The 144179-nt window shown below is 44.2% G+C and overlaps 1 protein-coding gene across 1 annotated transcript; it reads right to left on the bottom strand.

The window, feature by feature from the left end:
* Window positions 1-54035: 54035 nt before the first annotated feature.
* LOC115082139 (vomeronasal type-2 receptor 26-like) lies at window positions 54036-135561 on the bottom strand. Its single transcript, XM_029586397.1, has 11 exons — window positions 135277-135561; window positions 133204-133276; window positions 131954-132037; window positions 130666-130796; window positions 129669-130015; window positions 127828-127963; window positions 104414-104541; window positions 101695-102499; window positions 91055-91282; window positions 61530-61653; window positions 54036-54952 (listed from the first exon to the last, which is right to left on the bottom strand). Exons 1-11 carry the CDS (start codon window positions 135559-135561, stop codon window positions 54036-54038), a joined length of 3258 nt encoding a protein of 1085 aa, XP_029442257.1.
* Between the last annotated feature and the right edge of the window lie 8618 nt (window positions 135562-144179).

Genomic DNA, 144179 nt, shown 5'->3' with positions numbered 1-144179 from the left:
ATTAGCATTGTGAGCGCTGCAATCTCACTATTTTTCTGACGCTTTTGTATAATCTTTTACTAATGGATAAAATTTAGGAATAAATAGCATTATTACCGAAGTAAAGCTGACAATCACTCTAAGCTTCTTTCACGACGACCGCACCGAGGGCTGGCCTGCGCAATCGGCGCCGTGGACCCACTGGGATAAGGTCTTAAATTTCACTCTTACCCTCGGAGGGTCCACCGCCGATCGTGAGGCTTCCTGCGCCGTCTCTCCGCCGGCAGAGCTCGCCTCCAGCCAGTCCCTCCTGGGACCAGCCAATCAGCGCGGCTGCACCCAGCATCCGACAGCCAATAGAGCCAGGCCCTGAAGGCCTTTAAATTCAGTCTTCTACGGCAGCCCTCACTCCTGAAATTTTAAGTCTCATCTATTCAAGCACGACGACACCCCTAATCAAAATCAAAGAGCGCCAGCCTCCGGCCCCCGCTAACAGGGAGTTGCCCTCACATACGACAGGCTCATTAGAAACTTTTCTCCTCTCCCCTCACTGATGATTCACCGGTGAAAGAAGAACCTGCCCGGGCCTGCGCACTCGGCGCTAAAGCCCATCGGGGTAAGGCCTTCACTTCTACTCTCCCCCAATGAACACCTTCCAACAACGAGGCGCTATCAACCCTCCAACACCGCCTGCTGCCTTGCCTCCACCGCCGGCTTTCCCACCATCCCCCATGCTTAACCGCCCACACACCTACAAATCCCTCATCCCCATCATGATTTCCCCTACTACCCAGTTTTTAGGACTCACTCTTTTCACCATCATTCTTTTCAACGCCCAATCGCTCACTAATAAAACGCTGATACTCAACGACCTTCTTCTGGACACAAACAAAGACTTTTGCGCCATAACTGAAACATGGCTCAAAACTTCGGACATCGCCCTCATAAACCAATTACCAACACAGACCTACGATTTGTTCTCCATCCCAAGGCAAAAAAAAAGAGGCGGGGGTATCTTCCTAGCAGTCAAAAAGTCACTGAGATTCGCACAATATCCAATCAACTCATCTACCAAATTAGAAATAGGCCTTTTCAAATCTGAACATCTTCAAATTCTCCTGGTCTATGCCCCTCCAGGCCTGCTAGATTCTGATGCCTCTCCCATTCTCAAAATCATAGCATCTCACCTAAACCTGGACTCCCCAGCCATAATCTTGGGAGACTTTAACTTACATGTAGACAAATCCCCTTTCTCAACTAACTGCGAAGCTTTTCTCACTGCCATGTCAGCCATGGGTTTCAAGCAGCTAATCAACAAACCTACCCACAAAGCGGGTCATACGCTGGATCTCATCTTTACAAACCCTGGCATTTCACGCACAGAGCAACCAGTATGCAAACAAGTCCCTTAGTCAGACCACACATTAATCTCCACCACCTTCTCACTGTCACAACCGGGCTAAAATCACCACTCCCTACCATCATTTCTTTACAGGAAAACTTGCTCCTCGGAGCACCTCACCAATCTCCTAGCCCCTGATCTCTCTCTCATTGACGTCTCCACTCCTAACGCAGCCCTCCAATCCTGGTCCAAAATAACTGAATCAGTAGCAAATACACTATGTCCCATGACAACAAAAAAACTCAAACACAATGCGACCAAAAGACAACCTTGGTTCAACGACGAACTGCGAAAACTCAAACATCTACTAAGTCAGAAAGAAAGAAAATGGCGTAAAGCCCCTTCACCGACCTCCCTATCTGAATACAAACGCTCCCTTCACTTATACAAGAGCATCACTTTGAAAACCAAAAGGGACTTTTATGCCCACAAGATCCACAACCTCATCTTTGACTCCAAAGCTCTGTTCACCTATGTTTCCAGTCTAACAAAAACCAACACTCCAGACATTCCATTCCACCTAGCCCAGACAAAAGCAGATGAGCTGGCTTTTTACTTCAGCAAAAATATCACCGACCTCCTCAAACAGCTGACACCAATTACGTACGCATCCTCTAGCACTTATCTACACCCAAACAAAAACATCTCTCTCAATTTCTTTGAACCCATCACCACTTCAGAGATACAATCAGTCCTGAAGAAAATGAAACTGTCATCACACCCTTTTGATCAAATCCCATCTAAACTTCTTTTACTAATCCCGGATACTATATCGAAAGCACTGGCCGACATTATCAATTGCTACCTATCCCAGGGTATCTACCCAGATGACCTTAAAACGGCCTCAATTAAACCACTCCTAAAAAAACGAACCTAAATACCAGCGATCCTAACAATTTCCATCCCATCTCCAACCTCCCGTTCATAGCGAAAGTTATGGAAAAATTAGTAAACTCACAATTATCGAATTACATTGAGGATCACCAAATTCTGTTTCCCAATCAATATGGATTTCGCAAAGCATTAAGCACCAAAACGCTACTCCTTTCTCTTACAGACTTCCTCCTCTCCGGCATTGATAAAGGTCACGCTTACTTATTAATCCTTCTGGACCTGTCGGCTGCATTCGATACAGCAACCACCACATCCTCCTAAATCAGCTGTCAAACATCGGTGTTACAGGCACAGCACTGTCCTGGTTTAAAACCTTCCTGGAGAACAGAGGATACAAGGTCAAAATTCATAATAAAGAATCTCACTATCCATCCTCTCTAGGGGTTCCGCAGGGCTCCTCCCTCTCACCCACGCTCTTTAATGTTTACCTTCTCCCACTCTGCCAACTGCTAACAAAACTGAACCTGAAACACTTCCTATTCGCAGAAGATGTACAAATCGTGATCCCTGTAAAAGAATCCATTAAAAAAACATTAGAATTCTGGGAAAGTTGCCTACTAGAGATCAAACACCTCCTCACCAATCTAAACTTAATTCTCAATGCTTCAAAAACGGAATTCCTGCTTATATCCCCGGAAAACAACAACATCACTTCAAACCCACCAGCCAACCTTCAAACCTCTCACGTAAGAGACCTAGGAGCTATCATTGACAACCGTCTCAACCTAAAATCATTCATCAACCAAATTACCAAGGATTGCTTTCACAAATTACATATCCTTAAAAGAATTAAGCCACTCTTCCACTCCCAGGACTTCAGAACAATTTTACAAGCAATAATCTTCTCTAAGCTAGATTATTTAACTCTATTCTATTAGGTCTCCCTGCATCTCATACCAAACCTCTACAGATGGTGCAGAATATAGCAGCCAGAATTCTGACTAACTCCAGAATTGACCACATCTCCCCAATCCTCAAAGACCTACATTGGTTGCCAATTCACTACAGAATCATTTACAAGTCCATCACCACCATTTACAAAGTCATCCATCAACACGCCCCGCTCAACTTACAAATCCCTTTCAAAAAACATACCTCCTCCAGACCCATTAGAGAGTGTTATAAAGAATCACTTCATGTTCCACACGCAAAATCCTTTCAACACAAATCCCTTAAAGACAGAGCATTCTCAACAGCAGGACCACCTTTATGGAACACCATCCCATCCGACCTGCGACAGGAACTGTGCCCTCCGACGTTCAGGAAAAGGCTGAAAACATGGCTTTTTAAAAAAGCTTATCCAGACTTCAACTGATCCCTTCATCTGACATCACCAACTCATTGTTAACAATGGGTTCAAATAAAAACAATTAATTTACCGGACATCACCAACACATTGCTATCAATTTAATTCATTATATCAATTCTACTACATTGTAATTAATTTGGCAACACTGTAAATAATTTGCTGTCAGTTAATCTCCTTTTTCTACTCTCTCTTCCACTCCCAGTTGCGTACTTCCCTGTTTTATTGTAACTGCAATTCCTCTAACCATGCACTTGTTATAGTTCTTTGAGTTCTCTGTATATTGCACACCCTGTTAAATGTAAACCGGTTTGATGTGATACCTGTCATGAAAGCCGGTATAACAAAAACAATAAATAAATAAATAAGCTGCTAGGTAAAACAATAAATTTGTAGAGACATAAAAATAAAAAAGAAACCTATTAAAAAAATGTTTGTATTTTTATCCAGCAATATCGGCCATGTAGAAGAAAATGATTGCTTTGCTGGTCCTCTATTCAGTCCTTTGAATTCACTTCTTCACTTAATCATAGACCTCTATAAGGTCCAAATTTTAAAATCGGCAATAGAAGAAGTTTTGTAAGTTTACTTGCATGTCGTTATGGGCTTGCAGAGCGCTACAATCACATACTATTCTAGCACTTCTTAAAGATCTATAATATTAAGCATTAAATAAGATCCTGATGGATGTTATCATCATGAGGCGTGTATAATCAGTGTTTTGAAGAATGAATTATATGGGGATGACTAGCTCTATTTTAGTAAAAATGTACCGTTATGTATGCTTACGACCAAGCTGGTTAAAAATACAAAAAAAAACATATAAAAGGGTTTATTTTTTATTTTTATGTCTCTACAAAGTTATTGTTTTACCTAGGACCTTAGTACAATTGTCAGCTTTACTATATTCGATAACAGTGACATTAATTCCTCAATTTTATCCATTAGTAAAAGATTCTACAAAAGCATCAGAAATAGAACAAGATTGCAGCGCTCATAATGCTAATGACGACGTGAAAGAGAACTTACAAAAGAGTCCTTTATAGTTGATTTCTAAACTTGGACCTTGGAGAGAACTATGAAAAAGCAATGCAATGTATTTGGAGGAATTAATAGAAGACTAGTCAAGCGATCTTTTCCTTCTATATGATAGCCGAATTTGCCAGCTAAAAATACACAAAAGGTTTTTTCTTTACTACATTTGCATTACCACAAACTAAGCGGTTTAACTAGAAATTTGAGTGTGATTGCTAACACATCTGTGATGAGTTTTACCAGATCAGTTAATACTGGAGGAAGAGCCAGCCCTCTCAAGAAAGCTCATTGGTCCTTTGCCTCTTTAAAATGCTCACTCGCATTAATAGACGCCATCTGACTAAAAAGGCGGCATCGTAAAGCAAGTCATGTCACACAAGTAAATATTTGTATTTTGCTACTATTCTGGGGGAAATATACATTTAATAATGTTAGTGTATTTACAATTCTTCAGCTCTCTGGCCCCTGAAGCAGGTGCACAGCACCGAATCATTGATAGTGTCAGGCGGGCTTTACTCTGCAAGGAGACACCTATTATTGACATCACTAAAGACAGTCCTTGGATAGTATAAGATAAGTCGGAAACATTGCAGAAACTGACCAAAGAAACATTGAATTGTTCATTTAGGAGAGCTGCCTTGGAATAGTAAACTTTAGCTAGTTCTTTGTCAGAACAGTTGACTGTAAATCACAAGTACAATACTGCAAATATTTATTCAATAATTTAAAGGAAAAATGGTACCTGCCCATGTTGGAATCCCAACTGTTACCTTGGTGAGATTCCTCGCAGAGCTCCAGGGCACCAGAGTTTATGTAGCAACACATTAAATCCCTGTAGGTTGTATATTCTTAGTCTAAAACAGGTTTTTTTGAGGCACTAGTTCATTTTGGTATATTCAAACTGAAGCCAGTTAAGTGGTGTAAAAAAAAGGAAACTAAAAATAAATTCTTACGGGCCTGCATGCCCAATCCCCCACCACCTCCCCTGCTAAATAATTTAAACTGTGGGGCATAGCTCCCAAATTCCTGCCCCCCCCCCCCCACACACACACACACAGACAAAAGAAAAGATTATTAAACTGTTGTAGGCCCATTGGTTCCAGCAGACTCCCCACCACCACCCCTCCTCAAATTCAGAAATAAACCTCATCCTTCCCCCTCCCACCCAAAATCTCATCACAAACCCTCCCACATCACCCATCACCCCAAATGACCCTGGCTCCGTGAGGACAGTAAATGGTACCAATCCTGGTGCATCCAGTGTTGCTGGGAGACTACAAGTCTAACACCATTAAAAGCAGCTTTGCTGGTTCAGCTCTAAATGTGTGAAATGCCCTAAAACCTTACATCAGATGCATCCTTCAAAAAACTGGTGAAAACATGGCTATTTGAAGCATTATTTGGCTAAAATCATGAACCCTATTTAGTCTGCATATTTATAACTAAACCCTACCCCAACTATATTAAACTTGCTCTCTTCATATATTGCATCTGATGTTCCTGATGTGCTTGTGTAAAATCCTCTGTACTTCCCTGCACTAAATCATTCTGTTCTGAATTTTGTATTAGAAACATCTGCTACAGGCCCTGTAATATGTTTTGGATTCTGGTTGGAAAACTGTGACTTGCCTTGCCTTAACTGCAAAGCTGATAGCTTACAGTGCTATCCTCTTCCAGTTTCAGTTTACGTTTATGTTTATGGAGTGCCATAAATAGTCTCCTGAAAACTGAATATAACATGCCAAACCTGGTTATAGGAAGGATGCCACAAGATGGCACTTTGGTTCACAAAGAGCTGCTGCCCACTTGAAGCTGAAAAATTGAATTTTCCAACAGTGATGCTGCTTAAGGAACCATCAGGGAGCAGGACCCAGTTTATGATGTCATAGTTAGCTGGCCCATTCCCTTTGTCATCAAAGAAGATCTCATATCCATCAGTGGTTTTAAAGTGAATCTCCTTAATGTATTGGTTGAGCTACAAAGAGAAACAAATGGTTAGAAAATCTAGACCTGAAGCCTTGACAACTACTGCTACTGCTCACTTATTACATACTTTTGCCAATTCACCCCCTTTGTATGTCATTAATCATATATCCAATATAGAGGTAATTTTGAAAAGAGTTACATGTTAAATATAACATACTATCATAGCAATTTTTAAAAGCCATTTTTGCATGTAAAGTGCACTTATGCAATCAAATCCTATGGTCAATTCAATGGCATATATTGTAGCAATTTTCAAAAGCCCACTTACACGGGTAAAGTGCATTTACATGCATATAACCAAATTTAAGCAGGAATGCTTTTTAAAAAAAATACCCTGTATTAGGTTAATTTTAAAAGCACAGCATGCACCAAAACCTGGAGATACACACATAAATCAGCCACCGAGTCAATTTTAAAAGTCGCCCAAGGACACGCATATCTCCCACTGTGCACACAAGTAAAAAAGTTTCCAAAAGGAGGCAGGGCATGGGCGTGGTCTGGCCAAGAGATGTGCATGTAAATACTTATGCTCACAGGCACGTGCTGGGATCCCCTGCAGCGTAACTTTACTACTGCTATGGAAGACATGTAAATCATAAAACAAAACCATCTTAGGTAGTCAGCTGGGTTTTAAGGGCTGTCGGCTGCCAGTAATCAAAATGGCGCCGACGGCCCTTTGCCCTTACTTTGTCACAGGGGCTACCGCCACCATTGGTCAACCCCAGTGACATAGTGAGGGCAAAGGGCCGTCGGCGCCATTTTGACTACTGGCAGCTGACAGCCCAAGTCCTGGAGATCGCTCCCGGACCCCCGCTGGACCACCAGGGACTTTTGGCAGGTCTTGGGCTGGTCAGGAGGTTGGGGGTTGTAGTAAATTAATTTTGGAGGTCTTGCGGGGCATCAGGAGGGTGGGGTTTTTTGTTAGACTTTTACTTTTTTATTAAAGATTTGTCTGCGAGCCCTGGACCCCCGCTGGATCACCAGGGACTTTTGGCAGGTCTTGGGGGGCGGGGTTAGGAGGATGGGGGGTTGTAGTAAATTAATTTGGCAGGTCTTGAGGGCATCAGGAGAGTAGGGGGTTGTAGTAAATTAATTTGGTAGGTCTTGGGGGAGTCAGGAGGGTGGGGGGGGTTGTAGTTAGTATGGCTCTCACGGAATTACATTTTAAAAAATGTGGCGTTCATGGCTCTCTCAGCCAAAAAGATTCCCGACCCTTGATCTATTATAACCTCCAGACCTCTCTTTAACACTGTCCCCTAATACTGTATAGTCCAGACCCAACATAACATACCAAGATAAAACCAGAGCATAAATTGGAAAGTATGAAGTCTTGGCAAAGCCCCCTGTGCATAAATTATGCTGAAGGCAAAATAAAACCCAATTTAAAAAAAATTGCAATCCAAAACAAAAAAATACAATTTTTCCTAATAGTTTCATTTGCTGTCCTTAATATTAGGGATGTGAATCGTGTGATTGATCGTCTTAACGATCGATTTTGGCTGGGGGGGGGGGGGAAATCTGATCGTCATGGTTTATTTTGTTAAAAAATCGTAAATCGGGGGAGGGGGGAAAACCGGCACACCAAAACAACCCTAAAACCCACCCTGACCCTTTAAAACAAATCCCCCACCCTCCCAAACCCCCCCCAAAATGTTTTAAATTACCTGGGGTCCAGTGGGGGCAAAGGTAGCGCCGGCACCATTTTGAATATTGGCAATACGGCCCGAGTGCAGGAGGTCGCTCTCGGACCCCCGCTGGACTTTTGGCAAGTCTTGTGGGGGTCAGGAGGCCCCCCCAAGCTGGCCAAAAGTCCCTGGGGGTCCGGGAGCGATCTCCTGCACTCTTGACGTCGGGTGACAGGAACCAAAATGGCGCCGGCGCTACCTTTGCCCTGTCATATGGTAAGGGCAAAGGGCCACCGGCACCATTTCTATTAACGCAGCCGTGGCCCAAGAGTGGGAGATCACGCCAGGAACCCCCCCCCCCCACCCACTGGACCCCAGGTAATTTAAAACATTTTGGGGGGGTTCAGGAGGTGGGGGATTTGTTTTAAAGGGTTGGGATGGGTTTTAGGGTTGTTTTGGTGTGCCGGTTTTCCCACCCTCCCCCCTCCCCCGATTTATGATTTTTGATGATAAATCGGGGGAATTGCTATTGTATCGCGGCTCTAACGATTTTTGACGATTTAAAATATATTGGACGATATTTTAAATCGTCAAAAAATGACATCCCTACTTAATATTGCTCATTTCTGCTAGCACAACAATTCTAACCAGGAACTTCTCCTGAGGCCAAATCACCTCCCAATGTACAATAGGACAAATGATCCAAATTTGTAGTAACAAGTCAAAAAAGAAGAAAACATCTTTTAAGGTGTGGAACAAATGCTTCATAGCAGATCTTGAACATAAAGCAGTTCAATCTTCAAATTATAAAACCTGGTAGACAAAATGTTGGGCCTCATAAAGCATCAAGCTCACATGACCATACAATACCGCACCAAGCCCTTCATCCTGAAGGCTGATTCCCAGAGGAAGACTCCTGCAATGATTTCTCAATTTCAAGTGCAAACTCTTTGGCTTCAAAGGTAGAGATAAACCATTTGATTTCTCCATGATAATGGACGCATAATTGCACAGGATAAAGTAGGGCGCATCTCAATTTGAGACCATGCAACATGGGACACAATGGAGAAAATTCTTAGCATTGTGTGGAGAGCTTGGGTGAGTATTCTTGAAAGATCACTCCCTTTTTATTATTACTAAATAAGCTTTATTCTACTTCAGACATCTTGGATCATCTCGACTATGTGCAAAATTTTCGACTTGCACTATTTCCACTCATGGTCTGGTGGATCTTGCCAGTGTACTTGCTCAATTCGAAAGCAGCCATGTTGTGTCTCTAGGTCCAACTCGCTTTGCAGTCTGTCCTCCAATAAGCCACTAAGGTCACTGTCCTGAACATTCTCTGGAATGCCAATAAATCTTAAATTATTTTGGCAGGACCTCTTTTCCAGGTCCTCCAGCCACTCTTCACACATTTTTAGTGCCAGCTTTACCATTACAAGCTCTGTGGTAGGGGTGTGCATTCGTTTTGAACTTAAATGTAAAACGCAACTTATTTTTTTTTTTAACTTAAAAAAGTGATGAGGCGAAAACGATCGGATTTCCAACTTATTCAACATAGCTATGTTGAATACGTTGGAAATCGCGATTGTTGATCCTAAATAAAAATTTAAACCCCTCACCCTCCTTAATCCCCCCCCCCAAGACTTACCACAAAAGTTCCTTTTGGGCCCAACGAGGGTCCCGGAGCAAACCCGCGGGGAATCACGTGACGCCGCGTCACTCCGACGTGGCGCCGACGTCAAGTGCTCCTCGCAAAGGAGTTCAGAAATGGCGTCCTGACTCCCCGCTGGATCACCAGGGAGTTGTGGTAAGTCTTGGGGGGGGGGGGGTTTAAGGAGGGTGAGGGGTTTAAATTTTTATTTGCACGTATGGACATAGACTCAACTTATGGAATTCTCCATATGTCCATATTGACCGCAAATGGGACCCCCTTTCGACTTATGGACTTATGAACATAAACATTTGCTCTGCACATCCCTACTCTGTGGCCAAGCCTTGCAAATCATCCTGAGTATCATAAACTCTTTGTTCCATGAGGCCCCCCCAAGCTGGCCAAAAGTTCCTTTTGGGCCCAACGAGGGTCCCGGAGCGAACCCACGGGGAATCACGTGACGCCGCGTCACTCCGACGTGGCGCCGACGTCACGTGCTCCTCGCAAAGGAGTTCAGAAATGGCGTCCTGACTCCCCGCTGGATCACCAGGGAGTTGTGGTAAGTCTTGGGGGGGGGATTAAGGAGGGTGAGGGGTTTAAATTTTTATTTGCACGTATGGACATAGACTCAACTTATGGAATTCTCCATATGTCCATATTGACCGCAAATGGGACCCCCTTTCGACTTATGGACTTATGAACATAAACTTTTGCTCTGCACATGCCTACTCTGTGGCCAAGCCTTGCAAATCATCCTGAGTATCATAAACTCTTTGTTCCATGTCAGCCACTTTCTCTTTTCTGTCTATGTAACCCCCTCTTCAGGAAATACTGATGGGGCCATAAAAGTAATTCTTGTACTCTTGGTGCCAATGGCTAGCTCAAACTCCTTCACACAGTCTCTTTCCCTGGGTTTGGCTTCTTAATGACACAGGGGAGGATGGCTCCTCCAGGGCCCTATGTAGCAGGGGTGACACTGATTCTTTTCCCTGGTAGAAGAATGCCTTTTCTATCAGTTTGGTGAATGTGAGTGCCAAACAAACAACACTGGAGACTATGGGTGTTTGTGAGAAATTAACTTTACTGGAGGTGATTCTGAATGGTAATTGGCACAGTTCACTCAGTTCTAATCTCACAGGTGGCTGTTAAAGTTTTTTCTCTTAGTATCTGTGCAATATGTCTTCTCTCTTCAGAGTGTAGATTGCCTTCCTGAGTTCCTGAGTTTTTGAGTTCCTGAGCTCCTTCCTGCCTTCTGTGCTCCCTGTCTTCTTCCTTCATTCCTCGGATTGATCCTGGCTTAACTTTCGACTGGACTTGGACCACAAGCTACACCGCCTGCCTCAACCCTTTCCTGGACCTTGACCACAAGCTACACCACCTGCCTCAACCCTTTCCTGGACCTCGACCATGAGCTTCACTGTCTGTTCCAGACCTCGGCCTGAGCACTGGCTTCATCTCTTCACCTGGATTTCCTTCGCTGCAGAGGTCCCACCTAAGTCCAGCTAGCCCTGGCACCCGAGAGCTCAACCCAAGAGGAAAGAGGGCTGGTTGTTGTGGAGCTCCAGCTGGGCTTCTGCTGTCCACCAGCCTCACCTACCGATGGTGGAGACCTGTGGGGCTCCTCCCCATAGGTAGTGTCAACTCTCTCTCGGTCCAAGGGTCCATCAGCATAACATTATTATAACTTCACATATGCACCACCATAGATGCTGTTCTCAGACAGTGAACCCTCTTTTCTTACAGTGTGTTGCTTTATCTCAGCTCAGGCTTTGGACAGTATTGCATAGAGGAGCTACCTTCCTCCTGGAGACCTGGGCCTGGTCTGGTTATATCCTCTCCTGAATCCCAGCTCTTATTCCCCAGTCTCTGGCTATATCCTCTGAGTCCCTGCTGCCCTACAGGATCCCACACCCAGAACATACTCTCCTTATTGGATTTAAGGTGGACCAGATGTCTAGTCTAGTCCTGCACAGGTAAATAGTAGAACACTAGTGGCACTGCCTTACATAATTCTCCCTTCAGCTTGGCCCCATTGAGCCAAGTGTCACTACTCCCTCCCTTTTATTTTATAAAACAATTTTGTTTACGCTAGTATTCTATCTAGCTATTATTATCAATACCTATAAACGACACTTGACCGACGTGCCGCAAATGCGCAGTAGAGACCAGCTCTACCGCGCATGTGCGGGCGAGCACGTCGGTCTCAGGCAGCGTTAGGGAAAAAATGGCGGCGTCGAGTGGCGGTTCGCAGCGGCGGCGGCGGGCGGCGGTTCGCGGCGGCGGTAGCGACGGCGGCGGCGGTTCGCGGCGGCGGCGGCGGTAGCGGCGGCGGCTCGCGGCGGCGGTAGCGACGGCGGCGGTTGGCAGCGGCGGTTGGCAGCGGGCGGTGGCAGCAGCGAGGGAGGAGAGAGGGAGTGGGAGGGAGGGAGTGAGTTCAGGGAGGGAGGGACTGAGGGAGGGAGAGGGGGGACTGAGTGAGAGGGAGTGAGTGGGACTGAGGGGGAGAGGGAGGGAGTGGGACTGAGTGGGAGGGACTGAGTGAGAGGGACTGAGTGGGACTGAGGGGGAGAGGGAGGGAGGGAGTGGGACTGAGTGAGAGGGAGGGGGAGAGGGAGGGAGGGAGTGGGACTGAGTGAGAGGGAGGGAGAGAGTGAGAGGGAGGGACTGAGTGGGAGGGAGAGGGGGGAGTGAGTGGGACTGAGGGCAGAGGACAGAGGGAGTGGGACTGAGAGGGAGGGACTGAGTGGGAGGGAGAGGGGGGACTGAGTGAGAGGGAGGGAGTGAGTGGGACTGAGGGGGAGAGGGAGGGAGGGAGTGGGACTGAGGGCAGAGGACAGAGGGAGTGGGACTGAGGACAGAGGGAGTGGGACTGAGGGGGAGAGGGGGAGAGGGAGAGGGAGGACTGAGTGGGAGGGAGGGGGGGACTGAGTGAGAGGGGGAGAGGGAGTGGGACTGAGGGCAGAGGACAGAGGGAGTGGGACTGAGTGAGAGGGAGGGAGGGAGAGAGTGGGAGGGAGGGGAGGGAGACTGAGTGGGAGGAGAGGGAGGGTGGGGGAGGGGGGTGGTGAAGAGTGAGGGGAGAGAGAATGAGGGGGAGGTGAGAGACAGAGGGATGTAGCCCGTTTTAACGGGCTTAACGGCTTGTTTTATGTATATTTTATTCTTAATTTTATTTTCATTGTTTTTAATTATATTTGTAAATGCACCTTCTCCCAGCTACCCTTTTCATCTACTCTCCTATTGTTCCGTCTTTTTAAAAAAGCATTCTTAAATTGTGAGCCTGACTATTTAGAAACAGGCAATGCTTTTTTAATATTTATATTGTATAATTGTTTTAGCCTATCTCCATAGGAGTGGGTAAATGGATGTATTTAGTTTTGTAAATCATGAGCCACTCACTACAAAGGGAAAAGCAACCAAAGAGAGCAGTAGGGGGAGGAGTGAACTGTTTGTTCAAGAAACAGGGAATGAAGGGAAGGAGAGATGAGCTTCCATCTATCATTAAAACCCCTCCTGCCCCTCCCAGAGGATGCCAGTGACTGCCCATTGGGATCATGGGCTCTCGCAGCATTGGATGCCACATAGCACGCTGGGTATCAGATCCACCAGAAAGTGCTGCATGGTCATACAGTCCTGACCAACATGCAGCCAAGTCAAGGTGAGAGGGGTGGACCTCCATGTAATCAGAAGCTATAAAATAGTGTGGCAAACTCCCCCACTGACTGGTAGGTACAGATAGTGGGGCTTAAAGAGGAAGAGAGAACAGGGTACAGAAGTCCCATTACCAACAACTGCTGGGCACTCTTAGTGGAAAGCAAGGGTCATTTGTGGCAGTCCATCCGTATAGTCCTAATTCTGCATAGGGATATATTGTACTCTGTATTATTTAACAATTTGTCCCTCCCTCAAGTAGCTATGTTACACAAAATATATATTACAATAAATAAAAAAATACATTATAGTTATTAGAAAAGAATCACAGGGTAATGCAGATGAGAATGAATTTACTCAATCCTACATTTAAGAAGTAATATCTCAAAGAGATAGTAACTCAATAATGTACCTGGACTTGACCAACATTACTCAAATAATGATTTTATTTATGAAATTGTAACCAAACTTTATTGGCACCTGTTAGAATGTACGATGTCCTACATTTACTTACCTTAGTCTATGTGCCTATTTGTAAACCGTTGCGTTGGTATATAACTTAGCAACGGTATAGAAAAGTTTTTAAATAAATAAATAAATAAATAAGTCAGGAGGGTTTACCTGCCATGGTGGAAATTCCAGTTTTAGATCCCCCTTAAGTTGAAATTTGGCTCTGTAAATGTTGTGCAAAGCATGAGCCAGTGCATAGACTGAGGCATAAAGACTGTAAGTGAACTGAAAATTATTCAAATCAAACTGCCAGCGTGAAAGGTTAGACAGCGTCTCCTGTCCTGTGCAGTTGGGTAAATCTGAATGTTTAGTCCCGTACAGGAGCTCACACTGGAATGCATCCCTCCACAGACGCTGCAGAAAGGAGGGATCTGGGAATGTAGATGGGTGGAGATTATAGAGGAAATCCTGGAAACCTGGAATTTCTCCTCTATGACTGGCAAATGCTACAGAGCCGTTCAATGTGCTGCAAGATGAAAGTATGCTTGGGGAAGAGATGGCAGCAGAGATGAGCCACACTTTGCCAGCAATCATTTGTGACCATATTAAACAGATTAGTAATGCCAGACCATCCCGAGTACTGTAAATGATAACCACATTGGCTAGTGACTTATAGACTATGTCAGCAATCAGGTTAAATCTTGTGAACTGCTCAGCTGTTTTAGGTATGACCAAAGGTAACTTTTCCAGAAAAGCCACACAGTTTCCTCTCCTGATAATCTCCCTCTTCAGGTCCTCACTGCCCCTCTGATCACTCCGATCATCTGATGTGAGAATCCCCACCCAGTTCCATCTGAAGTGGTTCAGGAGCTGAATCAGACCCTGGAACTGAGAATAATCATTAGGAACAGTGCGATAAAAGGACGGGAACTCAACCCGGTCATTGAAGAGCTGGTCCATAGATCCATAACTGATCTGTGATTAAAAAATATAAAATAAATAAAGCAGCATAAAACACAGGAGCTCTTCTGTTTTCTTACTTTAGCCATAGTCTCAACCAGTTTGTGTGCTGCACACAATTTTGAGGTTCAAACCAGCAGACATACTATTAAATCTGGTCACTCACCTAAGTACAAGAGCTCAACTGGGAAAAATAAGAGCTTTGTTTTCTTCTTTTTGTTAGAGAACTTAGAAGACAAAATTGGTAAAACCATGAAATTAAAATGATTGCACCATATGGAAGCAGAAGCCCCAAAGCCTACCACGAATATACTAAGATAGTTAAATATAAAGATATCTATGCTGTGTATTGTGGCAAACGCTCTACTGATTTCTCAGACAATGCTGGAGTTATAAGTCCCTATATGCAGTGGGGTTAAACAAGGACTGCATAAGCCTGCCCTGAAATAAAGGAGACAGCGGTTAACCCTATTGTGCCAGTACATTTCAGAGATATTTTATGAGCAAGAAACAAAACAATCATTGTTTATATTTTTATTTCTATTATTTTCTTTGAGCCAGTGATATGCTAATAGTCTTATAATAACTGGTTGAGTTAAAAGAATAGATTTTTTCCTATAACAAACTTAGGGCTGTTAGGTTATATTTCCAGTTTTGCTTCAGATAGACACAGTCCTGGATCATCAAGAGCAGGTGAGGTGAGACCTCACTCCTGACAGGAGTTGGTTTTTAGTATCAGAGGGTGGAATGGGAGGCCCGGGATGGCCAAATGTCATCAACAGTTTCCATGCATGCATCAGTTGCTAGCAAGTTCCTAAAACAGCCCCTGCCCTCTCCTCTCACACACCCCCTCTCCTCTCTCACACAAACATTCACTCTCACGGGGGCCTTCATCTTTGTGCCCGCTCCGTTCATGGCATGCCGGGGTCTCCTCTGCTATTTTCTGTGCAGAATTGGGGGGGGGGGGGGTAATTCTGTGCTCCGCTGTAATGCAGAATTCCCCCAGGACTAACTCATTGATCATCAAAAGAAGGAACTGTGCAGGGTCTGAAAGGCTCGGTTTGATCATTGTAGTGTTTGGATAATTCTCGTATCGCTCCAGTAGAGTGAGTCACAGCCAGTACAGACCTCAGCAGCCTTTCCTCCCATTCACCAGCATTTTTCAAGCTTATCAGCAAGAGAGAGACCCCTGATTAACATTCAACAGATGCCCTCTGGCTTCATTCCAGTAAAAAGTTTGAAGCAGATTGCAGTGCATTACATACCTAGAAGCATAGAAAGAGAAACAACAAGAGTTGGAAAGACTAAAGAGGTTAGGACTTTTCAGCTTGGAGAAGAGATGACTGAGGGGGGATATGATAGAGGTGTTTAAAATCATGAGATAATAGAAAGATTAGGGGGCACTCCATGAAGTTAGCATGTAGCACATTTAAAACTAATCGGGGAAAGTTCTTTTTTACTCAATGCACAATTAAACTCTGGAATTTGTTGCCAGAGGATGTGGTTAGTGCAGTTAGTATAGCTGTGTTTAAAAAAGGTTTGGATAAGTTCTTGGAGGAGGAGTCCATTACCTGCTATTAATTAAGTTGACTTAGGGAATAGGAACTGTTATTAATTGCATCAGTAGCATGGGATCTTCTTAGTGTTTGGGTAATTGCCAGGTTCTTGTGGCCTGGATTGGCCTCTGTTGGAAACAGGATGCTGAGCTTGATGGACTCTTGGTCTGACCCAGTATGGCATTTTCTTCTTATGGGAGCATGTGGCATGTGGACTGGCTCATTGCGACTGCAGGTGGGTGGGAGGGAGTGGGAGGAGGAAGCAGAATTAATACCTACATCTAAAAAGGAATGGACTAGAGGGGGGACAGCAATCTGGCCTTAGCCGGAAAGATTTGAAAATTGATTAAGTGAGCCGGATAACTTAACTCATCCCCAGAATGCCTCTCTTTTATGCAGCCAATTTATATCCAGATAAATATGTATCTGGCTATAATTTAGTTGGATAAATGGCCAAATATATAAAAAGTTGTCATTTATATGGTTATCCATCTAAATGGCTTTGATATTGACCTCTTCAAATCCTTAGATATCTGTGTTGGCTGGCAATGTCCAGTCCTGCTGTGTTCCTGTGGACTAATCCAGCCAGGTAAAACCTCGATTCTGCTGATGTATCTTGTGCTATCCTAGGCATGCTTTTCTTTGGTGTTCACCAAAATGAATTTCCTGTAAAAGCTGTACTAGGATTAATAATGACCTAAATCTAGGTGGTAAATTATTGCAACAAATATACAAATTTAGTAAGCTCTCATACCTAGAAATCACCAGCATTAATGAAGGCTAACAAAACAAGAACAGGACAAATCAGTCAAGGATACAGCAAACGCTAGAGATAACATAGGGAGACAAGTTCTTTCTATACCTGTGGATACCTATAGATCCCTGTAAGTGTTGCAATTGCATGTGATACCACTGAAGAGAGGCTTCCAATGAAACCAGCCACCTGTCCTTGATGGTGACAGCTAAAGCCAGGAACAGGGTCCATTTCCCCTGATAAGATAATCAGAGTATTACATAATGATAAACCTGCATTGCAAGAGTCAGCAATATGGAAACCCAGGGTGATGTTTGGTAATATCTCCGAATTTTGGTTGATCTCTTGAATGGCAAAATAAAAGGCCAACAGATTCCAATAGTTATGTAGATTCCATCTGTGAACAAGTAAACATATGTTTAATAGATATTAGAAAACGTCATGATTGATTTATATATTCAAATTGAGAGAATGCGTAAACTAGGGAACTCTGCAAATTCACTGTAATCCTGAGCTGTAGCACTTTCTCCTATTCTACTACAGAACCCTATCACCAAAGTCTGCCAATGTTCCTCATCCCTCTACTGCAGCATGTTGTGCTTTTAGGTTTTGAGACCCCTCCCCCATCCCCATATCTGCTGATACATCCCAATCCCAACCTGCATCACCTTTGCTAGAACCTTCAAATACACATGGACTCAATCCTGATCTGTAGGCTCTCCTCCCTTGCTTGTCCCAATGAAGGACCTAATACCAATCCTTGTTCCTCAGCTCACTTTCCAATCCAATCCAATCTGTTTTATTTTGATAGCCCGCTAATCCAAAGTGTTCAATGTGTTAAGCATAGCAAATCAAATAAACATACAACCCTAATGCTTTCTGCAGGATATCTTGCACCAGACTGCTTTTAGAGACTGAGGTCAGAACTATATAATATAGGGGCAAGATGGCGGCGTGAGCAGTCGCACAGAAAGATGCTCCCGAATTTGTTCTTACCTAATTGAAGATGCCGGCGAAAAGGAAAGGCAAAGTCAGGGTTTTCCCCATTGACCATCCATTGCCCGAAATACAGATTACTGATTATGCGTCTGCCCTGGTGGTGAGAACGGGAGACGAAGTCCCCGCTGCGGCATTAGGAGAGGGAACTCCTGCGCCGCCTGGGGAGGTCAGCCTCAGTCCCCCGGATTGCCGACCTCCACCGGCGCCTGTGCAGCAGGCGGACCTCCAGCAGCTGGCGCCCTCGGATGACATCATACACTCGACGGAGGGGGAACGCCGAGATGTTGGAGCAGTGCTGCCTTTGAGACTCTCTTCTAGCTTGCTGGGAGCAGCAGCTATGCCGGGATTAGAAGATCCGGAGCCATCGATGTCTCCAGTTTGCCCGAGTGAAGAGGAGAAGAGACAGCTGGAGGTTTCTTCGGTGAGAATTTCAGCTGCCACGTTGGAGCAGGGAAGGGGTGAGTTTTCTATTCCCCCTAAGCCGGCCACGGTGATGCTGGACTTGCTGTGGGACTTAATGGCCAATATTGGCCAGTTTGTAAAGGAAGCAGATGATAGATACAAGAAAGTGGAAGCAGAAATGCAAGTCCTAAATCTTAAGGCGGAGGGACATTTTAAAGATTTGGGAAACAGGCTGAAAGAAGTTGAGAAAACATCTATGCAAGCTCAAATGGTCAATGTTAAAATGATCAAAGATTTGGGATCCCAGTCCAAAAGACTGGAGTCCTTGGAAAATTTCAATAGACATTTGAACTTGAGATTCTTGAACTTTCCACGTGCTTTAGGAGAGGATGTCCAAAGCACATTAAAAAAGTTTTTCTTAGAGAATTTAAAGTTTGAAGAATCAAAATTACCAATTGTGAATAAAGCTTATTTCCTGACAAAGATGGAGAGGAGAATTGCAGGAAACCAATTGGGAATGTTAGAGAATCTTACTCAGTTTATAGAAAGTTCTGCGATTGAGATACTGGGCAGGGGTACTTTATTAGTATCTTTTGTTATGGAAATAGATATTAGCAATGTGATGAAGGCGTACTTTCAAAATATGTCAGAAAATTTCTATGGTCAATTGGTAAAAATTTCCCTGACTTTGCTAGACCCACCCAATTAAGAAGGCAGGAATTTATTAAATTAAGATCTCAGATGGTAGCCTTAGGCTACACATTTTTATTAAGATATCCATGCAGATGTCTTATTGAAGGAAAAGGGGAAAGTTTTGCATTTACTGCTGTAGAACAACTTAAGTCTTTCTTAAATGCCAGGACTGTGACTACAGTCCCATAGCAAGTAAATAGAGGCAATCATTAATTAGACACCACCTGTAAACGTTAAGTTTTACTTTGTTAGTTTTTGCAATTTCTCCCATTGGATTCAGGCCCCACTCAAATTCTTTGTTTCTTCGAAGGGCATATATGTGATTAGATGGAATTTACTTGAATATGTAAAGTTTAAATGTATTTTTCTTTATGTCTTTCTGTAATATTTGCCTGAAAAGTATGAATTATGTATACTTTGGAAAAATCAATAAAGTGTAAATAAAAATAAAAAAAAGAACTATATAATATATGTATTTAAAACACTTTTATTCTTCCTAATTCAGCTTTCAATCTTTCTAAGCAGATCACAAATTAATACACACACAATATTTTTTTTATAAATAACATGTTACATCAATACACAACATTCATTCAAATAGAAAATCAATGATCATTGAAAATGCAGGCAGATGCAGAATAAAACATAATTTGAGAACATTTCATAAAAAAGGCCTCTCTCTTCAGGTAAGTCTTTAATTATTTTTGTCAGCTTCTGTCTTAAGTTCTAGTGGGATCTAATTCTACAATGTGAATCTCACCACTGAGCAGGCTTGTTTGCGAGTTGTTTCCAATCATCACTTTCTTGCAGAGGGAACTGATAACAAGGACATATCTGTGGATCATAAAGTCTGGTGGAAAATATTTTCCTGAAATGTCTCCTTCAGGAAGAAAGAGTTCTCATTGTGTAATGTTTTTGAAACAATATTATTATTTTAAAACAAATTCAAAAACATACTGGGATCCAGTGTAGCTCCAATAACCAAAGCAAGATGTGATCTTCACATTGACAACCAATAGTTATTCTGGCTAAAGAATCTTGGATTATTTAGAAAGTATGCATCTGGACTTTTGGCAGGACAACATAAAGTGAATTTCAGTACTCCAATTTGTTGAAAACTTTATGTGTGTAAAATTAGCACTTACACATGTAAAATAGCACGTTCTCACGTATATGGTATTTAATAAACCCAAACATACAAGTATAAGTAAGCATGCCTGAGCAAACAAGTGCGTGTAAATAAAAGGGCGTCCAGGGCTGCTCCTGGAAGAGACCAACATTTATGTGTTCAAGTTTCTATTTTAGATCCTGGGAAAGTGCTGTACATCTGTTACTTGTGTATATTTACATCTGCTAATTATCTGTGGAAGGGAGAATAAAATTCTTTAATGGCAAATATGGAATGGGTGAGGGGTGTGGGTAAACTGCAGAACCAGGAGTGCATCGATGACATGAAGAACTGGTAGACAAATTTGTAAAACTGGTAATTTCCTTGCCATATGCACGTTATGAAATATCCTGATTTAAATGTGTAAAACCCGACTCTCTGGCAATAATGTTTGTAAATTGCAGAGGTAAAATGCCTACATCTATAAAAATATGTGAGTATAGAAGTTATGCGCTACGTATACAGATAATAATATGATTTATCCAGCTATGTCTTGAAAGTGGTGCTTATCTGGTCAAGTTCTGATTTATCCTGCTAAGTAACAACAAAGCTGTAACTTAGCCGGACAAGTCTTAAAACGTAAAGTATCCAGCTAAATCAGATACCACATAAGTCTAACAAAGCGTTACTTATCCAACTGGGCCAGAGAGTCAGCTAAGTACCGCTTTTTAGATGTATCCGGACAGGTAATAAAGCCAGGTAAGTAGTGTTTGAAGACTTATCTGGATATTTTAGCTGGCTAAATAGCGCTTTTAAGATTTATCCAGCTAGCAGTACCAAAACGCAGAATATAAATCAAATAAATAAATACATAGTGGCTTTGCTGTCGCTTATTCGGATAAGTCTTTAGAAGTACTATTTAGGCGGATAAGTAGCACTTTTTAGGGATTATATGGGTATGTTGAAAGTACATTCCATGTATCTTTTAAACACGTGCGAATATTCTAGCATAGATTTATGCAGAGTTTACATCGTACATGTGTATTTAAGTGCACGAATTAAAATGAGTATGAGCATGTGTGCCTCTACACATAAAATGTAGATTTCAGCACTGCATTTAACTGGGGATGTAATGTGAAGTCTGCGTCCATCATAAATCACAAATCATAAACCTTATTTGAAAGAGAATGAACTTGATCATTCAATTGTATATCATGAAGGTCAGCAAAGGTTTTTTCCCATGATATCTAGAAAAGTTTGTTTTTTTAATGTTCAGAACTAAACTATTAAGCCACATCCACTCGTATGAATGCTTAATTTTGGTTTGTCCACATAAGTGTTCTAACATGATTGAAAGAAGGGTGTGAACAGAGAGCTGTAAACTCAAGATATGGCACAGCCCAGGACTGACTGTCTTCTCCTCTGCTGATCTATCCTCACATTGAATACTTTTACATTTCTTTCCCCACCAGGGTTCACCTGAGTGCTATAGCAGGGGAGAGGTCAAATTGCTTTGAAACATGGCAGCACACACACAATGTGGTGCGATTTTTGAAAGAGCTTAGCCAGTCAAATAGGCCTGATCTATAATTGCCCTTAGGAACATAAGAAATTGCCAATCTGTATCAGACCAAGGGTCCCTCAAGCCCAGCATCCTGTTTCCAACAGAGGCCAAACCAGGCCACAAGAACCTGGCAAGTACCCAAACACCAACAAGATCCCATGCTACTGATGCCAGTAATAGCAGAGGCCATTCCCTAACTCAACTTGATTAATAGCAGTTAATGGACTACTACTCCAAGAACTTATCCAAACCTTTTTTGAACCCAGATATACAAACTGCACTAACCACATCCTCTGGCAACAAATTCCCGAGCTTAATTGTCCACTGAGTGAAAAATAATTTTCTTCGAGTAGTCTTAAATCTTCTACTTGCTAACTTCACGGAGTGCCCCTAGTCCTTATTTTATCCAAAAGTGTAAATAACCAATTCACATCTACTTGTTCAAGACATCTCATGATTTTAAAGACCTCTATCATATCCCCCCCTCAGCTGTCTCTTCTCCAAGCTGAACAGCCCTAACCTCTTCAGCCTTTCCTCATAGGGGAGCTGTTCCATTCCCTTTATCATCTTGATCATATAAAAGAAAGCTCATTCTTTCACAAGGTGCACACTTTTATCCTCATTGACAGAAGGCATTCATAGGGGTGGAGAGAGAGCAGGGTAGGATATAACGCACACCAATTTGATTTATTCTGCACAGAGATTTTGCAGTTGTACAGTCCATCGGTACTTTCTAACAACAGAAAAACTCCACAAGGCAGTTGACCTTTGAATATTAGGTCCAAGGTCCATGGGAACAAAAGTACCTATGAAAGGCAAAATCAGAGCAATGAATAGAGAAGATCTTACATGCTGGTACTGGAGTCTATCCTCACCTACTGCGTGTGCTTTTGGGTAACTCCCATATTTGAGAGATAGAGTACGCTTGCTCACATGAATCCCTTGAAATCTTCTCCTATGGCTGTGTTCAGTGTTGTAGAATTAATAAATCTTATTTCTGTGATACCCTTCGTATTTAGCAAACACTGGGTTCTATTTACTTAGCATTTTTCCATTAGACACAAAATAGGAGAAAAACTTTAGCATACAGCCCCCACAGATTTCAGTTTACAGATTGTTGTCACTCACTCTCAGTTAACTTTGCAGGGGAAGAGCCTAATATTTTCTAATGCAGGGGTTCTGAACCCAGTTCTCGGTTTCTCGAAGACTGGGTTGAGAACCATAGTTCTAAGGAAATGAAAGCATTCATAAAATACTGCCAGTGAGACGCAAATAAGGTTAGAAAACTACTTACACAATGCATTTGTGGGCACCAGGGGTCGTTCTATAATATACTGAAGGTAGCCCGGTGATATCAGATATCCGAATTATCCCACCCAAGATCAGGTCCCCTCCACTGAAGTAGCCCTTGGCTGGATTATCATTTGGAAAACAGATGGATCTGAGTCTCTTATTTTGAGTAACAACTGCAGAAACTATCATCAAGACCCCACTCAGTCCCAGAAACATGGGATGCTGAATCATTTCCTCTTTCCCAAGACTTCTGTACTGGTTCCAGTTCAGTCTATTGTTTTATCATATCTTTGAATTGCATGAAGCACAAGTTGAATGCAGTGCGAGCAGAAGATATTTGGAGACTTTTAAAAAAATGTGATGTTTGCCAGCTCCCATATAACCAGGGATGTGCTTCTTGATCCACATGGATATTAGTTGAGGCAGCTGCTGCTATATGTAGCCTTGGACCCTGCTACACTATAATTGCAGGGCAGAGGCAAATAAGGTGCACAGCTGTGATGATATGTTTCTTCATATCTCTTGTGTATTGGAGATAAAATTGTTATTTGGATGAATTAATATAATTATTATTATTTCAGCAAATTTATCAGAGAAGAAACTGAACCTAAAAAACATGTTTTGCTCTGAAGTCTGTTTTGAATCTTGCATTCTCCTGGATTATGTTTGCATGATGAATGATACTGTGACCTTGAAATTGGAGGCAAACACTGTAAGCCAAGGCTTCCCAAATCAATGGTCAGGACCCCAAAAGGGGTAATAAACCTTCAACTGGGGTCACAAGTGCCTCAAATGGCAATGCGGGTGTGCATACCATGCATTTGCACAGGATGGCACATCTAGTGGGGAGGCAGCAGCAGCAGCAGGAAACGTTGTGGGGTTGCCAATGGAGCCCAACTCACCGGCAGCCAAAATGAGGAGAGGCCATGGGCGACAGCAGCCAAAAATGAGGAGAAGTCCAATGCCAGAGACAGCCGTGGAACAGCCTGTTTGCATATGCGTGTGAGAGAGAGACAAGGGAAGGAAGCCTGCCTGTGTGTGTGTCTGTGTGTAACAAGATGTCTGCCTGCATGTGTGTGGATATATATGTGAATGGGATCCTGCCTGTGATGTATTTGTGTGTATGTGTGAATGGGAGCCTGCCTGGATTGTGTGTGTGTGTGAATGGGAGCCTGCTTTAAATATGTATGTGTGAATGGGAACCTGCCTGAGATGTGATTGTGTGTATGTGTGAATGGAGTCTGCCTTGGGTGTGTGTGTATGAATGGAAGACTGATTTGGATGTATATGTGTGTAAATGGGAGTCTGTCTGGGATGTGCGTGTGTCTATGTATGATTGGGAGCCTGCTTGGGTTATGTCTGTCTGTGTGTGTGTGTGTGTGTGTGTGTGTGTATGTGATTTTTTTCCCTCCCCATTAATCCACAACAATCTCAGAGCATCTGGAAATAAAACGTTCCCAGGACAAAATTATTTTAAATTCTTGTTTTAATTATTGCTTGGTGTTTAATGTCTGTTTTGAAATATTTTTTTGGTGTTTGGGAAATTTTGCATATTCTATTTGTTAACTGGTTTGAAATGTTTATTCTTTTTATGACTATGGTTTATTACTATAATTAATCTTTTATATGTCGTGATTTTATTATTTTATGTTTTTTGATGAATTGTAAAGTTTTTGTTTTTCATTGTTACTCTGCTTATAGAGATTGGCTTGATGTGGATTCCAGTTCATTTCTTCTCAGGACATTTCTATTTATACTTTCTAGTCTCTTTATTCTGGTTTTGGTTAGAGTCTGTCTGTGTTCTGTAGATGTGATTGAGGTAAGGTATTTTGCTGGCATGTAATTTATGTGTAGGGATCTAAAGCAGTCTGATGTGTTTTGTTTTCCTAATAGGAGGTGTATTGGTATTCTAGAGCCAGATGTAAAATGTGCAGTGTTGCCTTTTCATAGATAAGGTTATTACTATTTGAGTGCTGCAGGGTTGCTTTGGTTTGGGATTGTAATTGTATTTATGTGTCTTGTAATTGTATTTATGTGTATTCATGGCTTTCTGAGGGCCAAGCCAACACCGATCATGCATTACAAAAAATCTAATTCCATAACAGTTCCAAGTATCTTTTTTTTGCAGAGTTTTACAGTTGGCACCACAGCAGTACTTGTAAATATAATATGCATGTTGTCTTTGATATTTTTTTACTCAGAAGATTACTTTTGAATGTTCTTTTTCATGTAAAATCTGTTATAAATGAATAATTTAATTGTATGTGTCTATAGCGGGTGTGGGAATGGGGGAGGCTTGTGGGCAAGGCTGTTGGTTTTGCCTAGGGTACTGAATACCCTTCCCTTCACTATGTGGCCTGAGTCCAATCTGGACTTTGTCTCAATCACATGAAAAATCTTGCCCTGGGCCCCTTAGAGGGATTGAGGACCAGTTGTTAACATTTGGGGGATTGGGGGGGATTTGGGGGTGACATTGAACATCAATGAGTTTTCATATACTTTTGGGGGCTGGGGGAGGGAAGAGGGGCTCTATACCCCCAACTATTTAGGGGGCTCTTGTGGCAGGAGGGAGGGAGGGGATCTTTGCCTATAATAATTCAATGGTAAGGGAGGGTGGGAGTCACTTTATTGATGACTGATGTGGGGGTAGGAGGTCACTTTATTGATGAGAAAGATGAGGGAGGGGGGCCATCGCTGTGCATGGCACTTATGCTTTTTTTAATCTTTTGGGGTATTTGGGGCTGACTTGACAGGCGGCTGCAGATTGAGTCAGGGGTCAGCCCTGAGCCCTGCTCAACTTTTTCTTTTTCAGCCGCAGCAAGTTTTATTTTAGGTTGCCAGCACTTTAGCTGTAATGTGGGAGCATCAGGACCCATGTCAGAGTCCCGGGGCTCCCACCTCACATTTACCACATTTCAAAAAGGTGTTATTTTATCGAGAATGACCACTCTCTCGGTTGGCCATGATAAAATATTTACATGAAATTGACTTTTAATGACCTTCTTTGCATCCATTTGCATTATTCATGCATGAAATTCATATGGAAAGAAGGTCTTTGTAATAGGGAAAGGGTTACCAGGGTGGGGACATGCAAAACATGAAGAATATCATAGTTATCATGCTGTTTAACGTGTTAGAGCACTTGGCTTGATGCATCACCCAGTTGACTGGGTAATGTTAATAATCAGCACTACATCTTCTTTTTAAAAAATCCAACAATTCCTAAACACCCCTCCTTCCCAATAGCCACCTAAATAAAATTCAAATGTTTCCTCACATAACCCCATCCTCCCACCAAATGAGAACCCAATTTAACAAATGCCATATTTCCACTGTGGGCATCCAGATCTTCTTTCCTGCCTGCAGCTGTTAAAAGAAGTGAAAGAAGGGAAGGCCAATACTCCCTCCTCAACCGCCTCCCTCCGCTCCCCCCTCCCTTCCTACCCCTACCCTCCCCCACACTCCAGAACTCCCCAAATTCTCCTCCATCAGAGTTGGCTAACAGTGGGGCCGATGCAATATTATTCGCGGAAAGCGGGCACTGACTTTTTAGCGCCCGCTTTCTTAATGCAGGCATGGCACCCGCAAGGGGGGGTGCCATGCAATCCACAAATTAGAGGGTCGCGCTAGCACGGAGGCACTAGGTTCGCACAAGCACACAACATTTTTCAATATGAAGATGTGCTACAGGCTTTTGTGAATAGTTATAACCACAGCTTTCACAGAACAATACAGGCCCACCCCATCAATGTAACAGCCTCAAATTTTGTGCGGTTCTGGAAAGTAATCTACGGCAATAACAAAAAACATGAACCTGCTAAGCCTTTTTTTAAAAGGGGGGATCATCTTAGACTGTCAAACACTAAAGGGAAATTTGAAAAAGGTTATGAACAAACATGGACAGATGAGATATTTATAATAACCGACGTCTTAAATATAGAAATCAGTGTATAAGATGCAAGATTATGGTGAGGTAGCCATTCAAGGTTCTTTTTATCCGTAAGTATTATTGAAAGTCCCCCCCTCGACAGGATAGAATTTACCACGTTGATAAGGTTCTAAATATAAAACAGAGAGGAAGGAATAAGCAGTGCTTTGTGAAATGGCGAGGGTGCCTGAAAAATTTAACAGCTGCATAAAAGCATCAGAAATTCAAGACATTTAATTTGAGCAGGCCTTGTATCATAAAAAAGAAAAAAAATGAATGAAGGGGGATTTTACATAAAGCTGCCTAGTAACTCCTCTGTGAGAATATTTCCACAAAATACCAGCTCTAATTTCACCACATAATTAGCTAGGTCTTTGGCCCAACAGGGACCGTGGGAAGTGGGCCTGGTGGAAATACAGTACCCGCCCACATGGGATAATATTAAAGAAGACCATAAGTATGTTGTCACCACAGGAGAAGGAAGCATGGAACATCACTTTGTTGTACAAAGACGGTATTATGCAACCATTCAAAGCCTTGTGGACCAAATGAACCACGACATGAACAGTCTCCTTAAACCCATGCCACCACAAATCATTTATGATCCCAATATACGAAAAATCAAATTAAAGTCAGAGGAAAATGCAGCAATTTCCGCAGAGGGTGATTTAGTGACCATTTTGGGGCTAGAAGTTAAAGTGAATATGAGGCGCTCGCTATTTCCAACAGATATCACAGGTGGGTTTAATACCCTATACCTGTACACAAATATTGTAGAGAACCAGCTGATGGGAGACCATTTTGTGCAAGCTATTTCGCTGTGTTCCCGCTAAGCGGGTAAGGTCGAGTTTATCACCTTCACTTATGATAAGCCGCATTATGTCCCTGTAAACAAGCAGCACCATTGACACCATACAACATTTGAAATAAAGACAGTCCAGAATCAACACATCTCATTTCGCTACAGGAAAGTGATCCTTAAGCTACACCTGCGACCCCTGGAAAGCTGATTTTTAAAATGGTTGTGTTAAAGACTATGGGGACCCTGACACGTACAGAAATTATTATGCAGCACAGGCTGGTCAAGGTCTTTTGGGGTATTATTTATTTATTTATTTATTTAACAGTTTTATATACCGAAGTTCTGGTAACAAAGTTACTAATCACTTCGGTTTACATTACAACAATAGATTGACAGTATAAAGAATAATGTCTTACAATGAACAGGGTAAAAAGAACTTGGAAAAAAATAAATAATAATAATTTAATAGGAGTAATTATATACAGGTAGTGTGGAACGTCCTGGAGATACAAAGCTTAGATATTTGAGTTTAAGATTAAGAGAATGCTTGGTTGAACAACCAGGTCTTTAGTCTTTTTTTAAAGGTGGGAGTCGATTGTTCAATTCTAAGGTCTGGTGGAAGTGAGTTCCAAGATTAGGACCAGCAGTGGAAATAGCTCTTTTGCTAAGTGAAGTCTTGAGAGGATGGGCTCTTAGCGTGCCCTACTGAGCTTGTCTAGTCGGATGAGAGGTGGAGTGAAGCTGTAAAGGGATGGTGAGGTCCATTGGAGTGGAGTTATAGATGGCTTTGTGGATTATTGATAGGGATTTATAGAGGATTCTGTGTTTGATTGGGAGCCAGTGAAGGTTCTTTAAAATGGGAGTAATTTGGTATTTATTATTATTATATTATTATAATTATAGTATTATGGGGCTCTGGTCATGTATGGTGCGGGGATAGGCTGTGTGTTTCGCAGTCTCTTTAGAAAAGCAATACCTCTTTTGAGAAGGGGTTTGAGATTTTTAAACCTCATGTGACAAGTGCAGCAAAAAACATCACCAAAGATGTTATGGGCCGTGTCACAGCAGCGATTCTGAATAAAATGAACAATAACACAGAGCAGGAGGGGTCACAATTAGTGGTTATTAGAAGAGCTGTTAAAAGAAAGAGAACAGATCAACAGGGTCCTCCTGAACCTTTTAAAACAAAGAAGCCCAAATGTGTCAAATCTCAAAAGATTGACCGCAAGGCTAAGAAGAGAAACCTCTCCACCAAAAAGCAAGATATATTCTAAAGCACTATGGCTTTTGTACAGCAGGGGTCTGAAGAATGCTTGAAATCAGAATTGGATCTGTTAACCACAGAAGGATCGTCCTTTTTGATTATATATGATGATGAACATCGTACAGATCTTCTGTATTTTCAAGAAGGATCCGTATGTTACAAAATGTTTTGTAGATCTCCTGCCTAGTGATTGGCTGTCTGATGCACAAATAGAAATTAAACCTGCAAGTTTGGTTGTAAATATCCACCCCCACAACCTTACTGGAGAACACTGGTTATCAATTTATGTGACTGAAAATGGCATAGGAGAATTTTTTATTCCTATGGGCCTGATAGCTTATTCTTCCCTAACAGTATTATGAACGTTTTCAATAAACATTGTGAGGATATTTTATACAGCAGCAGACAATTGCAATACCCGGCATCTACAACCTGTGGTTACCACTGTGTGTTATCCTACATCAGTGTTGTAAAGGGCTGTCTTTTGAAAATATTTTAAAATTGTATTCTGAAGAACCATTGCAAAATGACAGATGGTTTTACAATTTGTACAAAAACAACAAACAGAGAACATATTGTATGTCTAGATCTTTTCGCTGTCTGTTTCATAACCCCCAGATGAGTGTACCATACCAAGAATGTTGTACTAATCCCAAATAAAAGCACCCCTCTCTCTTGAAGGTTTTTTGAAAAATGAGCCATAGTCTATTTTTAAAAGTATTTTTTATTGAAAAGATAAAATTACACATTCAACCATTTGTATGTGTCAAGCACTTTACACTTTTCCAGGGAAGGGGGTCTTTGCACTTTAAAGACTTTGTGGACATTTCAGCAGGTGTCGCAGAAGGATTTTCCTTGAGTCGTACCAACAGATCCCTGTTGGCTCTTCTCCAAGCTGAAAAGTCCTAACCTCGTTAGTCTTTCCTCATAGGGGAGCTATTCCATTCCCCTTATCGTTTTGGTAGCCCTTCTCTGTACCTTCTCCATCGCAATTATATCTTTTTGAGATGCGGGCGACCAGAATGTACACAGTATTCAAGGTATGGTCTCACCATGGAGCAGTACAGAGGCATTATGACATTTTTCGTTTTATTCACCATTCCCTTTCTAATAATTCAAAATATTCTGTTTGCTTTTTTGACTGCCGCAGCACACTGAACCAACGATTTCAATGTCGGTTCAGTGTGCTACTACCCAAGATCTCTTTCTTGGGTAGTAGCACCTAATATGGAACCTAACATTGTGTAACTATAGCATGGGTTATTTTTCCCAATATGCTTTCTCATATTCAGACATACCAGAACTTTGAAGAATACCTTTCATTTCTTCATCGAGTCTTTGAGCCACGATGGTTCTAATATTTTACTCTAGAAATGAAGGACTTCTCAAACGATCAAATTGTTCACTAGGAATTAAATACATTTTTTCTGTGTACTGCATTAGTGCTTAGCTCAAAAGAACTGTGATGAGTGGCAATGCAAAACCTAGCAGAGGCCCGATAACTCCCCCGCCCGACTGCTTCACCAGCTTCTTTTTCTTCTTAAGTGTCACCCTTTTATCACCCAGAGTTCTTATGGCTTGACGTTTCCTTTTCAAGATGTTTATCTGCTATTGTAATAAAGGAATATTACCTTTCAGAGTGTTTAGTGTGATCTTCGCTATGGCCCCCACTACAATGTAGGCAACCAGGACTATCTCTTCCCTCCACCCTCGCCCTTCACAGAATAACCACACAATCAATACAGGACAGCCAAATTGGAATCAACAAGGCCACAGCTTTATTTAACAAACCAGCAGTGCCCGAGCCAAACTGTATCACCACCACCCCCCCCCCCCCCAATTAGGAACTCCATAGAGAAAGTTCCCCACTTCCCAGCAAGATGATCACCACTAGGTCACCCGCCTAGTGATTCTGGCAATGTCCAAATCTCACAACTCCCGCTGCCACCCAGCAAGAGGCTGAAACCTTCAACTACCGCCACCGCCCAGCAAGGATTCATGCAGGGACAACTGCACCCAGCTGTGCCCTACTGTAACTGGAACTTGGCACCTGCCAAGTCATACAATAAATCAGCATGATGCTGCCCCCCAAGTAGGCTCGGGCGACCCGTCCCCCACCCCCAACAGCTGCAACATAAACTTCCCCTATATACACAAGAATAATAAATAGGACGGGCGGGAGGGAACGCCAGTCAAAGACGGCAGAAAAGACAATGGGGGGGAGCACGGCCCTCGCACGACAAATGGCTCCTTCCCTTGCTGCCGCCTCAGCTCAGCTCAGCCAATAGACTTTTCAGACTTAGATAATAACCACCGCTATAACCACCGCTATTCAAATGGAAAAGAAGCTGATTCCCAAGGGAACCAGGCTGAAGGCGCACATGTCACAAACGTTCCAACCAGAGAGCCACCCCCTCCACCTCCCCTGCCTCCTCGTGACATCAGAGCTCATGCTGGGAGAGAGCCTGGCGCCACATTAGAGTGTGCCTGGGGGCACTAGGCCTGCCTGCCCGGCCATAATGTAGGCAACCAGGACTATCTCTTCCCTCCACCTTCGCCCTTCACAGAATAACCACACAATCAATACAGGACAGCCAAATTGGTATCAACAAGGCCGCAGCTTTATTTAACAAACCAGCAGTACCCGAGCCAAACTGTATCACTCCTCCCCCCCAATTAGGAACTCCATAGAGACCATCCACCTCTTCCAAGCAAGATGATCACCATGAGGTCACCCGCCTAGCGATTCCAGCAATGTCCAAATCGCACAACTCCCTCCACCGCCCAGCAAGTGGCCGAAACCTTCGACCCCCATCATCACCCAGCAATGAGTCATGCACGGACAACTGCATCCAGCTGTGCCCTTTTGTGACTGGAACTTGGCACCTGCCAAGTCATACAATAAATCAGCACGATGCTGCCCCTCCAAATAGGCTCGGGCGACCCACCACAGGCGCAGGTTGGGAACCGACCCTGCAACCCCCCCAAAGATGCACCCCCAGATTCCTTTCACAACAGGTCCTCCAAGGCCTCCTGAAATGAGTTCAGAAATAAATTCATGCCAATGAAGGACAGATGAATACTGTCTGCATAGTCCCAGTTCCACATCCCACGACTATTGATCTCTGATGTGAGAGCCCCCTACCCATCGTAACCAAGAACTAATCTGCTGATTGGCCTTCGCCCGACTTCTGCACCATCTTAGTTTACCCATCTCAGTAGGCCTTGGTATTATGTCAGACCAACAAATCATAGTGCCCGGTGACAAAATAGAAACCAAAATCAGGTTCTTGCGGACCATACTAATAAAATTACGCCACAAAATTTTACCCCAGTCATTTCCCCCAAGGTGGATGATCAAGATCCTGAGCTGACCAAAACGTTCCAGAACCCAACGCAAACAGGGGATCAGATCATTCCATATCATCCCTCTGCGTCCAATCCAACGAACTCATATCCCTTTGCCATGCAAGTCCAAATGAATGCCATATGGGCAGCACCATGCATGCCGAAATGTGCGGGCGATAAAAAAGTGCACCAGAATCCAGACCTTGCAACTTGAGCATGTGACACCTGCAAAGAGAGTAAAATTAATATCATGTCTACTGCTCGCCCTGCCCCAGTCAGACATAGCCCTTGAAGACCTCAGACCGCCATCTGCCGATCGAACAAATCATATCTCCAGGTAAACCGGATCTGGCAGCTGAAGTTGCCGCACCAATACTGAAGGAATGTGTACTAAAGGTTTTTGCCTCTAAGCCCAGATCTATTAAACAAGCTCGCAGTACCACAGTGAACTGAAACTTTGTCAAAGGCCGGAGATCCTGGTGAATCAGGAAATGATGACCGCCTGCCGGATGGAGGCATACATACACCTGTGAATTATGCACCGGGCAGGTAACCAAGCCACCAACCGCCCGCTTGGTGGGGCAGGGTAACCAAATTACCCTGCCCCACCTGGTCAGTTTTAGACTTAGAAATATATAATATTACATAATCTGGACCCAGGGTTACATGTTTATAAAGCAACCCCAAGAATTCTGCATCTTTCATAGCCCTAGCCACCAGTTCACCGATTCAGAAGGCCCCAAAGAAAGCCAGTATGAAAGCCTAACAAAAGAGCTAACTCTTGTAAGCAGATGTACAAATTCTGGACAATATATGGCAAAGTTGAATCAAAAGGTCGTGAGTAATGGGTAATCGTCCATCAGTACTAGGTATCAGACTTCTAGACCAATCGAGTAACACCCGACAAATTACAAATCTCCCAATTGGGAACCTCCAACCATGAACCTGCAAGAAGAACGAATAACACGTTAACTGCCTGCTCACTGTCGATTTCGATATCCCCTCCATTCTCGCTTTCTCGAACTGTAACAACTATATGTCTGAGACTGGTCCCCAACGCCAACCCGCAGACACAAGGATCGACACCACCTTACAAGCACCATTCACATATCTCATCCAAGTAGATGGGGCTAGCAAAGCCCATAGCAATCTCCATGCTTCGGAGAACGAAAACACCAGAGGAAAGACGGGACGACTGCTTCGACAGGGTCAAAACTCCAGAGGAAAGCCGGGACGACTGCTTCGACAGGGTCTGCCTCCAGTGCAAACTGGTGAAACAAATCCCATTTAGCAGGAGAAAGAGAATCCGCTAAACTGTTTGCTACTCCTGGTACATGTCGAGCCCAGATAATGATATTTAAAGACATACATCGGAGAATTAATTCCTGCAGCAAATCAGATATAAGCAGACACTTGGCGGAACGCTTATTGATGACTTCCACTTCACCTAAATTGTCACACCAAAATATAACTTTCTTGTTACTGTGTCTCGAACCCCATAAGCACACCGTCACTACCATAGGGAATAACGCTAAAAATGTAATGTTCTTAGTAACACATGTGGCTGTCCAGTCCTCCAGCCAAGGAGCGGCGCACCAGGATCCCTGAAAATAGACCCCAAATCCAACCGAACCTACCACATTTGTAAACAACTCCAGGTCGTGATTGGACAGGCCGTTGGCTTGCCAAAAGGAGTTTCCATTGAAATCCCATAAGAATCGATCCCAAATTACCAGATCCTCTCTCATACTTTTAGAAATCCAAATATGGTGGTAACTCCTAAGGACACCTCGCATAGCAAAAGAGAATTGCTGGATAAAGGCTCTTCCCATCGGAATGACATGACAGGTGAAGTTCAGACTTCCTACCAATGTCTGAAGCTCCTGCAGTGTCAATTTAGCATGCCTTAGCAGGCCCTTCACCATCTGCTTTAATTAGCCAACTTATCATCCAGCAGCCAGGAAACAATCTCAACCGAGTCTAGTTCCACCCCTAGAAAGACTAATTTTGTAACAGGGCCTACCATCTTATTTTCCACAATAGGAATCCCAAAGAAATCAGCCACCGCACAAAAGCATAGCAGCAGTAGGATGCATTCCGCTGTACCCTTTCGCCCAACCAGGAGGAAATCATCCAAGTAGTGAACGATGCACGTAGAACCTGAGCACTGCCCTACCGCCCAGTGGACAAAGGAACTGAAGGCTTCAAAATACGCGCACATGATCGAACAGCCCATAGGCATACATTTGTCGAAATAGAAAGCATGGTCGAAGCGAAAACTAAACAAATGAAAATTATCTGGGTGAATTGGCAACAATCTGAATGCAGACTCTATGTCCACCTTAGCCATAAGTGCTCCCTCGCCTTGCCCATTGACCAACAGAATAGCTGATTCGAAGGAAGTATAATACTGCACTGTACAAAGCTCATAGAAAATTAGAAATGATGGCAGAAGAAGACCCAACGGCCCATCCAGTCTGCCCAGCAAGCTTCGCACTTTTTTTTTTCTCATACTTATCTGTTACTCTTGGCTCTTAGTAACCTTTTGATTCTATTTCCCTTCCACCCCCAGCATTAATGTAGAGACCAGTGATGGAGTTGCATCTAAGTGAAATATCAAGCTTAATTAATTAGGGGTAGTAACCACCACAATAAGCAAGCTACACCTATGCTTATTTGTTTACCCAGACTATGTAATTCAGTCCTTGTTGGTTGTTCTTCATTCCCCCTGCCATTGAAGCAGAGGGTTATGCTGGATAAGCATTGAAAGTGAAGTATCCCCTGCCGTTGAAGCAGAGAGCTAAGCTAGATATGCGTGAAGTATCAATCTTTCTCCCCTGCCATTGAATCAGAGAGCTATGCTGTATATGCATTGAAAGTGAAGTATCAGGCTTATTTGGTTTGGGGTAGTAATTGCTGTAACAAGCAAGCTACTCCCTGCTTTTTTGTGAATGCAAATCCTTTTTTCCACATTTCCTCTTGACATTGAAGCTTAGAGCAATGTTGGAGTCTTAGAGCAATGTTGGAGTCGCATTAACCTTGTGTATGTTTATTGAATAAGGGTATTTTCTCCAGGTAGTAGCCATCATTCCTGCGAGCCACCCAGTCTTCATTCATGTCCTCTAGACTTTATGGATGCACAGTGTTTATCCCATGCCCCTTTGAAGTCCTTCACAGTTCAGGTCTTCACCACTTCCTCCGGAAGGGCATTCCAGGCATCCACCACCCTCTCCATGAAGAAATACTTCCTGACATTGGTTCTGAGTCTTCCTCCCTGGAGCTTCAAATCGTGACCCCTCGTTCTGCTGATTTTTTCCAACGGAAAAGGTTTGTCGTTGTCTTTGGATCATTAAAACCTTTCAAGTATCTGAAAGTCTGTATCATATCACCTCTGTTCCTCCTTTCCTCCAGGGTGTACATATTTAGATTCTTCAATCTCTCCTCATAAGTCATTCAATGAAGACCCTCCACCTTTTTGGTCACCCTTCTCTGGACCGCCTCCATCTTGTCTCTGTCTCTTTGGAGATACGGTCTCCAGAACTGAACACAGTACTCCAGGTGAGGTCTTACCAAGGACCTGTATAAGGGGATAATCACTTCCCTTTTCTTACTCGATATTCCTCTCTCTATGCAGCCCAGCATTCTTCTGGCTTTAGCTATCGCCTTGTCACATTGTTTCGGCGACTTCAGATCATTAGACACTATGATCCCAAGGTCTCTCTCCTGCTCCGTGCAAATCAGCCTTTCTCCCCCCATCGAATATGGTTCATTTGGATTTCCACTCCCCATATGCTCCTTTGGAATGAAATCGTTAACGGAGTTACCCTCCAGGTAGGACAGGTTATGGATCATCCTGAACTTCCCGGCCTCCTTTTTTGGGATGACCGCTAGTGGTGACAGTACCAGGTTTGGGAAAGGGGGCTCCAAAAAGGGGCCCGCGATTCAGCCAAGATCGATTTCAGCTATCAGTTTTTGCTTAACTATGTGCGGCATATGACAAACTGATAGGTGATTGTCCCCACCCCCAATTAAACTGGGACCGTCAAAAGGAATATAGAAACCCCTATATAACTTGAGGCCCACGTCGATAACAGGATATTTCTGCAACCATGTCCAAAGCACGTCAACTTTAATCGGCGTTGGGGCCCTATGGGCGAAGTCACTTGCCAGCCCCCTTGCTGGGAGGTCCAGCCGCAGATCCCTCGCGCTTGACACACTTGGTAACGAGATGACTGGAATGACAGTGGGAGCAAATGTGCTTGAAGTTGCAGTCAGGGAACAAACATCCCAATTGATTTAATCGCCAGCACACATCTGGGATGCTGGTTGCTGCCCATCCCACACCTCCCAGTGTGGGACTTGGTCGAAAGGGCCAATTGCCCAAATCTGGGAGGTTGCTACCCAAGGCCACGGGGCCTCTGCCCTTCATTTGAGTCAGCCACAGACCCATATCACGTATGCCTCACCCAACCGCTTTGTTCTCTTCCATTGAGTCCCTAAAACGCTCATCATAGTTGAGCCAGGACCATCCCTCGTAATCTTTGCTAGCAGCCAGAATAGCATCCACAAAAGCCAGCAAAGGGCCATATTGTGAAGAGTCATGATGCCCTACCACACTGGCTAGTCGGAGGAATGACCTGGTCCAATTAAGAATGTTACGCGATACTTTCTTTTGAGTCCCGTAACGATGCTCGCCGTGCCTTTCTCCATTTTTCGCGTCAGTTGCCCCTCCATCCTTCAAGCAGATTGAAGATATCTATGTATTTGCATCGCTGAATCTTTTTTCTAATGGCTCGTGGTACATCGTCCCAAAGTTCCATACACATTACTAGCGCTGGCGCACCCCTGGCACCACTCTGACCTAGGAATAGGGAGCACTCCGAAGCTAGTGAAGAACTCGAGTTACCTGAAGATGTATGGGAAGACACCAAGGAACTAGAGGAACTAGAGCTACGGATTTTTTTTTTATGTTTGGACTTCGACCGCTTCTTGTCTGATTTGCTGACTTTGACAGCAGATGTACTACCGTCCACACTCACTGCCTCTGCGCACCCTGTGTCTCTCACTTCACTACTCACCTTCTCTACCCCCGCATCCTCCCGAGCCTGCACTAATGGGGGCTGTTCGCCCTGCCCTGCCGGAACCTCACCCCTAGTAACTTCGGTTGCCGAGATCTTACCCCTGGCAGCCTCTGCTGTTGAGACGTCGCTAACTCCTACCATGCTAGGAGGTAACTCACCAGGTTGATCGGACGAAGAGCTTGGACCCAGGATCACAACAGTGGTTTCCAAAGCCAGAGCTGGAGTGATGCACCACACCTCTTGGCGCGAAGTACCTGGCCTTTCACTTGAAGCTTGTGTGACTGGACCCTGTAAAAGCAAAACCCGAGACAGCAGCAACCGAACTAGCACTGCCTGCAGCCCCACTTGTTCCTTGACCCTCCCAACCAGGCAGGTAAAACCCACTCAGGAAAGGCCTCGAGCCAGGGTGCCAACCCCATTGCCCAAAATTACCAGTGGCTGGGTCCCCAAACTCAGGTCTGAAAGGCCAGCTGAAAGTGTTGCAACCGTCGATGCCCAACATCTCCACTCCGCCCACCTTACCGCATTGGCGACTCCCTCCGGGGTTGATGAAAGGCTGGCTGCCGTGGCGTCTTTCAGCCATCCTCGTATGGTGTCCCCAGACCGGCCCGACGCTGCAGTCCGCCATGTTGACCTGATGCCTAGGGGTGCGCGTGTAGCGCAGCGCAGCCCCAGCTCAAGTACCAGAAGTGGCGTGAACCTCAGGGTCGTCCCCCTGAGATGACATCATCCGCTTCATATATTTAAAGGTCTCTGAATTGCTAACAACTCGAGTTAGCAAGGATAAGGATTTATTCTATCTATGCTACTCTGCCTCCTCGGACTAGCAAGGGGTACCCGCTCCTTGGGGGCCTCGTTCTCTCTTACTTTGTAGGTTGCAGTCTGAAACCAGTACTTGCTCCTCGAGGGCCCTCGTTCCTGGACTTCTTTGGAATTCACTTCTGCCTGGAAGTTATCGCTGCCTACTACATCTGTGAGTTACCATCGCTCTCGCAGAACTTTCCCTGGAACCAGGTACTCGATCCTTGAGGGCCTACTTCATTCCAGCTCCTGGGCTTCTATGAGACATTGTGTGAGTGTTACCATCAGGTTCTGTCCATGAACTGTATACCCTGCCTACTCACTATATTTCAGTTTCTCTACAGCTCAGCCTCCAGGGATCGCTGTTCCAGAATCTGAGGGACTACAGCCCAGCCGGGCATTCCAGCTCACTACTGCCACCTCTGGTGCTTCAGTATACTGTCTAATAAAACAACTAGTGTGTGTCTGTCTCCTAACTCTGAGCCTGGCCAGTGGTCCCTCTCGGGATCTTCCTCTGGGGGTGTGGTCATCTGCCACCGGCCCAAGGATCCACCCACAACCCTCCTAAATAATAACAGAAAGGAGGAATATTCCAATTCCCAGCATTAGCCGGGTGGCTGGGGTAACCAGGGTTATACCTCGATGGGAACAGACCTTCCAATTGTGGGAACCAGAATGGATTAGAGCCCTTCCAAGGAGGCCTCCCCATGGTGGTGAATCCTGGTCTGGTGCTAGCAGGAGGGACTGAGGCTGCAGCATTTTCAGGGCAGGCAGAACTCCCTGCTCTCTCCGGGCCATGGGCCGCCACACTACCCAGCCACGAACCCCACCATTCCGGACCCCAAAATATAGAAGGGGGAGAGGTGTTTCCCTCTCACCCATGGGACCCATACCCATCTGCTTGTTATTCCCTGCTGGTGGGAGTGAAGCCTAAACCCTATCTACAAGTGTATCACGGAGAACAGGGTACAACTGTCTGGCTAAAAGAGTGATTTGCAACTTGTCTCTGGGATTTTTAAAGGGTACCATATATTTGGTATTTAAAGCTATAGTTCTACTTGTTTTGCCTTGACAGAAAATGTTTTTTTACAATATATGTAATACTCAGATTTCTGTGATGCACGTATTGTGTGAAGGATATCTCGATTTCATCACTTTTACAAGCAGATGCCATCAAATAATCTACAATAACCATGTTTATTTTATTGGTTGGAAACAATTGAATATCTTTAAAAGTATCAGGTAAAGAATCCATAAAAGTAATAAAAGGATATTTACACAACATTTCTTTATACAAGGTTGCCAATAACTATAACACCATACAATATTGTTAGGTATGTCAGTCAACATGCGCCCTGCATGATCTAATAGCTTTTTAACAAATAAGCTTTTGCCGCTATTTGAAGGTCCAGCTAAAATACACGGAAAGGGGTGCCTCCAGCGCATATCCACAACTTCAATATCCATAGGGCAGCGAGTTAAATCCCTCTTTTATCACACTTTTATTATATACAACCCTTTGCGTTTTCATAAATAGGCCAGTCTCTATCGACAAATTCTTTGTGTTTCTTATGATGCCGGACTGTTGTACCTATATCTTTTTAGGATTCTTGTCCACATTATCAGTTTTATAGTCAAAGACGAGATCTTTCAAATTAGTGAAATTGATCTTTTTACAGTTTTCTACATGTAGCGTAATCCCTTTCACTTTCATTCAGGTTTTTCCGCTTGACAGTTTGTAGCCATATGTTTTGGACCAAGCCGATACAAATTCTGTGATATGCTCATCTGCAAATATCTCACTCGTCAATTGGCCTAAATAATCTCCCAAAGGGGGGTCACTGCCACCCTCACGACTCACAAATATAACAAAGTCTGTATCGTGGAACAGACAACGTTCTTGCAAACTGTCAAGTAGGTTGTACAGTTCTAGACGAGCATAAGCAGTTGTGAAACAGGCAATGAAGATGTTTGTATTACCTGACAACATGCTGCAGTCTTTTGAGTGCTTCTATGTCACACCAGGCTATTTCATCATCAATAAACTTGCATGATGAAACCTCATGTTCAGGTGAAAACAAATACTTATACAAATCATCAGGATCTCTCACCATACTTGTTTCAGGTAGGTTTGCTCTTTGGCCAAACTTGCCCTACAAAGAGTTTAAGGAAAGTTTAGCAATTTGGCACTTTGCGGGGTTTATACTAATCTGTTCTGTTCTTAAAACTACACCTTCTTTTTTGTGAAAATCAGATATATACATGTTTTGTTTTTCTACATCGGTACACCACTGAGGGTAACCAGAGGCCTCCTGTTTTTGATGGAGATGCATTTTTATGTATTCAGAAAACAGACTGTCAGATTTATGTTCAAAATGCCATATTTCACATATTTCAGCAAGCACATACCCTTTTGCAACAGCCACATCCATCTCCACAGTGCACCAAGTCCCTAAATGGCTCGCTCCTCATTCAAGTGGGTGCACATTTCCTGCTGACTGTTGTCAGCACATGTATGACACAGTGGGAACATGAGCTTACCACCCACATGGACTGGTATATAGATTTTCCCTGGTGGTTACACTTTGGCTTTAACAAACCCAAAATAATCTGAGAGGGAGCCAAAACTGTCATAAATGATTTGCAAGTGGCCTGATAGATATTCCTTCGTTTTATTGACAAATGGGTATAGACTGGTAAAATCATAGAAATATATTTTTTCACCAGGCCTGGCTTTATAGTACAAGCAAACAGCATTGGTTCTACCACCAAAAAGGGTTTCTCTCGGTACTAATGGCTGCGGTAGGTCAGATTTAACCAGAAAGTCTGCACAACCCCTGATATTTTCTTTCATCATTCTTTTCCATTCATGTACCCACAAGCTTATGACCTTAAACCCTCTTCTTTTCAGGAAATCTGCTTTGATTTGTATTTTGTTATTGAGAAAACCAAATGTTGTAGCCCTTAAAGGGTTCTGGTCTTTATCATTGTAACAGCTCGGACAACCATGGAAAAAACAGCCATTAAATTCAAAAGCTGTTTGTACCCCATCAATAAGTGCATAACCATCAAGAAAATAGGGACCTACCTGCTTTTCACCACCTTTTAAAGCATGGGTGATCTGTATTTGCTCTGCAGCCTCTGTATACATCAGCCACTGGATAGAGGATGTTGAACGTCTCTTTGTGTGCCTGTGATAGTTGTCTGGAGGAACGAGTGCCACGGTCTTGGGTTCTAAAAACATAAACCTGGATATAGCCATGCACACAAATACCAGTGTTATATACTGGAAGGGATCTATACATCTTTTCACAGTTTTAGATCCGCCACCCTGCTCTACAACTGCCTCTCTCTCTCTGTCATTGCCATGATTTCAGATCTTAATAAGATATACGCCTGCCTCAGAATGTTCACATCCTGCTGGCAATAATAGGCGAGCTCCTTTTGAAAATAAAAGGTGTTATATTGATTGTCCATGTACCACTTTAAAAATTCCTCTCTTTCTCCAGGCATCATATTCCCATCTCCATAGTACTCAACACCAGGCAAAGGTCCCACATAATTTTGATTAGCCATGGTATTAAACAAATGTGGGGAATAGCCCTTACAGCCTTGAAACCCCATGGATTGTAGAAGCTTTTTAAGCTTCATGGGCAGGAAATTTAAAGAGTCTTTAAAACGTATACCCAGGGATTCGATCATGATTTGTAAGAGCTTAGCATCCTGAGCTAACAAGCGTACATCCATCTTTTCCTTTAGCAGCTCTCTAACTACAAAATAACCATCATAGCTTTTAGAATTATGTGCTATGAAGGTGTATCCTTTGAACTTTTTGTCACAAAAAATCTTAAAACTCAGAAATACTCTTAAGACCTTTGAACTCCCAGTTTCTTGTGCTGTTTAAATCTGTTGCATATATATAATTGGAAACATGAAAGCCAGTTTCCTGCATATATTCACAATCATAAAATATATATTTTTCAGATATTTGTGCTTGATCAATAGGAGGCATAAAACACAAATGCTTGTCGCCAGTGGCCAAGGGTTCAGAGCACAGCTTACATTGTCTGCCCCTGCATTTATGCCTCTTGTCCACATATGCTTCACATTTTTCACACAGTATTTTAAACAAGCACTCAACATCTTTTTTTAAAGCCAGAACTGTGTATGCCTTTCTAAACACTCTTTAGAATGGCAATACAGTCTCATTTAGGACATTTCTGTTGTGTACCAACATTGTCTATATATGTTGCTGTTAAGCAGAGATGGTACCATAATGTGCAATTATGATCGTGGTTGTATGGCTTCTGGCAAAATTTACAGAGGTTTCGCTCACCATAGAACTTTTTTACATCTAAGATTCCATAAAAAATGGTCATCATGTAGCAACATAAAAACAGTTTTATAGAATTCAGGTCTTTCATTTGTCTTAAAGCAACCCCATTCTTTTGTATAAAGCACAACTCTTATGTTTACCACTAAATGTTGTTCAGATGTTGAGACATCATCTAGCATGACCTTTTTATGCACTGACCACAATAGCTCTGCATGCAGTTTTTTAGCACAGTCTAACAGCTCGGCATCTGTGGGCTTTATTGGTGACATAAGGGCTGCAAGCATAGGGGCGTATTTTAAATGCCCTGCTTGCGTAAATCCGGCCGGATTTATGCGCGCAGGGCCCTCACGCGCCTATTTTGCATAAGTCGCCGGTGCGTGCAGAGCCCCGGGACGCGCGTAAGTCCTGGGGCTTTGTAAAAGGGGCGTGTCAGGGGCGTGTCGGGGGCATGGCCGGAGTGACACTGCATTTTGGGGCGTGTCGCGCGTGATGCGGCATTCCGGGGGCGGCGACGCGGGCGTGGTTTCGGCCTGGGGGTGGTCCGGGAGCATGGCCACGGCCTCCGGAGCAGCCCCCGGGACCGGAACACGGAGTGGGGCTGCCGGCTGGCGCGTGCAAAGTTACTTTGCCAACAAAGGTAGGGGGGGTTTAGATAGGGCCAGAGCAGTGGGTTAGGTAGGGGAAGGGAGGGGAAGGTGGGGGGAGGGCAAAGGAAAGTTCCCTCTGAGGCCGCTCCGAAATCGGAGCGGCCTCGGAGGGAACAGGCAGCTCGCGCTGGGCTCGGCGCGCGCGGGTTGCACAAATGTGCTCCCCCTTGCGCGCACCGACCCCGGATTTTATAAGACACACGCGTATCTTATAAAATCCAGCATACTTTTGTTCGTGCCTAGTGCGCGAACAAAAGTATGCGATCGCGCAAATTTTTAAAATCTATCCTCAGAGCGTTACCTATGTTATTCAATTCTATTAAATGTCTTCTCTTTTTGGGCATGATTTGGCTGTATAGAATAGACCTATCAAGAGTGGAAGAGTAGCCTAGTGGTTAGAGCAGTGGGCTATGAACCAGGAGACCAGGATTTGAGTCCCACTGTCACTCCTTGTGACATTGGGCAAGTCACTTTACCCTCCATTGCCTCAGGTACAAACTTAGATTATAAGCCCTCTGGGGATAGAGAAATACCTACAGTACCTGAATTTAATCTGCTTTGAAGTGCTGAAAAAAGTGAGAAAAGCAGAATATAAATAAATATAGCGTTAGACCTTAAAACCCTTCATGCTCCTCTTCCTCTATTCCATATAACAAGAACGACAGTATGGGATGTCTTACCAATCTGTATCTCTCTATAACTCTGCATGAGTTAACTAACTTGATCTAAGAAATCAACAGCATTCAGATACTGAGGGTTTAACTTTCCTGAATACAAAGAATTATGAAAACTCGTAGAATGTAAATACACCTGAACATAATCATCAAATTAAACTCTGTTGCTTATTTCATTTAGAACATGCTGTATGCCTTGCCTCACAATGTCTTACGCATGTTTGAATGAGGTTTTTCGCTCTATATTAATAAAACAAAATTCCTCTGAATAAAGTACACCATTACATTTTTCTAAATCACGGCTCAAATTGCACAAAATTAACCGGTTCATTTTCTGCAGATGCATTTTCAAAGGGGCCTGATATACAATTATTTACCAACCCCGCTGAAACATTGTCATTAATACAATTATCTAAGGTCATACTTTCACATTCTTTCTCTACTGTGTCACTGTGCAATGGTCCGCTGTCTCTGAAGTTCTCACTGTCTTTTCATTCGGAAACAGACCCTTTTGTAGCATTTTCACAGTCTAAAAATTAAAAAAAAAAATAAAATAACTGGGGGTCATACCTTTTATTGATTTTACAATATTTTAAGAAGAATTTTGGAAAACTATAACAGTATAAATTCTTACTATTTTGTTTATCTCTTGGTTTTTGATATGGTCTTTTGTCAGATTTCTTTGGCATTTTCACAGCTGAGAACTAATTGGAGGTCTGATTGTATAGATAAAAAAAATGCTTCCTTACCTTAAGTCGTTTCCCCCTCTATTAAGATGTTGCTGTCTATTCTTTTTCTTTTGGAAATAGGTTATTTTGCATCATTTTCACATTCTAAAAATTAAAAATATAAAACATATGGGGTTCAACATGCTTTTGATGCCTTTGCAAAATAATTATCTGCTTCGATTGAGGTTGTGGAGGAAAAGAGGCATTTGGGCACAGACATTAAGGAAAAAAAATGTTTCTTACCTTTATTTGTATTATTGTCAGAAATGTCATGGTTTTTTTGTTTTTTACTCTGAGGCCTTGCTGCAACCAGGCTTCTGGTCTGTGCTCAACACTGTATCTGTTCTTGTAATATTTTCTTGTTCTAATTATAAAAAGAGAACAGACTCACACTTCGTTTTTTTACCAGTTTTAAAATCATATCTAAAAACAAAAGGTTCAATAAAATTATTAACTCACCTTTCAGTTTTCTTTGTTGCCTCCATTTAGTGAGTGACAATTTATTAATAAATCCAGACTTTTGCCTTTCTTTGTTTGAAGAATCCATTTCTGTTTCAAACTCTTCAGGCCTTACAAACTGCAGACTGGTAAACCTTTCTGGTCACTGGCTATACCTTTTATTTACTATTTCCATCATAAGGGCATGACACCAACAACCCTCAAAACTTGGGTATTGTAACACAAAAGCTACCTGGCCCCTCTCTGTCATGTGATGGACATCTGCTACAACTATCCCAGACACCCCCTTATAGTATAAGATAGTTCTCTTGATTTGATTATCATTGACATGCTTTATGTGTGTATTATCAATATCTCTTTAGATCTGAAGACATTTCACAAAACTACAGTCTGTTGAACTTTCTGTGATTTAATGATTCCCAGCCATTGCTTCTCCCTGATTAGATTAACTATTTACAGATCTTGAGTCCAGACAATGTTCCCCACACCTATGTCATTACAATGTCCATTCCCCCTTTTGTTCATGAAAGGCAGTGTGTTATTATTGTCTCTTTAGGTCTTGGAAGTATTTTACAAACTGTAGACAGATGAGCTATTCAGTGCTTTAATGATCACCTCTCTGTATATTCCTTCATCCCCCCAGACAGCAATCTTAAAACATATTGTGTATTGTAACACAAAACTGACTGCTCAAACTGGCATGTGTTGAACAACTGTATTGTCTACAGCAGCCCCACCATCCCTTTATGGCGAAGGCCTTTTTCTGGCTTGTCCTCTAGGCCTCTTGTTTTTTCCTCCAAAGATTACAGATTATACATTGTCTCACACATTTACAGATCCTGAGTCCAGACAGCTTCCCCCACACTTAGGTCATTGCAATTTTCATTCCTTAGTTAATGAAATGGTTGCTGTATCAACCATTTTACAGTGTGTGCATTGTTATCAATGTGACTTAATAAACCATAAGCAATACTTGCTATTCTTGTTTTGTGTATTTGTTTGTGGGGGGGGAGTGGGGGTACACCCCTTTGTAGCCCCTAAAAAATCTTCCATAGTGCTGTATCACAATTGACACATTTTGATAATTCAGATATTTGTTTATTAGTTGTTTTTATATTTTTTTTTATTAACTAATTTATACACATCGCAAAATTTATTAAATATCACATATTATTTCATGTTCAACACACTTCTGAAAATACAGACAAGAAAAACATTACTAGCAAACATTGGTTGTTTTATTATGCTTTTTTAAAAAAGGACTGGTGCTTTCTCCCAGAGATGATGGCATTTATATATTTCATCATTAACATCTCATCTGTAGGTCTAAACATACTGTTTAGTTTTTCTACAGGATTTAGAGCACTTTTCACACTGGGCCGGATTTTAAAAGCCCTGGGCGCGTAAATCCGGCTGGATTTACACGCGCAGAGCACTCGCGTGCCGGCACGCCTATTTTGCATAGGCCGCCGGCGCGCGCATAGCCCCAGGACACGCATAAGTCCTGAGGCTTCGTAAAAGGGGCAGAAGGGGGCGTGTCTTGGGGAGTGTCCAGGGTCAGGGGGCGGTTCGGGCGTGTTCAGGGGCGTGGCACCGGCCCAGGGGCGTGGCCGAGGCGAGGCCTCTGGACTAGCTCCCGGGTCGGGTGTTGGCGCGTCAGCAGCCCGCTGGCACGCGCAGATTTACACCTGCTTCCGGCAGGCGTAAATCTGCCAACAAAGGTGGGGGGGGCGTTTAGATAGGGCCGGGGCGGTGGGTTAGCTAGGGGAAGGGAAGGGAAGGGGGGGTAGAAAGAAAGTTCCCTCCGAGGCCGCTCCGATTTCGGAGCGGCTTCGGAGGGAACGGGCAGTGCGCACAGGGCTCGGCGCGCAAGTTGCACAAATGTGCACCCCCTTGCGCGCACCGACCCCGGATTTTATAAGATACGTGCGGCTACGTGCATATCTTATAAAATCCAGCGCACTTTTGTTCGCGCCTGGTGCACGAACAAAAGTACGTGCGCGCGTAAATTTATAAAATCTACCTCATAATTTTTAATTGTGTGTGAGAGAGAGGGGGTGTCGCACATGACTGCAAGCTTTGTTTAGGGCAGTGGTTCTCAAAAGGTGTGTCAGGTCACAATGGTGTGTGCGAGGACCTGGTGATGTCACAGGCCCAACAAGAGCCTGCTGTCTTCTCAACAGCCCGAGTGGGAATAAGCTTACGTCGCCTTTATCAGGCCTGACAGAAAGCTACTCTTGCTTCCTTCTTTTCTTTCTGGCCCAGTGGAGGCTGTTTCCTCCTTCACCCAGATCAGAGCAAGACATTGCCAACTCTAGCTCTTCTGATCTGAGGTGACACCAACTTTATCTTCCCCTGCTGGGCCTGGAAGTGATGCTGCTGATGCTCTCTTCACCCTGTGTGTGTGTGGGGGGGGGGGGGGAGGGAGTAGTTTGGGATGCTGGGCAAGGAGAGGTGGATGAGAGAGGGAGTGTGATGGCTGCTGTGCAGGAAGGGATAGGAAAGTGGGGTGTCTGAGCAGGGAGGGGAGAGAGGGAAGAAGGGGGCAGGGAGAGTCGAGCAGGGGAAAGAGGGAACACAGGGAAGGGGATGCTGGACGTAAGTGTGAGGGGATGATTAAAAGGGAGCAGTTGGGAGAAATGAGGGCTGATGGGGGCACAGAAGGAGAGTGATGGGTTCAAGAGCCATACTATGTCCGTTTTGGGAATGTGCTTTTCTTCTATCTGTACTCTGCTTAGTGGATTTCTGTTTCTAGTTATCCAGTTTTGCACTGCATGCAGAGTGGCTTTTTGGGATTTCCATTCCAGTTTTCTTCTCCACATTTGTAATTTGTGGTCTCTTATTCTATATTTGGGGAAGGTTGGTGTTGTGTCTGACCAAGATGATGTATTTTATTAGCATGTAGGCATTTGTATCAGTCTTTGTTTTCTCAATAGTTCATGCATTGGTGGTGCACCTCTGCCTTTTCATAGGTAGGCCTATTACTGTTTGAGTCCTTGGAGTTAGTGCTGCTATGGTATGGCAAGTTTGCTACACATGTGCTGAGTGCTTTTTTTCAGGTTTTATTTACAATGAACCTGGTAGGAGAGGGAGTTTGTGTTTCTGTTGCTGAGATGACACCAGAATAAGAATATTATTTTTGTATGGCAAACTGTACGGGGAAACATCCTAGTTTTTTTATTTATTTTATTTATTTAAGGGTTTTTTATATACCGAGGCACGTTTGCAAAACATCACCTCGGTTCACAATGTAACATAACTTAGCAACAAGCTTTACAATAATATCATTTTTTAACAGGGAGTGGGTTAACAATTTTGGAGAAGATAATACGAAAATGATATACATATGTACATATATGTTTAACAAGGGAGTTAATCAAAACAGTCATATTATTAGCAAGGGGAAGGTGTGTGGCTGTGCACCCATTCTTGGGGGTTGGGGGTTCCTGTGGATGCAGAGTATATGCTTATATTAGCCCCATGGTGGTTATGTGTTCAGTGTGTCATGCTTGTGAGCACTATGTGTCAGTTGTGTCCCAACCTAGTGCACCTAATGCCCTTGCACAAGCCCTGGGATGGCAGTGGTGGATAAATGGGAGTGAATGGTGAAAAAGACAAGATAGTGGGTGTGAAGCTGGTATTTGGTTGCATGTGGGACTATATATGCTCATCTACCCAAAGCAGAGGAATCTTAACTGGGCAGACTGGATGGACCAGTTTGGGCTTTATCTGTCATCCTCTGTATCTTACTATGAGACCAATCACTGATTCAAGGAATAAACAACAGTAATGGGGCAAAATAGTTTAATGAGTTATTAGAAAGTTTGGTTGACCAGATAAATGACAAGTATTTGTGATTCTTCTTCAAATCAAGTGCATGTTTTCGTAATGGTGGGGATTGCAGTTATTAAGTAATTGCAATTTTCCTGACTGTTCTAATGGAATGTTATTGGTGTTTTTACATTTGGTGTCTGTACCTCGCTTTGTACATAATTTTTAATCCTAAACTCTGTTTCCCATCTTTTAACCAATTTGCAATCCAAAAAAGGACACCACGTATCCCAAGACTTTTTAGTTTTTTAAGAAGCTTTTCCTGAGGAACATTGCCAAACTCCTTCTGAAACTCCAAATACACCACATTTACTGGTTTACTTTTATCCATATGTTTATTCACTCCTTCAAAAAAATATAGCAGATTTGTGAGGCAAGACTTCACTTGTGTAAATCCATGCTGGCTGTGACCCATGAGCTCATGTCTGTCTATATGCTCTGTAATTTTATGCTTTATAATAATTTCTAGGGATGTGAATCATTTTTGGACGATTTTAAAATTATCGTCAGATAATTTTAAAATCGTCCAAAATCGTTAGAGTGCACAATACAATACAAATGCCCCCGATTTATCGTCAGGGGCATTTGTATTGTATCGTTAAATAGGGGGCGGGAAAACCGGCACACCAAAACAACCCTAAAACCCTCCCCGACCCTTTAAAACAAACCCCCCACCCTCCCGAACCCCCCCAAAATGTATTAAATTACCTGGGGTCCAGTGGGGGGGTCCCGGCGCGATCTCCCACTCTCTGGCCACGGCTGCGTTAAGAGAAATGGCGCCGGTGGCCCTTTGCCCTTACCATGTGACAGGGCAAAGGTAGCGCCAGCGCCATTTTGGTTCCTGGCTCCCGACGTCATGCGTACAGGAGTTCGCTTCCAGACCCCCTCTGGACCCCCAGGGACTTTTGGCCAGCTTGGGGGCTTCCTGACCCTTACAAGACTTGCCAAAAGTCCAGCGGGGGTCCGGGAGCGACCTCCTGCATGTGGGCCATATTGCCAATATTCAAAATGGCGCCGGCGCTACCTTTGCCCTCACTATGTCATACGGGCGACCGTCGGTTGGTTTTCCTCTTGTCTTTCATTTTTCATTTTTCCATGACAAAAAATATGCATTTGATACGGATGGTAAATTTTCAGGTTGTATTTGTAACACCTTCCGAAAGTAATTCTTCAATTGCTCTTTTGGGAAGACTAATCTGCATTTCAGAAAATTTATAATCCTAAGATTAGTATATCTGGTAAGATTTTCTAAATTTTCAATTTTCCTGCTTAGCAGAGATTCTCCCTGTATAATCGACAGCTGTACTTTTTTAGTGTGACTTATCTCTTGTTCTACTTTTTCCAAAGTGTCTGTATGTTGAGACACAGTTGGATTCATATTATATAAAGCTGTTTGCATTTCTTTTATATTCACATTCAAATTCATTATGTTATTTTGTAGCGAAACAATTGCTTGCCACAAGACATCCAATGTAATAGTTTTTGGTTTCTCAGTCACTGAAAAAAGTAAAAAAGTTACAGGTTGAAGCACAGATAGCCCATGCAGGTCATGGGTCCTTGAAAGCTGAGCTGGTTCCCTTTCTGCAGCAGTAGCTGTTTCTCCACCGATAGAAACTCGGTTTTCGCCGAACAAGCTTTCCACCTGAGGGGAGGAAGTTCTCTTTCCAACTGCCATTTCTAGGGCCGCCATAGCCGCCAACGGTCCCTCCTCAATTGGGCTCACCTCCAGGGATGTCATCCGTCGATGTGTTAAGCCTGGGTCTATGGTGGTTGCGGCGCTCATCAGTGGTAGAGGCATAGTTGAAGCCCCGGGACTAAGAGAGACTTCTCCCAGGGGCGATGGTGCTTGCTCAACACAAGTCGCTCTCGCTTGATTTTCCAGGGTCATGGACTCTGCTTGTGGATAGAAGCCTGTTAGTGTTGTCTGAACCAGCATAGATCTCACAGGGGTCGAGGCGTCCTATCTGACCATGCCTTTTCATTTAGTGTGAGGCATCCTTTGCACAATGCTCAGATAAGAGGAAAAAAAAGAATTGCAAGACAACGGTTTAGGAGCTCCTAACATCAGCTCCTCTCATACCAGCACCATCTTGGATATCCCCCTGGCTTCACCCGACTTTTTAACCATAACAGCAACCATTTGGCCTTCCTTCCACCTTTCTTAATGCATGGAATTAATCTGGACTGCACTTCTATGATGGAAGTTTTTAACAATGTACACTCTTAACCTTTGAAGCTGTACCTTTCAGTTTTTTTCTATTATTCTCATTTATCACATTTTTCCTTTTAAAAATTTAGCACTAGAGCCGTCGATTTATTTACCGTCCCCATTCCAGTCATTAATTCAAATTTGATCTTGTTATGATCATTATTGCCAAGTGGCCCCATCACCGTTGCATCTCTCACCAAATCCTGCGCTCCACTAAGAATTAGATCTAAAATTGCTCCCTCTCTCATCAGTTCCTGAACCAATTGCTCCATAAAACTGTCATTTATTCTGTCCAGGAATTTTATCTCTCTAGCATGTCTTGATGTTACATTTACCCATTCAATATTATGGAAATTGAAATCTCCCATTATTACTAAATAACCAATTTTGTTAGCTTCCCTAATTTCTCTTAGCATTTCATCATGTGTTTCATCACTTGGTAACAGATCAATGTATATTACCAAGTGGTAACAGATCAATATACATTGATCTGTTACCACTTGGTCCTGTTCTCTCCTTTACCTCAAGTTCTAAGTTCCTACAAAGTTAGCCTTGTTATTTTATACCCACTTGTTTGATGTAATTTTCCAATATTGGTTCTGTGTAAACCAAAGTGGTATGTACTAGTACATGAACTCCGGTATATAAAAGCCTTTAAATAAATAATAAATAAATAATTTTGGCCAAGTGGATAGTAGTATACTCCTATTGCTATATTCTTCCCCAACACCCATGGGATTTTACTCCATAAAGATTCTATTGTGCATTTAGATGGTAACTTTTAAACAGTCACACAGTCGTATATGTATGCATGTATGGTGGCTCACACGAATGGACGTGACCATTTTATAACATTCAGATATATACATGTATGATATAAAATCAGATGTATGAGAATACATGTGCATGCAATTTTGTATGGCCGTGTGCTTGTGTGTGCAAATACCGGTTCTACTGCATAAGTGGTGGTGGTGGTGGGGGGGGGGGGGGGGGGGTTAGAGATGCACATTCACATAATTACCAGTTTCCCCAATCCGTTCCCAGATCACCCAGGTAAAGGCTCCCAACCTGATAAACCCCCATAATTAACCTTCCTCCCTTTTACCCTATTAGCCCCGACTCTTCAAATTCCACTGACTATCCCTAATTTTCTTATTTTAAAACTTACATGCCATCCATAGCAGAAGTAAAATTATGTGTTAGGGGACCCTGGTGCACGCTTCTGGGTCTAAAAATGGACATGTTTCACGTGACCTTCCCGGAACGCCCATGTCCCGCTCATGCTCCACCCAGACCATGCCCATGACTGGCCCCTGTTTTTACTTTTCTGTTTGTGGGCGTACCAGAACATACATGATTAGTCGGGTGCTTTTTAAAATCCGGCAGTGTGTGTCAGCCTGAGACACACGCGTATCTTCCGGCTTTGGCGCTCACTAATCTTTTCAAATTTACCTGTTAGTCTCTTGTAGAATCCTTATTCTGTTAGACTATATGTCATCCCAAACATGAAGCACCACCCAGCCCCCCCCACCAAGCTGCTCCTACCCATCATTGTGATATAATTTGTACCTTGATATGGCACTATCTCATTGGTTCTCATCCTTTCACCATTTCTTTGAGATGCCAATTATCTATCAGTCACTGCTATACACTCAATTCTCCCATCTTCTTAGACTTTTGGCATTGATATACAGATATTTCAAAGTGTGTTTTCTCCTTGTATTAACAACCTGCTTTTCAGTTGACAGGAATAATTTGGTATCTTTTTGGCTTGCTTTTTATAACAACACACAAACTTTAAGCTATTTCCTACCTTTTGGCTTGCTTTTTATAACAAATACACATGCACAATGAAGAATATACTCCAATAGTTTTCCTCTCCCCAAAACATTTTAAGTTTTAAAATTTCCCAAAGCAATACTTTCTGATCCTCTTCGGCCACCAGCAAGATGATCCTCTTCTCTCAGTTTCCCTACTGGATTGTGAATCCTCACACATACCTAATTGTGGCCACCCTGGTCCCACCTTCATCCTACACTCATCTATTTTCTCTGCATAGGAGGTGTGGAAGTTTTGTAGTGGTAATTTCCAATGTTTTTAACATCCATTTATTCAGGGAAATCTCATAGAAAATGTCCCCCTTGATGAATGGATACTGGGCAATCACATAATGCCTAAAAGGTTATTTTTAAGTAAAGCTGGTTTACTTTTCCAAACAAATCCTGAAATACAGTCTGGCCCTGTCAGCTCACAGGCTGATCTGGGAGAGGGAGTTAGAAAACAAGGAGTGGATCAAAACTACATTATTCCATGAATGTGGCTTAGTTTTAGTAATTATGAAACAGAATATGAAATCCTGTGATGTTCAATTCAACTCATCTATTTTCCAAATTATTTTAGCCTGTCTTTGAACACATTCCCTTTCCTTCCATCCCAAAACATTATTCCTCATGTGAAGAAACACAAAAAGGGATTGAAACAGCACAAGAACTTTTCTCGTGTGAGAAATCATAAAGACAAAATTAATGTAAAATTAAATTACTTTCATTACCTCAAAAAATATTTGTCAAATTTAATGGGACAGTAACACCATGGTAATGAAGAAGAAATCCTTTGTCATTTAGTTTTGTTAGAATATTGTTTCCCAATTAAATGCTCCCTTGTGTTCAGGTCTGGCCTGAGCAGGATAATATAGCATTTGGGAATGAATATACAGCCCAGCAGTCCAGCACTGGAAGCCAAGATGGCAAAGATCTCCACTGCCACCATGTATTTGCCTTTGGTGCTCAGGTACGCTGGGATGTAGGAGACCCAAACACTGCAGAACACCAGCATGCTGAAAGTAATAAACTGGGCCTCATTGAAACTGTCAGGCAAATTCCTTGCTAGAAAAGCTACAATGAAACTCAAGAGAGCCAAGAAGCCCATGTACCCAATTGCACTATAAAATGCAATGGCGGAACCCTCGTTACACTGAAGTATCATCTTCCCAGGTTCAGACTGTGTGTCATAGTCTGGGAATGGAGGAGATGTGAGCAGCCATGCAGTGCATATCACACCTTCACCCAAGGAGCAGAGAAGGACTAGAGAGCTGGAGACTCGTGTCCCTACCCACTTCCTTAACTTGCTGCTGGGCTTGGTGGCATTGAAAGCAATGACTACCGTGATAGTTTTTCCCAGCACAGAAGAAACAGCAATTGTAAAAATGATCCCAAAAGCCACTTGTCGGAGCAAACAGGTCACTCTTCCAGGATGGCTGATGAATATCAAAGAGCAGAGAAAGGACAGCATGAGAGAGAGGAGGAGGACATAGCTTAGATCCCGGTTATTGGCTTTCACCATGGGTGTGTCCTGATATTTAAGAAAGACTGCTAGCACCAGGGCAGTTATGATGGAGAAGAGAATAGCAATGGAAGCCAAAGCTGCAGCCAAGGGATCCTTGTAGGACAAAAAGTCTATGACTCTTGGGAGGCAACCATCCTTCTTCTCACTGGGCCATTGATCTTCAGGGCACGTCATGCAATTCTCTGCATCTATAGAAAACAACACATGTAAAATCTTATTTCCATACACAGCTTTATTCCAAGAATTCAGACTTTTTAAGAAAAAGGGAAACGAAAGATAGGATTTTCAATATTATATGTATATGTAAGTTTCATTTTCATTTATTAAAATTTTATATCCCACCTTTAAAACCTGTTATTCAGGTTTCATTAAAAAAAATCATAATTAGTCAATTAAACTGAACATGAACAATAAAAGCAGAAACCCATAAGACAATATGTAACTCCATCTCCCTGTGCTGGGTTAACATTGATGGGTCATAAAAGAATTGTTACTTTTCGGACTGGATCACTCCAGTTAGCTCATACAAGTTTCTATTTTCCCAGGGCCTGAATCCTTTGTTAGTGAGGGGAAGGAATCGTCCTTCAGGGCCTGGAGTGACAGGAGTGCCTCTAAATTCTTTTACCTGGGAGAGATACCCTTCCTTTCTCACTATGAGAGCTTCAAGTGCCAATAAAACACCAGAGATTCTGAGGGTCCAAAAATAATACTTTACTGATGATGAATCAAAATGTGTATATGGCATAGTAACACTTTCCTCAGCATCACAGATGATCTTTACCTTTTATAGTCTTTTGCCTCTATCTGTGCATGGATCTCTTATTACCAGGGCTGGGAACACTCACCATCCAGGGCTTGGATTTAATGAGGTTCCCAGATGAGCAGGTTTCCTTTCTCGGGCAGGAACAATCCCTCCAAAGATGGTCTAAAAGGGTGAAACACAATCTTTGCACATAGAGTCCCAATCTCTCTCCTAGGGTGAATACTTCAAGTGGGTATCCTCAATATGTCTCAATTTGGTCTTATTCATGTTTCTGCTCTCTCCTGTCTCACTTTCACTCTCAAGCTCTTTCAATCCCTCGAATCCCATGGTGGAAGGGATCCTCTCAGGAACACACAGTGGTTGATGTTCCTTCTCCTCCAAATTCTATTAACCAAAAATCCTTTTCACAAATTTGGTCCAAAAATACCAGAATGTCTTTGAATTAGATCATCACTATTCCGCTGGTCCCTAAGGAGTTTGCAGAATGGCAGGTCTTCCTTATCCTGTGTCCCCCAAAGACAGGGTTCCCATGCCTATACCCATATGACACAGGAGTATTTCAAGGCTTCTTACCATGAAATTGTCCAATACCCAAAAACAACCAGCCAGTTAGTAGACTGGTAATGCAAACTCCCAATCTTGCTCTGGATCCCCAGGCAGGGCTTGTCTAGATTCTCTAATTAGGTCAAAAATATAAAACAGGAAAAACGCTCCTACACTCACAAACCAAAGGTACTGCCTCCAGACTCTTAGGAAAGATCTTCTTGAATAATCTCCAGGGGAAGGCCATTCCAGCATCCTCAAAGGGAGAGGCAGTACCAAATGGATCCTCTCCTGATTGCCTACTCTATAAAGTTTCTAGCTAAGTCATTTTCTATTGATATCGCACATGAAAAGGGAATTTTCTCATGTAATACCTAGATCGGAGCGGAGTCAGGGCGGTGTCAGCACCGGAAGAGTAGGAGTTGGGGTGATGTCGGGGCAGACGCTGCAGAAACTTCGCTGACGGCGAAAAGGTAAGGCCCCATATCGCCGCCAGTAGCACGCCCAATAGCACCACCTTTTATGATGGCACTATTGCGCGCGATCGCTGCTGGCTTTCACAGGCCCACCCCCTGCTTCACCTCCCCACCCCCCGTTAGTGCCGAGATTCAGGAAGCTCCGGGAGTTTAGAAAATCCGGCCCTAAGATAGTTAAACTAGGGCCTTAATGGTAATGAACCTAGTGGGTCTTGCAAATAAAAACAACAAATCATCTTAGCTCAGCAAATTGGTATCACCAAGCAAATCAATAGCCTATGATGACAAAGAGAGAATGCTGCAAAACTAATTATTTTAATTTAAGTTATTAAAAGCCTGATTGAAATACCAAACTCTTTCCTAAATTTTAAATTCTTCACAGATGAAGGAAGAGAATTCCGTAGAGTAGGAGGCTTATAACTGAAAGAAGATGCTCTAGTGAAGTCCAAAGTAATAACCTAAAGACAGCCCATCTGAGAAAAAAAAGAGAGGTCAAACAGGAGAATAGGTGATCAAAAGACTTGAGAGGTGCAACAGAGAGCCAGAGTAGAAGGTACAAAATGTTAGACACAAAACTTTAAATCTAAAATGGTAAGTGATTGATAGCCTGTGTAATTTTTGTAAGATGGGAGAAATGTGATCATATTTTCTAAGACCATAAATTACTCTTGTGGCAGTATTCTGGAGTAACTGTAATCCTTTCAACTGAGTATTTGGAATTCCAAGAATTAAAGAGTTGCAATAGTCTAATTAAGAAATGACAGAATGTTGAGATTACTTATCTGATAATCTCCTTTTCCTTAGTGTATGCAGATGGACTCAAAACAAGTGGGTATAGTGTGCTCGAGCTAGCAGTTGGAGACGGATCTGACGTCAGCACGGGTACATATACCCCCACAGGAAGTGCAGCATTTCAGTAATCTTCTTTGCAAAGCTTATGGATATATGATTACTGACCGATTGATTAATTAAACAGGATTACCCTGACCAATTGATATTAGCTGGAGACCGCCAGGATTCTCAACCGGAAGGCGTCGACACTCGGCAGGGTGGATGCCCTATCATAAGAAAACATGGCTTACCGTGAGTCGGTGAATCCCCATGTATACTGGCAGCCGGGCGGCATGCTGAGTCCATCTGCAAAAACTAAGGAAAAGGAGATTATCAGGTAAGTAATCTCAACATTTCCTTGCGTGTAGCAGATGGACTCAAAATAAGTGGGATGTACAAAAGCTACTCCCGGACTGGGCGGGAGGCTGCCTGAGGTCCGTTCAGGACTGCCCTCGCGAATGCTGTGTCCTCCCTGGCCTGGACATCCAGACGGTAGAATCTGGAGAAGGTATGGAGGGAGGACCACGTTGCCGCTTTACATATCTCTGCAGGCGACAGCATCCTAGATTCTGCCCACGAGGCCGCTTGCGCTCTGGTAGAATGAGCCTTGACCTGTAGAGGCGGTGCCTTTCCTGCCTCTACATAGGCCGCCTTGATAACGTCTTTGATCCAGCGGGCAATGGTTGGCCGAGAGGCCACTTCCCCTTGCTTCTTCCCGCTGTGAAGGACGAACAGGTGGTCTGTCTTCCGTACTGCTTCTGACATTTCCAGGTATCTGGACAGGAGCCTGCCAATGTCTAGATGGCGTAGTACTCGACCTTCTTCCGACTCCCCTATGAGGAAAGACTAAAGAGGTTAGGACTTTTCAGCTTGGAGAAGAGACGACTGAGGGGGGATATGATAGAGGTGTTTAAAATCATGAGAGGTCTAGAACGGGTAGATGTGAATCGGTTATTTACTCTTTCGGATAGTAGAAAGACTAGGGGACACTCCATGAAGTTAGCATGGGGCACATTTAAAACTAATCGGAGAAAGTTCTTTTTTACTCAACGCACAATTAAACTCTGGAATTTGTTGCCAGAGAATGTGGTTCGTGCAGTTAGTATAGCTGTGTTTAAAAAAGGATTGGATAAGTTCTTGGAGGAGAAGTCCATTACCTGCTATTAAGTTCACTTAGAGAATAGCCACTGCCATTAGCAATGGTTACATGGAATAGACTTAGTTTTTGGGTACTTGCCAGGTTCTTATGGCCTGGATTGGCCACTGTTGGAAACAGGATGCTGGGCTTGATGGACACTTGGTCTGACCCAGTATGGCATTTTCTTATGTTCTTATGTTCTTATGTTCTTCAAACCGTCCGTGGTAGGCAAGGATATGGTTTGGTTGAGTTGGAAGTGTGAGACCACTTTGGGTAAGAAGGAAGGAACCGTGCGAAGATGGATAGCCTCTGGAGTGATTCGGAGAAATGGATCACGGCAGGACAGTGCTTGTAGCTCTGAGATGTGGCGGGCTGAGCATACAGCCAGCAGAATAACATTTTCAAGGTTAACAAACAGAGGAACAGGCCTCGAAGCGGACGGAAGGCGTGTCCCGCTAGGAAGTCCAAAACTAGGTTGAGGTTCCACAGAGGTATGGGCCACTTCAGTGGCGGGCGAAGAACGCTCAGCGAGCGTGAGGGACCTCCAAACTGCTTTGGAGACGGAAATTACTGAAATGCTGCACTTCCTGTGGGGGTATATGTACCCGTGCTGACGTCAGATCCGTCTCCAACTGCTAGCACGAGCACACTATACCCACTTGTTTTGAGTCCAACTGCTACACGCAAGGAAATTGTAGGTTAATAACTTCAAATCACTAGGGTCCAACAGTGGGTAGAGCCGATGGATATATCTAAGATAAAAGAAAGATTTCTGATTCTTGGCCAAAATATAATGAACGATAGACAGTTGCGCATCAAGCTCTATTCTTAAAGCAGTTAGAATACTCTTAAGAGAGATCGTAGTGCCACAAATAACTGGTGCTATCTTTGGAATAGTTGATCTAGTACTAAACCAGAGTACTTCCATTTTTGCAGGGTTAACTTGTAGGCTGTGGCTTAGTAGCCAAGAAGCCACATGGTCAAGAAAATAATTCATAGCAGTTAAGTCAGGGGATGGTTAGAGGATAACTTTAAAAGGTACGCGCACAGGCCCGTATTGAGTGTATGTGGGCGTGCACAAATTTACTAAAGTATTTTTTATAAAATGTGTATATGATGCCTCTGCAGTTTATAAATTACGCGTATATTTGCACAGGAACATATGCATATATAAAGACTAGTACATATATTTATGCAATATATTAAAACCATGTATATCACTGCAGTGAGCGTGCATACTTCCCTATATTAAATATATACATGCGTATAGTTTGCATGTGAAAATAAAATAAGAATTACTTGCATAAGTCAGATTTTGCACACGAACATCAGTTTTTTTTAAAAGATATGTACATGAGTGAAATTACAAGTTTAACAATTAGCCCACTGGTTCACCCAATTCTCCTGTAGCTCTTCAAAACAATCCTGGTTCTTAAGCCTGAACTCGCCCCAGTTCATCCAGACCTCTCACCCGGCAATATATTTAATATATATTTCTATTTAAACAATAAATACTTTAATATAACTTACACTTGATAATTAGCAGGTGTAAACTTGAGTGTAGTAATATACGCGTTTATGCGTCTTTTAAAATATCAACTTATGCGCATAAGTGTTGACCTGCTCCAGGATGCCCCTTTCTCATCCCCCTTTTACATGCATATATTTGCGCATAAAAGTGGATATACGTGTGTTTATTGAATGTTTGTAAAGTACTGATTGCTCGTGTAGAGGATATTTACACGCATTTTATGCGCATACCATTTTGACAATTCACCTTTTAATATTTATGAAAGCTGTGAGCTTTAAGTCAGCATAAAAAGATGGTCGGAAGCCACAATCTTGGATGACAGTTGCTAGGGGAGATAGAAATATGGTGAAAAGAAGAGGAGAAAGAATGGAATCCTTTGGGACACCCAAAGACTAAAAGACTGAGTCTGACACCTGATGGTTCCATTGCACTTGGAATGAGCGAACGCCCTCATGGACAGGAGGTGAACTAAGTCAGGACAATTGAAATAAACTATATTCTTCAAACACCCCCTGTGCGCGCTGAGCCTATTTTGCACAGGCTCGGGGGCGTGCGTAACTCCCGGGGATTGCAAAAAGGGGCAGTCGGGGCGTGGCCAGGGGGCGCGGTTTGGGATCTGGGGCATGGGTCCAGGGGCGTAGCCGAGTGCCCCGACACAGCGGCCTGTGTCGGGGCCTGCCGTGCCGGCGCACGTTAAGTTACTACTGCCCAGAGCCAGTAGTAACTTAACTACTACTGCCAGAGCCAGTAGTAACTATTCTGATAAAGGTAGGGGGGGTCTAGATAGGGCCGGGGGGGGTGGGTTAGGTAGGAGAAGGGAAGGGAAGGGAAGGTGCGGGGGGTTAGAAAGAAAGTTCCTTCCGAGGCCGCTCCGATTTCGGAGCGGCCTCGGAGGGAACGGCAGCGCGTGCAGGGCTCGGTGCGCAAGTTGCACAAATGTGCACCCCCTTGCACGCGCTGACCCCGGATTTTATAAGATACGCACGGCTACGCGCGTATCTTATAAAATCCAGCGTACCTTTCTTCGCGCGCGCGTAAATTTATAAAATCTACCCCTTTATTTACTTATTTAAAGAATGTATATCCTGCTCTATCCACTGTACTAGGTGGGTTACAATGTAAATGTACACAGTCAAAGCATTTAGAGTCTGCTAATCGATCTCTGTTTATCTATTTATGCTGTCATTGCATGTTATACACTAGTTTCAGAGGAGTTATGCTTTAATTAATATGCTCTATATATTATCCTTTGCAAACCGTAGTTTGACTAATTCTGAGATGTTACAAAAGCCTTAAGCAAACAAAGGAAATATATGAATCATTATTGATTAAAATTAATATGGAAGCACTATACTTGTAACTATAATGAGGATCTGCATGGATGTATCTAATATACTTTGTGTGTGCTATTGGGTTTGTATTATATCTGTAGCATGTGCATGTGTGTATCTGTTTGTATGGAGTGCAGATATTTCAGATTTACCTGTTTTGTTGGAAAATTCTCCTTCAGAGCAAGGGATGCAGTCAAAGCAACAGATCGGCTTCTGACTCTGAAGAACTTTCCTAAATCCAGGAACACAACTCTCAGAGCAGACAGAGCGGGGGGTCTGAGGAGAGACAAAAAAGAGAAAGCCAATCATATTCCAGATTTAACACTTGATTCTCTATCTGAGGGACTCTGGGCCTGATTTATTGAGGGTTTTCTCCCATTTTGAGTCCATGGGAAAATAACTTTATAAATGAAGCTCACTATTCTTTATGATCCCAGAACTTTTAGGGACTGATTTGCAAAGCCTTTTATATACAAATCATGCTCCTATGTGTGTAAATGGCTGTTCTAAAAATTACGCGGGCTCAGTACACATAAATGTACACGTGTGACACAGTTTGAAGTGAACTGGAGAAAGGCATTGAGTATAGGGCATACTTTTCAATTTTAAACTGGTTGCACATAACTTCACCTGCACAAGTTATAACCACAATTCTATGGCTGAATTTGTCCGCGTACCACAGTACTTACATGTGAGAATTCAAACTGAACTTATGTACATCCGTTCACATAAAGAATTTGGAGTAAAGACTGTGCCAAGAAGGAACTCCACTCTGCACTGTTATAAAATGACCCTCCCAGTGTACTTACTGCAACATCCTCACATTTTCTGCAGTGAAAAGAGCAGGTGCTATAGTGATGTCAGGTAAGATAGTTTTGGTTCAATTTGTTTAGTTCATTTTTGGCCCATTTTGTGGCTGAATTTCTGGTAGTGGGGAGATGGGTTCCACTTCCTCATCAACTTTCTTTATTACATGCCTTACCATAAGAGTGTTTTACAGTGGGATCTGAGTAAAAGCAAAGCACAAGACCTAGATTATTCTTCCTCCTGCACCCCCGCCCCACCTGTTCCCCTGTTCAGGGAATTCTGGATTGTTTGATAAAATTTAATATCATAGAAAGGTAGAATTTAAGAGACTGTTTAAGATGTGATTCCTGGGGTCTTTATTCAGGATTATCAGCCCAGGCATTACCTATATATTTACAGTTTTATATTAAAATCACCCTTGAATTAAATATTATGTGCATTTTATTATTATTGATTTTATTTTTTTCATTTGTACTATTATTATATACAGGATAATATCCAGAAAAGAGGTGAGTGGACATGATCTGCAGCTACATTTACCTGGAAAACTTGTCATGGATATTCAGCAGGACAAGTCTCCAAATGAATGTATATGTTCGCCTAATATTACGTGAATGACTTTAGATGGATAATGTTTAAATCTAACCAGCAAAGTTTGAATATAACTCATTTAAGACTAATTGGAAAAAAATTCTTTTTCACTCAAAGCACAATAAAGCTCTGGAATTTGTTGCCAGAGGATGTGGTTAGTGCAGTTAGTGTAGCTGGGTTCAAAAAAGGTTTGGATAAGTTCTTGGAGGAGAAATCCATTAACGGCTATTAATCAAATTTACTTAGGGAATAGCCACTGCTATTAATTGCATCAGTCTTCAACAACCACTCTTCAAGGGAACCCCTTGATATGTGCTAATGTGCGTTGGCTATATTGCATCAGTGGCATGGGATCTTCTTACTGTTTGGGTAATTGGCAGGTTCTTGTGGCGTGCTTTGGACTCTGTTGGAAACAGATTGCTGGGCTTGATGGACCCTTGGTCTGACCCAGCATGGCAATTTCTTATGTTCTTATGTTAGGTGTACAGTTATTTAAGCATGTGTACATGGAGAACTTTAATCTTAATTGGCTATATTCAAACTATAGAATATACAAACTACTAGGGATGTGAATCGTTTTTTGACGATTTAAAATATCGTCCGATATATTTTAAATCGTCAAAAATCGTTAGAGCCGCAATACAATAACAATTCCCCCGATTTATCGTCAAAAAATCGTAAATCGGGGGAAGGGGGAGGGCGGGAAAACCGGCACACTAAAACAACCCTAAAACCCACCCCGACCCTTTAAAATAAATCCCCCACCCTCCCGAACCCCCCCAAAATGCCTTAAATTACCTGGGGTCCAGAGGAAGGGTCCCGGTGTGATCTTTTACTCTCGGACCTCCGTGCGTTGTAGAAATGGCGCCGGTGCTACCTTTGACCTGTCATATGACAGGTCAAAGGTAGCGCCGGCGCCATTTTGTTTTTTTGTCCCCCGACGTCAGGAGTGTAGGAGATCGCTCCCGGACCCCCGCTGGACCCCCAGGGACTTTTGGCCAGCTTGGGGGGGCATCCTGACCCCCACAAGACTTGCCAAAAATCCAGCAGGGGTCCGGGAGCGATCTCCTACCACGAATCGTTTTTCCGTACGGCGCAAATGGCGCCGGCCATACGGCAACACGATTCAACTGCAGGAGGTCGTTCCGGACCCCCGCTGGACTTTGGGCAAGTCTTGGGGGGGTCATGAGGCCCCCCCAAGCTGGCCAAAAGTCCCTAGGGGTCCAGCGGGGATCCGGAACGACCTCCTGCAGTTTTTTTGTCCCCCTGATGTCGGGGGACAAAAAAACAAAATGGCGCCGGTGCTACCTTTGACCTGTCATATGACAGGTCAAAGGTAGCGCCGGCACCATTTCTACAACGCACGGAGGTCCGAGAGTAAAAGATCACACCGGGACCCTTCCTCTGGACCCAAGGTAATTTAAGGCATTTTGGGGGGGTTCGGGAGGGTGGGGGATTTATTTTAAAGGGTCGGGGTGGGTTTTAGGGTTGTTTTAGTGTGCCTGTTTTCCTGCCCTCCCCCTTCCCCCGATTTACGATTTTTTGACGATAAATCGGGGGAATTGTTATTGTATCGCGGCTCTAACGATTTTTGACGATTTAAAATATATTGGACGATATTTTAAATTGTCAAAAAACGATTCACATCCCTAGTAGTTTGTATATTCTATAGTTTGAATATAGCCAATTAAGATTAAAGTTCTCCATGTACACATGCTTTTAAAGGGTCGGGGTGGGTTTTAGGGATGTTTTAGTGTGCCGGTTTTCGATTTACATGATTTACACGATTTACACGATATTTAAAAAACCCAAACTGCGACGATCCGATTCCCTCCCCCTCCCAGCCGAAATTGATCGTTAAGACGATCGATCACACGATTCACATCTCTACAAACTACAGGGATTTATTGTGTTGCTAAATAAACTCTGATGTCCAGTATCTCTGTGAGGAATCTCTCCAAGGAAACGGTTGGGATACCAACATGGGCAGGTACCATTTTTACTTTAAATTTGCAAGTAAGTTTTTGTGGTATAATGCTTATAATTTACAGTCAAGTGTTCTGGCAAAGTGTCCTCTCACACTAAGGACAAGTCTCCCAGGGCTACTGCCCAGGAGGGAAGGGTTAGGTCAGCCATCATAGTTGGTGATTCAATTATTAGAAATGCAGATAGCAGGGTGGCTGGAGGATGTGAGAACTGCCTGGTAACTTGCCTGCCAGGATCGAAGGTGGCAGACCTCACACATCACCTATATAGGATTAAAGACAGTACTGGGGAGGAGCCGGCTGTCATGGTACATGTAAGCACCAATGACATAAGAAAATGTGGGAGAGAGGTTCTGGAAGCCAAATTTAGGGTTTTAGGTAGAAAGCTGACATCCAGAATCTCCAGGGTGGCTGAGCTCCAAAGTTTCAATGTGTGGATGAGATGATGGTGCAGGGAAGAGGGATTCAGTTTTGTAAGGAAAGGAAAATTAGTTCTTACCTGTTAATTTTAGTTCCTGTAGTACCACAGATCAGTCCAGACCGTGGGTTGAGCCTCCTGTCCAGCAGATGGAGACAGACCAAAACTGAAAGGGTATCCGATATCAGGACAGAGCCTACCCTGCAGCACTTCAGTATATAACCATTGTCAAAGCAGAAAACAACAAACGTAAGTAGGATCAAGCAAGTAACCAAAAAGCTCAATTGAGCAACTCAGTAACCTTGTAAAGAACATGATACAACTAAGCGCTCTTGCATATACTAGGGATGTGAATCGTTTTCCATATCGTCTTAACGATAGAAATCGTGTGGCAGGGCAAGAAAATCGTCTTAGGCACGATTTTTTAGTTAAAAAATCGTTAAAAATCGTTTTTTCCGATTAGTGTGCACTAACTGGGAGTTAGTGCGCACTAACTGAAAATGATACAATTTGACACTTTTCAGGTCAGTTAAGGTCAGTTTAGGAATGAATATGTATTCCTATTGGCTGCCCTCTTATTTATTCATGTTACCAAGTTTCCTACTGACAGTATATGGGGGATGGGAAATGGAAACAGTTGGTAGCTTGACAAAACAAGTAATGTGATCAGTCAATGTGACTAGAACTTGTGCCCTAACCCTGATACCAAGGGTATTGTGATCTTCCTGCACACAGTGCCCTATCCCTATTAATACCAGGAGTGTTGTGATCTTCCTGCACACAGTGCCCTATCCCTAATACCAGGGGTGTTGTGATCTTCCTGCACACAGTGCCCTATTCCTGATACTGGGGGTGTTGTGATCTTCCTGCACACAGTGCCCTATTCCTGATACCGGGGGTGTTGTGATCTTCTTGCACACATCCTGGTATCAGGGATAGGGCACTGCATGCAGGAAGATCACAACACTCCTGGTATTAATAGGGATAGGGCACTGCATGCAGGAAGATCACAACACTCCTGGTATTAATAGGGATAGGGCACTGCATGCAGGAAGATCACAACACCCCTGGTATCAGGGATAGGGCACGGTGTGCAGGAAGATCACAATACCCCGGAGGAGTGAGGGTCAGGCAGCTCCCCCCTGTCTGTGAAGCCAGACTCTCACTAGTAATGCAGGGAGGGAGCTGTCTCAGACTTCACCATCCTCCCCCCCCCCCCCCCCTTACCCACACACCATTCACTAGCTGGGACATGGGGGAAGTCAGGAGTGAGGGTCAGGCAGCTCCCCCCTGTCTGTGAAGCCAGCCTCTCACTAGTAATGCAGGGAGGGAGCTGTCTCAGACTTCACCATCCACCCCCCCCCTCACCCACACACCATTCACTAGCTGGGACATGGGGGAAGTCAGGAGTGAGGGTCAGGCAGCTCCCCCCTGTCTGTGAAGCCAGCCTCTCACTAGTAATGCAGGGAGGGAGCTGTCTCAGACTTCACCATCCTCCCCCCCCCCCCTCACCCACACACCATTCACTAGCTGGGACATGGGGGAAGTCAGGAGTGAGGGTCAGGCAGCTCCCCCCTGTCTGTGAAGCCAGCCTCTCACTAGTAATGCAGGGAGGGAGCTGTCTCAGACTTCACCATCCTCCCCCCCCCCCCCCACCCACACACCATTCACTAGCTGGGACATGGGGGAAGTCAGGAGTGAGGGTCAGGCAGCTCCCCCCTGTCTGCAAAGCCAGCCTCTCACTAGTAATGCAGGGAGGGAGCTGTCTCAGACTTCAACATCCTCCCCCCCCCCCCCTCACCCACACACCATTCACTAGCTGGGACATGGGGGAAGTCAGGAGTGAGGGTCAGGCAGCTCCCCCCTGTCTGTGAAGCCAGCCTCTCACTAGTAATGCAGGGAGGGAGCTGTCTCAGACTTCACCATCCTCCCCCCCCCCCCCCTTACCCACACACCATTCACTAGCTGGGACATGGGGGAAGTCAGGAGTGAGGGTCAGGCAGCTCCCCCCTGTCTGTGAAGCCAGCCTCTCACTAGTAATGCAGGGAGGGAGCTGTCTCAGACTTCACCATCCTCCCCCCCCCCTCACCCACACACCATCACTAGCTGGGACATGGGGGAAGTCAGGAGTGAGGGTCAGGCAGCTCCCCCCTGTCTGTGAAGCCAGCCTCTCACTAGTAATGCAGGGAGGGAGCTGTCTCAGACTTCACCACCCTCCCCCCCCCCCTCACCCACACACCATTCACTAGCTGGGACATGGGGGAAGTCAGGAGTGAGGGTCAGGCAGCTCCCCCCTGTCTGCAAAGCCAGCCTCTCACTAGTAATGCAGGGAGGGAGCTGTCTCAGACTTCACCATCCTCCCCCCCCCCCTCACCCACACACCATTCACTAGCTGGGACATGGGGGAAGTCAGGAGTGAGGGTCAGGCAGCTCCCCCCTGTCTGTGAAGCCAGCCTCTCACTAGTAATGCAGGGAGGGAGCTGTCTCAGACTGGTATCAGGGTTAGGGCACTGTGTGCAGGAAGATCACAACACTCCTGGTATTAATACGGATAGGGCACTGTAAGAGATGACTGTAGTAGATTGAATAAAGATCTGATGTTTCTGCTCTCCTCACACCAAACAAAAACAACACACAAGCAGAGAAGCCCTTCTTACAAAGCTGAGCTAGTGAGTTAAGTAGGAGGAAAAGTAAACATACTGGTGCCAGTGTGGCTACTTAAAAAATACACTTACCAACAATCAATTACATATATTTGAACTGTGTACAGTTCCAGCCAGGACCACCTTTCTAAAATGCACAGTGATTGGCAAATTCAACATGCACTAGCATTTCAGGTGCCTGCTAACAAAAATAATAAACAAACAAGTTCTAGTCAGGTGAGTGCTGATCATTACATTACTTTTTTTGTCAAGCTTCCAACTGTTTCCATTTCACATCCCCCCAACCATATTGGTAACATCAATAGATAAGAGCACAGCCAGCCAATAGGAATACATACATACATATTCATTCCTAAGTGACCTTTACTGACCTGGGAAGTGTGAACACTTTGTTTCATTTTCTGTTGGTGTTCGTTAGTTTCCAGTTCCATTTCCCATCCCCCCAACCATCACCTCAGTGGTAACATCAATAGATAAGAGGGCAGCCAGCCAATAGGAACACATATTCATTCCTAACTGACCTTCAGTGACCTGGAAAGTGTTTATTTGTATCATTTTCAGTTAGTGCGCACTAAATCGAGTTAGTGCGCACTAACGGGGAGTTAGTGCGCACTAACTCGAGTTAGTGCGCACTAACACGATTTAACGATTTTTAACGATAAATCGTTAGAATTTCTATTGTATTGTGTTCTATAACGATTTAAGACGATATAAACATTATCGGACGATAATTTTAATCGTTGAAAAACGATTCACATCCCTAGCATATACTTGGTTATCAACAACCAAGGCTTCCAGTGTAATCGTCCGGTGTTCCGTAGAATGAAGTATCGACTTCCTAGAATCTCCAATAACAAGCTTCAAGTGGACAGTAAGAGAAGAAAACTGGGAAGGGCGTCTGAACTGATCGGTGGTAATATAGGAACGAAAATTAACTGGTAAGAACTAATTTTCCTTTCCCTGTACGTACCCGGATCAGTCCAGACCGTGGGATGTACCAAAGCTTCCCTAAACTGGGTGGGACAGAGACAGTCCCACTCAAAGCACTTGCCGCCCAAAGGAACCAAAAACCGGTTTTTGTACATCCAGTCGGTAGTGTCGAGCAAAAGTATGCAGGGACATCCATGTGGTGGCCCTGCAAATCTCTTGCGGAGAAACCGATTGGTTCTCCGCCCAGGAAGTAGCTTGAGAACGCAACAAATGAGCCTTTAAGCCCTCAGGAACCACCCGACCTTGGCAAAGATAGCCGAGGAAATCGCCTCTTTCAACTACCACACAATAGTAGTCTTAGAAGCAGGTTTGCCCCGATTGGGACCACTCGGATCATCTTTTTGTCCAGAAGACAAAAAAATGATCCGAGACCCGAAAGTCATTGGTGACCTGGAGATACCGGAGTAGAACACGTTTGACACAATTCTGCGAAGATTGCCCCCAGCAGTACCCGCAATCTCTTCTGGGGAGAATGCAGGAAACTCCACAGACTGGTTGACATGGAAAGTGGAGACAACCTTTGGCAAGAAAGAAGGCACCATCTTGAGAGAAACTCCTGATTCGGAAAAACGCAAAAAAGGTTCATGACAGGACAATGCTTGAATCTTGGAAACACGTCGAGCGGAAGAGATAGAGACTAGAAAAACTGTCTTGAGCATGAGATCCTTTACTGTAGCCCGACAGAGAGGCTCAAATGGGGCCACACAGAGAGCCCGGAGGATGAGATTAAGACCCCATGACGGGCAAATAGAATGAGCAGGCGGTCATAGGTGCTTGACTCCCTTCAAGAACCGAACCACACCACATCCTGGGGCAGCTCGGAGCTTAAATCGGGGGAGAATCCGATAAATTCTGCTCCCCAGCCCCAGGCAGCTCTGAATCGGGAGCTGCCGAAATCCCCAAGATGGCCGCCATTCCCGCGGTTTGCCGACCCGGGAACGGCCTGGCCATGAATGGGAGATTTTGTCCCCAAGCTAAATTTGCCTGCCCTGCTGAGGAGGGACCTTCCTCACCCAGCAAGCAGGCAGGCAGGCAGAGCAGAGCCCCTCACGCGATGAGGGCTCTCCACAGGCTAGGCAGGTGTTTGGCCGTGGGAGCTGCGAGCTAAGTAAAAAATCAGCTAGTATCTAAAAATAGATGATTGACAGCACTGGCGGGAGGAACGGATGCAGGGGAGTGAAGCCTGCGCGCTCCTCTATGTCTGGATGCCCAATAAAAGAAACCTGATTATTTATTACTTAGTTTACTTTCCTCCATCTTTATTTATTTATTTATTTGTTTATTTATTTTATGGAGCCCCACTGAGGGAAAAAGAAGCAGGCAATGGAGCCCTGGGCTCCCTAGGCAGCCAGAGGGGAGAGACGAATGACTGGACCACCAGCCTCGGTCCCCACACCAGGGAAGCAGCCGCGGACTTAGGCCATGCCCAGCACAAGGGGCAAAGCCCCCCTAAGTCTGGCAAGAGACAGGAGACGGGACCGTCTCCTGCAAAAGCAACTAAACCTAAAAAATCTCTCTTAATTTTTTTTTTCTTTTTGAAAATCCTAATAGAGTCCCGAAGGAAGTAAGTACTTGCTTGATACAAAAGGAAGAAAGGGAAAAAAGGCTGACTAGCCCAAATTAGGAGACCGCAGCATGAACTGATCCATCTGCTGGAGACAGACAAATACTGAAGGGCTGCAGGGTAGGCTCTGTCCTGATATAGGATACCCTTTCAGTTTTGGTCTGTCTCCATCTGCTGGACAGGAGGCTCAACCCACGGTATGGACTGATCCGGGTACATACAGGGAACTGGGGAAACGTTTGGGAAGGGGGAGACGTTTTTGAAAGGATGGGCTCCACCTTAACCAGAGTGGAATCAAGCTGCTGACACTAACTTTTAAAAAGAGATAGAGCAGCTTTTAAACTAGAACAAGGGGGAAAGCCGACAGACACTCAGCAGTGCATGGTTCAGAAGAATGTATCCTTGAGGGATACTAAAAAAAAACAGGAGAGTTACGGCATCCCAACAGCGAGGTTACAATAAAAGCAAACGTAGTCCATGTGCCTATATGTAAAAAATCACCTGAACTAAAGATTTCCAAATTATCCCTGAAACAACAACTGAAAAGCAGGTTGTTAATACAAACAAAAAACACATTTTGAAATGTCTATATGCCAATGCTAGAAGTCTAAGAAGTAAGATGGGAGAGTTGGAATGTAAATGATGAGATTGACATAATTGCATCACAGAGACTTGGTGGAAGGAAGATAACCAATGAGACAGTGCTATATCAGAGTACAAATTATATCGCAATGATAGGGAGGATCAACTTGGTGGGGGTGTGGCACTTTATGTCCGGAAGGTTATAGAGTTCAGCAGGTTAAAGATCATACAAAAGACTAAATGCTCAGAAGAATCTATATGGGCAGAAATCCCATGTGTGTTAAGTAAGAGTATAGGAGTAAACTACCGTCCACCTGGACAAAATGGGCAGACAGATGTTGAAATGCTAAGAGAAAAATCAAGGAAGCTAACCAATTTGGGAGTGCAATAATAATGGGAGATTTCAATTACCCCCAATATTGACTGGGTAAATTTAACATCAGGACTTGCTAGAGGAAAAGTTCCTGGATATAATAAATGACTGCTGCATGGTGCAATTGGTTCAGGAACCAATGAGAGAGGGAGCTATTTTAGATTTAATTCTTAGTGGAACGCAGGATTTGATGAGAGAGGAAACAGTGGTGGGGCCACTTCGCAATAATAATCATAACATGATCAAATTTAAACTAATAACTGGAAGGGAGACAATAAGTAAATCAACAGTTCTAACACTAAATTTTCAAGAGAGAAACTTTGATAAAATGAGGAAATTAGCTTGAAAAATACAGAAAGGTGCAGCTGCAAAGGTTAAAAGCGTTCAACAGGCATGGACATTGTTTAAAAATACAATCATAGACTGCAGTCCATATGTATTCCACGTATTAAGAAAGGTGGAAGGGAGGCAAAACAATTACCAGCATGGTTAAAAGGTGAGGTGAAAGAGACTATTTTAGCCAAAAAAATATCCTTCACAATTGGAAAAAGGAGCCAGCTCAATAAAATAGGATAAAGCATAAGCATTGTCAGGTTAAGTGTAAAACATTGATAAGACAGGCAAAGAAAGAATTTGAAATGAAGTTGGCCGGAGAGGCAAAAAATCATAATAAAAACTTTTTAAAATATTTATTTATTTATTTATTAAAGTCTTTTATATACCGACTATCTTGATACAAATCAAATCAACTCAGTTTACATCGAACTAAGCAGTAAATATAACTAACCAATCAACAAGAGACAATTTAAAGGAGCATAAAAGTTACATTATAACAAGGATGCCTTAAACTGGGAGTAGGAAATAAAGAGAGGGTGAACGAAGATAAGTAGTATATACAAGGGAGGGAGGCAAGGAGCTGACCTCTTGATAGCTAGTAAGCTTGATTTGGCGATTGTTTGTTTACATAAGTGAGTGATGGAACAATTCAAAGTCAGGCTGTGGAGCTTGTAGTGGGGAAGGCTTGGCAGAACAGCCATGTCTTTAGTTTCTTTTTAAAACATAAGAACATAAGAAAATGCCATACTGGGTCAGACCAAGGGTCCATCAAGCCCAGCATCCTGTTTCCAAAGGTGGCCAATCCAGGCTATAAGAACCTGGCAAGTACCCAAAAACTAAGTCTATTCCATGTAACCATTGCTAATGGCAGTGGCTATTCTTAAAGTGAACTTAATAGCAGGTAATGGACTTCTCCTCCAAGAACTTATCCAATCCTTTTTTAAACACAGCTATACTAACTTCACTAACCACATCCTCTGGCAAGAAATTCCAGAGTTTAATTGTGCGTTGAGTAAAAAAGAACTTTCTCCGATTAGTTCTAAATGTGCCCCATGCTAACTTCATGGAGTGCCCCCTAGTCTTTCTACTATCCAAAAGAGTAAATAACTGATTCACATCTACCCGTTCTAGACCTCTCATGATTTTAAACACCTCTATCATATCCCCCCTCAGTCGTCTCTTCTCCAAGCTGAAAAGTCCTAACCTCTTTAATCTTTCCTCATAGGGGAGCTGTTCCATTCCCCTTATCATTTTGGTAGCCCTTCTCTGTACCTTCTCCATCGCAATTATATCTTTTTTGAGATGCGGCGACCAGAATTGTACACAGTATTCAAGGTGTGGTCTCACCATGGAGCGATACAGAGACATTATGACATTTTCCGTTTTATTCACCATTCCCTTTCTAATAATTCCCAACATTCTGTTTGCTTTTTTGACTGCCGCAGCACACTGAACCGACGATTTCAATTTGTTATCCACTATGACACCTAGATCTCTTTCTTGGGTTGTAGCACCTAATACGGAACCCAGCATTGTGTAATTATAGCATGGGTTATTTTTCCCTATATGCATCACCTTGCACTTATCCACATTAAATTGCATCTGCCATTTGGATGCCCAATTTTCCAGTCTCACAAGGTCTTCCTGCAATTTATCACAATCCGCTTGTGATTTAACTACTCTGAACAATTTTGTATCATCTTCAAATTTGATTATCTCACTCGTCGTATTTCTTTCCAGATCATTTATAAATATATTGAAAAGTAAGGGTCCCAATACAGATCCCTGAGGCACTCCACTGTCCACTCCCTTCCACTGAGAAAATTGTCCATTTAATCCTACTCTCTGTTTCCTGTCTTTTAGCCAGTTTGAAAATCCATGAAAGGACATCGCCACCTATCCCATGACTTTTTACTTTTCCTAGAAGCCTCTCATGAGGAACTTTGTCAAACACCTTCTGAAAATCCAAGTATACTATATCTACCGGTTCACCTTTATCCACATGTTTATTAACTCCTTCAAAAAAGTGAAGCAGATTTGTGAGGCAAGACTTGCCCTGGGTAAAGCCATGCTGACTTTGTTCCATTAAACCATGTCTTTCTATATGTTCTGTGATTTTGATGTTTAGAACACTTTCCACTATTTTTCCTGGCACTGAAGTCAGGTTAACTGGTCTGTAGTTTCCCGGATCACCCCTGGAGCCCTTTTTAAATATTGGGGTTACATTTGCTATCCTCCAGTCTTCAGGTACAATGGATGATTTTAATGATAAGTTACAAATTTTTACTAATAGGTCTGAGATTTCATTTTTTGGTTCCTTCAGAACTCTGGGGTGTATACCATCCGGTCCAGGTGATTTACTACTCTTCAGTTTGTCAATCAAGCCTACCACATCTACTAGGTTCATCGTGATTTGATTCAGTACATCTGAATCATTACCCATGAAAACCTTCTCCATTACGGGTACCTCCCCAACATCCTCTTCAGTAAACACCGAAGCAAAGAAATCATTTAATCTTTCCGCGATGGCCTTATCTTCTCTAAGTGCCTCTTTAACCCCTCGATCATCTAACAGTCCAACTGACTCCCTTACAGGCTTTCTGCTTCGGATATATTTAAAAAAGTTTTTACTGTGAGTTTTTGCCTCTACAGCCAACTTCTTTTCAAATCTCTCTTAGCCTGTCTTATCAATGTCTTACATTTAACTTGCCAATATTTATGCTTTATCCTATTTTCTTCTGTTGGATCCTTCTTCCAATTTTTGAATGAATATCTTTTGGCTAAAATAGCTTCTTTCACCTCCCCTGTTAACCATGCCGGTAATTGTTTTGCCTTCTTTCCACCTTTCTTAATGTGTGGAATACATCTGGACTGGGCTTCTAGAATGGTATTTTTTAACAATGACCACGCCTCTTGGACATTTTTTACTTTTGTAGCTGCTCCTTTCAGATTTTTTCTAACAATTTTTCTCATTTTATCAAAGTTTCCCTTTTGAAAGTATAGCACGAGAGCCTTGGATTTGCACACTGTTCCTCTTCCAGTTAGTAGGTTTCCTGTCTGAGGTCCGGAGGCATGGCGTTCCAGATGGAGGGGCCTGTGGTAGAGAATGACCGGTCTCTGATGTTTGAGTGGTGCACAAATTTGATTGGAGGAACATGTAAGGATCCCTTGTAGGCATCCCTTAAGGGTCTAGCCGTCGAGTGCAATTTGAGAGGGTGAAGCAGATCAAGAGGGGTCTGATGGTGGATATTTTTATGGATGATTGTGAGTGATTTATGAAGAATCCTGAAGTTTACTGGGAGCCAGTGAAGGTCTTTTAGAATGGGAGAGATATGATATCTCCGATTGGTATTCGTCAAAATTCTCGCCACTGCATTTTGGAGCAACTGGAGAGGTTTTGTAGTAGAGGCCGGGAGACCTAGCAAAATGGAATTGCAATAGTCGATATTGGAGAACAGAATGGAGGACGGATCTGAAATCGTAATGGAATAGGAGCGGTTTGAGTTTTTTGAGTACTTGTAGTTTGTAGAAGCACTCCTTTCTAGTGTGTTTTATAAAATGCTTTAGGTTAAAGTGACTGTCAATTAAGACTCCAAGATCTCTAGCGTGGGATATGTGTATATTAGCTTACGATTGGTGAAGGAAGGGACTGCCTTCTGGAGTGATTAGCAAAAGTTCTGTCTTGGAAGTGTTGAGCACCAGATTGAGGCTTGAAAGGTGATGGTTGATCATTTGCAGGTGAGAGTTCCATAACCTGAGTGTTGAGTCCAGTGAGTTGGATTTGGGGATTAAAATTTGAACATCGTCTGCGTATATATAGAATTTAAGTTTGAGGTTTGAGAGTAGGTGGCAGAGAGGGAGTATGTAAATGTTAAACAGGGTGGGCGATAAGGAGGAGCCCTGAGGGACACCGAATGATGCGTTAGTGTGAGAGGATTCCTTGTTTTTGATTTTTACCTTATAGCCTCTATTGCTAAGGAAGGAGTCGAACCATCTAAGAGCTGAACTTGCAATTCCTATGTCTGAAAGCCGGTTTAGAAGGTTATTATGATTTACGGTATCAAAAGCTGCAGAGATGTCGAGAAGAGCTAAGAGGAACGATTGTCCTTTATCAAAGCCAATGTATACTTGATCGAGGAGTGAGGTGAGGAGGGTTTCAGTGTTGTGTTCTTTTCGGAACCCATATTGTGACGGGTGTAGAATGTTGTGGTCTTCCAGGTAATTTGAAAGTTGCTTATTTACAATTTTCTCCATAATCTTAGCTACAAATGGGAGATTTGATATGGGGTGGTAGTTGTTGAGGTCGTCCGGGTCCAGGTTCGATTTTTTTGAGTATGGGTTTGAGGGTGGCCAATTTGAGAGCGTCCGGGAATGTTCCTTGTGAGAGAGAACAATTGATGATATCAGCTAGATATTTGGAGATGTATTCTGGTATGAGAATCAGAAATTTGGAAGGTATTTGGTCCAGAGGGTGGGTCGAAGGTTTCATTCTTTTTATCAGGGTTTCTACCTCTATAGTGTGTGTAGGATCAAAGGATTCCAATCTTATGTCAGTGTTCGGTAGGTGGACAGTATCCAGAAGTAGTGAATTTGGGCTGGTGGGTAATCTGGCCAGGGTGTTGGAGATTTTGTTCTGAAAGAATAAGGCCAGATCGTTGGCCTTCGATTGGGCTGTATCGTCTGGGATTGTAGGGGGAGCAGTTTTGGTAAGCTCCGATACGTAGGAGAAAAGGGCCTTCGCATCATACATCATATCGTGGATACGGTGGGCATAGAAATCTCTTTTTGTTCGAAGCGTTGCCGTTCTGTACTGGTGGAGAGCGGCTTTGTATGTGGTTAGAGAAAGGGGATTGGGATTCTTCCTCCATTCTTTTTCTTTCCATCTTAGGTTTTGCTTCTGGGTCAAGTTAAGTGTAAAACATTGATAAGACAGGCGAAGAAAGAATTTGAAATGAAGTTGGCCGGAGAGGCAAAAAATCATAATAAAAACTTTTTAAAATATATGAAGCAAGAAACCTGTGAGGGAGTCGGTTAGACCATTAGATGACCAAGGGGTAAAAGGGGCTCTTAGGGAGGATAAAGCCATTGCAGAAAGACTAAATTAATTCTTTGCTTCCGTGTTTACTCATGAGGATGTTGGGGAGATACCAGTTCCGGAGATGGTTTTCAAGGGTAAGGAGTCAGATGAACTGAACCAAATCACTGTGAACCTGAAAGATGTAGTAGGCTATATTGACAAACTAAAGACTAGCAAATCACCTGGACCAGATGGTATGCATCCTAGGGTACTGAAGGAGCTCAAAAATGAAATTTCTGATTTATTATTTAAAATTTGTAACCTATCATTAAAATCATCCATTGAACCTGAAGACTGGAGGGTGGCCAATGTAATCCAAATATTTAAAAAGGGCTCCAGAAGCGATCTGGGAAATTATAGACCAGTGAGCCTGACTTCAGTGCTGGGAAAAATAGTGGAAAATATTCTAAAGATCAAAATTGTAGAACATATAGAAAAACATGGTTTAATGGAACACAATAACATGGATTTACTCAAGGGAAGTCTTGCCTAACAAATCTGCTTCATTTTTTTGAAGGGGTTAATAAACGTGGATAAAGGGGAACCAGTAGATGTAGAGTATTTGGATTTTCAGAAGGCTTTTCACAAAGTCCCTCACTAGAGGCTTCTAAGAAAACTAAAAAGTCATGAGATAGGAGGCGACGTCTTTTCATGGATTACAAACTGGTTAAAAGACAGAAAACAGAGAGTAGGATTAAAAGGTCAATTTTCTCAGTGGAAAAGGGTAAACAGTGGAGTGCCTCAGGGATCTGTACTTGGACCAGTGCTTTTTAATATATTTATAAATGATCTGGAAAGGAATATGACAATTGAGGTTATCAATAATAATAATACAAAATTATTCAGAGTAGTTAAATCACAAACTGATTGTGATACATTAACTGTCATAATGCCTCTATATTGCTCCATTGTGAGACCACACCTTGAATAATGTGTACAATTCTGGTCGCTGCATCTCAAAAAAATATAGTTGTGATGGAGAAGGTACAGCGAAGGGCAACCAAAATGATAAAGGGAATGGAACAGCACCCCTATGAGAAGAGACAGCTGAGGAGGATATTATAGAGGTCTTTAAGATTATGAGAAGTCTTGAACATGTAGATGTGAATCGGTTATTTACACTTTCGGATAATAGAAGGACTAGGGGGCATTCTATGAAGTTAGCAAGTAGCTGTTACGATTCCTCCTGTAGCTGTGGCACAGGAGGCCTCTCACCTTTTCTCTGGAGGCCACAACGAAGCCCGAGCCTTGCCTGGACAGTCTATCCCGGTTTTGCTCCATGGCCTGGGAGGCCTTCCTTGCCATCTGGGCCTGTCTGAGGCCTGCTCTGCTTCCTCCTGGACTCTCTGGTTTGGGCCTCGCCCCGCCTTCTAAGGGGCCAGCCCACAGCTCTTCACTTTAGTTATAATGCCAGCCAGGTGTGGCCATCTAAATTCCTAAGAACATAATAACATGCCATTCTGGGTCAGACCAAGGGTCCATCAAGCCCAGCATCCTGTTTCCAACAGTGGCCAATCCAGGCCATAAGTACCTGGCAAGTACCCAAACACAAAGAAGATCCCATGCTACTGATGCCGTTGCTAGTAATAGCGGTGGTTATTGTCTAAGTCAACTTAATTAATAGCAGGTAATGGACTTCTCCTCCAAGAACTTATCCAATCCTTTTTTAAACACAGCTATACTAACTGCACTAACCACATCTTCTGGCAACAAATTCCAGAGCTTAATTGTGTGTTGAGTGAAAAATAACTTTCTCCGATTAGTTTTAAATGTGCCATATGCTAACTTCCTGGAGTGCCCCCTAGTCTTTCTATTATCTGAAAGAGTAAAAAACTGATTCAGATCTACCCATTCTAGACCTCTCATGATTTTAAACACCACCTAATATGGAACATAACATTGTGTAACTATAGTATGGGTTATTTTTCCCTATATGCATCAACTTGCACTTATCTACATTAAATTTCATCTGCCATTTTGATGCCCAATTTTCCAGCCTCACAAAGTCTTCCTGCAATTTATCACAATCTGCTCGTCCTCCCAGGGAGTTGCCTGCTTCCTGCACTACAAAAGGACTTTGCTTTCAGTTCTGCCTTGCCTTGCATTGGAGTTACATGCTCTTGGATGTCTTGCCTTCCAGCGCTCCGTTAGGTCTTCGTTCTTCGTTGGAGCTCCATGTCTTCTCTTGATGTCCGTCGCCTGTTCCTGATGTCTGTGATCCAGCCCTGATGTTCCTCGCCTATTCCTGATATCCTGTACCCCAGGTTCCTCATTGCCTCCTTTCTGGCGTGCCATGTTGTGGTCCGTGACCAGCCCATGTGTAGTGGCTGTGTAAAGCGCTCATGGTACATGGCCATCTTCACCTGCATATGTACAAGCCTCCAGAAGTCTTCCGCTTCAGTCCTGAGTTGTCTTAGAATCCTTGCTTGCTTCCATCCCGGTCTTCGGAGTTCCTTGCACTGCGTCCGTCCATGCCAAAGACTCTGAATGAACTTATGCCATTCCAGCGTGCTCCGCGACCAGCCTTGGATGGGCTATGTAGGGCGCGCCTTGGTACAGGCTTCTACATTATCTTCGCCATTTTCCAGCTTCAGTTGTTCCACACCTCGTCTAGAGCTTGCTTCGCATGCAAGCGTGGTCCGCGATCAGCCCATGGGTAGTGGCTGTGTAGGGCACGCTGTGTCGCAGTCTCAACCCAGTCCTTGATCCTGCTGCTGAATAGCTTGCCTGCAGTACCTCGTTCCTGAGCCTTCGTCTATGCACCCAAGTACCTCGTTCCTGAGTTTTCGTCTGTGCACCCAAGTACCTCGTTCCTGAGCCTTCGTCTGTGCACACAAGTACCTTGTTCCTGAGTCTACGTCTGAATCTCCATGTTTCGGTCTTCGCTTCCCTGGCCTCCATCCGGCTTGCCGCTTCTTGCCGTACCCTGTGGCAGGTCCAAAAGAGCTTCGAACAGTCGGAGGACTGTTCATAAGACCACCATTGCGTTGATGGTCTCCCAAAGCGTGCAGGTCCGGAGGAGGGTCAGTATCTTCAGTCAACTGTCTTCAATCCAGCCTCGCTCCTGTCCAGCCCATGCTGGGAGACGCCTAACCTACCCTCGGTGCTGCCTTGGAGTTATCTGGAGTCGTCCTGAGGCCCAAGGGCACACAATCCCCTCGAGTGGGACCGCTCCCTCAGCGCTCCCATAACAGAATGCAAAGCCTTCTCGAACAGGAAGGCCTCTCGTAACAGTAGTACATTTAAGACTAATCGGAGATAATTATTTTCAGTGAATGCACAGTTAGTGCAGTTATTGTAGCTGGGTTCAAAAAAGGTTTAGTTAAGTTCTTGGAGGAGAAGTCCATAAATTGGTATTAATCAAGTTGTCTTAGAAAATAGTAACTGCTATTAATTGTATCAGTAGCATGGGATCTTCATGGGGTTTGGGTACTTGCCAGGTTCTTGTGGCCTGGTTCGGCTTCTGTCCGAAACAGGATGCTGGGCTTGATGGACCCTTGGTCTGACCCAGCATGGCAATTTCTTATGTTCTTAAAGAACTAGCTAAAGTTTAGTCCAAGGCAGCTCTCCTAAATGAACAATGTTTCATCGAACAGTTTCTGCAATGTTTCCAACTTATCTTATACTATCCAAAAACTGTCTTAAATGATGTCAATAATAGGTGTTTCCTTGAAAAGTAGAGCCTGCCTGACACAGTAAGTGTTTTGGCGCTCTGCGCCTGCTTCGGGGGTCGAAGAGCTGAACAATTGTAAATACAGTAACATTATTAAATGTATATTTCCCCCAGAGTAGTAGCAAAATACAAACAAAAATTTACTTGAGTGACATGACTTGCTTCACGATACTGCCTTGTTAGTCAGATGGCATACATTATCGCTAGTGAGCATTTTAAAGAGGCAAAGGACCAATCAACTTTGTTGAGAGGGCTAGTTCCACCTGCACTATTAACTGATCTGGTGTGTTTGCTAGCGCCACAGAGGAGCTAGGAAACACATTCAGCTCCTAGTTAAACCACTTACGGCTCGATACAGTAAGGCCGCGGTAAAAACAGTGCGGCAGTGTCAGGCGCACCCTTCCTCCCCGCACGCACAGTTCTCTTCATTAACTCCCCGATACTCTCCTCTAATCGCATGCAAATGCATGCCGTGGCTGTGAAGCGTTAGGGAAGGGTTATGCCCGTGCAACCCATTTTACTGTATAGGCGCTGTAACAGCGCCTATACAGTAACCTGGGTGCGCTGGTACCTGTCATTTCAAATGACATTTGAAATGACAGGCACCAGGAAGTGTAAAAAAGTGTAAAAAGTGTTAAAAACAAAAAACCTGTGTGTTATATAAAAAAATAAAACAATTTTAAATACCTGTCGGAGGGCCGTGGGTCCAGGCGGCCGGTGGGCGGCGGGCAGCCATCAGCGGCATCCGGTAGTCCCTTCTCCCTTCCTCCCTCCCTCCCCTGCCTGGATGAGCGCCAAAATCGCACGGGCGGGTCGGCAGCGGGGGGGGGGGGGGGGGGCGGCAGCAGGATCCGGGAGCGGCGGGTAGGCAGCAGCGGGGTCCGGGGGGGCAGCGGCAGCGGGGTCCGGGGGGGCAGCGGCAGCAGGATCCAGGGGTGGCAGCGAGATCCGGGGAGCGAGTAGCGGCAGCGTGTTCGATCGGGCAGGCAGGTAGGTGGCAAAATAAAGATGGCCGCCTGCACGGGAAAATCGTGCAATTGGCCGCTGAAGACGTGACGTCACGACGTTTGGCGTCACGGGGTGTGACGTCACGTCTTCAGCGGCCAATTGCACGATTTTCCCGTGCAGGCGGCCATCTTCATTTTGCCACCTACCTGCCTGCCCGATCGAACACGCTGCCGCTACTCGCTCCCCGGATCTCGCTGCCACCCCTGGATCCTGCTGCCGCTGCCCCCCCGGACCCCGCTGCTGCCTACCCGCCGCTCCCGGATCCTGCTGCCGCCCCCCCCCCCCCCCCCCCGCTGCCGACCCGCCCGTGCGATTTTGGCGCTCATCCAGGCAGGGGAGGGAGGGAGGAAGGGAGAAGGGACTACCGGATGCCGCTGATGGCTGCCCGCCGCCCACCGGCCGCCTGGACCCACGGCCCTCCGACAGGTATTTAAAATTGTTTTATTTTTTTATATAACACACAGGTTTTTTGTTTTTAACACTTTTTACACTTTTTACACTTACCATAGCAGGCCCGAGCCTTGCTACTTTTTCGTTTGTTTTTTTTTTTCTTCGGGAGGAGGGGACCGGACGGGGCTGCAGGAGACCGGACGGGACCAGGGCGGGTAAGCAATGTTTTTACACTACACTACACTACACTAACTCCTACTAGGGGGAGGCGGTAAACTAGCAGGTTAAGGCCGCGGCAGAACAGCTGGTTACGGAGGAGATAATATCAGCGCCCGTTACAGTATCGCAGGGGAATAGCTAATTCCTTCATTATACAGCTTTTTCGTTCATTTACATGCTGAGTGCGGAAAGGGTTTAGGAAAGGGTTTAGGAAGCGCTAAGGACGCGTGAAACTGGAGACTGTATCGCTGGATGGCCTTACTCGTCTGTATTGTGCGCTCCCAGCACGTTACAGACCGGGAATCTTTAACTCAACGTTACTGTATCGACCTGTTAGTTTGTGGTAATGCAAATGTAGTAAAGGAAAAACCTTTTGTGCATTTTTAGCCAGCAAATTTGGCTATCATATAGAAGGAAAAGATCACTTGACTAGTCTTCTATTAAGTCCTCCTAATACATTGCATTGCTTTTTCATAGTCCTCTCCAAGGTTGAAGTTTTGAAATCAACTACAAAGGGATCTTTTGTAAGTTCTCTTTCATGTCATTATTAGCATTGTGAGTGCCGCAATCTCACTCTTTTTCTGACGCTTTTGTATAATCTTTTTCTAATGGATAAAATTTAGGAATAAATAGCATTATTCCCGAAGTAAAGCTGACAATCACACTAAGCTGCTAGGTAAAACAATAAATTTGTAGAGACATAAAAATAAAAAAGAAACCTTTTAAAAAAAAATTTGTATTTTTAACCAGCAATCTCGGCCATGTAGAAAAAAACGATTGCTTTCCTGGTCATCTATTCAGTCCTTTGAATTCACATCTTCACTTAATCATAGACCTCTATAAGGTCCAAATCTTAAAATTGGCAATAGAAGAAGTTTAGTAAGTTTACTTGCATGTCGTTACGGGCTTGCTGAACGCTACAATCACATACTTATTCTAGCATTTCTTAAAGATCTATAATATTAAGCATTAAATAAGATCCTGATGGATGTTATCATCATGAGGCATGTATAATCAGTGTTTTGAAGAATGAATTATATGGGGATGACTAGCTCTATTTTAGTAAAAAATGTAGTGTTATGTATGCTTACAACCAAGCCAGTTAAAAATACAAAAAATACAAAAAACATATAAAAAGGTTTATTTTTTATTTTTATGTCTCTACAAATGTATTGTTTTACCTAGGAGCTTAGTGCAATTGTCAGCTTTACTATATTCAATAACAAATAGTGACATTAATTCCTCAATTTTTATCCATTAGTAAAAGATTCTAAAAAGCATCAGAAAAAGAACAAGATTGCAGCGCTCACAATGCTAATGATGACGTGAAAGAGAACTTACAAAAGATTCCTTTATAGTTGATTTCAAAACTTTGACCTTGGAGAGGACTATTAAAAAGCAATGCAAAATATTTGGAGGAATTAATAGAAGACTAGTCAAGCGATCTTTTCCTTCTATATGATAGCCGAATTTGCTGGCTAAAAATACATAAAAGGTTTTTTTTTTACTACATTTGCATTACCACAAACTAAGCGGTTTAACTAGAAATTTGAGTGTGATTGCTAGCACATCTGTGATGAGGTTTACCAGATCAGTTAATAGTGGGGGTAGAGCCACTTTAAAACACTCATTAGCATTAACGGACACCATCTGACTAACAAGGTGGCATCGTAAAGCAAGTCATGTCACACAAGTAAATTTTTGTTTGTATATTGCTACTATTTTGGGGGAAATATATGTTTAATAGTGTTAGTGTATTTACAATTGTTCAGCTCTCTGGCCCCTGAAGCAGGTGCACAGCACCAAATCATTGATAGTGTCGGGCGAGCTCTACTCTGCAAGGAGACACCTATTATTGACATCACTAAAGTCTTCAGACAGTATAAAATAAGTCGGAAATATTGCAGAAACTGACCAAAGAAACATTGTTCAGATTACTTAACTGGTAATCTTCTTTTCCTTAGTGTATGCAGATGGACTCAAAACAAGTGGGTATAGTGTGCTCGTGCTAGCAGTTGAAGACGGATCTGACGTCAGCACGGGTACATATACCCCCACAGGAAGTGAAGCAACTCAGTAATCTTCCTTGCAAAGCTGTTATGGATATATGAGTACTGACCGATCGATTAATTAAACAGGATTACCCTGACCGATTGATAGAAGCTTGAGACCGCCAGGATTCTCAACCGGAAGTCGTCGACACCCGGCAGGGTGGATGCCCTAACATAAGAAAATATGGCTTACCGGTAGTCAGTGAAATCCCATGTATGTTGGCAGCCGGGCGGGATGCTGAGTCCATCTGCATTCACTAAGGAAAAGAAGATTACCAGGTAAGTAATCTGAACATTTCCTAGCGTGTAGCAGATGGACTCAAAACAAGTGGGATGTACAAAAGCTACTCCCGGACTGGGCGGGAGGCTGCCCGAGGTCCGTTCAGGATTGCCCTTGCAAATGCGGTGTCCTCCCTGGCCTGGACGTCCAGACAGTAGAATCTGGAGAAGGTATGGAGGGAGGACCACGTCACCGCTTTACATATCTCTGCAGGCGACAGCATCCTAGATTCCGCCCAGGAAGCCGCTTGCGCTCTGGTAGAATGAGCCTTGACCTGTAGAGGTGGTGGTTTTCCTGCCTCTACATAGGCCGCCTTGATAACTTCTTTGATCCAGCGGGCGATAGTTGGCCGAGAGGCCGCTTCCCCTTGCTTCTTCCCACTGTGAAGGACGAACAGGTGGTCCGTCTTTCGTACTGCTTCTGACACTGCCAGGTATCTGGATAGTAGCCTGCCGATGTCGAGATGGCGTAGAATTCGACCTTCTTCTGACTTCTTCAAACCTTCTGTGGTAGGCAAGGATATGGTTTGGTTGAGGTGGAAGTGTGAGACTACTTTGGGTAAGAAGGAAGGAACCGTGCGAAGATGGATAGCCTCTGGAGTGGTTCGGAAAAACGGATCACGGCAAGACAGTGCCTGAAGCTCTGAAATGCGGCGTGCTGAGCAAACCGCCAGCAGGAACACCATCTTCAAGGTTAATAAATGGAGGGACAGGCCTCGGAGTGGACGGAAGGCATGTCCCGCTAGAAAGTCCAAAACTAGGTTGAGGTTCCACAGAGGTATGGGCCACTTCAGTGGCAGGCAAATGTGTTTGACGCCTGTCAGGAAACCCCACACATCTGGGTGTGTGGCGATGCTGTGGCCGTCACTCCGTGGACCGTAGCATGAAAGTGCTGCCACTTGAACCTTAATGGAACTAAGGGACAGGCCCTTCTGAAGACCATCTTGCAGGAAGTCCAAGATGATAGGAATCTTAGCAGCATGTGGATTGGTGCTATGAGCTTCGCACCAAGCTTCAAATATTCTCCAGATCCTGATATAGGTTAGCGATGTGGAGAACTTGCGTGCTCTGATGAGTGTATCTATTACCGGTCCTGAGTATCCTTGCGTCTTCAGTCTAGCCCTCTCAATAGCCAGACCGTAAGAGAGAATTGAGCCGGATCCTCGTGGAGGATGGGACCTTGTCGTAGCAGGTCCCTGTGTGGAGGCAGGGGTAGTGGAGTCCCTGCCAGTAATCTTCTCATGTCTGATTACCAGGGTCTTCTTGGCCAGTCCGGGGCCACGAGAACTAGGCCTCTGTGTCTCTGAATCTTATGTATAATGGCTCCCAGCAGGGGCCATGGCGGAAAGGCGTATAGCAGAATCCCCTGTGGCCATGGTTGTACCAGGGCATCGATCCCCTGGGACAGAAGATCCCGTCTGCGGCTGAAGTATCTGGGAACTTGAGCGTTGGACCTGTCCACTAGTAGGTCCATGCCCGGGGTCCCCCACTGCTTCACAATCATCTGGAACGCTGTGGGTGACAGTTGCCAGTCCCCTGGATTTATGCTTTCTCTGCTGAGGAAGTCCGTCGCGGTGTTGTCCTTCCCGGCGATGTGGACGGCGGAGATGTCCTGGAGATTTGCTTCCGCCCAAATCATCAGGGGAGCTATTTCCAGGGATACCTGTTGGCTTCTGGTTCTGCCCTGTCGGTTGATGTATGCCACCGTGGTGGCGTTGTCTGACATCACTCTGACTGCTTTGTGGCAAAGTCTGTGGGCAAATCGCAGGCACGCTAGCCTGACTGCCCGTGCCTCTAGTCGGTTGATATTCCATCCCGACTCTTCTCTGTTCCACCGCCCTTGCGCGGTGAGTTCTTCGCAATGTGCTCCCCAGCCGCTCAGGCTGGCATCTGTTGTGAGCAGGGTCCAGGTTGGAGAGGACATTCTGGACCCCCGGCTCATGTGGCTTTGCTGCAGCCACCATCGTAGCTGATTCCGCACCCTGGCTGTAAGAGGTAGGTGTACGGTGTAAGACTGTGATCGCGGGCTCCACTGGGATAGGAGGGCGCGTTGTAATGGTCTCATATGCGCCCGTGCCCATGGTATCACCTCCAGAGTAGATGCCATAAGGCCGAGGACTTGTAGGTAGTCCCAAGCTGTGGGCCGGGTGGCGCGCGCAGCAGGGCCTGCAGATGATGCTGGAGCTTTTCTCTTCTTTTGGGGGTCAGGCTGACTCTGTCTGCCTGAGTGTTGAATAGGACTCCTAGGTATTCCCTCGACTGAGATGGCTGTAGGGAATTCTTGCTCAAGTTTACTACCCAGCCTAGGCTCTCTAGAAGAGCAATTACTCGGCTGGTAGCCAGATGGCTCTCTTCTGGCGACTTTGCCCTGATTAGCCAATCGTCCAGGTAGGGATGGATGAGAATTCCCTCCTTCCTTAGGGCCTCCGCCACCACTACTATGACCTTGGTAAATGTCCGCTGCGCTGTGGCCAACCCAAAGGGTAACGCCCAAAACTGAAAGTGTTGGTTGAAGACCTTGAAGTGTAAGTAGCGCTAGTGATCCCGATGGATTGGGATATGCAGGTAGGCTTCTGACAGATCTAGGGATGTGAGAAACTCCCCTGGCTGTACTGAATTCTTGACAGATCACAGAGTTTCCATGCGAAAGCTGGGTACCCGTAGGTGGCGGTTGACGGACTTGAGATCCAGGACGGGCCGGAAAGTGCCCTCCTTCTTGGGCACTATGAAATAAATGGAATAATGCCCAGAATTCATCTCCCCCGCAGGCACTGGAATTATGGCTTTGAGGGAGAGAAGCCTCTGTAAGGTAACCTCTAGTGCCGTCCTCTTGAGGGGTGAACAAGGAGATTCCACCAACTTGTCTGGCGGGAGCCAAAAAAAGTCCAGGTAATACCCCTCTCGGATGATGACGAGGACCCACTGGTCCGAGGTAATCTCGGCCCACCTGCGGTAAAAAAGGGCCAGCCTGTCCCCTATGGCTGCTACCCCTGGATGGGCCGGCTGATTGTCATTGTGAGGTACGGCCGGGGCCGGAACCCGAGCCGGCTCCCCTCTTATTGTGCTTAGGCCGAAAGGACTGGTTCCTGGCTTGCGACCGCGGTGCGTGGTAGTGAGACCCGTAAGGGTGGAAGCGCTGAGAGGGTCTACCTCTGGATGGTCTAGGAGACGGGCGCTGCCTCCTGCGTGGCCTGTCTTCTGGTAGACGAGGTAATGGAGAGGCGCCCCATTTATTGGCCAGCTTCTCCAGGTCGCTGCCGAACAGGAGAGATCCCTCGAAGGGCATCCTTGTGAGACGTGTCTTGGAAGAGGAGTCGGCCGACCAGTTACGGAGCCAGAGCTGCCTTCTGGCTGCCACTGAGGATGACACTCCCTTGGCTGCCGTACGGACAAGGTCGGAGGCTGCGACCATGAGGAATGAGAGAGCTGATTCCATCTCGTCTCCCGGGGCGTTGTTCCGAGCCTGAGATAAACAGGAACGCGTCACCACAGTGCAGCAGGTCGCAATTCGTAGGGACATGGCTGCCACCTCAAAGGCCTGCTTCAGGATGGCGTCCATACGCCGGTCATGGATATCCTTGAGGGCCGTCCCTCCTTCCACCGGAATGGTGGTGCGCTTCACAATTGCGCTAACTATGGCGTCAACCTGCGGGCACGCCAACATGTCCTTAGTAGCCGGTGCTAAGGGGTACATGCCAGCCAAGGCCCGACCCCCCTTGAATGGAGCCTCCGGCGCAGCCCATTCCAGATCAATCAGCTGCTGTGCCAGTTGTAGGAGGGGAAGTTTGCCGCAGGCCCTCCAACAGGGGGTTCACTTTAGGTTCCCCTGGGGCGTCATGGCCCGGAACAGCCAGTTCGACAGGCATTGAGAGATCAGGCCTGGAAGATCCGCTCTGGGAAAGAAGCGCCTCATAGTCCGATAAGGTTCCACCCCCGAGGGAAGCTCTCCCTCCTCGGGGGGCTCATCTTCTTCTTCCGGGCCATCTGAATCCCCATAATTGGGGCTATCAGGTGGCGAGTGGCCGCGCCTAGGCCTAGAGGGTCCAGGGGCCGGGTCATCCAGAACGTACGGACCCGGTCGGGGAGTCGACTGCATCGTGACAAAGGCATGAATCCCTTTGAATAATTCCACCCAGGAGATCGAAGCCAAATCTGGCCGCATGGTTACCAGTCCTCTCTGGTTCACTGGCTGCTCCCCGCTGCTTGCTGGCTCCAGAGTGGTCCCAGAGGAACCGGCAAGAACACTGGGCTGTGACCGGCCCTGGCCCGGGACTCCCAGGACCTTTTCAAATTGGGCACATAGGGAGTCCGCATCCTCATTCTATGTGGCCCTGAGGTTGCATGCAGAGCAGAGACTGATGCCTGATTCTGGAGGTGCCGGCACTGCCGAAGTCTGGGCTCTCTTATGCTCCATTTCGTCAAGGAACTCAATAAGAGTCTGTGCTGTTCGCGAAAAGCGGGCGCCTGCAAACCAGCGCTCAGCAACGTGCGCTTAACAATGTGTGGCTAACAATGTGCGGCTAACAATGAGCGCCGAACAATGAGCGCCGAACAATGAGCGCCTATGAACGGGCGCCTATCTATGAATGGGTGCCTATCTATGAATGGGCGCCTATCTATGAACGGGCGCCAATCGCCGTGCGCGTAACAACGGGCGCTTATCGCCGTGCGCAGAACAATGGGCGCCTATCGCCGTGCGCGTAACAATGGGCACCTATCTCCGTGCACGTAACAACGGGCGCCTATCGCCGTGCGCGTAGCAACGGGCGCCTATCGCCGTGCGCGCAGCAAAAGGCGTGACGCTCCAGGTAGATGGCGATGGCGAGCAGGCAGACAAAATGGCGATCCTTCTGGACTGGCCGCCCCAGAGGCACACTCTGCTACTCCTCGGATCCTTGGAGACCAACAAGTAAATATATACGCCTTACCTTTTCTTCGGCGCTTCCCGGCTGCAACCCGGGCGGTCTCCGGCTGCGGGGGGAGAGGGTGAGTACCTTCACCGCCACGCTCAAGGAGGTGCACCCGCTGCCTCTAGGCCGCACCCGAACTCGTCTTGCTCGGGGGCCAAGTCCACGCCGGGACCGAGGCTGCCTCTAGGCTGCGCCCGAACTCGTCTCGCTTGGGGGCCAAGCCGCGCCCGAGCCCTTCTCACTCGGGGGCTAGGTTCCCTGCCGCGATTCGGCCACCAGACCGAGGCACTCACCTCCGAGGGACCACGGAAATCAACCTCGGGAAACTCAAATGCGGGAGGGACCGACTGGTATCACCGCACGAGTGCGGGGCTCGTCGTTAGGAGATGTCGTCTATGAATTTAGTCGTTAGAATTTGGAAGAACGCTCAGCGAGTGTGAGGTAGCTCCAAACTGCTTTGGAGATGGAAATTACTGAGTTGCTTCACTTCCTGTGGGGGTATATGTACCCGTGCTGACGTCAGATCCGTCTCCAACTGCTAGCACGAGCACACTATACCCACTTGTTTTGAGTCCATCTGCTACACGCTAGGAAATGAATTGTTCATTTAGGAGAGTTGCCTTGGAATAGTAAACTTTAGCTAGTTCTTTGTCAGAACAGTTGACTGTAAATCACAAGCACTATACTGCAAATATATATTCACTAATTTAAAGGAAAAATGGTACCTGCCCATGTTGGAATCCCAACTGTTACCTTGGTGAGATTCCTCGCAGAGCTCCCGGACACCAGAGTTTATATAGCAACACATTAAATCCCTGTAGGTTGTATATTCTTAGTCTAAAATGGGGGGGGGGGGGGGGTTTAGGCACTAGTTCATTTTGGTATATTCAAACTATAGCCAGTTAAGTGGTGTAAAAAAATGAAACTAAAAATAAATTCTTACGGGCCTGCATGCCCAGTCTCCCACCACCTCCCCTGCTAAATCATTTAAACTGTGGGTCCTAGTGTCCAAATTCCTGCCCCCCCCCCCCCCCCACACACACACAAAAGAAAAGATTATTAAACTGTTGCAGGCCCATTGGTTCCAGCAGACTCCCCACCACCACCCTCTCCTCAAATTCAGAAATAAACCTCATCTTCTGGGCCCTTTCTAATCCCCATCCTTCCCCCTCCCACCCAAAATCTCATCACAAACCCTCCCACATCACCCATCACCCCAAAAGTCCCCCGGGCTCTGTGAGGACAGTAAATGGTACCAATCCTGGTGCATCCAGTGTTGCTGGGAGGCTTCAAGTCAACACCATTAAAAGCAGCTTTGCTGGTTCAGCTCTAAATGTGTGAAATGCCCTAAAACATTACATCAGATGCATCCTTCAGAAAACTGGTGAAAACATGGCTATTTGAAGCATTATTTGGCTAAAGTCATGAACCCTATTTAGTCTGCGTATTTATATCTAAACCCTACCCCACTATATTAAAACTCGCTCTCTTCATATACTGCATCTGATGTTCCTGATGTGCTTGTGTAAAATCCTCTGTGCCTTCCACTGCACTAAATCATTCTGTTCTGCATTTTGTATTAGAAACATCTGCTTCAGGCCCTGTAATATGTTTTGGATTCTGATTGGAAAACTGTGACTTGCCTTGCCTTGACTGCAAAGCTGATAGCTTACTATGCTATCCTCCTCCAGTTTCAGTTTACGTTTACGTTTATGGAGTGCCATAAATAGTCTCCTGAAAACCGAATATAACATGCCAAACCTGGTTATAGGAAGGATGCCACAAGATGGCACTTTGGTTCACAAAGAGCTGCTGCCCACTTGAAGCTGAAAAATTGAATTTTCCAATAGTGATGCTGCTTAAGGAAAGATTAGGGTACAGGACCCAATTTATGATGTCATAGTTAGCTGGCCCATTCCCTTTGTCATCAAAGAAGATCTCATATCCATCAGTGGTTTTAAAGTGAACCTCCTTAATGTATTGGTTGAGCTACAAAGAGAAACAAATGGTTAGAAAATTCTGTCTCAGTCTAGACTTGAAGCCTTGACAACTACTGCTCACTTATTTCAAACTTTTGCCAATTCATCCCCTTTGTATGTCATTAATCATATATCCAACATAGAGGTAATTTTCAAATGAGTTACACGTTAAATGTAACATACTATCATAGCAATTTTAAAAGCCATTTTTGCATATAAAGTGCACTTATGCAATCAAATACTATGGACAATTCAATGGCATATATTGTAGCAATTTTCAAAAGCCCACTTACATGGGTAAAGTGCATTTACATGCATAAATCCAAATTTAAACAGGAATGCTTTTTATAATGACCCTGTATTAGGTGAATTTTAAAAGCACAGCATGCACCAAAACAGGGAGATACACACATAAATCGGCCACTGAGCCAATTTTAAAAGTCGCCCAAGGACACGCATATCTCCCGCTGAGCACACAAGTAAAAAAGTTTCCAAAAGGAGGCAGGGCATGGGCGTGTTCTGGCCAAGAAATGTGCACGTAAATATTTATGCTCACAGGCACGTGCCAAGGCAGGGCAGAAGGCCCGAAGGCCACACGCACAGCAAGGCAAGGCAGGGCAGAAGGCCCGAAGGCCACACACAAACAGCAAGGCAAGGCAAAGCAGGGCAGAAGGCCCGAAGGCCACACACACAGCAAGACAAGGCAAAGCATGGCAGAAGGCCCGAAGGCCACACGCACAGCAAGGCAAGGCAGGGCAGAAGGCCCGAAGGCCACACGCACAGCAAAGCAAGGCAGGCAGAAGGCCCGAAGACCACACACACAGCAAGGCAAGGCAGGCAGAAGGCCCGAAGGCCACACGCACAGCAAGGCAAGGAAGGCTAGAGCAGGGAGCCCACGAGAGCTCGATGCCAAAGCACCGAGGGAACTGCCAGGCAGGGTTATAAGGGGAAGTCCAGAACATTGAGAAAACAAGGAAGATGGACCAGGCCAGTCAGGAGAGCCTGCTCTTGAAGGATCCCTGGTGGTGAGGTGGTTGCACAGCAGCCCTAGCCACAACAGTAACCCCCCACCCCCTCAAGGCCTCCCCCTCCTCCGGGGTCCCATCTTTGCAGGGGGTATTCAATAATGAAGTCAGACCCCTCCTGGGGCGATGCGGCAGGTTCAACTCCTTCCTGAGGCAGCAAAGTAGTCCATAACTCCTCCTGGGGTGAGAAGGCAGACATAAACCCCACCTGGGGCAGCGAAATGGTCCATAACCCTTCCTGGGGCAAGGCAGCAGGGTTAGACCCCTTCTGGGGCAACAGGGCAGGTACTGACCCCTCCTGGGGCAAAGCGGCAGATTGAACTCCTTCCTGAGGCAGCAAAGCAGTCCATAACCCCTCCTGGGGTGATAAGGCAGACACAAACCCCACCTGGGGCAGCAAAATAGTCCATAACCCCTCCTGGGGCAAGGCGGCAGGGTTAGACCCCTCTTGAGGCAACAGGACAGGTACTTACCCCTCCTGGGGCAAAGCGGCAGGCTCGGATCCCTCTAAGGACGACAGCAGGACCGGTCCAGACCCCTCCGGGGACAACAGCAGGACCGGTCCAGACCCCTCCGGGGGTGGCAGCTGGGCCAGTCTGGACCCCTCCGGGGGTGGCAGCTGGGCCGGTCCAGACCCCTCCGGGGGCGGCAGCTGGGCCGGTTCGGACCCCTCTGGGGGCAGCAGCAGGACTGGTTCAGCAGGTTCAGACAGTTGAGTAACAGTCTGTCAGCAGGACCGGTTCGGACCCCTCCGGGGGCAGCAGCAGGACCAGTTCGGACCCCTCCCGGGGCGGCAGCAGGACCGGTTCGGACCCCTCCGGGGACGGCAGCAGCAGGACCGGTTCAGCAGGTTCAGACGGTTGAGTAACACAGTCTGTCAGCAGGACCGGTTCGGACCCCTCCGGGGGCAGCAGCAGCAGGACCGGTTCAGCAGGTTCAGACGGTTGAGAAACACAGTCTGTCAGCAGGACCGGTTCGGACCCCTCCGGGGCCAGCAGCAGGACCAGTTCGGACCCCTCCCGGGGCGGCAGCAGGACCGGTTCGGACCCCTCCGGGGACGGCAGCAGGACCAGTTCGGACCCCTCCGGAGACGGCAGCAGGACCGGTTCAGCAGGTTCAGACGGCTGAGTAACAGAGTCTGTCAGCAGGACCGGTTTGGACCCCTACGGGGCCGGCAGCAGGACTGGTACAAGGGCAAGGCGGCAGGGTTAGACCCCTCTTGAGGCAACAGGACAGGTACTTACCCCTCCTGGGGCAAAGCGGCAGGCTCGGATCCCTCTAGGGACGACAGCAGGACCGGTCCAGACCCCTCCGGGGACAACAGCAGGACCGGTCCAGACCCCTCCGGGGGTGGCAGCTGGGCCAGTCTGGACCCCTCCAGGGGCGGCAGCAGGGTCGGTCCGGACCCCTCCAGGGGTGGCAGCTGGGCCGGTACGGACCCCTCCTGGGGCAGCACGGCGGGCTCAAGCCCCTCCTGGGGCACAGCAGTAAGTCCAAGCCCCACCTGGGGCGACAGGGCAGGCTCAAGCCCCTCCGGGGGCGGCAAGGCAAGCTCCAGCCCCTCCTGGGATACTGCGATAGTCTGAGATGGCAGAGTAATGAAGTCAGTTGTGGATTGTTGACCAGTTATGGGAATCATTATGCTGGAGTGAGAGGAGGATAAAGACTGGGCTGTAGAGGACATGGTAAATGAAGACAGATTCTTAAACCCCAAATCATGGTTCCTTGATTCTGCAGCGGAGACTTGCAGCTTAGTGAAGACACAGGCAGCTTTGGGCCGTCTTGGGAAGGTGCTCGTTAGTTTCTGACTGGCAGCTGTGGGAAGCAGAGCCCTGCTAGAGTTAATTACTTCCCTCAGCTTTTGTTTCTGAGGCTCTAGCGTGGAAGTTATAGAAGCCTTCTTAACCAGGTTAGTCTTGAGTTTTTCTGAAATATCACTTACTTCTTGGTGAGATGTTTTATGAAATGATGTATTGGAATTCTTTGTTTGCAAACTGCCAACAGTGAAAACCTTCTTAGTAGGACTGGTAGACCGAGACGTTCCTCTTGTGACAACTGCTACATACCCAGTGTTCTTGATCTGAGAGCTGACAAGCAAGACAGTTCTGGTAGCTGGGATAGTTTAAGGTCTGACAACGAGCACAGATATAAAATCTTGAAGGCTGAGGCATATTGTAAAAAAAAGTTGACCCACCGGTTTAGCACAAAGACCTATCTCTTCCCCTGGAAATTGATGGCTTCGGCATACTGTTACGCTTGGGCAGTGGTCCGGTGTCGTGAACACCACCCAAAAGGGTGGCTCCAGGTGGAGAGAGACAGGGATGGCTGGAAAATCTCTGATGATGGTAATAGTGGAGCAGAGAACTGGCTGGGAACAGGATCCACGTCCAAGCTGGGTCAAGACAGGCGGCAGGTAAACAGTGTCAAAGTTCAGGCTGGGTCAGGGCAGGCAGCAGGCAAACAGTGTCAGAGTCCAGGCTGGGTCAGGGCAGGCGGCAGGCAAACAGTGTCAGAGTCCAGGCTGGGTCAGGGCAGGCGGCAGGCAAACAGTGTCAGAGTCCAGGCTGGGTCAGGGCAGGCGGCAGGCAAGCAGATGCTCCCTGCCTTGCTACTAGGTACCTTGTAGCAAGGCAGGGAGCCCAAAGGCCACACACACACACACACACACACGGCAGGGAAGAGGGCCTGAAGGCCACACACACACACGGCAGGGCAGAGGGCCCGAAGGCCACACACACACGGCAAGGTAAGGCAAGGCAGAAGGCCACACACACACGGCAAGGTAAGGCAAGGCAGAAGGCCTGAAGGCTACACACACAGTAAGGCAAGGCAAGGCAGGGCAGAAGGCCCGAAGGCCACACGCACAGCAAGGCAAGACAAGGCAGAAGGCCTGAAGCCCCACACACACGGCAAGGCAAAGCAGGGCAGAAGGCCCGAAGGCCACACGCACAGCAAGGCAAGGCAGGGCAGAAGGCCCGAAGGCCACACGCACAGCAATGAACTGTATTCGATGGGGGGGGGGGGGGGGAAGGCCGATGTGCATGGAGCAGGAGAGAGACCTTGGGGTGATAGTGTCTAATGATATGAAGTCTGCGAAACAATGCGACAAGGCGATAGCAAAAGCCAGAAGAATGCTAGGCTGCATAGAGAGAGGAATATCGAGTAAGAAAAGGGAAGTGATTATCCCCTTGTACAGATCCTTGGTGAGGCCTCACCTGGAGTACTGTGTTCAGTTCTGGAGACCGTATCTACAAAGAGACAGAGACAAGATTGAAGCGGTGCAGAGAAGGGCGACCAGAAATGTGGAGGGTCTTCATCGGATGTCATACGAGGAGAGATTGAAGAATCTAAATATGTACACCCTGGAGGAAAGGAGGAGCAGGGGTGATATGATTCAGACTTTCAGATACTTGAAAAACTTTAACGATCCAAAGACAACGACGAACCTTTTCCGTCAGAAAAAAATCAGCAGAACCAGAGGTCACGAGCTGAGGCTCCAAGGAGGAAGACTAAGAACCAATGTCAGGAAGTATTTCTTCATGGAGAGAGTGGTGGATGCCTGGAATGCCCTTCCGGAGGAAGTGGTGAAGTCCAAAACTGCGAAGGACTTCAAAGGGGCGTGGGATAAACACTGTGGATCCATTAGGTCTAGAGGAAGCATATAAAGAGGAGGCAGCAAAACACTGCACAGAGGGGCAGTAGCCACAGAGGCATTCACGGAGTGGGATGCCAGTGGCCAGTGGTTGGTGTTCCACCTTCACGGAGCGGAAGGATGGAGGGCTGCCATCTCCAAATTAAAAAAAGAAAAAAACAACAAAAAAAACAGGGATGGGTTCATGGGCTATAGGTATTACCAATTATTAGGCTTATTCAATTACCAATTATTAGGCATTTCAATATTAGATGATAGTTAATGTGACCTTCAAGGCATACTTCACTTTCAATGCATATCCAGCATAGCTCTCTGCTACAACGGCAGGGGAGAAGAAAAACTAATACTTCACGCATATCCAGCATTGCTCTCTGCTTCAACGGCAGGGGAGAAGTAAAACTAATACTTCACGCATATCTCTGCTTCAACGGCAGAGAGCTATGCTGCAGCTTAACCAACTAATCAAACTTAATATTTCACTTGGAAGCAGCTCCATCACTGCTCTCTACATTAATGGTGGGGGTGAAAGGGGAAGTAGAACCTAAGGTAACTAAGAGCCAAGAGAAACAGATAAATATGAGAAAAAAGAAGTGTGAAGCTTGCTGGGCAGACTGGATGGGCCGATTGGTCTTCTTCTGCCATCATTTTCTATGTTTCTATGTTTCTAAGGCAAGGAAGGCTAGAGCAGGGAGCCCAAGAGAGCTCGATGCCGAAGCACTGAGGGAACTGCCAGGCAGGGTTATAAGGGGAAGTCCAGAACATAGAGAAAACAAGGAAGATGGACCGGGCCAGTCAGGAGAGCCTGCTCTTGAAAGACCCCTGGTAGTGAGGCAGTTGCACAGCAGCCATAGCCGGTTATTTTCACTTTCGAATAATAGAAGGACTAGGGGGCATTCCATGAAGTTAGCAAGTAGCACATTTAAGACTAATCGGAGAAAATTCTTTTTCACTCAACTGCACAATAAAGCTCTGGAATTTGTTGCCAGAGGATGTGGTTAGTGCAGTTAGTGTAGCTGGGTTCAAAAAGGTTTGGATAAGTTCTTGGAGGAGAAGTCCATTAATGGCTATTAATCAATTTTACTTAAGAAATAGCCACTGCTATTAATTGCATCAGTAGCATGGGATCTTCTTAGTGTTTGGGTAATTGCCAGGTTCTTGTGGCCTGGTTTGGCCTCTGTTGGAAACAGGATGCTGGGCTTTATGGACCCTTGGTCTGACCCAGCATGGCAATTTCTTATGTTCTTATGTACAATGTTAATTATGTTTTCTTTGAAATTGAACATTTGAAAACTTTTTTGGAAACTCATACCCAGATATAACATAATTGTGGTCCACAATTAGACAATATATTTGTATACATGGCGACCTGAATTATTATAAGTATTGTTTTCTTTAATTATTGCTCTGTTTTCTTGTCCTCTCCCTTATTTCCTTTATTTTTAGTACAAAAGTTTTGCAACAAATATTTTCTTTATATGATTGTACCTTTGGATGTACTATATTACCCTAGCAAGATGTATGCTTGTTATAATTTGAAAATTTATGAAAAAAAAAAATTAAAAAAAATAAAATAAAAAAAATATATATATATATATATATATATATATATATATATATATATATATAACCTGGTAGACAAAATGTTGGGCCTCATAAAGCATCAAGCTCACATGACCATACAACACCACACCAAGCCCTTCATCCTGAAGGCTGATTCCCAGAGGAAGACTCCTGCAATGATTTCTCAATTTCAAGCTGCAAACTCTTTGGCTTCAAAGGTAGAGGTAAACCATTTGATTTCTCCATGATAATGGACCCATAATTGCACAGGATAACGTAGGGAAGCATCTCAGTTTGAGACCATGCAACATGGGACACAATGGAGAAAATTCTTAGCATTGTGTGGAGAGCTTGGGTGAGTATTCTTGAAAGATCACTCCCTTTTTATTATTATTAAATAAGCTTTATTCTACTTCAGGCATCTTGGATCATCTCGACTATGTGCAAAATTTTGGACTTGCACTATTTCCACTCATGATCTAGTGGACCTTGCCAGTGCACTTGCTCAATTTGAAAGCAGCCATGTTGTGTCTCTAGGTCCAACTCGCTTTGCAGTCTGTCTTCCAATAAGCCACTAAGGTCACTGTCCTGAACATTCTCTGGAATGCCAATAAATCTTAAATTATTTCAGTGGGAACTCTTTTCCAGATCCTCCAGCCACTCTTCCCACATTTTTAGTGCCAACTTCACCATTGCAAGCTCTGTGGCCACGCCTTGCAAATCATCACTTCACGCCTTGCAAATCATCCTGAGTATCATAAACTCTTTGTTCCATGTCAGCCGCTTTCTCTTTTCTGCCTGTGTAACCCCCTCTTCAGGTAATACCGATGGGGCCATAAAAGTAATTCTTGTACTCTTGGTGACAATGGCTAGCTCAAACTCCTTCACACAGTCTCTTTCCCTGGGGATTGGCTTCTTTAATGACACATGGGAGGATGGCTCCTCCAGGGCCCTATGTAGCAGGGGTGACACTGATTCTTTTCCCTGGTAGAGGTATGCCTTTTCTATCAGTTTGGTGAATGTGAGTGCCAAACAAACAACACTGGAGACTATGGGTGTTTGTGAAAAATTTACTTTACTGAAGGTGATTCTGAATGGTAATTGGCACAGTTCACTCAGGTTCTAATCTCACAGGTGACTGTTAAAGTTTTTTCTCTTTGTATCTGTGCAATGTCTTCTCTCTTCAGAGTGTGGATTGCCTTCCTGAGTTCCTGAGTTTTTGAGTTCCTGAGCTCCTTCCTGCCTTCCGTGCTCCTTGTCTCCTTCCTTCGTTCCTCGGATTGATCCTGGCTTAACTTTCGACTGGACTTGGACCACAAGCTACACCGCCTGCCTCAACCTTGCCTCGACCTTGACCATGAGCTTCACTGTCTGTTCCAGACCTCGGCCTGAGCACCGGCTTCATCTCTTCATCTAGACTTCCTTCACTGCAGAGGCCCCACTTAAGTCCAGCTAGCACTGGCACCCAAACTCGACCCAAGGGGAAAGAGGACTGGTAGTAGTAGTGAAGCTCCAGCTGGGCCTCTGCTGTCCACCAGCCTCGCCTACCGATGGTGGAGACTTGTGGGGCTCCTCCCCATAGGTAGTATCAACTCTCTCTCGGTCCAAGGGTCCATCAGCATAACATTATTATAACTTCACACATGCACCACCATAGATGTTGTTCTCAGACAGTGAACCCTCTTTTCTTACAGTGTGTTGCTTTAACTCAGCTCAGGCTTTGGACAGTATTGCATACAGGAGCTACCTTCCTCCTGGAGACCTGGCCTGGTCTGGTTATATCCTCTCCTGAATCCCAGCTCTAATTCCCCAGTCTCGGGCTATATCCTCTGAGTCCCTGCTGCCCTGCAGGATCCCACACACAGAACATACTCTCCTTAGTGAATTTAAGGTGAACCAGATGTCTAGTCTGGACCTGCACAGGTAAATAGGGGAACACTAGGGGCACTGCCTTACATAATTCTCCCTTCAGCTTGTCCCCATTGGACCAAGTGTCCCTACTCCCTCCTAGATCCCATTCAGCAGAATCCAAAACCTCCCAGTCCCCTTTCTCTTAGGGTTACTCTCGACCTCAGCACGACCACCACCACCCTGTGCCGAGTCCTTTAATTCAGTCCTTTGCTGGCTTTAGGTTTAAATTCTACCCTGATACCTATAAGGAGTGACTGTGGAACCACCAGTACTGGTTCCGCTTTCACCAACTGCACCCACTTCCTGGCTTCTGGCATTGAAGCCCTCCTTGGCTTTTCTGTAGCCTCCGTCACTGGAGTCTCTGCAGCGCCACCATCTGGGCTTGCCATGACATCTCTCTCTTTCCTTTCTGGGCCCTCTCTCTCTCTGGGCTTCTTACAGGAGGTGTTTTGGAGGTCCCGGTAGTGTTTGGGCATCCTACGAGGACTTCATTGAACCACCTGTAGCGCTGACGTCTAATTTGCTGCTACCACCTTCTCCTGGGCAGTTTGTGTTGCTCTCCTTAGGGCTCTCTCTGATCCTCTATCAGGGTTCTTTACAGCCCCATTTTCTGTACTTCTCACAGGAGCAGTCTCTTGACTCCTGTAGTGTTTGGGCACCCTACAGCATCTTTCTCGTGACCCTCTGTAGTGCCAATCTCAGACTATTGCCATGACTAAGTCTGCTCACCGGACATCTCTGCCAACCACTCATCCAATTCCCGCATCAGTTGTTGGTACTCCTTGCCCAGCCCATGCCACTCTGTAGTACCCCCTCTGGAGTATTCTGCATTGCCATTTCTTGACAAGGCCACAAAGCTCCACTCCACATAGAAGTTGATGATGTCCCAGCATGCTTCCAGGTTCCATGTTTGCTCAGCCCAGGCCTACTGACTCCTTGCCAGGCTTTTCTGAAGCTCCTATGTCCCTCCTGGAGATTTTGGATCAGGGCCTGCCAGCTTTCTTCAGTCATGCTCTCAGATTGCTGCATTTTGGGGCTGCAATACCCTGGTGGCTCCATTCCAGATTTTCCTGTGGCTGCACACCTTCCCTGCAGAGTGGCTTGCTTGCTGGAAGAGGGACTCATCCGGTTTCCATTCACTGCACTAACAGCCCACTCTGGCAGCTTTTACAGGGCCATGCCCTGCCAGCTGGTTCAGAGTATTACAGATTGGTTCTAGTCTACATGAGTATCTCTTGGACCCCCATTGCACCCTTTCTTTCGCCATTTGACCAATAGGCTATAATTATTAACATGCCAGATCTAAAGTCCACCAAGAGCTTGGCCAGGCCATTAGATATCAAAGATTTCATCAAAGTTTTGGTTGACACCATCTGTCTTGACCCTGAACCAGCTGGCAACTGAGACAAGAGGTGATGTAGCAGATGAAGGTGTGAAACAGCAGCAAGAAAGAAGCACAGGAGAGATGCTGTAAATGCACCTTCTCCCAGCGCCCCTCTTCGTTTACTCTCCTATTTTTCCTATTTTTTTTAAAAAGCATTCTTAAATTGTGAGCCTATTTAGAAACAGGCAATGCTTTTTTAATATTTATATTGTATAATTGTTTTAGCCTATCCCCATAGGAGCAGGTACATGGATGTATTTAGTTTTGTAAATCATGAGCCACTCACTATAAAGGGAAAAGCAACCAAAGAGAGCAGTAGAGTAGAGGGAGGAGTGAGCTGTTTGTTCAAGAGACAAGGAATGAAGGGAAGGAGAGATGAGCTTCCATCTATCATTAAAACCCCTCCTGCCCCCCCCCCCCCCAGAGGATGCCAGTGGCTACCCACTGGGATCAAGGGTTCTCACAGCATTGGATGCCACATAGCATGCTGGGTATCAGATCCAGAAAGTGTTGCATGGTCATGCATTTCCGACCAACATGCAGCACAGTCAAGGTGAGAGGGGTGGACCGCCATGTAATCAGAAGCCACAAACTAGTGTAGCAAACTCCCCCACTGACTGGTAGGTGCAGATAGTGGGGCTTAAAGAGGAAGAGAGAACAGGGTACAGAAGTCCCATTACCAACAACTGCCGGGCACTCTTAGTGGAAAGCAGGGGTCATTTATGGCAGACCATGCATATAGTCCTGGTTCTGCATAGGGATTTATTGTACTCTGTATTGTTTAACAATTTGTCCCTCCCTCAAGTAGCTATGTTACACAAAATATATATTACAATAAATACAAAAAATACATTATAGTTATTAGAAAAGAATTAGTCAGGAGGGTTTACCTGCCATGGTGGAAATTCCAGTTTTAGATCCCCCCTAAGTTGAGACTTGGCTCTGTACATGCTGTGCAAAGCATGAGCCAGTGCATAGACTGAGGCATAAAGACTGTAAGTGAACTGAAAATTATTCAAATCAAACTGCCAGCGTGAAAGGTTAGACAGCGTCTCCTGCCCTGTGCAGTTGGGTAAATCTGAATGTTCAGTCCCATACAGGAGCTCACACTGGAATGCATCCCTCCACAGATGCTGCAGAAAGGAGGGATCTGGGAATGTGGATGGGTGGAGATTATGGAGGAAATCCTGGAAACCTGGAATTTCTCCTCTATGAGTGGCAAATGCTATGGAGCCGTTCAAAGTGGTACAAGGTAATAGGATGCTTGGGGAAGAGATGGCAGCAGAGATGAGCCACACTTTGCCAGCAATCATTTGCCCCCATATCAAGCAGATTAGTAATGCCAGACCATCCCGAGTACTGTACATGATAACCACATTGGCTAATGAATTATAGACTATGTCAGCAATCTCGTTAAATCTTGTGAACTGCTCAGCTGTATAACGTATGACCGATGGTAACTTTTCCAGGAAAGCCACACAGTTTCCACTCCTGATAATCTCCCTCTTCAGGTCCTCACTGCCCCTCTCATCACTCCGATCATCTGATGTGAGAATCCCTACCCAGTTCCATCTGAAGTGGTTTAGGAGCTGAATCAGACCCTGGAACTGAGAATAATCATTAGGAACAGTGCGATAAAAGGACGGGAACTCAATCCCGGTCATTGAAGAGCTGGTCCATAGATCCATAACTGATCTGTGATTAAAAAATATAAAATAAATAAAGCAGCATAAAACATAGGAGCTCTTCTGTTTTCTTACTTTAGCCATAGTCTGAACCAGTTTGTGTGCTGCACACTATTTTGAGGTTCAAACCAGCAGACATACTATTAAATCTGGTCACTCACCTAAGTACAAGAGCTCAGCTGGGGAAAATAAGAGCTTTGTTTTCTTTTTGAGTTAGAGAACTTAGAAGACAAAATTGGTAAAACCATGAAATTAAAATGATTGCTCCATATGGAAGCAGAGTCCCCAAAGCCTACCACGAATATACTAAGAAAGTTCAATATAAAGATATCTATGCCTTGTATTGTGGCAAACACTCTACTGATTTCTCAGACAATGCTGGAGTTATAAGTCCCTATATGCAGTGGGGTTAAACAAGGACTGCATAAGCCTGCCCTGAAGTAAAGGAGACAGTAGTTAACCCTATTGTGCCAGTACATTTCAGAGATATTTTATGAGCAAGAAACAAAACAATATTTTTATTTATTGTATTTATTTAAAAACTTTTCTATACCATCATTTAGTAATGTACCATCACAACGGTTTACATTTAGGCACGAATAGGTTTGGTTTCTAGGTTATCCATAGTGTGCCAATATTTACGGTTACATAATCAATAATATATTCCAAATGAGAAGTGGGATGAGGTTACCATTTATATGATTGTCAGGATAATCATATGTGTATACTGTTTCCATTTAATATTTAATTATGAGTAAATAAAATAATTCTACTTTTTATGTATAAGTGACTTTCAGCTGGAAGTATTTGTTGCTGTTATTCAACACCCTCATTGTGAAATGCTTTTTTTGAAAAGCCAAGTTTTTAGGCTTTTCTTGAAGAGTTTTAATTCTTTCATTAGTCTTAGTTCAAGTGGTAATGTGTTCCATAATAATGGTCCTGCCAAAGATACTGCTCTCTCTCTAACTTGGGTCAACTTTGCTGTTTTGACTGAGGGTATGGTCAGCAGTGCTTTATTGGCTTTATTTATATTTATATTTTTATTCCTATTATTTTCTTTGAGCCAGTGATATGCTAATAGTCTAATGATAACTGGTTGAGTTAAAAGAATAGATTTTTTTCCTATAACAAACTGTTAGTTTATACTTCCAGTTTTGCTTCAGATAGACACAGTCCTGGACCATCAAGAGCGGGTGAGGTGAGACCTCACTCCTGACAGGGGTTGGTTTTTAGTATCAGGGGGTGGAATGGGAGGCCCGGGAGCATGTGGCATGTGGACCGGCCTATTGCGACTGCAGGTGGGTGGGAGGGAGTGGGGGGAGGAAGTAGAATTAATACCTACATCTAAAAAGGAATGCGTTAGAGGGGGGACAGCAATCTGGCCTTAGCTGGAAAGATTTGAAAATTGACTAAGTGAGCCGGATAATTTAACTCATACCCAGAATGCCTCTCTTTTATGCAGCCAATTTATATACAGATAATGATGATTCCAGCTATAATTTAGTTGGATAAATGGCCAAATATTTTAAAAATTGTCATTTATATGGTTATCCATCTAAATGGCTTTGATATTGACCTCCTCAAGTCCTTAGATATCTGTGTTGGCTGGCAATGTCCAGTCCTGCTGTGTTTATGTGGACTAATCCAGCCAGGTAAAACCTCGATTCTGCTGATCTATCTTGTGCTATCCTAGGCATGCTTTTCTTTGGTGTTCACCAAAATGAATTTCCTGTAAAGGCTGTACTAGGATTAATAATATCCTAAATCTAGGTGGTAAATTATTGCAACAAATATACAAATTTAGTAAGCTATCCTACCCAGAAATCACCAGCATTAATGAAGGCTAACAAAAAAGAACTGGACAAATCGGTCAAGGATTCAGCAAGCGCTAGAGATAATATAGGGAGACAAGTTCTTTCTATACCTGTGAATACCTATAGATCCCTGTAAGTGTTGCAATTGCATGTGATACCACTGAAGAGAGGCTTCCAATGAAACCAGCCACCTGTCCTTGATGGTGACAGCTAAAGCCAGGAACAGGGTCCATTTCCCCTGATAAGATAATCAGAGTACTACATAGTGATAAACCTATATTGCAAGTGTCAGCAATATGGAAACCCAGGGTGATGTTTGGTAATATCTCCGAATTTTGGTTGATCTCTTGAATGGCAAAATAAAAGGCCAACATATTCCAATAGTTATGTAGATTCCATCTGTGAACAAGTAAACATATGTTTAACAGATATTAGAAAACATCATGACTGATTTATACATTCAAAATGAGAGAAAGCATAAACTAGGGAAATCTCTGCAAATTCACCATAATCCTGAGCTGTAGCACTTTCTCCTATTCTACTACAGAATCCCTATCACCAAAGTCTGCCAATGTTCCTCATCCCTCTACTGCAGCATGTTGCGCTTTTAGGTTTTGAGACCCCTCCCCCATCCCCATATCTGCTGATACATCCCAATTCCGACCTGCATGACCTTTGCTAGAACCTTCAAATACACATGGACTCAATCCTGATCTGTAGGCCCTCCTCCCTTGCTTGTTCCAATGAAGGACCTAAAACCAATCCTTCTTCCTCAGCTTACTTTCCAATCCAATCCAATCCAATCCAATCCAATCTGTTTTAATTTGATAGCCCGCTAATCCAAAGTGTTCAATGTGTTAAGCATAGCAAATCAAATAAACAATACACAACCCTAATGCTTTCTGCAGGATATCTGACACCAGACTGCTTTTAGAGACTGAGGTCAGAACTATTTAATATATTTAGTTAAAACACTTTTATTTTTCCTAATTCAGCTTTCAATCTTTCTAAGCAGATCACAAATTAATACACACAATAATCTAACTAGTTAAACGAAGCTTGACCGACGTGCCGCAAATGCGCAGTAGAGAGCAGCTCTACCGCGCATGCGAGCACGTCGGTCACAGTGTGCCTCTTAAAAATAAAAATGGCGCTGTAGGAGCGGCGGTGGCACCGGCCCGAAGAGCTGGAGCGGCGGCGGCGGCGGTGGCACCGGCCCGAAGAGCTGGAGCGGCGGCGGCGGCAGACCAGGAGCGGCAGGAGCGGCAGCCCGAAGACCCGGAGCGGAGGCGGAGGCCCGAAGACCCGGAGCGGCAGGAGCGGCGGCGGCGGCCCGAAGAGCAGGAGCGGCGGCACCGGCCCGAAGACCCGGAGTGGCGGCGGCGGCCCGAAGACCCGGAGCGGAGGCGGAGGCCCGAAGACCCGGAGCGGCGGCGGCCCCGAAGAGCAGGAGCGGCGGCACCAGCCCGAAGACCCGGAGTGGCGGCGGCGGCCCGAAGACCCGGAGCAGCGGCGGCACCGGCCCGAAGACCCGGAGCGGCGGCACCGGCCCGAAGACCCGGAGCGGCAGGAGCGGCCCGAAGAGCGGCGGTGGCGGCACCGGCCCGAAGAGCTGGAGCGGCGGCCCGAAGAGCAAGAGCGGCGGCAGCATGCGCGCGAGGGAGGGACAGATGGATGGAAGGAACACCCCGGAGATCTACTGAGGGGAGGAGTGACTGAGGGGAGGAGGGAGGGGGGAGAGAGGAGTGACTGGGGGAGGGGGAGAGAGGAGTGACTGAGGGAGGGAGGAGGGGGGAGTGACTGAGGGGAGGGGGGAGGGGGGCGTGACTGAGGGGAGGGAGGAGTGACTGAGGGGAGGGGGCGTGACTGAGGGAGGGAGGAGTGACTGAGGGGAGGAGGGAGGGGGGAGTGACTGAGGGGAGGAGGGAGGGGGGAGGGAGAGAGAGGAGTGACTGAGGGGAGAGAGGAGATAGTGGGGGGAGGTGGGAGGGAGAATGAGGGGGAAGGAAATGATCCAAAAAAAATGTTAATGTAGCCCGTTTTAACGGGCTTAACGGCTTGTAGTTTATAAATAACGTGTTGCATTAAAGACATTCATTCAAATAGAAAATCAATGATCATTGAAAATGCAGGCAGATGCAGAATAAAACATAATTTGAGAACCTTTCATAAAAAAAAGGCCTCTATCTTCAGCTAAGTCTTTAATTATTTTTGTCAGCTTCTGTCTTAAGTTCTAGTGGGAGCTTGTTCTACAATGTGGATCCCACTACTGAGCATGCTCGTTTGCAATCATCACTTTCTTGCAGAGGGAACTGATAACAATGACATATCTGTGGATCATAAAGTCTGGTGGAAAATATTTTCCTGAAATGTCTCCATCAGGAAGAAAGAGTTCTCATTGTTTTTGAAACAATATTATTATTTTAAAACAAATTCAAAAACATACTGGGAGCCAGTGTAGCTCCGACAACCAAAGCAAGATGTGATCTTCACATTGACAACCAATAGTTAATCTGGCTAAAGAATCTTGGATTATTTAGAAAGTATGCATCTGGACTTTTGGCAGGTCAACATAAAGTGAATTTCAGTAGTCCAATTTGTTGAAAACTTTATGTGTGTAAAATTAGCACTTACACATGTAAAATAGCACATGCTCATGTAGATGGTATTTAATAAACCCACACTTAACGGCTCTCACACACCTTGTGTATTCCGGGCACCAAATTGTAAACAATATCTCAAAAATGCTGGTACACCTGGTTTCTTCTTTGAACATTTAATTAGCTATTGTCTTGCAACAAGACTGTGATTTTGTAGGACCACTACTCTTAGGGTCAAAGTATTTTACCAGACTCTTATATGGTTTCAGGTCCGATTTACTTTATATATAGTTTTTTGTAATTTTTTAATATAATTTTTTCCAATTTTTACTTTTACTTTCCATCACACTGATGAGAGCTCCAAAGATCACATTTGAAGTTAGTCAATTGAATGTCACTTTTTTCAATCTCAACATAAACTGGTTCAGCAGTGATACTCATCTGCACAGCCCAACACGATCGTGTTTCGGACCCCCACTCTTAAGGTCCTGCTTCAGGGGAAAAGACTTCCATCCTTGTTCCGTGACACTCCCAGGGCAATCATCAGACGACCAATCTATTAATCTCAATAGCTGTATCCATCCATTAATATAGACGCGATCCCGACTTGGAATCGCCTTTCCAATCCAAGTCGGGATCGCGTCTATATTAATGGATGGATACAGCTATTGAGATTAATAGATTGGTCGTCTGATGATTGCCCTGGGAGTGTCACGGAACAAGGATGGAAGTCTTTTCCCCTGAAGCAGGATCTTAAGAGTGGGGGTCCGAAACGCGATCGTGTTGGGCTGTGCAGATGAGTATCACTGCTGAACCAGTTTATGTTGAGGTTGAAAAAAGTGACATTCAATTGACTAACTTCAAATGTGATCTTTGGAGCTCTCATCAGTGTGATGGAAAGTAAAAGTAAAAATTAGAAAAAATTATATAAAAAAATTACAAAAAAATATATATAAAGTAAATCGGACCTGAAACCATATAAGAGTGGTAAAATACCTTGACCCTATGAGTAGTGGTCCTACAAAATCATAGTCTTGTTGCGAGACAATAGCTATTATTAAATGTTCAAAGAAGAAACCAGGTGTACCAGCATTTTTGAGATATTTAATAAACCCAAACATACACGTGTAAGTAAGCATGCCTGAGCAAACGTGTGCGTGTAAAAAAAAGGGCGTCCAGGGCTGCTCCTGGAAGAGACCAACATTTGTGTGTTCAAGTTACTATTTTAGATCCTGGGAAAATGCTGCACATCTGTTACTTGCGTTTATTTACACCTGCTAATTATCTGTGGAAGGGAGAATACAATTCTTTTATGCCAAGTATGGAATGGGTGAGTGGTGTGGGTAGACTGCAGAACCAGGAGTGCATCGATGAGATGAAGAACTGGTAGACAAATTTGTAAAACTGGTAATTTCTTTGCCACCTTCACATTATGAAAAATCCTGATTTAAATGTGTAAAACCCGACTCAGGGGGCAATAATGTTTGTAAATTGCAGAGATAAAATGCCTACATCTATAAAAATATGTGAGTATAGAAGTTATGCGCTACGTATACGGATAAAAATATGATTTATCCAGCTAAGTCTTGAAAGTGGCGATTATCTGGTCAAGTTCTGATTTATCCTGCTAAGTAACAACAAAGCTGCAACTTCGTCAGACAAGTCTTAAAACGTAATGTATCCGGCTAAGTCAGATACCAGATAAGTCTAACAAAGCATTACTTATCCAACTAGGCCAGAGAGTCAGCTAAGTACCGCTTTTTAGATGTATCCGGACAGGTGATAAAGCCAGGAAAGTAGTGTTTGAAGACTTATCTGGCTATCTTAGCTGGCTAAATAGCACTCTTAAGATTTAAACAGCTAGCAGTACCAAAATGCTGAATATAAATCAAATAAATAAATAAATTGTGGCTTTGCTGTCACTTATCCGGAGAAGTCTTAAAAGCACTACTTAGCTGGTTAAGTCTTCAAATGCTACTTATCCGGCTATCTTACTTATTCGGATAAGTCTTTAGAAGTGCTACGTAGGCAGATAAGTAGCACTTTTTAGGAATTATATAGGTATGTTGAAAGTACATTCCATGTATCTTTTAAACACGTGCAAATATTCTAGCATAGATTTATGCAGAATTTAAATTGTACATGTGTATTTACGTGCACAATATAAAATGAGCATGAGCATGTGTGCCCTACACATAAAATTTAGATTTCAGCACTGCATTTAACTGGGGATGTAATGTGAAATCAGTGTCCATCATAAATCACAGATCACAAACCTTATTTGAAAGAGAATGAACTTGATCATTCAATTGTATATCATGAAGATCAGCAAAGGTTTATCCCACAATATCCATAAAACGTTTCATCTTCTAATGTTCAGAACTAAACTATTAAGCCACATCCACTCTTATGAATGCTTAATTTTGGTTTGACCACATAAGTCTTCTAACATGATTGAAAGAAGGGTGTGAAACAGAGAGCTGTAAACTCAAGATGTGGCACAGCCCAGGACTGACTGTCTTCTCCTCTGCTGATCTATCCTCACATTGAATTCTTTTACATTTCTTCTCCGACCAGCATTCACATGAGTGCTATAGCAGGGGAGAGGTCAAATTGCTTTGAAACATGGCAGCACACACACACTGTGGTGCGATTTTTGAAAGAGCTTAGCCAGTCAAATAGACCTGATCTATAATTGCCCTTAAGAATATAAGAAATTGCCAATCTATGTCAGACCAAGGGTCCCTCAAGCCCAGCATCCTGTTTCCAACAGAGGCCAAACCAGGCCACAAGAACTTGGCACGTACCCAAACACCAACAAGATCCCATTCTACTGATGCCAGTAATAGCAGAGGCCATTCCCTAAATCAACTTGATTAACAGCAGTTAATGGACTTCTCCTCCAAGAACTTATCCAAATCTTTCTGAACCCAGCTATACTAACTGCACTAACCACATCCTCTGGCAACAAATTCCAGAGCTTAATTGTGCGTTGAGTGAAAAAGAAGTTTTTCTGATTAGTCTTAAATGTGCTACTTGCTAACTTCACAGAGTGCCCCTAGTCCTTCTTTTATCCAAAAGTGTATATAACCAATTCACATCTACTTGCTCAAGACATCTCATGATTTTAAAGACCTCTATCATATCCCCCCACAGTCGTCTCTCCAAGCTGAACAGCCCTAACCTCTTCAGCCTTTCCTCATAGGGAAGCTGTTCCATCCCCTTTATCATCTTGATGCATATAAAAGAATGCTCATTCTTTTACAAGGGGCACACTTTTATCCTCATTGAGAGAAGGCATTCATAGGGGTGGAGAGAGAGCAGGGTAGGAATATAACGCACTCCAATTTCATTTATTCTTCATAGAGCTTTTGCAGTTGTATTGTCCATCGGTACTTTCTAACAAAAAAAAACAAAAAACAGAAAGCAGTTGACCTTTGAATATTAGGTCCAAGGTCCATGGGAACAAATGTACCTATGACAGGCAAAACCAGAGCAATGAATAGAGAAGATCTTACTGTGCTGGTACTGGAGCCTATGCTCACCTACTGCGTGTGCTTTTGGGTAACTCCCATATCTGAGAGACAGAGTACTCTTGCTCACATGAATCCCATGAAATTCTCTCCTATGGCTGTGTTCTGTGTTGTACACTTAATCATCTTATTTCTGTGATGCCTTCATATTTAGCAAACACTGGGTTCTATTTACTAAGCATTTTTTCATCAGACACAAAACAGGAGAAAACCTTTAGCATACAGCCCCCACAGATTTCAGTTTACAGATTGTTGTCACTCACTCTCAGTTAACTTTGCTGGGAAAGAGCCTAATATTTTCTAATGCAGGGATTCTGAACCCAGTTCTCGGTGTCTCGAAGACTGGGTTGAGAACCATAATTCTAAGGAAATGAAAGCATTCATAAAATACTGCCAGAGAGATGCAAATAAAGTTAGAAAACTACTTACACAATGCATTTGTGGGCATCAGGGGTCGTTCTATAATATTCCAAAGGAATCCCGGTGATATCAGATATCCGAATTATCCCACCCAAGATCAGGTCCCCTTCAATGAAGTAGCCCTTGGCTGTTTTATCATTTGGAAAACAGATGGATCTTAGTCTCTTGTTTTCAGCAAGAACTGCAGAAACTATCATCAAGACCCCACTCAGTCCCAGAAACATGGGATGCTGAATCATTTCCTCTTTCCCTATGTACTGGAATCAGTACATAGACTGTACTGATTCCAGTTCAGTCTATGGTTTTATCATATCTTTGCCTTTCATGAAGCACAGGTTGACTGCAGTGCGAGCTGAAGATATTTGGAGGCTGTTTTAAAATATTTTTGCCAGCTCCCATATAACCAGGGATGTGTTTCTTGATCCATATGGATATGAGTCCAGGCAGCTGCTGCTATATGTAGCCTTGGACCCTGCTACACTATAATTGCAGGGCAGAGGCAAATAAGGTGCACAGCTGTGATGATATATTTCTTCATATCTCTAGTGTATTGGAGATAAAATTGTTATTTGGATGAATTAATATAATTATTATTATTTCAGCAAATTTGTCAGAGAAGAAACTGAACCTAAAAAACATGTTTTGCTCTGAAGTCTGTTTTGAATCCTGCATTCTCCTGGATTATGTTTGCATGATGAATGATACTGTGACCTTGAAATTGGAGGCAAACACTGTAAGCCAAGGCTTCCCAAATCAATGGTCAGGACCCTAAAAGGGGTAATAAAACCTACAACTGGGGTCAAAAGTGCCTCAAATGGCAATGTGCTTCAGGCACTAACAGCAGCAGCAGCATTAGTAATGGAAGTCAGCCTGAGGCCTACAACTCACTTTGATTTGTGATCAGGTGTGCATACCATGCATTTGCACAGGATAACACATCTGGGGAGGGGAGGCGGCAGCAGCAGCAGCAGGAAAGTTTGTGGGGTTGCTAATGGAGCCCAACTCACCGGCAGCCAAAATGAGGAGAGACCATGGGCGCCAGCAGCCAAAAATGAGGAGAAGTCCAGTGCCAGAGACAGTCGTGGAACAGCCTGTTTGCATATGCGTGTGAGAGAGATACAAGGAAAGGAAGCCTGCCTGTGTGTGTGTTTGTGTGTAAGAAGAAGTCTGCCTGCATGGGTGTGTATGTATGTGAATAGGATCCTGCCTGTGATGTATTTGTGTGTATGTGTGAATGGGAGCCTGCCTGAGTTGTGTGTATGTGAATGGGAGCCTCCTTTAAATATGTTTGTGTGAATGGGAACCTGCCTGGGATGTGTTTGTGTGTATGTGTGAATGGGAGCCTGCTTTAAATATGTATGTGTGAATGGGAACCTGCCTGGGATGTGTTTGTGTGTATGTGTGAATGGGAACCTGCCTGGGATGTGTTTGTGTGTATGTGTGAATGGGAGCCTGCTTTAAATATGTATGTGTGAATGGGAACCTGCCTGGGATGTGTTTGTGTGTATGTGTGAATGGGAACCTGCCTGGGATGTGTTTGTGTGTATGTGCGAATGGGAACCTGCTTTAAATATGTTTGTGTGAATGGGAACCTGCCTGGGATGTGTTTGTGTGTATGTGTGAATGGGAGCCTGCTTTAAATATGTATGTGTGAATGGGAACCTGTCTGGGATGTGTATGTGTGAATGGGAACCTGCTTTAAATATGTTTGTGTGAATGGGAACCTGCCTGGGATGTGTTTGTGTGTATGTGTGAATGGGAAGCTGCCTGGGATGTGTTCATGTGTATGTGTGAACGGGAACCTGCCTGGGATGTGTTTGTGTGTATGTGTGAATGGGCGCCTGCTTTAAATATGTATGTGTGAATGGGAACCTGCCTGGGATGTGCTTGTGTGTATGTGTGAATGGGAGCCTGCTTTAAATATGTATGTGTGAATGGGAACCTGCCTGGGATGAGTTTGTGTATATGTGTGAATGGGAACCTGCCTGGGATGTGTTTGTGTGTATGTGTGAATGGGAACCTGCCTGGGATGTGTTTGTATGTATGTGCAAATGGGAACCTGCCTGGGATGTGTGTGTATGAATGGGAGATTGATTTGGATGTATATGTGTAAATGGGAGTCTGCCTGGGATGTGTTTGTATGAATGGGAGATTGATTTGGATGTATATGTGTAAATGGGAGTCTGCCTGGGATGTGTTTGTATGAATGGGAGATTGATTTGGATGTATATGTGTAAATGGGATCTGCCTCGGATGTGCGTGTGTCTGTGTATGAATGGGAGCCTGCTTGGGTTATGTTTATGTGTATGTGTGTGTGTGTGTGTGTGTGTGTGTGTGTGTGTGTGTGTGTGTGTGTGTGTGTGTGTGTGTGTGTGTGGAGCATCTGGTAATAAAACGTTCCCAGGACAGAGGAGATGATTTTTTAAATTCTTGTTTTAATTATTGCTTGGTGTTTAATGTCTCTTTTGAAATATTTTTTTAGTGTTTGGGAAATTTTGCATATTCTATTCGTTAACTGGTTTGAAATATTTATTCTTTTTATGATTATGGTTTTATTACTATAATTGATCTTTTATATGTCGTGATTTTATTATTTTATGTTTTATGATGAATTGTAATGTTTTTGTTTTTCATTGTTATTCTGCTTATAGAGATTGGCTTGATGTGGGTTCCAGTTCATTTCTTCTCAGGACATTTCTATTTATATTTTCTAGTCTCTTTATTCTGGTTTTGGGTAGAGTCTGTCTGTGTTCTGTAGATGTGATTGAGGTAAGGTATTTTGCTGGCATGTAATTTATGTGTAGGGATCTAAAGCAGTCTGATCTGTTTTGTTTTCCTAACAGGAGGTATATTGGTATTCTAGAGCCAGATGTAAAATGTGCAGTGTTGATTTTTCATAGATAAGGTTATTACTATTTGAGTGCTGACAGTTAGGGTTGCTTTGGTTTGGGATTTACTATCTTGTAATTGTATTTATGTGTATTCATGGCTTTCTGAGGGCCAGCTTCACACCGATCATGCATTACAAAAGGTCTAATTCCATAACAGTTCCAAGGGTCTTTTTTGCAGAGTTTTACAGTTGGCACCACAGCAGTACATGTAAATATAATATGCATGTTGTCATTGATATTTTTGCCTCAAAAGATTTATTTATTTATTTATTTATTTATTATTTTTATTATACCGAGTTTCATGATAGGAATCACATCAACCCGGTTTACAGTTAACAATGTGAGTAAAGGCAGAGAGTAACATAGTAAAACATTTCCCAATTCAACGTCACATATAGAGTGAAACTTAACAGATATAATAACAATATTTAGGATGTGAGAAAGTTACAAAAAACAAGGAAAAATAACTAGGATCTGAAAGGGATTACTTTTGAATGTTCTTTTGAAGATTACTTTTGAATGTTACTTTTGAAGATTACTTTTGAATGATTACTTTTGAAGATTACTTTTGATTACTTTTGAAGATTACTTTTGAAGATTACTTTTGAATGATTACTTTTGAATGATTTTTGAATGATTACTTTTGAATGATTACTTTTGAAGATTACTTTTGAATGTTCTTTTTCATGTAAAATCTTTTATAAAAGAATAATTTAATTATATGTCTCTATAGCGGGTGTGGGAATGGGGGAGGCTTGTGGGCAAGGCTGTAGGTTTTTGCCTGGGGTACTTAATACCCTTCCCTTTACTATGTGGCCTGTGTCCAATCTGGACTTTGTCTCAATCACATGAAAAATCTTGCCCTGGGCCCCTTAGAGGGATTGAGGACCAGTTGTTAACATTTGGGGGATTGGGGGGGATTTTTGGGAAACATTGAACATCAATGAGTTTTCATATACCTTTGGGGGCTGGGGGAGGGAAGAGGGGCTCTATACCCCCAACTATTTAGGGGGCTCTTGTGGCAGGAGGGAGGGAGGGAGATCTTTGCCTATAATAATTCAATGGTAAGGGAGGATGGGAGTCACTTTATTGATGACTGATGTGGGGGTAGAAGGTTACTTTATTGATGACAGGGATGAGGGAGGGGGGCCATCGCTGTGCATGGCACTTATGCTTTTTTTTAATCTTTTGGGGTATTTGGGGCTGACTTGACAGGTGGCTGCAGATTGAGTCAGGTGTCAGCCCTGAGCCCTGCTCAACTTTTTCTTTTTCAGCCGCAACAAGTTTTATTTTAGGTTGCCAGCACTTTAGCTGTAATGTGGGAGCATCAGGACCCATGTCAGAGTCCCGGGGCTCCCACCTCACATTTACCACATTTCAAAAACGTGTTATTTTATCAAGAATGACCACTCTCTCGATTGGCTGTGATAAAATATTTACATCAAATTGACTTTAAATAACCTTCTTTGCATCCATTTGCATTATTCATGCATGACGATCATATGGAAAGAAGGTCTTTGTAATAGGGGAAAGGTTACCAGGGTGGGGACATGCGAAATATCATAAATATCATGCTGTTTAACATGTTAGAGCACTAACATGGCTTGATGCATCACCCAGTTGACTGGGTAATGTTAACAATCAGCACTACGTCTTCTTTTAAAAAAAAAATCCAACAATTCCTAAACACCCCTCCTTCCCAATACCCACCTAAATAAAATTCAAATGTTTCCTCACATAACCCCATCCTCCCACCAAATGAGAACCCAATTTAACAAATGCCATATTTCCCCTGTGGGCATCCAGATCTTCTTTCCTGCCTGCACCTGTTAAAAGAAGTGAAAGAAGGAAGGGCCAATACTCCCTCCTCAACCGCCTCCCTCCGCTCCCCTCCCTTCCTATCCCTACCCTCCCCCACACTCCAGAACTCCCCAAATTCTCCTCCATCAGAGTTGGCTAACAATGGGGCTGATGCAATATTATTCACGGAAAGCGGGCACTGACTTTTTAGCGCCCACTTTCTTAACGCAGGCATGGCACCCGCAAGGGGGGGGGGGCGCTATGCAATACTCAAATTAGAGGGTCGCGCTAGCAAAGAGGCGCTAGGGTCGCACAAGCGCACAACACTTTTCAATATGAAGATGTGCTACAGGCTTTTGTGAATAGTTATAACCACAGCTTTCACAGAACAATACAGGCCCACCCCATCAATGTAACAGCCTCAAATTTTCTGCGGTGCTGGAAAGTAATCTATGGCAATAACAAAAAACATGAACCTGCTAAGCCTTTTTTTAAAAAGGGGGATCATCTTATACTGACAAAAACTAAAGGGAAATTTGAAAAAGGTTATGAACAAACATGGACATAAGATATTTATAATAACCGACATCTTAAACAGGGAGATAGAAATCAGTGTATAAGATGCAAGATTATGGTGAGGGAGCCGTTCAAGGTTTTTTTACTCTGAAGAATTACTGAAAGTCACCCCCTCGACAGGATAGAATATACCACGTTGATAAGGTTCTAAATGTAAAACGGAGACGAAGGAAGAAGTAGTGCTTTGTGAAATGGCGAGGGTGGCCTGAAAAATTTAACAGCTGCATAAAAGCATCAGAAATTCAAGATTTGAAAAGGCCTTGTATCATAAAAAAGAAAAAGAATGAATGAAGGGGGATTTTACATGATGCTGCCTAGTAACGCCTCTGTGAGAATATTTCCACAAAATACCAGCTCTAATTTCACCACATAATTAGCTAGGCCTTTGGACCTACAGGGACCGTGGGAAGTGGGCCTGGTGGAAATACAGTACCCGACTAACCAGGAAATCCTCTTTTTGGGACATCTATCCATACTTCTCATATTGGGCTTTGTGGATAACAATGCTTTCAGCGGTAATTACTCTAAAAACCCCTTCAGTTTTAAACATTATGATATTAACTTTGCTGCACTGTATGTGGATGTGAGCAAGTCCCTGGGAAACCTCTCCAACCGGATTTCGAGAATGGATGTTACGTCAGAGAATACATGTAGCTGGTTCAAGCAACAGGTAAATATTTGAAAGACAGTGCTCTGTTGATTGATCGTCATGAGGTTTACCAAGGTTATACCTTACTGGCCTTTGACCTATCACCTGACCAAGAGTGCATGGACCACTACTCTTTGATTAAAATTGGTAATCTGTGGGCTGAAATCTGTTTTGCCAAAGCTTTGCCACACACGGGGGTAGATTTTATAAATTTACCCGCGCGCGAACAAAAGTACGCTGGATTTTATAAGATACACCCGTAGCCGCACGTATCTTATAAAATCTGGGGTTGGCGCACGCTAGGGGGTGCACATTTGTGCAACCTGCGCGCGCCAAGGCCGGCGCGCGCTCTCTGTTCCCTCCAAGGCCACTCCGAAATCAGAGCAGCCTCGAAGGGAAGTTTCCTTCCACCTCCCCTCACCTTCCCCTCCCTTTCCCTACCTAACCCACACCCCCCCGGCTCTATCTAAACCCCCTGCTACCTTTGTTGGCAGATTTACGCCTGCTTTCAGCAGGCGTAAATCTGCGCGCGCCAGTGGGCTGCTGGTGCGCCATCACCCAACCCGGGGGCTAGTCCGGAGGCCTCGACCACGCCCCCAGGCCGGTGTCACGCCCCCGACATGCCTTCCGCCCTGCCCCAAAATTCACGCTGCCCACCCGACACGCCCCCTTTGCAAAGCCCCGGGACTTACGCGCGTCCCGAGGCTTGCGCGCGCCGCCCAGCCTATGCAAAATAGGCTCGGCGCGCGCAGGGGCCTTTTAAGAGGGTTACGCGCATAACTTATGCGCGTAACCCTTTTAAAATATGGCCCACGGTGAATATGATTGTGTATGGTGTCTGACAACGTGATAGAAATTAACCACAGAAGGAATGTCCTTTTTGATTATCTATGATGATGAACATCGTACAGATCTTCTGTATTTTCAAGAAGGATCCGTATGTTACAAAATCTTTTGTAGACGTCCTGCCTAGTGATTGGCTGTCTGATGTACAAATAGAAAGTAAACCTGCAAGTTTGGTGGTAAATACCCACCCCCACAACCTTACTGGAGAACACTGGTTAGCAATTTATGTGACTGAAAATAGCATAGGAGAATTTTTTATTCCTATGGGCCTGATAGCTTATTCTTCCCTAACAGTATTATGAACTTTTTCAATAAACATTGTGAGGATATTTTATACAGCAGCAGACAATTGCAACACCCGGCATCTACAACCTGTGGTTACCATTGTGTATTTATCCTACATCAGTGCTGTAAAGGGTTGTCTTTTGAAAATATTTTAAAATTGTATTCTGAAGAACCATTGCAAAATGACAAAATGGTTTTACAATTTGTAAAAAAACAACAAACAGAGAACATATTGTATGTCCAGTAGGGATGTGAATCGTGTGCCCGATCGTCTTAACGATCGAAATCGTCTGGCAGGAGAAGAAAATCATGTTTGGCACAATTTTTTAGTTCAAAAATCGGTTTTTCCGGTTAGCGCGCACTAACCACGATTTAGTGCGCGCTAACCCGCGCATGCTCGGTGCTGTTCCCCCTCGCCATTTTGCTACCAGATAAGCATGCAGTTGCCATTAGTCAGCCACAAGAGAAGAGAAAGTGCCAGCAGGCTGCAGCAGGAAAGTGTAATCAGCAAGCACTCAGTCAGTAGTACCCTACCCACTGTGTAACAGACAGTGCTCTGTAAATTTTACCACTGTAAGTATAATACATTAAATTAATAATACATTTTTTTGTTTAGTTTTTCTATAGTATGTTAATGTTTTGAAGTTCAGGTTGCAAGTTTCTTTATTAAATGTTTTGTTTCACTATTAAATAGAGAAGTACTTAATTTCATTTTATGTAAAGTTTCTTTACTTTAATACACAAAGTACTTCATTTTATTTTATGCTACTCTAGTGAAAAAAAAGAAGTTTAGTTTAACACAGGAACTGCAAACTTGAGCATAGTGAATGTGTGTGTGGGGGGGTGTGAAGGGGGAGACAGCCCCTGCATTCAGCTCTGATTTTCTGAAGAGATCTGTCCTTCAGAGACCAGGGAGTGGGGCTGCTTGCCCCTTCACCTCCCCCTCCCCTTCCCCTTCTCTCTCCCATATACCAGCAGTGGTGGGGGGGAGAGGGATGTGAAGGGGGAGACAGCCCTTGCATTCAGCAGCTCTGATTTTCTGAAGAGATCTGTCATTCAGAGACCAGGGAGTGGGGCTGCTTGCCCCTTCCCTTCCCCCTCCCCTTCTCTCTCCCGTATACCAGCAGTGGTGGGGGGGACAGGGATGTGAAGGGGGAGACAGCCCTTGCATTCAGCAGCTCTGATTTTCTGAAGAGATCTGTCATTCAGAGACCAGGGAGTGGGGCTGCTTGCCCCTTCATCTCCCCCTCCCCTTCCCCTTCTCTCTCCCTTATACCAGCAGTGGGGGGGGGGAGAGGAATGTGAAGGGGGAGACAGCCCCTGCATTCAGCAGCTCTGATTTTCTGAAGAGATCTGTCATTCAGAGACCAGGGAGTGGGGCTGCTTGCCCCTTCATCTCCCCCTCCCCTTCCCCTTCTCTCTCCCTTATACCAGCAGTGGGGGGGGGAGAGGAATGTGAAGGGGGAGACAGCCCCTGCATTCAGCAGCTCTGATTTTCTGAAGAGATCTGTGCTTCGGAAAACATGGAGTGGGATTGCTTGCCCCTTCACCTCCCCCTCCCCTTCTCCTTCTCTCTCCCATATACCAGCAGTGGGGGGGGGGGGGAGAGGGATGTGAAGGGTGGGATACTTCAACCCTTTGCATTCTGAGCTTCTGAACTTACTTTTTTTCATCTTCTTTTTTATTTTCTCATTGTAGATGGATCGTGATAGGGAGTCAGCCCAACCGTCCTCCTCAAAGACAGCTGATACTAGGTCCAGGAAACCCCGGTTCACACAGGCTGATGTGGACCTCTTAGCCCGGCTACTCCTCCTGGATGAGGAGAATCTATACACCCCCTCAGGCAGCAGGCCTAACCTGCAAAGGGAGTCTGCTGCCTGGGTGGCTCTCCAGGAGGAGTTCTGCCGGAGAGCCTCTTACCCGTGTGAGATCGAAGATCTCAAGAAGAAAGGTGAGAGATAATGTTATCACTAGTGGTATATTAATATTATTTATATTTATCATTTTGAAATGGTGGTATTTGTATTTGGGAATTTGGAATGCCACATTGAAAGATAGCTAAATATTTTTTTTATTACTGAATTTTATATATTGCATAAAAAAATAACCTAGTAGGGCATGTTGTGTTTGTAATTAATTTATTAATCAATTAATGTTATTCTATTTCCTTTCTACCTCTAATTCTCAGGTCGGCATCTGAGACCACGCAGGTGATTGGCTTGAGGAGGTCTTTATCGCGTCCTTTGCCTGGTAGGTTGTTTTGAGAATACTACACAAGTACACAAATATTATTCAATTAATTGGAATTTGTGTTTAATAATGTTTGTGTCAGATCTGATTCCTTTTTTTTAAATTTTAACTGTTGTTCTCTGAAATTTGATCTGTGTCTTCATACAGAACCACACACCAGCAGGGACGAGGCAGGGTTTCCTGGGCCCAGTAGCTGTCAGCAGAGGAGGACAGAGGGAACCGTTACTGGTGGGCCAGGTAATATTATTAGATAATTGAGCCCTGACCAACATGCTGCAAATGTGAATGGGGGGGGGAATGTGAGACTGAGGGAAGGGGGTATTAGTCACTGTGAGAGGGGAGGGAGGCAGTGGGAGAAAGAGGATGAGTGAGGAGGAGGAAGAAGAACTGTAGAAGAGTGCCATGTTCAAAAAATGAACTGAAAAACATTTTTTTTAATGTAGCACGTGTGTACAGGCTTAATGGCTTGTATTTTGGGCCACAGGGCCAGTATATATGTTGTAGTACTAGTAGTAGTAGTGTGTCTAGTATCTGTCTGAGGCTGAAAAACAAAATTATTGTTTGTGAGCAGTCAGTTATATAGGGTGGGATAGATGTATGTTATGTTATATATTTATATAATATTATCTCTAATTATCTAGAATGATATCCCTCTACTCTCCCTCTCTGATGTTGTAGAATATAAACTCATTTTTCTAAAACCCTGTAATTTAGTAAACTAAGGGGTTGAATTTATTTTAATATTATAAACTTGCTGGTGCGTACAATATTTGCTTATTTATTTCACATATATGTATTGTTCTATATCTTATATTGAATTTTTTTACATTTCTTTACAGGGCAAGAAGAGGCAGCCACAACCACCAGTGCCACTGCCAGTGCTGTAGAAAGAATGGAGGCAGCCACAGCCGGGCCCAGCAGCACCAGCACCAGCAGCACCACTGCTGCTTTACTCCCTGCAGGATCTCCTCCAAGCTGTGTATGCACTGCACATGCACAGTTTGGCATGCTGAAGGAAATCCTGCAGGGAGTAAACAGCCTCAGGGCTAATTTTGATACTCATTCCAAGGATGTGGAGAGGAAGCTGTCAGCCATGGAGGAGGCCATTCAGGAGCTGAGGGCACAGGTATCTCTTCCTCACGAGATGCCTCGTGAGGAGGAGATGCCAGTGCCCTCTGCTCCAGAGCAGGATCCTCCTCCCGGGTTGCCATCCTCCTCTCCACATCCTTGAGTAATGAGTATCAAAATTAGCCCTGAGTGGGGTGCTAAACCCATAATTGTTTTTTATATTATTATTTTGTCATTTGAAAGTTATATTTTTATAACAATATTATTTATTTTCGCTATATTTTTGTAGTTAATAAAATGTTTTTAATTTGAGAAATATTAGTGGACTCAATTATTAAAATTATTATAAATTGGGATTTATGTGTGCTTATCAAGAGATTTTCTAACATGCACACAGCAATAAAATTACCAGTGTTATCAATTAGTCTTTCAGTTTCCAGTCCATCTGCAACTCATCAAGATCAGCCTCAGCTTCCCCCAATTCCCCCAGACCCCAACCTAGTCAGTATTTCACTTTTAAGACTTATACGATCACTTACTCCAGATAAAGAGCGAGAGTAAATATTAAGTAAGCTGCCAATTCTACACATATACAGTAAATCTCTTACAAAATTGCGACTGACATACATAAATGTTGGCCTCCACTTGGGAACACCTGGACCATCCCTTTTTTTCACACGTGTAGATTTATTCATGTTGTACTATATAAACAAGTATATGCTATTTACACACGTAAATGCTGTTTTTTATTAATGCAACTTGAAAATTCAGCTTAACATGTATCTGCTCAGCAGGGAGAAATATTTAAATCTCAGCCAGAGAAAGCCTTTGAATACTGACCACAGGGAGGTTAAGTAACTCATGACACATAGGGGCGGATTTTAAAACCCCTGCGCGCGTAAATCCTCCCGGATTTACGTGCGCAGGGCCCTGGCGCGCCTATTTTGCATAGGCCGCCGGCGCGCGCAGAGCCCTGGGATGCGCGTAAGTCCCGGGGCTTCGGTAAAGGGGCGTGTCGGGGGCGTGTCGGAATGACCCGCCGTTTCGGGGGCGTGACGCAGCGTTTTGGGGGCGGCGACGCGGGCGTGGTTTTGGCCCAGGGGCGTTCCGAAGGCATGGCCGCGGCCTCCGGACCAGCCCTCGGGACCGGAACACGGAGCGGGGCAGCCGGCCGGCACGCGCTGATTTACGTCTGCTTTTCGCAGGCGTAAATTATGAAACAAAGGTAAGGGGGGGGGTTTAGATAGGGTCGGGGGGTGGGTTAGGTAGGGGAAGGAAGGGGAAGGTGGGGAGTGGGCGAAGGAAAGTTCCCTCCTAGGCCGCTCCGAAATCGGAGCGGCCTCAGAGGGAACAGGCAGCGTGCGCTGGGCTCGGCGAACAAAAGTATGCGATCGCGCAATTTTTAAAAATCTACTCAATAATGGAGATGGTTTTGATTTAGGCACTAACTTAGGTGGTCAGGCTTTATTTCTAGAGAGTGAGACAAATTGGTCCCTATAAACCAGGGTTTCCCAAATAACCACTCGCCGGATTTTATGCATGATGTAAATTTGCATATACTGAGTCCCCATGATATGCAAATGTATCTCATGCATATTCTTTGTGGATATTCTGAAAATCCAACTGGCTGTGGAATCCCCAAGATCGATTTGGTAAGCTGAGCTGTAAACTGTCTCAGCCTGAAAAATAAACCATGCCCCTTTCACAGTATGATACACATTAAATGCTTAGAGACTATGGTGCTTTAACTGCCTGTTTTCTAACAGCTGCTAAAATACTAGCACACAGTTGATAGACACAAACTTAGGTTTCTTTCTTGCATATACAAAGTCCTTATTCATCAAGCTGACAAGATAGATGATAACAGCAGACACCTGAGGTGAAGAGACAGGGGCAGTTCTATCATGAGGCAGTGCTACTGCTGAATGCTCCATCCTGCTGCGCCCCCAAACGACCTTGCATCCCCATCCTAGGCAAGAGACTCACTCCTCCTCCCAGTCACAGCGAATTTTCGCATGCTCAAGCAGCGGAAGGTTCATTTTGATGAAAACCAATTCCTCTACTAAGTCTGGATTCAAACGTGCACGGTGTGGACTCACAATGTTCCCTGTTAATGAAAATACTCTTTCACTTTGCACACTGGTGGGTGGGCAGGAAAGAAAGTGTTGTACTACTATGGTAAGATTAGGCCACATTGAAGCTTTTTCTTCCCAATATCTCAGGGGATCTGACTCCATGCTCTGAACTGGCTCAGAGAGAAAATTCTTCACATGAATTTCTGAAACCTTCTCTTGCAGGTATTGCTGCTGGTTAGCAGCACCACCAGTCACAATTCTGCCAAGTCTTGCTCTTGCTTTTGAAATAGCACCAATTTGATGAAATTTGGGAGGAGAATGGGGTGTCATCATGAGAGGGGAGCAGCTGGTGGAACTGGAAGCAGTTGAGCAGGATGGAGTGGGAGGAGTTGAAATCTTTTCAACCATTTTAATCAACTTATGTTTCCAGTATTCAAGAGTATTACACTTGAAAGCAAAATTGCCTTTCACACGTGGGTCACACATAGCAGCTAACATATAGCTATCCCTTTCCATTAGAGGTTTCAACCTTTTCAGTACTTGCTCTTTTAAGCATTTCACAAGCTGCAACACTTCCTTCGACAAATCTGTCTGATGCAGAAATTCCTCTAATACCTGGTCCAGATCATATATTACAGGGATGATATCACCTAAACTGGCCGTAGCTGCACTCAGTTCATCAGTATATTCTTTGAAAGGCTTGAGGACATACACCATCTGTGCAATGTTTGTCCAGTCCTGACATCCAAGTGGATTTTCCAATCCAATTTCTGATTCCATTGCCAAATCATGCAGAGGTGTCTGTTGTTCAGACAACCTCTCCAACATAAGATAAGTGGAATTCCATCTGGTAGGCACATCTTGAACAAGGTTATGCAATGGTGCCCTAACTGCTATTTGTTTTTTTCTGAGTTCCTTCCCACTTTTCACACTGCGATTGAAATGCCCAGCTATTTTACGACACTTTTCAATCAACCGCTTCAGGGCTTGACTAGTACCAGCACCTTGCACTTCCTTGCCACTCAGCACCAAAGCATCCCTCACTACCAGGTGCAGTGTATGTGCAAAGCATCGGATGACTTTGAATCCACCATCATCCAGAGCCTTAATCATATTGGCACCATTGTCAGTAATAACATATCCATTTAAACATTCCATATCACTGCTTCTAAGTAGCCCTTCCCATCCTTCCATCATCCCCTGAATTGTCTGTAAGATATTTTCAGAAGTATGTCTCTTGTCTACAGTGGCGTAGCCATGGATGGGCCTGGGTGGGCAGGTGCCCACCCAACTTAGACCCAGGCCCACCCAACTGGCACCGGAACTGCAAGGCTGTCGCGGGATCCCATCCCCGCGACAGCGAACAAGAGAACCCACGCCTCGCGCGCCATCACGGCACACATGGGGAAGCGCTGCTGCGGCCGTATGGCCAACCGGTCTTCCTGTTCGGGGGGGGGGGGGGAGCGAAAGCGCCACGCGCAGCTTTCGCTTCCTCCCCCCAATGCAGGAAGATCAGCTGCCTCTCCTGCTGCCACCCGTTCTCCTCCTGTTTGGGGGTGGGGGAGCGGAAGCGCCGAGCACAGCTTCTGCTATCTCCCCCAAAGCAGGAAGATCAGCTGCCTCTCCTGCTGCCACCGGCTTCCTGCTATCTTCGGGCGTCGGGCCGTATGGTCCGCCGATCTTCCTGCTTAGGGGGGGAGGGAGGAAGCGGACGTTGTGCGCTGCGCTTCCGCTACCCCCCCCCCCCCCCGACAGGAAGTTCGGACGCCCGAAGATAGCAGGAGTCCGGTGGCAGCAGGAGAGGCAGCTGATCTTCCTGCTCTGGGGGAGAAAGCGGAAGCTGTGCACGTGCTTGAATGTGTATGTGTGGATGAGAATGGGAGTGTGTGTGGGTGAAAACTGGAGCCTGGGTGTGTATGTGGGTGCGAATGGAAGCTTGAATATGTGGGTGAATGGGAGCTCGAATGTGTGTATGTGTGGTTGAGAATGGGAGCCTGGGTTTGTAGGTGGGTGAGAATGGGAGCTTGAATGTGTGTATATATGGGTGAGAATGAGAGCCTGGGTTTGTGTGGGTGGGGTGAGAATGGAAGCTTGAATATGTGGATAAGAATGGGTGCTTGAATGTGTGTATGTGTGGGTGAGAATAGGACCTTAAATGTGTATATGTATGGATGAGAATGGGAGCTTGAATATGTGTGGGTGAGACTGGGAGCATGGGTGTGTGGGTGAGACTGGGAGCATGGGTGTGTGGGTGAGAATGGGTGCCTGGATGTGCGTCTGTGTGTGCATAAGAATATAAGCCTGGGGAGGGGTGAGAACTTGTATGTGTGTCTGCAGAGAATGTGAGCTGGGGAGGGGGGGGAGAGCAAGTGAGAGTGACAGCTTGAGTGTGTGAGAGGGAGTCTGTGAGAGAAAGCGTGTATGTGTGTGTGTGTGGAAGGGAAGAAGACAGTAATAGAAGAAAGACACTGAAAAGGAATTAGGAAATGAGCTATAAGGGAAAAAATGGGAAAAAGAGACCAGGACCAACTGATTAGAAAAATACAAAGATCAGACAACAAAGGTAAAAATATATATCTATATTTTGAGATGTTAGCAATTTAAATATAAGCAACACAACCGCTCTCTCAAAATTTATGGACAGGTAGGAGCCGTGTATAAAATCGTAATAATAAGAAGGCTAAAGTACCACAAATCACCGTGAATTATGTTTGTATCATTAAGTAAACCTCATACTTAGGCGTAGATGTGAATGCTATGCTGCATAACGCATTATTTATCAGTAAAAAAACAACTAGTAGACCTGCATGCCTACAGCCCACCCATGTTAACCTTGTGCCCACCCAAAAAATCAATTCTGGCTACGCCACTGTGTGAAATATGTGGGGAGGCGAAACGCATCGCGACTCCCCACGTATTAAACAGATTTCTGTTTTATTTGGCCTAAATAAAAATTTAAACCCCCCCACCCTCCTGACCCCCCAAGACTTACCAAAACTCCCTGGTGGTCCAGCGATGGGATCCGGGAACTCACTCACACCCTCGGTGCTAGTTTCATCAAGGTGCCGATAGCCTTTGTCACAGGGGCTACCGGTGCCATTGGTCAGCCCCTGTCACATGGCCATCGGCGCCATCTTATGCTCCTACCATGTAACAGGGGCTGACCAATGGCACCGGTAGCCCCTGTGACATAGTATGGGCAAAGGCTATCGGCGCCATTTTGAGTCCTGGCATCGGACGGCAGGTCGCTCCAGGACCCCCGTTGGACCCACAGGGACTTTTGGCCAGCTTGGGGGGGCCTCCTGACCCCCACAAGCTTGCCAAAAGACTTGCCAAAAGTCCAGCAGGGGTCCGGGAGCGACCTCCTTGCACGCCGGCCGTCTCATGCCAATACTCAAAATGGCGCTGATCGCCTTTGCCCTCACTATGACACACATAGTGAGGGCAAAGGCGATCGGCGCCATTTTGAGACTCAAAATCGCCGTCCGATGCCAATACTCAAAATGGCGCCGATCGCCTTTGCCCTCACTATGACGGCGATCGGCGCCATTTTGAGACTCAAAATCGCCGTCCTATGCCAATACTCAAAATGGCACCGATCGCCGTCATAGTGAGGGCAAAGGCGATCGGCGCCATTTTGATTATTGGCATCGGACGGCGATTTTGAGTCTCAAAATGGCGCCGATCGCCTAGGGCAAAGGCGATCGGCGCCATTTTGAGACTCAAAAAAGGAGGTTGCTCCCAGACCCCCGCTGGACTTTTGGCAAGTCTTGTGGGGGTCAGGAGGCCCCCCCCAAGCTGGCCAAAAGTCCCTGTGGGTCCAACGGGGGTCCCAGAGCGACCTGCTGTCAGATGCCAGGACTCAAAATGGCGCCGATAGCCTTTGCCCATACCATGTCACAGGGGCTACCGGTGCCATTGCCCAGCCCCTGTCACATGGTAGGAGCACAAGATGGCGCCGATGACCATGTGACAGGGGCTGACCAATGGCATCGGTAGCCCCTGTGACAAAGGCTATCGGCACCATGATGAAACTAGCACCGAGGGTGTGAGTGAGTTCCCGGACCCCACCGCTGGACCACCAGGGAGTTTTGGTAAGTCTTGGGGGGGTCAGGAGGGTGGGGGGTTGTAGTTAATTTTAATTTTAGCTGGGACACTAATTTAACTCGCCGTAGAAACGTATTTACAAATCGACATCTTATGGAATTCTCCATACTTCCGCATGAAACGGAATTGACCCCCCACAAATACGTATCACGTATGCAACGAAAACTTTTTGGCTGCACATCCCTACCCTGCGTGATCTAATAGCTTTTTAACAAATAAGCTTTTGCTGCTATTTGAAGGTCCAGCTAAAATACACGGAAAGGGGTGCCTCCAGCGCATATCCACTACTTCAATATCCATAGGGCAGCGAGTTAAATCCCTCTTTTATCACCCTTTTATCGTATACAACCCTTTGCGTTTTCATAAATAGGGCAGTCTCTATCGACAAGGTCTTTGTGCTTCTTATGATGCCAGACTGTTGTACCTGTATCTTTTTAGAATTCTTGTCCACATTATCAGTTTTATAGTCAAAGGCGAGATCTTTCAAATTAGTGAAATTGATCTTTTTACAGTTTTCTACATGTAGCGTAATCCCTTTCACTTTCATACAGGTTTTTCCGCTTGACAGATACAAGCAGATACAAATTCTGTGATATGCTCATCTGCAAATATCTCACTCGTCAACTGGCCTAAATAATCTCCCAAAGGGGGGTCACTATCACCCTCACGACTCACAAATATAACAACGTCTGTATCGTGGAACAGACAATGTTCTTGCAAACTGTCAAGTAGGTTGTACAGTTCTAGACGAGCATAAGCAGTTGTGAAACAGGCATTGAAGATGTCTGTATTACCTGACAACATGCTGCGGTCTTTTGAGTGCTTCTATGTCACACAGGCTGTTTCATCATCAATAAACTCGCATGATGAAACCTCATGTTCGGGTGAAAACAAATACTTATACAAATCATCAGGATCTCTCACCATACTTGTTTCCGGTAGGTTTGTTCTTTGGCCAAACTTCCCCCACAAAGAGTTTAAGGAAAGTTTAGCAATTTGGCACTTTGCGGGGTTTATACTAATCTGTTCTGTTCTTAAAACTACACCTTCTTTTTTGTGAAAATCAGATATATACATGTTTTGTTTTTCTACATCGGTACACCACTGAGGGTAACCAGAGGCCTCCTGTTTTTGATGGAGATGCATTTTTATGTATTCAGAAAACAGACTGTCAGATTTATGTTCAAAATGCCATATTTCACATATTTCAGCAACCACATACCCTTTTGCAACAGCCATATCCATCTCCACAGTGCACCAAGTCCCTAAAGGGCTCTCTCCTCATTCAAGTGGGTGCACATTTCTTGTAGACTGTTGTCAGCACATGTATGACACAGCGGGAACATGAGCTTACTACCCATACGGACTGATATACAGGAAAAAGATTTTTCCTGGTGGTTACACTTTGGCTTTAACAAACCCAAAATAGTCTGAGAGGGGGCCAAAACTGTCATAAATGATTTGCAAGTGGCCTGATGGATATTCCTTGGTTTTATTGACAAATGGGTATAGACTGGTAAAATCATAGAAATATATTTTTTCACCAGGCCTGGCTTTATAGTACAAGCAAACAGCATTGGTTCTACCACCAAAAAGGGCATCTCTCGGTACTAATGGCTGCGGTAGGTCAGATATTTTCTTTCATCATTCTTTTCCATTTATGTACCCACAAGCTTATGACCTTAAACAGTCTTCTTTTCAGGAAATCTGCTTTGATTTGTATTTTGTTATTGAGAAAATGTTGTAGCCATTAAAGTGTTCTGGTCTTTATCATTGTAACAGCTCGGACAACCATGGAAAAAACAGCCATTAAATTCAAAAGCTGTTTGTACCCCATCAATAAGTGCATAACCATCAAGAAAATAGGGACCTACCTGCTTTTCACCCCCTTTTAAAGCATGGGTGATCTGTATTTGCTCTGCAGCCTCTGTATACATCAGCCACTGGATAGAGGATGTTGAACGTCTCTTTGTGTGCCTGTGATAGTTGTCTGGAGGGCCGAGTGCCACGGTCTTGGATTCTAAAAACATAAACCTGTATATAGCCATGCACACAGATGCCAGTGTTATATATTGGAAGGGATCTATACATCGTTTCACAGTTTTAGATCCGCCACCCTGCTCTGCAACTGCCTCTCTCTCTTTCATTGCCATGATTTCAAATCTTTATAAGATATACGCCTGCCTCAGAATGTTCACATCCTGCTGGCAATAATAGGCGAGCTCCTTTTGAAAATAAAAGGTGTTATATTGATTGTCCCTGTACCACTTTAAAAATTCCTCTCTTTCTCCAGGCATCATATTCCCATCTCCATAGTACTCAACACCAGGCGTAGGTCCCACATAATTTTGATTAGCCATGGTATTAAACAAATGTGGGGAATAACCCTTACAGTCTTGAAACCCCATGGATTGTAGAAGCTTTTTAAGCTTCATGGGCAGGAAATTTAAAGAGTCTTTAAAACGTATACCCAGGGATTCGATCATGATTTGTAAGAGCTTAGCATCCTGAGCTAACAAGCGTACTTCCATCTTTTCCTTTAGCAGCTCTCTAACTACAAAATAGCCATCATAGCTTTTAGAATTATGTGCTATGAAGGTGTATCCTTTGAACTTTTTGTCACAAAAAATCTTAACAAACTCAGAAATACTCTCAAGACGTTTGAACTCCCAGTTTCTTGTGCTGTTTAAATCTGTTGCATATATATAATTGGGAACATGAAAGCCAGTTTCCTGCATATATTCACAATCATAAAATATATATTTTTCAGATATTTGTGCTTGATCAATAGGAGGCATAAAACACAAATGCTTGTCGCCAGTGGCCAAGGATTCAGAGCACAGCTTATATTGTCTGCCCATGCTTTTATGCCTCTTGTCCACATATGCTTCACATTTTTCACACAGTATTTTAAACAAGCACTCAACATCTTTTTTTAAAGCCAGAACTGTGTATGCCTTTCTAAACACTCTTTAGAATGGCAATACAGTCTCATTTAGGACATTTCTGTTGTGTACCAACATTGTCTATACATGTTGCTGTTAAGCAGAGATGGTACCATAATGTGCAATTATGATCGCGGCTATATGGCTTCTGGAAAAATTTACAGAGGTTTCGCTCACCATAGAACTTTTTTACATCTAAGATTCCATAAAAAATGGTCATCATGTAGCAACATAAAAACAGTTTTATAGAATTCAGGTCTTTCATTTGTCTTAAAGCAACCCCATTCTTTTGTATAAAGCACAACTCTTATGTTTACCACTAAATGTTGTTCAAATGTTGATACATCATCTAGCATGACCTTTTTATGGACAGACCCTAGCTCTGCATGCAGGTTTTTAGCACAGTCTAACAGCTCGGCATCTGAGGGCTTTATTGGTGACATAAGGGCTGCAAGCATAGAGCATTACCTATGTTATTCAATTCTATTAAATGTCTTCTCTTTTTATGCATGATTTGGCTATATAGAATAGACCTATGAAGAGTAGCCTAGTGGTTAGAGCAGTGGGCTATGAACCAGGAGACCAGGGCTTGAGTCCCCCTGTCACTCCCTGTGACCTTGGTCACAATGGAGGGTAAAGTGACTTGCCCAAGGTCACTCCTTGTGACCTTGGGCAAGTCACTTTACCCTCCATTGTCTCAGGTACAAACTAAGATTATAAGCCCTCTGGGGATAGGGAAATACCTACAGTACCTGAATGTAAAAAAAGTGAGAAAAGCAGAATATAAATAAATATAGCGTTAGACCTTAAAACCCTTCGTGCTCCTCTTCCTCTATTCCATATAACAAGAACAACAGTATGCAATGTCTTACCTCTCTATAACTCTGCATGAGTTAACTAACTTGATCTAAGAAATCATCAGCATTCAGATACTGAGGGTTTAACTTTCCTGAATACAAAGAATTATGAAAACCCCTAGAATGTAAATACACCTGAACATAATCATCAAATGAAACTCTGTTGCTTATTTCATTTAGAACATGCTGTATGCCTTGCCTCACAATGTCTTACACATGTTTGAATGAGGTTTTTCGCTCTATATTAATAAAACAAAATTCCTCTGAATAAAGTACATCATTACATTTTTCTAAATCACGGCTCAAATTGCACAAAATTAACTGGTTCATTTTCTGCAGATGCATTTTCAAAGGGGCCTGATATACAATTATTTACCAACCCCCCTGAAACATTGTCATTAGTACAATTATCTAAGGTCATACTTTCACATTCTTTCTCTACTGTGTCTCTGTGCGCTGGTCCGCTGTCTCTGAAGTTCTCACTGTCTTTTCATTCGGAAACAGACCCTTTTGTAGCATTTTCACAGTCTAAAAATTAAAAAAAAAACCAAAAAACTGGGGGTCATACCTTTTATTAATTTTATAATATTTTAAGAAGAATTTTGGAAAACTATAACAGTATAAATTCTTACTATTTTGTTTATCTCTTGGTTTTTGATATGGTCTTTTGTCAGATTTCTTTGGCATTTTCACAGCTGAGAACTAATTGGAGGTCTGATTGTATAGATAAAAAAAAATGCTTCTTTACCTTCATTCAGTTCCCCCTCTGTTAAGATGTCGCTGTCTATTCTTTTTCTTTTGGAAATAGGTTCTTTTGCATCACTTTCACATTCTAAAAATTAAAAATATAAAACATATGGGGTTCAACATGCCGATGGCCCGATAAAAAAACAACCCACCCGACCCTTTAAAAATGACCCCTTAGCTTCCCCCACCTCCCGATCCCCCCAAAACATACCTGGTGGTATAGTGGTGGTCCCGGGAGCGATCTCCCGTTCTCAGGCCATCGGCTGCCACTCATAAAGGTGGCGCCGATGGCCCTTTGCCGTTACCATATGACAGGGTATCCGTGCCATTGGCCGGCCCCTGTCACATGGTAGGAGCACTGGCTGGCTGGAGCCATCTTTAAAGATGGCTGCCGCCTTCATAAAGATGGCCACCGCCATCTTTAAAGATGGCCACCGCCGTCGTAAAGATGGCCTCCGCCATCTTTAAAGATGGCGCCGGCCATCCAGTGCTCCTACCATGTGACAGGAGCCGGCCAATGGCACGGATACCCTGTCATATGGTAAGGGCAAAGGGCCATCGGCACCATCTTTATGAGTGGCAGCCGACGGCCTGAGAACCGGAGATCACTCCCGGGACCACCACTAGACCACCAGGTATGTTTTGGGGGGCTCAGGAGAGTGGGGGAAGCTAAGTGGTCATTTTTAAAGGGTCGGGTGGATTTTTTTTTATCGGGCCAACGGCGCCATTTTTGAGTGGCAGCCAAAATAGCGCCGATGGCCCGAGAGTGGGAGATCGGTCCCCGTGCCCCCACTGGACCACCAGGTAATCGTAAAAAGTTTTGGGGGGGTTCGGGAGGGTGGGGGAAGGTAAGGGGTTAATTTTAAAGGGTCGGGCCTCACTACAAAAAAAATAACGATGTGAATTGGAACCAATTCCGATTCACATCACCCACATCACCCACGATCAGATTTTTTCCCCCCTCTAGCCGAACCCGATCGTTAAAATGATCGGGCACACGATTCACATCTCTAATTATCAATCTCTTTAGATCTGAAGACATTTCACAAAACTACAGTCTGTTGAACCTTCTGTGATTTAATGGTTCCCAGTCATTGTTTCTCCCTGATTAGATTAACCATTTACAGATCTTGAGTCCAGACAATGTTCCCCACACCTATGTTATTACAATGTCCACCCCCCCCCCCCTTTTGTTCATGAAAGGCAGTATGTTATTATTGTCTCTTTAGGTCTTGGAAGTATTTTACAAACTGTAGACAGATGAGCTATTCAATGCTTTAATGATCACCCCTCTGTTTATTCCTTCATCCCCCCAGACAACAATCTTAAAAAATATTGTGTATTGTAACACAAAACTGACTGCTCAAACTGGCATGTGTTGAACAACTTTATTGTCTACAGCAGCCCCACCATCCCCTTATGACAAAGGTCTTTCTCTGGCTTGTCCTCCAGGCCTCTTGTTTTTTCCTCCAAAGATTACAGATTATACATTGTCTCACTCTGATTAGATTAATCATTTACAGATCTTGAGTCCAGACAGCTTCCCCCACACTTAGGTCATTGCAATTTTCATTCCTTAGTTAATGAAATGGTTGCTGTATCAAAAATGTTACAGTCTGTGCATTGTTATCAATGAGAGTTAATAAACCATAAGCAATACTTCCTATTCTTGTTTTGTGTGTTTGTTTGTGGGGGGGGGGAGTGGGGGTACACCCCTTTGTAGCCCCTAAAAAATCTTCCATAGTGCTATATCACAATTGACACATTTTGATAATTCAGATATTTGTTTATTAGTTGTTTTTATATTTTTTTTTTATTAACTAATTTATACACATGGCAAAATTTATTAAATATCACATAGTATTTCATGTTCAATACACACTTCTGAAAATACAGTCAAGAAAAACATTACTAGCAAACATTGGTTGTTTTATTATGCTTTTTTAAAAAAGGACTGGTGCTTTCTCCCAGAGATGATGACATTTATATATTTCATCATTAACATCTCATCTGTAGGTCTAAGCATACTGTTTAGTTTTTCTACAGGATTTAGAGCACTTTTCACACTGGGGTAGATTTTAGAAGAAGCGCGATCAGCCTACTTTTGCTTGCGCATCAGACTCAAGCAAAAGTACGCTGGATTTTAGTAGATACGCGCGGAGCCGCGCGTATCCACTAAAATCCTGGATCGGCGCGCGCAAGGCTATCGATTTTGTATAGCCTGCGCGCGCCGAGCCGCACTGCCTCCCCCCGTTCCCTCCAAGGCCGCTCCGAAATCGGAGCGGCCTCGGAGGGAACTTTCCTTTGCCCTCCCCTCACCTTACCCTCCCTTCCCCTACCTAACCCACCCACCCGGCCCTGTCTACACCCCCCCCTTACCTTTGTCGGGGGATTTACGCCTCCCGGAGGGAGACGTAAATCCCCGCGCGCCAGCGGGCCTGCTGCGCGCCGGGCTGCGACCTGGGGGCGGGTACGGAGGGCGCGGACACGCCCCCGGGCCGTAGCCACGCCCCCGTACCCGCCCCCAAAACGCTGCCGACACGCCCCCGGAACGCCGCGACGACCGGGCCCGCCCCCCGACACGCCCCCGACACGCCCCCCTCCGAGAACCCCGGGACTTACGCGAGTCCCGGGGCTCTGCGCGCGCCGGGAGGCCTATGTAAAATAGGCTTCCCGGCGCGCAGGGCCCTGCTCGCGTAAATCCGCCCGGTTTTGGGCGGATTTACGCGAGCAGGGCTCTGAAAATCCGCCCCACTATGTATAAGGTAAATGATCACATTCAAATCATCATTGTTTAGACTTAATACACCTCTGTTATATGCTGCTAATACAATAAGATTCAAAACAAGTTCTAGGCACAACCTGGTACAAACGATCCTTAATTTTTCCTGGGTATCAAAGGCTGTCCAATAAACACAACTATGGCCGGCCTGACTCAGTTCATCAATGAGACAGCCATTGCAGTTATCATAGCGAATGCCAGCCAAAAACTTTGTAAGAATGCTGTATACAGCCATCCTTATGATTGATCTAAATGTCATTTTTCGAAAAAGGCCATGTACCGGCGGGGGTTTTGAAATCCTATACACCCTCACCAGCTGAAATCGTGTGCATCTTCAGTGGTTCTTTGATGTTTTGGGCAAACACAGCACAAACAGGTCATGTTGCTATCTAGTATGTCCCCATATTCTTCTGTTTGTGAAGATCCATCATTTTTCTATAAACGTAATGTAAACATTAAAAACCTCTTCTAAACAAGGTATCTATTACAGATAGCTCCCAACCCCCTAAAATATGTAATTACAATGAAAGAGATTTTCTTACCTTACATTCATGCTTTTCCAGCAAATAATCTGCTTCAGCGGCTTGCTGCAGTTTTATATCTGCAGAGTCCATTGCATTTTCATTGACAAAGGCTGGATCTTGCGAATCAAGAAGCTTTTGTCCTAATAAAATTTCATCAAATTCTGTCTTTGTCATTTCATCTGCGCGTCTCTTCCTGCAAGAGTACAATTTGTGCTCTGGTGTATCAACTTCTATTTCAACATCTTTCAGAAGGCCTCTCTGCTTATGGCACCTCGTTATTTTTGGCTGCTGCTCGCTTTCCATTTCCAGACATCCATTATTTTATATTCAGGATCACAAAGCTAAAGCTTTTCACAAAATGCTACAGTCCTTCTGTCTGGACATTATGTTCCATTGAGACCTCTATCATGTGCTTCTACATCCGGTCGTGCAAGTTTGGGCATACCCATGCAAATTACATTGCATGCAGCTCATCAGCTTTTGTTTCTTTTAAAATGTATCTTAGCAGGTTTGTGTAGTAAATAAGCATCTTGATCTGTAAGCCAATCAGCCACTTGTTTTTTGGTCACTGTCTGAATACATGTTTTAGCAGCCTGAAAAAGAGGATTTATACCAGCAAAACTACCTACAGGACCTGGTTCATGATAAATTTTATTTAAGATCTGCTCTTGCATGGCTTTTTTGTATGGCTGTAAACACAGAGGCCTGTTTTTAAAAGAAAATTAAATCCTTGTTTTATTCACTTTTGAAGTCCCACAACTTCCAACTCCCAACGCCATGCTATTAATTATCCTCTGCTCAAATTTCACTCTGCCAGGTTAGGGGCCATTGGGGCATGCGTATCTACAGTGAGGGGAGGAGGGAAGGGGGGAGATTCTCCCTGGTTTTGTGTACAGAATGAGAGAGAGCTTCCTGCCACCTCACAGCTAATAACTTTTAAAACAGAGGGGCTAGAAAGAAAAAGCATGCTTCCAGCTCTGTCAACATTAAAAGGCAACAGGGACATTTCCGCTGATGTTCTAGGGCCGCATTTTTTTTGGGGGGGGGGGGAGGTTGGGTTTTGTATTGTACTTCTGATGAGATCATCAAAAACATCCAGAGTCCATTAATTCTGTCATTGTTGTACTTCCTGTAAGATCATCAAAAATAGCTAGTCCATTAATTCTGTCATCATTAAAAAGTGACAGGGGGAGATCACGTGATGCAGTAAGGGAATCAGACATGAGATTTCCCTTCTCGGCCTCTCCGCCTCCATCCTAGCCCATCCGAGGCATCCCATCTCGATTTGAATTGGATTACCTAAAGCATTATCATCGTGTGACCTCCAAAATACAAATATTTTGCAATATGACGTCCCGAGCTGCGAAAAAAGACAAGGACAAAGAGAAGGCCCGACCACTTGAACAGGCCCTGGATGAGGAGACCACCATTCTGGAGGCCCCTCTGACAGTGGCGCTCGCAGAGATCAAATCAGCAGTCCGGGAGGCCTTAGGGCCTGAATTGCTAGCTATTTCTACTCAGCTCACAGAACTGACCACCTCTATAACTGGGTTTGAGTCCCGATTCACCGCGATTGAGCAACGTGTATCGGATGTTCAGGACAGCCATGCTAACACCAGAAGAGAGCTAGACGCCTTGAAAGCCACAGTGGATAAGCAAGCAGACCGCTTGGAAGAATTAGAGAACCGGTCCTGACGATCAAACTTACAGTTTGTTGGCTTGCCAGAGAGCGTGGCTGAAAGGGACCTGGCAACCTTCTTGGAGGACTGGCTGCCCCGAGCGCTGGAGATTTCCCGGGTTCATGGGCTGTTGAGGATTGAAAGGGCCCATCATTTAGGCCCTTAACATGCTGAAGAAGTGCGGCCTTGGGTCACGATTGCAAAAATTTTAAACTTCCAACACAAGTTGGCAATCCTGTGGGCTGTGCACACTGGAACAGGCCTTGTACATGAAAATCAAAAAGTTTTGGTTTTCCAAGATTTTTCGGGCGGGCTCAGCCAGCAGCGCAGGGCAATGGCGCCATAATGCAACCGCCTCTACACATTGAAGATTCGGGCTGACACTAGTCTATCCAGCGCGCATACGGGTCCCTACCTCGAATGGCACGCGCTGGCTTAATAATCCCGAAGAAGCCCGGTAATACTTGGCCTCCATTGAAAATTCAGCTCCGGAGATAGCGGGAGCTTCTGGTCAGTGATCCGCGCAGCTACCCATGCTGCGTGCGGCGGGCCGGTAAGATCAGCCAACGCTAGTTTATGGAGGCTGGCTTGGTTGTTGCATAACATCTTACCTTGCAGCGTTTGTTTTCAGCCGAGCCCCTCCGGTGCTGAGCCTGTTATCCGATGGGCTTTTGGGGATGCTCCGATGCATGGGCAAAGGGGCCAGGCATGGCTGCTGCACGCGTTTTTGACGCGCAGCCGCCAAGAGATTGTGTTTCTTTTTTTGCAGGAAGGTTGGCTCTGAGCACATAGTCGCAATGGCAGATTGCAGCTCTGTGCTCAGAGCCCAGCTTCCTGCTTTGGATTTTTATTTATTTTTTTTTATTTATTTAAATGATTTTATATACCGATAGCCGTTTGCACATCGTATCGGTTTCCAGTAAACTAAAACTTTTTGACAGTGTCATTAAACAGAACTTTAGGCACTGCCATTACATAGAACAGTAAAACAGTAAAAGATTTTGGGTTTTTCTTTTTTTTTTGTCTCTCCTCTAAATTTTGTACTCCAGAGATGTCCAACAAACGTGACCTTGGGCTCTGATTTCTTCTATTGCTATGTTATATGTAGCCTCTGGGAGAATGTGTGTTCATTTTGGGCCTCACCGTTGCAGTATAAGACATTTATGGGAGGTTATCCTGTATTACTTGGTTTTTTTTTTCATCTGGTTGAGTCATAATTATTGCATTTCTTAACATAGTGGGTGCTGGATGGGTTGGGGTGGGGGATGGGAGGGGTTGTATTTATTTATTTATTTATTTACAAAATTTTCTATACCGTCGTTAAGTTAAATACCATCACAACGGTTTACAGAAGGGCACGATAACGAGAAATATGGGTGGTATAGATTACAAATTACTCGTGTGCCATCATAGTACGGTAACAATGTAAAATAACAAACTAGGTGTGTAAATTAAACCTGAATGTTAGGAACAAATTAGGCAGTTTGAATTTAACATTAATATGCTTATGTAGGTTGTAGGCATTGAAGTGATCTCCACTAATTTGAGGGGATGTGTTTCTTGATCTGTTTGAGGAAGGGAGGGGAGGGTGGGCGAGGGAGGGAGGTATGCTGATGTATTTGGATGGCCTCTATACTGTGATAGGGGATTGGATCTCATTATTTTTTTCTCTAATGTGACCTGGGTTCTGGAGAAGGCATATACGGGGATCTCAACTGGGAGGATCTCTCTTTCTCAATGTAATCTTTATCTTTTCACTTCCTTCATTGATGTTATAGACATTGGCTAGACAACTAGTTCGTTTGATTTCTTGGAATGTATGTGGTATTAACTCTCCTATTAAGAGAATGAAAATTCTCACCCTTTTAAAGAAAAAATCGGCTGATTTAGTGTTCCTTCAAGAAACACATCTCACGGATACAGAACATCAAAAACTATGCAGAGATTGGGTGGGGTCGGTGCACTTTGCTTCCGCCACCACTAAATCCACTGGTATCGCTATTTTCATACACAAATGACTGCCTCTTTCTATTACACATGAGATCAAGGATCCCCTGGCTAGATATATTATATTGATTGTTGAGTGTTTCCAGCGTACAATGGTGCTATGCAATTTATATGCCCCTAATAATCCAGGCCTGGCATTTTTTCAATCTATTCACGATCATTTAGTGCCCTATCTGCATCATGGTCTCATAGTTGGGGGTGACTTCAACACTATTAAAGATCCCCAGTTAGACAGTGGGGGGAGACACTGGCCAAAGTAGGGGTCACTGGGGTAAACCTTTTTCCTTGTTTGAACAAGAATTGGACTTATTGGATGCGTGGCACATTTTAAACCCCACAGCTACTGACTTTACACATCTCTCCTGTGCGCATGCCACCTATTCTTGTTTAGACTACATCTTGCTTAGCACTGGTCTGTTTTCCCAACTTACTGATGTGGGCATAGATGACATCCTGCTTTCGGACCATGCCCCTGTCTGGGTGGTGTTGAACTGGTCGTTGGGGACCCGTATTATGTTACACTGGAGATATCCATACTACTTAGCCGAGGATAATGATTTCCAAGCACACCTCCAGGCTAAGTGGAAGGAGTACGCTTTGAAGAATATGTCTGAGTAAGATAACCAAGAATACCCAGACTCCTCTGCTTTACTGGCCTGTCAGAGGTGAATGAACTTTGAGAGACTTTCTGACTATCACAGATTCAAAGGATGCAGAAGAGTTGGGAAACTGGTAAATCCTGCAAAGCTTATAATTACAGGCCAGGAAGGCATCAATGACTTGCAGAGAATCTCTGAGACAGATTTGCTGGCAACAAAAGGAGAGAGGCCTATTTTAATGGCCATATTTACTTCACAATGCAGGGATACTCGTTCTGCAGGGAAATCAGGATGCAAGCCTTTATCTTGCAAATGCTGGTTTCAATGACCTGAAACCAATTTGAATGAATCCTGGTGCCAAGCTCTATTCAAGACCCAGACTGGGAGGTGTTTACAATAAACAAAGAAGAACAACAGAAGACAAGAAGAGAATACTTGCATCAAAGCCAGTATGATACAGGAACTTGTTTACATTGGGAGGAGGAACAGGGTTAGAAGAATTCTTAGTTGAGGGAGGTCCTCACAAGCATTTCCTATACAGGATAGAATGTCATGACAAACAGTATCATGTGTTTGTGGGCGGTTACACTTTTCTGGAAGCTCCGAGAATGTTGGATTTTAATTATATAAGTCAGAGCAGGGCAGAAATTCATTGAGATGCTACTTATTACAGATAGAGGGCAGATTGCATCTCACAAGAACACTTGTCTTTGTCTGTCTTTTGAAAAAGCCAAAATAAACTAAATTTTAAAACCTCTTGCTGAATTGCAGTGTTCTTGTGCCCTAAGCTATGAGTCCCAAAATTAGACATTTTGGCACCCCAGGTGGGACTCTAATAACTGTTGTTATTATTAATGATTAATTATTAATAAGCTGTAGTATTGCTTTTGGCGGACGAAGGTAAGACTAGGTTCTTGAAGGGTAAAATATGGCTTGCCGTTCAAAGATTGCGTTACCCAGGTGGACTGGAGGTTTATCCCGGAGAATTATGAGTTCAGAGCAGATGTGGAATGAAGTTGGATCTATTTTGTGAGTATGTAACAAGAAAAAAAAAAAAAAAAAAAAGGAAAAAGCTGTAAGTAGCAATGTTTTTATTTTATTTGTTGTACAGTGTATATAGCTTGTGTGTTATATCAGGTTTAGAATACTTTTTGCACAATGTTCTTTAATATATGTTAGGGAGACAGGACATGAGTTGATGATTTGATTAAAATCTAACTTAAGTTCTGGTATTTTCAGATTGAACAGTTGAAAAACAGAGGGGTAGCCAGCACTAGTCAGTCTGGGGTCTTTTGTTCTTAGACCGCATGGCTTGCGCTCAAGCAGTTTCACTTTCACTTTTACTTTACATCGGGGGAGCGGCTGTTGTAAGTGTGTAGATTCAGAAGGAGAAAGAGGGAATAAGATACAATTGGTAAGTTGAAAGTTTTATAATTAGTATGATAAGGTGTTTTTCGTTAGTGGATTTTTACCAAAGTTTAGTTGTTAAACAAAAACAAATGCGGTGCTTTTAAAACTAGAAACTGCATGGCTGGATATTATAGTTTACAGCTGTCTGTGATCAGAGGTACATAAATGCCTCCAGTTTATTTTAGTCTATGAGATTTATTGTTATCAGTTCATATTTAAGTTTGCTTTGGAGTTAATGCGTGATTGCTGTTAGGGTATCATTAACCAGAGAAATGAAGTTTTTCAGTTTTTTGGTGTTTTGCTTCTCCCCCCTCCCCCTCAAGGTACAGAGCTGACTGATGTAGCCATGGCTGGCCACAAGGACTCTTATGTTCACTGTAAACGTAGAAAAAGAATAACCAGCTCAGTAAGCTTTTTAGTTTTTGGTTTTATTTCCTACCATTAATGCAGAGATGCTCATATTTGCATCTAAGTTTTTAGAATTGTGTGATTACCGAGAGTTTATTGTGCATTGTGTTTCATTTCATTTGGTAAGAACGAAAGCATGAACTTGTGTTTATTTAAAGCCATTTATAATTAGATTTGATTTATCATTGGAGAGGGATGTATGGTTTTTTCTTTGGTCAGGGGTATAGGCAGAGAGATAGAAAGGAAAACAATCTATAGATATACTACAAGAGAGCAACTTTATTTTAATGAAATGATTTGTTTAAGGGTTTTATCACTTAACAAACCTATGCATTGAGGGTAACAGTTGTTTGGCGGGAAAGGAGGTGAACCCCCCCCCCCTTAGGAATGTGGTTGAGAAGAAAGGAAAAAAAACACCTGGGAGTGAGTCACTTTTAAAATGGATTTTACAGTTCTGCTGAGAGGTTTGAGGTTTAAGTATGTTATAGGACAAAGTGCAAAGGTGATAGAAGAGGGACTAATGAATTGATCTGTTTAATGTGAAAACAGAAATTTGTGTTGAAAGTATGGGGAAAGTGAATATTAGGGATGAGAGATGACGTAATGTTAAAGAGGGAAAAGATCTATGAAGATGCAGAAGGCTGTGTGCTGAGAAATTTAGACTGTTTTGGGTAAAAGGAGAGAAAAGATATAAGTAGGTTGCATTAAAATTGTGTGAAGGTATGATTTAATTTAAATTAAACACAGGTCAGAAATAAACGGACGGCACTAATATGCATGACCTTTCTGCGGCAATATGTGTTAAGTACGTTAGTTCTTAGTTTTGATTATATCTCACTAGCTGCTAACTTTTAGACGTAAGGGAATGAATTAGGTGGTTTATTTTGATGGGAGTTCAGGTATTACTTGTTTGTATTGTGGACTGGTTAGATGATATGTAAAGGAGAAAGATTGTGAGACGGTGAACAGCAGAGAGTTAAGCAGCAATGCCTATTATCTATTTATATGCCAGTAAGAAAAACTTTTGGTTAATGCATATTAGTCTGTGCCATCCTTTTATTTTGCAGACTTCTGGACTCCTAGCTGATATGTCTGTGCTTTTGGAAATGATTCGTATTTCTATTTAGGGTATTTGCAGGATTTGGTAGTAAGAACTTTGTGGAACATATGTATATTGGATGGAAATAGAATGACTTCTAATTAAGTGTAAAGTTGTTTGTTTTAAGTTTTTCTTTAGGCGAGTTAGGAGTTTACAAGCATAGGAAAACAAAAAGAGATTTTAGATTTGTAAAAGGAAGTAGCTCTTATCACAGGGGACAGCGCCTCCTAGGGGTGGACCATCAGAGAAAGGAAAGTAGCTTTATGACTGTTTTTTGCTGAATTAAGGTATAACAGTAGTTTGACTTTTAAAGAACATGTAATGTCATTTTTAACTTTCATTTTAATCATTATATTAACTGTTATATATTAGATTTCTTTCCAGGGTACTAAAGCACAAAGCGCATCTGTCTCTATGCTATGGGAGATGAAGATCAGTTTTTTTCCAGTTTGATTCCTTTTCAATTTTTGAATAGATCTATTTTAATTTTCATCCTGAGTTTTTGTTTTCTTTTGTGGATCGATCCAATTCTTTTATATTTTTAAAATACGTTTTTCTTTTTTGAGCTCAAACGTTTGACATGTTGTCTGTTCTATGTTACATGTGTACAAGGAGGAATGAATGAATGAATGTATTATGTGGTCAGTGCTGTGACATATATGTTTTAATGTACAGTTTGCGTATTTATGTTTGTGGTTTGGACCATTGCATGATGTTTTGAAATAATGTGGGGATTATTTGGCGAATTAAATATAGGGAGTACGTGATATAAAAGTATTTTCTTACTACTTAATCGGATTTGTTGCACTTTTATTTAGGTTTGAATTCATACACATGCATCTAATCTAAGGAGCTAAGAGATTCTGCCTTGACATCATCACTGACTCCTACTAAAAGAACTATATACGCCCTGAATGCAGAAATTATGGTCACAGACTTTCTTACATATTATATGGACTGCAAGGCGTACAATTTATACCTGATTTTTGTTTTTTCTATGTTTTGTGGGAATGACTTTATGCAGAGTTTAGGTTTTTTCATTCTCTGTCAGCACTTAGGTGTTTAAGTTAATAATATTATTTGAAGTGATGCTGTTTTTATTAGTTTGTATGTTCCAAGTTAAGTAATATTTTCCAGTCTTAGACTTTATAATACTTATATGCAGACTCAGTTAAATGCATATGTACTAGGTTTTCCTATCTTTATCTATGGAAGCTGCTTTGATCACATAGAGGGTGATGTGTTTCATTGTGATTCAAATAGGATAATTCAGGGTTCAAGAGGGAGATCTCTTTATATTTCTCTTCCACACCAGCCTAAGTTATAAGCTATTCCTATTCTTTGGTTTTGCAGCTTGCACTTAGGATAATCACTTTGTTGATCTTTAATATCTCAATATTCTATCTCTTATTCTAATGTTTTTGCTGAACCTTTTTTTGAATATCTTTTCTTATGACACTATTTACTAGATTTTACCTAATGACTGTTTCACTCTCTTTCACAAAGATTACTGTTCTCCTTGAAACAAATACGTACCTTACACATGAGGAGCTTTGCTATAGGGATCTGCAACATTCTATTACTATATCTTTCGGCATATTAATTGCTCATTGTTCTTTTCTTCTTATCTTGGTCCTTTCACTATAAACTCTATCTGTAACTTATAAGCTAGTGGGTTTCTATTTAGGATTCCAAAGGGGAAGATATAATTTTCCTTAT

Source organism: Rhinatrema bivittatum, unplaced genomic scaffold (genome assembly GCF_901001135.1).
Source record: "Rhinatrema bivittatum unplaced genomic scaffold, aRhiBiv1.1, whole genome shotgun sequence".
NCBI classification, from domain to species: Eukaryota; Metazoa; Chordata; class Amphibia; order Gymnophiona; family Rhinatrematidae; genus Rhinatrema; species Rhinatrema bivittatum.
This window is presented reverse-complemented; position numbering and strand designations above follow the sequence as displayed.

What these genes read in the sequence shown, in the direction of transcription:
- LOC115082139 (XM_029586397.1), bottom strand. Translation starts at nt 135,561, where the DNA reads ATGGAAAGCGAGCAGCAGCCAAAAATAACGAGGTGCCATAAGCAGAGA. An exon ending in AGAATTCTAAAAAGATACAG is followed by an intron (nt 104,542 to 127,827) that starts GTACAACAGTCT and finishes TTATCTTATCAG; the next exon opens with GGGAAATGGACCCTGTTCCT. An exon ending in TGGAATTTCCACCATGGCAG is followed by an intron (nt 91,283 to 101,694) that starts GTAAACCCTCCT and finishes TTCTCTTTGTAG; the next exon opens with CTCAACCAATACATTAAGGA.